Source organism: Hemiscyllium ocellatum, chromosome 9 (assembly GCF_020745735.1).
Source record: "Hemiscyllium ocellatum isolate sHemOce1 chromosome 9, sHemOce1.pat.X.cur, whole genome shotgun sequence".
NCBI classification, from domain to species: Eukaryota; Metazoa; Chordata; class Chondrichthyes; order Orectolobiformes; family Hemiscylliidae; genus Hemiscyllium; species Hemiscyllium ocellatum.
In genome coordinates, this window is record NC_083409.1 from 103876445 (window position 1) to 104015871 (window position 139427).

Here is a 139427-nt window from a genome sequence, read left to right on the forward strand (position 1 = left end):
GAGACTTGAGCCCAGAATCTTGGTACTCATGAAGACAAGCTTATGCCCGAAACGTCGAATCTCCTGCTCCTTGGATGCTGCCTGACGTGCTGCGCTTTTCCAACAACACATTTTCAGCTCTTGGTACTCGTACTTGTTTCTTCAAGGAGAAATTAGGGGCTTTGATATAACGAAAAACTCTTTCCACTCAAGCTGGTAACAACAGCACAGAGACTTAAGGCAATTGACAAAAGAACCAGAGGGGAAATGAGGGGTCTTTTATTTTGAAGAAACATGGCAAGTTGTTGTGATCTGGGAAGCATTGCTCAGAACCAGACTCAATCACAATGTTCAGAGGGGACTTAGATATTAGTGAAAGAATATTCTCCACAACTACCTGGGGAAGGAGCAGCGCTCCAAAAGCCAGTGCTTCCAAATAAAACTGTTGAACTATAACCTGGTGTTGTGTGATTTTTCACTTTGGACTTAGATAAATATAAAGTGAAAATATACAGGGCTATGGGGAAAGTAGGGACTGACTGAACAATGTTTTCAAAGCACTAGTATTTACACACAGGACTGAATGGCCTCCTTCTGTCTGCATGACACTACTATTCCAAAAAAAGTACTGTTAATTTGACTTAAACAAATTTACAGAGCCAAGAAAACCATATAATGTCTTACCATGTCAAAAAATATTAATTACTTTCAAAGTGCAGCAACTACTGTTATGCACGTAAATGCAACAGACCAATGGGTGCAAAAGTCACAGGAACAGAAAGATAGATATATAAATGGTCTCCTCCCTCTACATTATCCCAGTCCCAAGCCTCCAACTCAGCCCCGCCTTCCAGACCAGTCCATCACTGCCCCCTCTGACCTATCACCTTCTCCCTCACCTTCATCCAACTATCGCTTTCCCAGCTACCTCCCCCCCAATCCCCTCCACCCTCTCCCAGTTATCTCTCAGCCCCAACCCACAAGCCTCATTCCTGATCAAGGGCCTATGCCTGAAACGTCGGTATTCCCGCTCCTCGGATGCTGCCTGACCTGCTGTGCTTTTCCAGCACCACACTCTCGACATATAAATGGTCTGTCAAAGTTATTGTTCAAGGGATAAATAGCGACCAGAATACTCAAAAGAACAGCCCTTCTGGTCAGAATAGTGCCAGGGAATCTGTACCTTGTGTCTGAGAGGGCAGACGGGGCCTCAACGTGCAGTCTCTTCTGAAAGACAGCTGCCCTGGCAATGTTGCACTCCCTCAGAATCCATGCTTTGGTGGCTCGGAGCAAAGGGAGCACAAGAAACACTGCTGCTGGTGACGTGATTGTGTCGGCACAAGTAAAGTCTAATTCACCTTCCAAAGCAACATCAAAAAAGTCACAAAGACTCCTTTCAGCAGTCGTTTGATTCTTTATCGTGCTTTTTTTTTTCAAAACCTAATGCCAGAGGTAGAAACAGTTGAATTAAACTTCACAGGTAACACTGCCACACCATTTATCAGGCATTACAGAGTTTAGTTTATTATCATAACCAATTATGGATGGTAGTTACTTGGAAATCTCTTCCACAAATGGCAATAGACGCAGGATACATTGTTGATTTTACATTTGATATAGATAATTTATTTTAAGCAAAGGATATGGACCAACAACAGAAAAATGCAGCTAGACCACAGATCAGCCATGACGTCACTGAATGGAGGAAGGATCTCGAGGGGCTGAATGGCCTACTCCTGTTTCTATGTAACCAAAGCATTTATTTTCTGGCTACCGTCATGGTGTAGTCTCCATGCAATGCCCTATTTCGCATCAATGTTGGGAGGTCATGGTGCAAATGGAGCATGAATCCATTGTCACGGTGTGATTTATTGCAAATGGAGCAGGACTCTCTCTGTTTTCGGGAGAGTCAGGTTTTCCTCTGCACCACCTTACTGTCAGGGGTGCTTACACAACAACCCATTTACACATATCGCACACTGAAACTACCCCTTCGCCCGTTAGGCTACCCTCAAACCACATCCCAAAATAGAAATTAAAATACCCCGCGAAATTCAAGTAAGAATAATTTACAGCACAGTGCATCAAACCAACAGTATTTGATCTTTTTTTGAAGGGAAGGGTTGGAGCCAAGGAAACCAGCCCCTCTCATTGCCAGCTCTGTACGGTCTCTCAGAATACGTGCTTGAGGTGCTTCAGTCCGTAGCTTTTGAAGAAGACGAGCAGGATCAGTGTCCAGAGGCCCAGGATAAAGCCGTCTGGCGGATGCCAGTCTGTTTGCTTTGGTTTCTGTAAAACAATTCAACAGAATTCAACCAGCCAGGCCTATTTAAAAAAAAACACGTGTGCGAAGTATTTGGAGCTTTTCTGTATGGACTTTTAACACCAGGTTTTTTTTCTAAAAGGGGAAACTGACAGGAGGGAGACAGGAAACGCTGGGTTATTTGCTCTAAGTTTGGTTCAGGTTAGAAGTGGGAGGTGGGTTAGCTCAGTTAGTTTGCAATACGGAGCAATGCTAACAGTGTGGGTAGAATTCCTGCACCAGCTGAGATTACCATGATGGGCTCTCCTTTCTCAATCTCTCCCCTCGCCTGAGGCATGTTGACCCTCAAGATTAAACCATCACCAGTCATTTCTCTCTCATAAAACTACGGCCCTGTGCCCCTCTGGGAATATGGTGAATTTACCAAACATTTATAGACGACAAGGGTTAGAGACAGAGATGGTAAGCTTGACTGAAATCCTACCTGGGCAGATGGTGACGTTTAAATTCAAAAAAATGTGGAGTGATGGCCTGGCTCACTAATGGCTTTCAGGGAAGGAAAGTAAGCAAACCCATAGCAGTGTGGTTAACTCTTAACTGCCTTGAGGGCAATTAGAGATGGACAATAAATACAGACCTGGCCAATGATGGCCCATCCCACGCATGAATTTTTTAAAAATAAATCAGAGAATCCAAATTTATAAACGAATCATGGTTCTTGCGTTGGACTGTTGGAGAGAACTAGCCACCATTGCCAGACTTGAACAGAAATAAAACTAAAGTTTAGAGAGACAATGGTTTGAATGGACAGCGTAAATTCTGTCACATACACCAAAGGCTGGAATGCAGCAGCAGTATACAGGCAGCCGTGAGTTTAAAGTGTGGTGGAGGAGATGGAGTAGGTGCCATCAATAAAGTAATCCCTTGATCCAGGAGAGGAAAGCACTAGCATCTCTGTTGCTCAGTTGCCACCTCCTTCAGACCCCCATTGTTTTCCTCTTGTGCAGCATCAATTTTAATCACACTTCCATTCCAGTTTAGAGTTGAACAGTGTGGTGCTGGAAAAGCACCGCCGGTCAGGCAGCATCCGAGAAGCAGGAGAGTCGACGTTTCGAGTATAAGCTCTTCATCAGGAATGACGATTCATCTTACCATCATGCCTGATGAAGAAGCTATACTCGAAACGTCGACTCTCCTGCTCCTCGGATGCTGCCTGACTGGCTGTGCTTTTCCAGCAGCACAACTTTCCACTCTGATTTCCAGCACCTGCAGTGCTTACTTTCTCCTAGTTATATAACCTTTCTGTGAAGCCTCTTCCAAGGAGGCCTACCTTGAAGACTTTATCCTCCTCCCTCTACAAGGATCGCAGTGAGCCTCTCTCTCTCTCTCACTGCACTCCCCCAGGTTGTCTCCTCTGACCTCATTCTTGATGAAGAGCTTATGCTCGAGACATCGATTCTCCTGCTCCTCAGATGCTGCTTTTCCAGCACCACACTTTTCAACTCTGATCTCCAGCCCTCACTTGCTGCCATTCCAGTTTAAGCCCTATTATTTAAAATACCTCCTCTGAGCCCCTCTATTTTAACTCAGCTCCTTCTTTGGTTAAGCCTACAGCCACCTGCTCTGTTATCTAAAGTGTTCAGTTATAAAGCAAAAGCACTCTGAAGGCTTCAGCAAATTAAATGCAGTATTTAAATACATGTTGTTGTTGTCATGCCTCTGTTGAAGGTTGTGGGTATAACTCTCCAGTCTTATTGGCACTGAACCCAATTACTGCATTTGCATGCAAGACAGGCTCTTGTCTTTAAAGAGTTAAAACATTAAATTTTTTTAAAAAAGCAGAGTTCAGGCAGTAAAAATAAAGATGAGATGAAATTGTTTTATGCATGCAGTGTTGTGTTAGTTCAGCCACTGGATCCTGCAAATCCGTGTTTGCCATTTAATCAGATAGCATCGAACTCGTCAGAGTTCAATCTCAGCCAGTCTGTAGCCAGTTACAACACGCAATTTGACCACATTCGAAGTGAGATTGCTCTTTAAAATACCCTATGTGCTCGATGAGGTGCGCAGATTTTTTTTTTGCCAAATGCATTTTAAATCCTGTTGTGGGATTAAATTGAACTTCAGCTCCAATTATGCGGCAGCAGCCACCTGCTTTCATTGCAACACTTCACACTCGAAATACTTTGGAAAATGGTGCATATACATGGAGGGAAAGAGAGAAATTGGAAGTCACAGCCTATTAACATTCTGTTGGGATAGCCGGTCTCAAACAGTAATCTATATTATGTGGCTGCTGCATTTAAAATCTTCCAATTAACATGCAAGTCCATTGTAGAGGTTGCTTTGCACTTTTCATCATCCACTTTGTCCCATCAATCATTCTATTTATTAGCATCAGATATGTGCTCCTCTATAAGTGGCACATGACCTCACTGACAAATTGCCTCTGCCCTTGGCCATTTTGCTGTTAAGCATCTTCACACAGTGCGGCCTAAACAATCTAATCGATGACCTTTTATCCATCCCAGTCTTTTAGCCGCTCGCCTGGAAGAATTCAAATATTTTTGTTTCGATTCAGCGGGCGCACATTAATGAGTTTGGTCACTTCAGGCGTCAGGGCTGAGGTGGTGTTGATTCTTGATTAAAAACAGAGGAACTTGGGTGTAATCAACACTTGCTCAGGCTGCAGGCTGTCCCAGCCAAGTGAACAATAGCATCTGACAGACACTACCTCAAATGGTGTAGCACTCCCTCAGAACTGCATTGAAATATCCACCCAGGTTTTTCTTTGCTCAAGGTTCTGGACAGGGACATAAACACCCAACTTCGGACTCAGAGAGCTAACCGTTGAGCCCCGGCTGATAGAATTGGGCAACTGGAGTCAAAGGGCTGCAGAACAAGTAAGGGTTTGCTCATCTGCAATGAGAGGCTTTGGGGAGACTGCAATCCTGGATACTGGCACCAGAATTCTGGATGGACTTAAGTTTACAAAAGATAGTGGATGAGAGGAGCACGAGAGTCAATGTTTTGAGCATTTTCTGATGAAGAGCTTATGCTCGAAACATTGACTCTCCTGCTCCTTAGATGCTTTCCAGCGCCAGACATTTTCACTCTGGGCTTGTCTCAACAAGCTGAGTTTGGAAATTGTTCTTCAGAGACCTTTAATGGTGTACACCATATCTAAAAACCATGGAAACTAAGTATGCAAATTGATAATACCACACAAGAGAGCATTTATGGACAACCAAGGGGGTAGCAGATTTAAAACAGAGATGAGCAGGAATTACCAATCTCAAACGGTCGGGAATCTGTGGAATTGAATGTGCTGGATGCCAGGATATTAAGTGAATTTAAGGAGGAGATAGACAGTTCAATGAGTAACATACTGAAGTTTTGTGGACAGTCGACAGGAAAGTGGAGTCGAGGCAGAGATGTGATCAGCCATGATCGTACTGAATGGCAGAGCAGGCTTGAAGGGCTAAATGGACTCCTCCTTTGCCTTGTTCCTATGATGTGACAGGGGTGTGCATGAGGCCTGAGCGTCGCATGTGCAGTGAGGTGGGTGAAGGGGGAAGGACAAAGCACCTCCAAAACCAACAGCTATTACTTCCAAGGAACTGGAAAACTGCATCCTTGAGGAGCTGGAAAAGGATTTGTTTTTGTTGTTTTATTTCCCACGAGGCAGAGAGGAGATCCAGACGTTCAAGCCACTCAACCGAGGAGAGGACTGCTGGTCCAGGGGGTGGGAAATTGGAGGGTGATAAATGCAGAATGTAATTATCGAGGTGTGGATAGCTGGTAATGACAAGGAGCAGAAATGAAAACCTTGGGAGGCTGTTGAGTTAACACAGAGAGTCAGAAAATGAAAAATCACCCACCCCACACAGACTATCAACTGAGATACAACTAAACAGCAACTCGCATAATTTCAGGTTGAGAGATGGGACTGTGTCTGATTGTGAATGACATCAGAACCAGACATACATGGACACCTCACCAACTCAGAATGTATCTGTTTCACTAACCACTGTCCATCTTTACCAACAAGACCTAAGCCTAATTAAGCGTCAGCCGTGACTCAAAGGGTGTCACTCTTGTCTCTGAGTCACAAGGCTGTTGGTTCAAGTTCCTCTTTAGACACAAACCCCGACTCTGGCAGTGTCAACAGGAAGGAGTGCTGCACTGGCAGAGGTGCCGTGTTCCTAATGAGCCATTAAATTGAAGCCCTCCCTGCCCTCAAAGCTGAAAAGATGGAAGAAATGCAGGGAGACAGCAATAACCTTCCCCCACCTTGACAACGATTTCTCAATAACTCTGTAATACTAATTACTACTTCATTGTCCCAGTCTCACAAAAGAGGCTGGATAAATGTAAGTTCTTTCTTTCGGATTACAATCTTTGTCGAGAATCTTTGGCCAGAAGCCACAATCCTATTCTGAAATCTACCTAATCCTGCTTAGAGGGCTGAGCTTTAATCACCTTTGGGAGAATATCACCAATGACTATTCTCTCAAACTGTGTGGGCTGTCAATTTCTCCCAGCATGTCCCACACACTGCACAGGCAGGAACAGTAAAGTGTCTGATTTGTTTGCTCAGCAGGTTTTCATTCTTATCACTTCCAAGGAATAAATCAAAAATGGCTCAGGGACAGCAGGAAGCCAGCCCAGCTTTCCAATCAATTGTCTTCATCAGATATATCCAGGAATTAACACGATACCAAAGTGGCTATTATACAAAGTCTCAATCATCGGGGTATGTTTGCTTTTCAATAACTTACAGAACAAAGGCCAGTTAGTTCCTCGCTGAATGAGACAAAGAGCTGAGAACCGCTTCAAAGGACAGAGCCGGGACAGCCGTATTGCTGCGGGTCTGGAGCTACATCTAGGTCAGACTGGATATGGACGTCCAATTTCCTTCTCTAAAGGACATTACTGGGCTAATGAATTTTTACAATAATTGACTTGGTTGCCATTAGGGCTAGCTTCAGATTCCAGATTCTTTATTTTTAATGAACTCAAATTCTACCATCTGCCATGGCAGGATTTGAACCCACGTCCACAGAGGCAGCACGGTGGCTCAGTGGTTAGCACTGCTGCCTCACAGCACCAGGGTCCCAGATACAATTCCAGCCTCAGGTGACTGACTGTGCGGAGTTTGCACATTCTCCCCGTGTCTGCGTGGGTTTCCTCCGGGTGCTCCGGTTTCCTCCCACAGTCCAAAGATGTGCAGGTCAGGTGAATTGGCCATGCTAAATTGTCCGTGGTGTTAAGTGCATTAGTCAGAGAGAAGTAGGTCTGGGTGGCCTACTCTTCGGAGGGTCAGTGCAGACTTGTTGGAGCGAATGGCCTGTTTCCAAACTGTAGGAAATCTAATCTAATCAAACATTAGATCATAAGACATAGGAGGCAAGGCCATTCGGCCCATCAGGTCCATTTGGCCATTTAATCATGGCTGATGGGTGTTTCAACTCCACTTACCCGCACTCGCCCCGTATCCCTTAATCCCTGGCGAGATCAAGAATTTATCAATCTCTGCCTTGAAGACACCCAATGTCTCGGCCTCCACTGTGCTCCGTGGCAATGAATTCCACGGGCCCACCACTCTCAGACTGAAGAAATGCCTCCTCATTTCCATTCTAAATTGACCCCTTCTAATTTTAAGGCTACGCCCATGGGTCCTAGTCTCCCCACCTAACAGAAACAACTTCCCAGCGTCCACCCTTTCATTTAGATCTCCCCTCAACCTTCCAGCATGAGGTTCTGGAGTAGTAGCCCAGTGACATTATCAGTACAGCACAACCCGCTGCTTTTTTCATTCACTGGTTGGGCCAGCATTAATTACCCCTCAAAGTGGTGGTGAGCTGCCTCTTGAACCACTGCTGTACACGCTGTAGGTTGAAACACAATGCCATTAGGGAGGATTTTGACCCAGCGGCACTGAAGGAACAGTGATATGTTTCCAAGTCAGGATGGTGGGGAACTTGAAGGTGGTGGTGTTCCCATGTATCTTCTGCCCTTGTCCTACTAAATAGAAGTAATTGTGGGTTTGGAAGGTGACTTTATGAGGATCTTTGGTGAATTTATGTAGTGCAACTTTGTAGGTGGTACACACTGTTGCTACCGAGCATCGGTGGTGGAGGGAGTGGATGCTTGTGAATGCGGTGCCAATCAAGAGAGCTGCTCTGTCCTGGATCGTGTCAAGCTTCTTGAGTGTTGTTGGGGTTGCACTCATCCAGGCATCACACTCCAGACTTGTACCTTGTGAATGATGGATAGGCTTTGGGGGTCAGGGAGGAAGCTACTTGCTATGGGACTCCTGGCTTCTGACCTGCTTTTGTATCTGCTGTGTTTATGTGGTGCATCCAGTTAAGTTTCTTGTCACTGGTAACCCCCAGGCTGTTGATAGTGGGACGTTCAGTGCTGGTAACACCATTGATTGCCATCGGGTGGCGGTTAAGATTTTTTTAAAAATGGAAATGGTCATTGCTATACCTTAACATAGTCTCCGAACTCCTTCACTTTGGAAGTGTCCAGCATTAGGTCAGTGCTGTGGAAAAATCTGTTGCGTGGATATGATACAATGAAATAATTGCTGCTCTTGGGCTCCATTTTCTCTCTAATTACATGTTCTCTCATTTAACCTAGCTTTGGATTGTCGTTGCTGCCCAACAATAATGGCTTGTTCATCCTCTTTCTTATGGCAGAGTGATATTCTCAAGATAACTGACGTGATATTAAAATCGCAATTCGTCTTCAGGCTCCACACTCCTAGATTCCTTCCATTTGGAACCAGCTAATCCTTTTCTGCACACCCGCACCATTCCTTCATTCACAGGATTTCAGGACTGGGGAACAAGAGGACATTCAGCCCCTTCTGGCCTGCTACACCATTGTATTGATCACAGTGGATTCATTTACCTCCCTCTGTTCTAAAGCCTTGACAGCCTAATCTCACCAAACACTAGGCCCTGAAAGTTTCTGCGGGCTCAGTCTTTGGGACCAGAAGGGTGCAGATTTCCACACATGGCAAGAAAACGACCTTCCTTAAATTTAAGATCGTGCCTCCTCGTTCAGGATTTCCCTGTTAGGATTCCCATTATCTGCCTGAGGAATAGCTCACTAAGACCTTTCAGGGCTATAGTCTTTAGCGTGTCCACACTGAGCAAGCCAACATTGCTGTGGGTTTGAAGGCTCTTCTGAAATGGCCAGCGAGACACCATTGTTCATAAGGCAGCCCAACGTCACCTGCTAAAAGGCAATTCGGAATCTGGAATAAATGATAGCTGGACCAGTGACACTCTCAAAACCTGATTAAATAGAACAAAAAAAGTGGCAATCAAATCCTATCATCATCATAAACTTTACCTCAATGAGATCAACCCTCTCAACTTAAAGGAACACAAATCAATTTGCTGTATCACCTCATAATTTAACCCTTTAGACCCTCAATAACTTTGCTGCATCTGTACTGTACCACTTTAATAGCCAGTACATTCTTGCTGAGGTTTGCTATTCAGAACTGATGGTAATACTCCAGGTGGAGTTTGATATAAACCACTGCCTCCTCACATTTGTTTTCTATATCTCTTGAGATAAAAGCCAACATTCCATTTGCCTGCATGGTTACATTCTGCATTTTTGTACGAGTTTCTCTGATTTATAGAAACGGAAATCTAAATCCCTTTGTTCATCCACAGCTCCTAGTCTCTAACCATGAAGACAATATTCCAGTCTGTCTTCATTCGACTGAAACTGGATGACTTCACATTGTCCACTGGCAACTTCCTGCTCATGCCAACACAACTTTCTGTGATCTGCAAATACATTATTTTACATCCAAAGTCATGAACAAACAAGGTGAAAAGTTGTTACTCTGGTCAGATGTCACATGGATCCAAACCAGATAGTGAAACATGAAACTATACACAGGTTCTTTTCCTGATTGGATTATTCACAGAATACAGTATTACACCTCTCTGCCTCCAACCAGCCAATGGTCAACTGCCCAAACTGTTTCTCCTTACAGGTGCTTTTAATTAATCTGTTCATGGATTTTGTGAGACACCTCTGAAGCAGGTGGGACTCAAACCCAGGCCTCCTGGCTCAGAGGTACGAACACTACCATGGCACCACAAGCACCTACTGTCTCTCCATATCTTTTATGCAAATTAAGAAATTAAGGAGTGGCAGTCCCTTGAACAGGAAGCACTCCTGTATGCTGTTTCTTTTTAAACTGATGAGCTACAAATGACCTAAGAGACAGGGATTCAAGTCCCACCTGTCCCAGAGGTTTGTAATGATATTTTTTTAGATTACTTACAGTGTGGAAACAGGCCCTTCGGCCCAACAAGTCCACACCGACCCGCCGAAGCGCAATCCACCCATACATTTGCCCCTTACCTAACACTATGGGCAATTTAGCATGGCCAATACACCTGACCCGCACATCTTTGGACTGTGGGAGGAAACCGGAGCACCCGGAGGAAACCCACGCAGACACGGGGAGAACGTGCAAACTCCACACAGTCAGTCGCCTGAGTCGGGAATTGAACCCAGGTCCCTGGCGCTGTGAGGCAGCAGTGCTAACCACTGTGCCACCGTGCCGCCCAGAAAAGGGCGGTTTTTGAAAAGGTTGATTAGAAAATAGTTTTTGAACAGCTCCTTGGAGCTCTGAATCAATAAATAAAAGCTTACAAGGAAATTTAATCACAGAGTCGTAGAGTCATACACCACAGAAACAGACCCTTCGATCTAACCAGTCCATGCTGAACATATTCCCAAACTAAACTAGACCCACCTGCCTGCTCCTGGCCCATATCCCTCCTGACCCTTTCCTATCCATGTACTTATCCAAATGTCTTTTAAACATTGTTAATTGTACCCACATCTACCATTTCCTCAGGAAGTTCATCCCACATGGGAACCACCCTGTGTAAAATAAATTGTTCCCTCATGCCTTTTCTAAATCTTTCTTACCTTAAAAATGTGCCCTCTAGTCTTGAAATTCCTCATCATAGGGAAAAGTCAAGTGCTATTAACTCTATCTGTACACCTCATTATTTTATAAACTTCAATAAGCCAGCCTCTCAACTCCTACACTCCAGTGAAAAAGGTCGCAGCCTATCCAGCCGTTCTTTCTAAGTCAAACCTTGTGTAGCTGGCAACCTCCTCTGAGCCCTCTCTTGCTTAATAATATCCTTCCTATAACTGGGCAACCAGAATTGGAGTAAAAAGTGAGGTCTGCAGATGCTGGAGATCACAGCTGAAAATGTGTTGCTGGTTAAAGCGCAGCAGGTCAGGCAGCATCCAAGGAACAGGAAATTCGACATTTCGGGCCAGAGCCCTTCATCAGGAATGAGGAGAGTGTGCCAGGCAGGCTAAGATAAAAGGTAGGGAGGAGGGACTTGGGGGAGGGGCGATGGAGATGTGATAGGTGGAAGGAGGTCAAGGTGAGGGTGATAGGCTGGAGTGGGGGCGGAGAGGTCAGGAAGAAGATTGCAGGTTAGGAGGGCGGTGCTGAGTTGAGGGAACCGACTGAGACAAGGTGGGGGGAGGGGAAAACATAATATTGCAGAAGAGGCCTCACTAATGTCCTGTACAATCTCAACATGACTTTCCAACTCTTATATTAAGTAACGCTCCCAGGATCGGTACACTCAAACCCCTGTGGTTCCCACCAGCCAATGAAGCCCTAAAGCACACTGCTGGGCCCTGCACATACCTTCTCCAGAGATTCCTGGTCATGGACTGAACCAGGGGTGAGGGGCAGGCAGCTGGGTCAGAAGACTGCCTCAGCTGCACTCCCCTTTTCATACTCTTTCAAGAAAAAAAAAGACATCAAAACAAAATGCACTGTCGACAACTCCAGAAAGGTGAACCATAGCAAAAAATCAAATTGTAAAAGGAAAATTAGCACATTTAACTGAAATGATGGCCTTGCATTTCTCAGGGGATGGAACGAGAGAGGATGATGCATTCTAATCTCTGGCCAATGGGCACAAACACAAGTCCAAAATACAAAACCCAGAGATTTCATTACCTACCATGCTCGGGACCCAGATACTTCTAGCTGATCTCACAAGCCTCATACACAATCAGACGGTGAGTGAACTCCCATTTTCGTGGTACAACCTGATTCCCTCAGAAAAGCCCTGATAATTATCTCTCTCTCACACACAAAAGTTAGTGCTATTTTATTGTGGGAGGCAAACAAAAACTGTCCACATTCTGGGTGTCAAAGTAAGACAGCGGTTTCCATGTGGACATGGATCCAGCAGGGAAAGGGGTATTTACTGCTGGTGATAGCATTTGTCAATCACAGGATTTCTCTCCAACTAAATATTGTGAAGACGAAAGCCATTGTCCATGACTCATTATAAATGCTATTCCCTTGCCATTGACTCCAGGTCACTCCTGAGGCTGACAGAGATCATTAACAACACTGAGGTCGTAATGGACCCAAATCTGAGGTTCCAACGCCTTAGCCATCCCATCTCCAAGACCATTTATGTCCACCTCGTGACATCTCGGCCCTTTACTCAGCTCATCATCGACTAAAGTATTTATGGCTTTGCCAGCCCAGGATTGGACTCCTGTGCACTGCCCTCCTGACCAGCATCCCAACCATCACTCCATTTTAATCCTGAGATCACTGCCTTTACTCTCAATCCCTCATGCATCACTTCTTGCTTGCTGACCCACATGTGCACTTTGCCTGACAACACAAAGCATTTTAACATTCCCATCCTTGTTTTCATGTTCCCCCATGGGCCTCACCCCTCCCTAACTCTGCAGTCTCTTGTAGTCCCAGAGCTTCAGAGGTATCTGAGCCGCTCCCATTCTGGCCCTTTGCATGGCTCCAATTCCCACCAATATACAGCTGTGCCTTCAGCTACCTTGGCTCTGAAATTCTAACGAACCGTTATCTGTACCATATACAGTCACAGAGTCATAGAGATGTACAGCACGGAAACAGACCTTTCGTTCCAACCCGTCCATGCCGACCAGATATCCCAACCCGATCTCCTCCCACCTGCCAGCACTTGGCCCATATCCCTCCAAACCCTTCCTATTCATATACCCATCCAGATGCCTTTTAAATGGATGGCACGGTGGCACAGTGGTTAGCGCTTCTGCCTCACAGCGCCAGAGACCCGTGTTCAAGTGCCGCCTCAGGTGACTGTCTGTGTGGAGTTTGCACATTCTCCCCGTGTCTGTGTGGGTATCCTCCGGGTGCTCCAGGTTTCCCCCCCACAGTCCAAAAATATGCAAGTTAGGTGAATTGGCCATGGTAAATTGCCCGTAGTGTTAGGTGAAAGGGGAAATGTAGGGGAAAGGTGTGTTGCTCTTTGGAGGGTCGGTGTGCACTTGGGCCGAAAGGCCTGTTTCCACACTGTAAGTAATCTAATCTAATCTAAAAGAAAAATGTACCAGCCTCCACCAGTTCCTCTGGCAGTTCATTCCATACATGTACCATCCTCTGTGTGAAAAAGTTGTCCATTAGGTCTCTTTTATATCTGTTCCCTCTCACCTGAAACCTATGATAGTATGCTTTTTCCCCATTTTACTGCATTGACTAGTTGCAAACATACTTCGATGGCTGAACAGCTCTTTTTGATATGCTGAGGCTGCGACAGGCACTATGCAAATACAAGTCCTTCTGTTAATAGAGATTTCGACAGTACGAGACCGTCAAGAATGAAAAGAATAGGATTAGAGCAGACAGCTGGGTGAGAGATTTCTCACCAAACCTCAGCTTCAAACTTAATATGTTCTGCCTTTTCTCTGCTTTCATTTTTTTCTACAATAAGAATAGAATTCAAAAGCAGAGAGATTGTGTTAGACCACACAGAGCGGCGTGAGAGTGCTGCGCACAGTTGTGGTCTTCACATTACAAAATGTATGTTAAAAACCACGTGGAAAGCACAAAGAGGACTTAAAGAATGATAGCAGAGCCAACAGGGTACACCTATCTTTTTTGACCAGAAAAGGGAAGACTGACCCAATAAATTTCTAAGTTCATGCTCGCTGGTGACAGCACAATATTCGGCACTATTTACAATTCCTCAGATTCTCAATCAGGCCGTGTCTATATCCAGCAAGTCCTGAACAACCTTTGCAATTCAGCTGACAGATGGCAATTAACAGTCATGCCACTTAAAATCCAGACAATGGTCATCTCCACCAAGAAAGAATCTAACCAACATCCCTTCACGATTAATTGGATTATCATTACTGAATAACCCATTATCAATATTCTGATTCAGAAACTGAACTGCAACAGTTTCTAAATACAGGGGTGACAAGACCATTTCAGAAGCTAGTAATTCTGCAATAAGTAATTTATCTCGACTCTCCAAACCTGTCCATCACCTTTAGGGTACAGGTCAGGAGTGTACTAGTATGCACTCAGGTACAAATCAGAAAGACACTGTAACACCATCTTCAAGGGTAATTGGGGACAGACAATAACAGTTGGTGTTGCCAGCAATGCCTACATCCCATGACAGAATAAAAGAAAAATAATAAAGGGGTTTAATAAGGGGTAGACATCGAGACAATACTTTCACATAATCATGAGGAAACCCAATAAGAAATTCAGAAAAACCCTGTTTTCTACAGAGTAGATCGAACGCAGAAGCTAATACTACAAGGTGCAGTTCAGGCAAATAGCGTAATGTAGCGGGAAATCAAGATATATGCAAGATTCTTCAATATTTCACAGGGTAGATATGGAGAGATTGTTACCCCTTCGAAAAGAGGCCAGGATCAAAAGGTGCAATCTCAGAATAAAGGTTTTAAGACAGAGATGAGGAGGAATTTCTCAGAGGGTGGTGAACCTGTGGCATTCTTCACTGCTATCGAGCCGAGTTGTTAAGTATATTAAAGGCTGAGATAGACATTTTTAATCAGTAGGAGAAAGTGAGGACTGCAGATGCTGGAGATCAGAGCTGAAAAATGTGTTGCTGGAAAAGCGCAGCAGGTCAGGCAGCATCAAAGGAGCAGGAGAATCGACGTTTCAGGTATAAGGAGTCCTGAAGAAGGGCTCATGCCCGAAACGTCGACTCTCCAGCTCCTTGATGCTGCCTGACCTGCTGCGCTTTTCCAGCAACACATTTTTCAGCTTCATTTTTAATTAGTAACAATGGTTATAGGAAAAAGGCAGGAAAGTGGAGTTGAGTATTATCTGATCTGCAATGATCCCATTAAATGATGCAGCAGACTTGATGGGATGAATGGCCTACCTCTGATCCCATGTCTTATGGTCTGTAAATATGAGAAAGAGAAGAATAGGTGATGCCAATGGGGTTAGATGAAATGATGTGGGTAGAGTTTCACAGTGACCATAAACTAGTAGAGTTCAGTTGGGCCGAACAGCCTAAGCTTTCTGCACAGTAATTCTCAGTAGCTGTGCTTTCACAAGCAGCCTCTTTAATGGTACGGAGTGATAAGTTCGCAAGAGAAAACACATGGGATTATCTCCCCTGCATAAATAACATTTGCTGCCAAGCCAATCTTCATAGTCATCACACTGAAGATTGGAAGCAGTCTGGTCTGTCCTCACAGCGGCAGACAGCACTGTCATGAAGCTGTCTTATAGGTCCCAGTGCTACTTTAAATATCCCCTGGCTGCGATGACAGTGAGAGGTGCAGTTAATCATCCCGCCATATTATGCATTCTACTCCCCGACAGAAATCCTCCAACACAAAATTGAGCAGAATCCCTGTTGGCACCAAATGGAGTATCACATCATTCTTTAAACCAAGCAATCTCAACCAAATTGTGTGTCCTACTGTCTCCTAACTAACTGATTATTTTTTTTTAAAAAAGGCACAGTTAGATGCAAATCAGGTTTTTGCATCAGCAGCACATTTCTCTTATTCTCTCTCATCTATACCCTCTTTGCTTTTCAAGATTGCAAGAAAAAACCCCCGAGGCCTTTATCCTGAAGCAGATTAGTGATGAGGACGACTCCTGTAAATCTCAAAGGACAGTAATAGTGGCAAGCTGGGCAATACAGATTGTCATCACTGCTTTATACATACATACAATCACTTCACAATCGCAAAGATGGTGTTTCTGGTACTTTCAGGACTGGGGGATTTTTAAAAATCACAGCTCAGAGGGAATCCAGGTTCAATTCCTTTATGTAAAGGGCTGGGAGGAGGGGGACTTACTAGAGAAAAAGGGGAGTGTGAAAGATCGGGAGAGGAGCAGGAAAAGAAAGGATGAAAACAACCAGATTAGTCTGACGGGTGTGAACAGCCCAAGAGGTTATGGTGTCTTGGTTCCATTGAAACGAGCATTGCTGAGTGCAATACCTAACCCTCTAGCAGAACAATGGGGCTGTCAGTCAACAAATCCAATAGCCCTGCCAGCAACCTTAGCTTTAATGAAGGAGGGTAATTGTAATGTGCGTTTGGCATCATACATTTCCCCACTGCAGTCGGAGTGCTAACATTAGTATCCCCGAGACACCCGATTTACTTTGATTTTTGGATCTTTCCATGTGCAAATTGTTGCTGCCTTTCAACATTATCCCAGAGACTATGTTTCAAAAGTGTTTATTGGCTGCAAAGTGCATTGGGGTGCCCTAAGATCTTGAGAAGCACTATACAAATGCAAAATCTAGCTTTTATTCCGGGATGAAGGGATACGAGGTAGGAACCTGCTTGGCTGATTAGATTTCCATCTCTCTTCGCCTCCAAGAATGCAATCCTAATATTAAAAATGATCAAACCCAAATGAATAAGAATCCAGCTGTGATATCCCTCATTAGTTACTCTTCCACCTCTGCCCTCAGTTTTTCTGACTATTAATCTGGTTATCTGGCTCCGCATCACACAGCACCAGAGAAAAGTGTGGGAGGTTCAGTGTCGAATAAACATTCAGGTGCCCTTGTGAATGCTGCAGATTGGGCGAGTGACCTTGCACAGAGATGAGCAATAACGAGTATGGGAATAAGGGAAAAAGAAAACCTTTTATCATCCATCCTGCCCTTCCTGAGGCAACAATCACCCATCACCATTTCAACAACAAGCCTGCCTGAAAGTTTACAGAACAATGGCAGTGAGCCATCAAATCCCAGCGATTTACACATCTATCTTTTGAAATGTCAAATGGCTTACACTATAGGGGGTCCCAAAACCCTGCCCAGCAACTCCTGTACTCTGCTGGGATTTATGTTATGGACATGCATTTAACTCTGCCTTTGACGGTCAGGTCTACAGACTTATAAATTAGAGAAATGCTATTCTGATACAATTTGTATAATTGCATGTTCCCTATTGTTTCTACTTTAATTCACCATGCTTTTTGTCATCTAAATGCATCTTATTAAAACGGTGATGGAATACAAGATTCCAGAGATTTGCAATAGTCTGTTCAGTTCCCACCAGAGTGACTCAGTAGGTAGCACTTGGTGTTAAAAGGTTCTGGGTTCCAGGGGCTGGGGCAGGGAGCTACAGCAGACCCCAACAGCAGGGGTCCTGATGGGTTGGGGGTTGGGGTTCTGGGCCAGAAACTACACTGTGTTTATTATTTCTGTCCCTGCTCCTACTGTCCTTGCTAGACCAACACTGCAGTGCACCACCGAGGATCTGCTGCCCTATCAGAATGCTGTCTTTTGGAAGAGATAGTAAACGATATTGCTCCATCTTACCATTTAAGTAGGTTTGATTTGATTTATTATTGTTACATGTACCAAGATACAGTGATAAGTATTGTTCTGTGTTAACCCCGCAAATCATACCTTACATAAGTATATCAGGGTTATAGTGTTACAATGATAGAGAAGATGCAGAGAAAGATCAACTTTAATGTATGAGAGGTTCGTTCACAGTCTAATAACAGCACGGAAGAAGCTGTTCTTGAATCTGTTGGTACATGTTTTCAAAGTTTTATATCGTCTACCCTATGGAAGAGAGTATAACTGGGAGTGGGAGAGGCCTTTGATTATGTTGGCTGCTTTCCCAAGGCAGGAGTCAATGGATGGAAGACTGGTTTGCGTGATGAACTGGGCTGCGCTCACAAATCTCTGTAGTTTCTTGTGGTTTTGGGCAGGGCAGTTGCCATACCGAGCTGTGATACATCCAGACAGGATACTCTCTAAGATGCATCTCTAAAAATTGTTAAGGATCAGTGTGGTCACACTGAATTTCCTTAGCCTCCTGAGTAAAGGAGAGGCGTTGGTGTGTTTTCTTGCCTGTAGTGTCGACATAGATGGACCAGGATAGACTGTTGGTGATATTTATTCTAAGGAACTTGAAGCTCTAAGATTCAACAGAATTACTTTTTTAAAAAAGCAGGTGGTGGCGTAGTGATAATGTCATGTACTGAGTAACCTAGAACCCCAAGTTAACATTCTGGGGACGTAGAGTTGAATTCCACCATAGCCAATAATGAAGTTTGAATTACAGAAAAATCTGGCCTGATGGTGTGTCTGGTTGAAATCAACTAGGGAAAAGTAAGGACTGCAGATGCTGGAGATCAGAGTCGAGAGTGCGTTGCTGGAAAAGCACAGCAGGTCAGGCAGCATCCGTGGAGCAGGAGGATCGATGTTTCGGGCTTTTGCCCGAAGCGCGATTGTCCTGCTCCTCGGATGCTTCCTGACCTGCTGTGCTTTTCCAGCACCACTCTGATCTAAACTCTGCTTTCCAGCATCTGCAGTCCTCACTTTTGCAAAGTTTCGGGCTAGAGTCTATCCCCGCCTGGTTCCCAGTGTCCTTTAGGAAAGGAAACTTCAATCTGTACCTGGCTTCAGTACATGTGACTTCAGACCCACAGCAATGCTGTTGACTCTTAACTGCCCTCTGGGCAATTAGGGATGGGCAATAAATGCTGGCCTAGCTAACAGAGCCTACACCCATGAACTTTCTAAAGCACTGCAGTCACCCCCAGAGTGTTACCAACTTGAACTGGACAGATTCCAGGAGGGGATATAACATGATTTCCCATCTCCAACTAGCCCAATCCATTTTATCATATTGGTTACCTGATGTTTAAAAAAAACAGCATTGGCTGGAAATCTGAAACAAAGTCAGGAAATGCTGGAGAAACTCTGTCAGCATCAGTGCAGAGAGAAACTGAGTTAATGTTTCACTGTATGACATTTCTCTCCATAGATTCTACCCAAACTGTGAAGTTTCTTCAGTATTTGGGTTTGGTCCTCTGACATGTGGCATGTAGGCCATCCCAGGTGTGGAAAACAAACAGAGTCCTGGATGCAAGGTTGGAGGGCAATGCAAGGACAACAGACTCAGGAATGACAGGGGGGGGGGGTTGTGCGGAGTGCATCAGAGAGACCTAACTTGCAGGTAACAACTATTAGGTTCAATGTTTCATCCACACCCTTAAGAAAATAGAACATTGCGCCGACCTGTCATATCAATCTGAAGCCCATCTAACCTACACTATTCCATGTACGTCCATATGCTTGTCCAATGATGACTTAAATGCACTTAAAGTTGGTGAATCTACTACCGTTGCAGGCAAAGCATTCCATACCCTTACTACTCTGAGTAAAGAAACTACCTCTGACATCTGTCCTATATCTATCACCCCTCAATTTAAAACTATGCCCCCTCGTGCTCGCTGTCACCATACTTGAAAAAAGGCTCTCCCTGTCCACCCTATCTAACCCTCTGATTATCTTATATGTCTCTAATAAGTCACCTCCCAACCTTCTTCTCTCCAATGAAAACAGCCTCAAGTCCCTCAGCCTTTCCTTGTAAGATCTTTCCTCCATACCAGGCAACATCCTAGTAAACCTCCTCTGAACCCTTTCCAAAGCTTCCACATCCTTCTTATAATGCAGTGACCAGAACTGTACACAATACTCCAAGTGCAGCCACACCAGAGTTTTGTACAGCTGCAGCATAACCTCATGGTTCCGGAACTTGATCCCTCTATTAATAAAAGCTAAAACACTGTATGCCTTCTTAACAACCCTGTCAACCTGGGTGGCAACTTTCAAGGATCTGTTTACTTGGACACCGAAATCTCTCTGCTCATCTATACTACCAAGAATCTTACCATTAGCCTAGTACTTTGCATTCCGGTTACTCCGACCAAAGTGAATCACCTCACACTTGTCCTCATTAAACTCCATTTGCCACCATTCAGCCCAGCTCTGCAGCTTATCTATGTCTCTCTGTAACCTACAGCAGCCTTTGTCACTATCTACAACTCCACCAACCTTAGTGTCGACTGCAAAATTTACTAACCCACCCTTCTACGCCCTAATCCAGGTCGTTTATAAAAATGATGAACAGCAGTGGACCCAACACTTCCCCTTGCGGTACACCACTGGTAAGTGGACTCCAGGTTGAACATTTCCCATCAACCACCACCCTCTGTCTTCTTTCAGCAAGCCAATTACTGATCCAAACTGCTAGATCTCCCACAATCCCATTCCTCCGCATTCTGTACAATAGCCTACTGTGGGGAACCTTATCGAACGCCTTGCTGAAATCCATATACACCACATTAACCGGTTTACTCTCATCTACCTGTTTGGTCACCTTCTCAAAGAACTCAATAAGGTTTGTGAGGCACTACCTACGCTTCACAAAACCGTGCTGACTATCCCCAATCAAGTTATTATTTTCTAGATGATTATAAATCCCATCTCTTATAACCTTTTCCAACACTTTACCAACAACTGAAGTAAGGCTCACTTGTCTATAATTAGCTGGGTTGTCTCTACTCCCCTTCTTGAACAGGGGAACCACATTTGCTATCCTCCATTCTTCTGGCACTATTCCTGTAGACAATGATGATTTAAAGATCAATGCCAAAGGCTCGGCAATCTCCTCCCTGGCTTCCCAGAGGATCCTAGGATAAATCCCATCCGGCCCAGGGGACTTATCTATTTTCACACTCTGTGGGATTTCTAATACTTCTTCCTTGTGAACCTCAATCCCACCTAGTCTAGTAGCCTGTAGCTCAGTATTCTCCTCGACAACATTGTCGTTTTCTAGAGTGAATACTGTCAAAAAATATTCATTTAGTGCTTCCCCTATCTCCTCTGACTCCACACACAACTTCCCACTACTATCCTTGATTGGCCCTAATCTTACTCTCGTAATTCTTTATTCCTTAAATACCTATAGAAAGCTTTAGGGTCTATCCTGATCCTATCCGCCAACAACTTCTCATGTCCCCTCCTGCTCTTCTGAGTTCTCTCTTTAGGTCTTTTCTGGCTACCTTGTAACCCTCAAGTGCCCTAACTGAGCCTTCACATCTCATCCTAACATAAGCCTTCTTCTTCCTCTTGACCAGAGATTCCACTTCCTTCATAAACCACAGCTCCCGCACTCTACAGCTTCCTCCCTGTCTGACAGCTACATACTTAATTAGGACACTCAGGAGCTTTTCCTTGAATAAGCTCCACATTTATAATGTGCCCATCCCCTGCAGTTTCCTTTCCCATCCTATGCTTCCTAAATCTTGCCTAATCGCATCGTAATTGCCTTTCCCCCAATTATAACTCTTGTCCAGTGTCCCTAAAGTAAACATAACAGAATTGTGATTGCTATCACCAAAGTGCTCACCTACTTCCAAGTCTAACACCTGGCTGGGCTCATTACCCAGTACCAAATCTAATGTGGCCTCGCCCCTGGTTGACCTGTCTACATACTGTGTCATGAAGCCTCCTGCACACACTGGACAAAAACTGACCCATCTATAGTACTCATACTATCGTGTTCCCAGTCAATATTTGGAAAGTTGAAGTCCCCCCATGACAACTACCCTGTCTCTCTCACTCCTATCGAGAATCATCTTTGCTATCCTTTCCTCTACATCTCTGGAACTATTCGGAGGCCTATAGAAAACTTCCAACAGGGTGACCTCTCCTTTCCTGTTTCTAATCTCAGCCCATACTACCTCAGTTGACGAGTCCCCAAACATCCTTTCTACAACTATAATACTATCCTTGACCAACAATGCCACACCTCTCCCTCTTTTACCATCTTCTCTGTTCATACTGAAATAAATCCTGGAACCTGCAACAACCATTCCTGTCCCAGCTCTATCCATGTCTCTGAAATGGCCACAACATCGAAGTCCCAGGTACCAACCCATGCTGCATATTCACCCACCTTTTTCCGGATGCTCCTGGTGTTGAAGTAGACACACTTCAAACCAACTTCTTGCTTGCCGGTGCCATCTTGAGTCCCTGAAACTTGATTTCGGACCTCCCTACTCTCAACCGTTTCTATACTCGAACTACAGTTTTGGTTCCCATTCCCCCCCCCCCGCTGGATTAGTTTAAACCCACCCCAATAGCCTTAGCGAATTTCCCCCCCCCCCCCAGGACATTGGTACTCCTCTGGTTCAGATGAAGACCATCTTGTTTGTAGAGGTCCCACCTAGGCCAGAAAGAGCCCCAATTACCTAAGAATCCAAAACCCTCCCTCCTGCACCATCCCTGTAGCCACGTGTTCAACTCCTCTCTCTCCCTATTCCTCGCCTCACTAGCATGTGGCACGGGTAACAAACCAGAGACAACAACTCTGTTCGTCCCAGCTCTAAGCTTCCATCCTCACTCCCTGAATTTCTGCCTTAAATCCCAATCTCTCTTCCTACTTATGTCGTTGGTGCTTATGTGGACCACGACTTGGGGCTGCTCCCCGTCCCCGTTAAAGATCCCAAAAACACGATCAGAGACATCATGAACCCTGACACCTGGGAGGCAACACACCAACCATGAGTCTCTCTTCTCCCCACAGAATCTCCTATCTTAGTACTGCAATATAACAGCATTTTCATATTCCCCTTGCCAGCAAAACAAAAAGGAACTCTCAGATTCTTGTACTGCATTTCAAGACCTCCGAATGCCTCCAAAACTATTTTACAGTCCATTAAGCATTACTGACATGCTGCTGAGAAAGAAGGGACAGGGTCTCGAAACTCTCCACCTCATACTCATCAGAATTTATGTTGCATGAGAAAACAATGCTGATTGGTTCACAAGTTGACTCTGTCAATGCATTCAACACTCTTCTGCAGTGTGGGATAAATTGTTGCTCCCTTCGCGATTCCGTGTTCCCACATCTTTCCTGATGAGTTCGGGGCAAAACACCTTTGACAGCCTGCTTCTGTTTTTTCAACAATTCTCTCAAGTTCTGCACGGCCAAGTGAGCACTTATTATTAAAGTGTGGTCACTGCTGTAATATAGGGATTGTAACAATCAATTTGTGCACATATCCGGATTCCAACACCAGACAGAACTCAATTTTCTTCAAATGATACCATGGGACTTTCTAAATCCACCTCAAGAGACAAATCAGGCCTACAGAGAGTTATAGAATGTTACAGCACAGAAAAAGGTCCTTCAGCCCATCGTGCGTATGCTGGTTAAAAATAAGCACCTGACTATTCTGATCCTATTTCCCAGCACTTTGTCCCAGAGCCGCTTGGCATCGTAAGTGCACATCTAAATACTTCGGAAATGTTATGATGGTTTCTGCCTCAAGCACCTTTACAGGCAGAGAATTCCGGATTCCCACATCCCCTCGAAAACCTCCGACCCCTCCTTACCTTAAACTTTTATGCTCCCTCCACCATAAGGACATGTTCCTTCCTGTCTACACTCCCTCACAATTTCATACACCTCGATCATGTCCCCCTTCAGCATCCGCTCCTCAAAGGAAAGCAGCCACAGTTTATCCAAACTCTCTTCATAACTAAAACTCAGTTCAACGTTTCAGCCAAAATAAACAGCACCTCTGATACTGCAGTATTCCCTTACTTCTGCAATGGACATGACAGTCAAGCTTGTGCACTCCAGACCTTTGCAGCCAGCTTCGAACCCTTAACCTTCTGACTCAGAAGCAAGAGGGGACACTCGCTGAGCCACAGCTGCTTGAACATTTTATAGTGCAGCAAATAGATTTATTTTTGATGTACCGACATAACATAGGAGCCATCTACCGACATGGCAACACTAATTTTCTTTTGACTGCAGCAGCTTCAACCTGTTAAATCAAACCTCACTAACTTGCCGATGATGCAACTACCAAGCATGAAATTGGCCACAACGAGATGAGACTCAAGATGTCTGCCAGCAGGTTTCGTGATCTTTCACTCTATCTGCAAACCATTCAAATTCAATTTTGCGAATGGCAATCCGCCAGGATTGCAAAGTCTCAACAGAAATGTATTTCCGTGTTCGCTGAAGCAGGAATTGTTAGTTCTGGGGAATGGAATGTTTTCCATTTCAGGCACCCATCACTGGTCTTAAACAGTGTCTTCGAGACAGGAACTATGCAGCTGGATGCATAGTGTGGCTCCTTCATTATTCATCTCCAATAATCATCATACTGAATAGCAGAGCAGGTTCGAAGGGCTGAATGGCCACCCTGTTCCTATTTTCCACGTGTCCCAGCGGTTATTTTCTACCCCCATTTCCCACTGCCAGGGTTGTTGATTTATTGCAGGATATGGGGCAGTTTTGTGCTGTACACCCACAGCCACTGAAGAGTGGGTGCACTGTGACTGGCTCTTTTCTCACAGCACCCCGCACTGCAAACGGGATGTTGGGATTCTCATCCATCAGGCGCGGAAAGAAGCAAAGAAGCAGTTGCATTTGTGTAGCATCTTTAGCAACCTCAGGATGTCCCAAGGTACTTCAGAAGTCTGTCTGAGCGTTACTTTGAGGGAAACGTGGACAGTGAGGTCAATACGTAACAAATTCATTTCTGTAACATTAGATATGAGACCAGGACACCAGACGAACATCCCTCCACTTTTCCTCCAGCCATCAGAACTGTGCCATCTTAGATACTGAGCTCAACTGGTTGGGGGGTGGGGGGAGGCCCACTATTTCTGACAAGTGCAGCAAGTAATAAACGCGATTGGTTTTAAACACTCCTCTCTGTACTTTGAGGCTTTTAGTTACAGCTAGCCAGGAGCTCTAAAGATGCAAAGTTAACGCTTTTTGCCCTGCTATCATCAGGAACTGGATGCATGTAAAATAAACTACCAATCAGAATAGTAATTCATCCAGCATGACTTATATCTTGAGCTCTGAAGAAATCTTGTCTCACTCAAAACGTTATCTTTGCTTCTCTCTCCCCAGTTGCTGGAAGACCTACTGAGTTTTTCCAGCTTTCCCCATGATTGTTTTAGTAGACTGTTTGTAAGCTGGGTTTCCTTGCAATCCAGTCCTGATGAGTACCAGGACTAAAGGATTCAACTTGGTGTCTCCTTTTACCTGGTGTTTAAATTCTATACGGTCAAACAATTGTCGGCTCTTAAGTCTCAGAATTCTACTGGCCAAGATAGGAACAGCATGGTGGCTCAGTGGTTAGCACTGCTGCCTCACAGCGCCAGGGACCCGGGTTCAATTCCAGCCTCGGGTGACTGTCTCTGTGGAGAATGCGGAGTGTCTGTGCGGGTTTGCTCTGGCTTCCTCCCACAATCCAGGGATGGTCATGTTAGATGAATCAGCCAGGTCACAGGTGGGTCCCTATCCCTGCTCCCACGCTATAGGGATTCAATGGTATAACAGTCCCTTAGCAGACATGAAACGCCATTCTGTCTAGCCAGGTACCCTCAGAGAGACAGACACACTGCCAATTCCAAACAAATAGCCCATTATAATAAGGGACCCAGCCACAATGACTTATGAAACAGCCCAGCCATTGATCACCTCTCCCTCACCATTCCCAATATCCATACGGTTCATAAGATCTTTCAAATAATAATGAGCATGGATCTAATCAATATTTCTTTCAACTAAAAACAAATATTTACTAGAATTTATTGTTCTGGTCAATAGAGAAATTGAGTGGGAGGAGATATGTCAAGCTGATGCAGCTTGCGTTCCTGAGTAATAGAATCAAAAAACAATTTTAAGATTTCTGTAGAACTTCATCAACCCATTAGCAGCTTTACTCATCAAAGACCAAACCTTCCTAGGAATATCCAGTCCGATGAGATTGATAGGTTTTCATTGACTGAGGGTCACACAGTAAAGACAGGTAAATGGAACTGAGGTACTGAGACCCAGGATCGAACCGAATTGTGCAGGCTTGAGTGATTGAACGCTCTATCCCTGTTCGTACTGATCGACTAGACTAAGCAGATCACAAACAACCAGTGTAAGACCATAAGACACAGGAGCAGTAGTCCATTCAGCCCATTTACTCTTCAATGACATCATGTCTGATCTGATAATCCTCAACTCTTCTTTCCAAAATATCAGACTTCCAAGCAGCTAATGCATGTAATACAGGACAAAGTTCAAACCAAGAACAGACATGACCTTGCTGGTTTATGTCCATCAGAAGCAGGGAAGCTTCAGTCAGGGGCAAGGTAACCTCAACAGCCTTCTCTGGTACAGAATTCCAGAGATTTACCACCCTCTGAGAGAAAGAAATTCCTCCTCCTTCTCTCTGTCCTAAATGAGTGACCCCCTTATTCTGGTCCTAGACCCTCCCATAAGGGGAAACAACCTTTGCACATGTATTCTGTCGAGCTCCGAAGAACCTTGTATATTTCAATAAGGTCTCCAGGGCATAGATTGCTATACACTGAACTTACTGAAGAGGACGCACAGTGCATACCATGTACACAGATAGAATTTAATTAGAACATCAATGAACCTCTCCATCAATGATAATTTGCATTTATATGGCTCCTGCAACAGAATACATTGTCTCAAGGGTGCTCCTCAAAACAGCGGTAAGAAACTGTGCAGAACCACAAATGGGGACAGGTGAACAAAAGTTCAGTCAAAGAGGTGATTCAAAGCAGGGAAGAACACAGGAAGGTATCACTGGGTTGGCCGGTGGATGGAAAAGTGCCAGTATAACTCCATTCCAAAGAAAATTTAGAGATTCTATGCGTTTGGTGTGAGTAAATGGTGGGATACTGAGAATTGAAGAGGAACACAGAGACATTGAGAGTGTGCACCCACACAATTCCAAGGGGACAGGGAGTTCAGAAAATTTATAAGGTACATTCTTTCGTTTGTCACGGTCCAGAATATATGGGATGAGAGCAGCCGGCGTCAAAAAGGTCTAAAAAATTTTGTGATGAGCAATCATGTAAAGATTATAATGCAAAGTGGCAAAGTCACTCCAGTGAGATGAGCTGGAAATTATGGCACATTTTATGTGAAACGCAAATGCTTTGAGGCCACATCAAATGGGTGAAATTATCAGATTTTAACTGGCTAAAAGCATTAGTATTCCCATTGTTTATCTTCTATCACTGTCAAGGCTGTGAACCAATGCACTTGCATAAAATCACCAAGGCACCCTCAGCATTTCAAAATATCAGACTTCCACACAGCTAATGCACGTAATACAGGACAAATTTCACACCAAGAACAGACATGACCTTGCTGGTTTATGTCCATCAGAAGCAGGGAAGCTTCAGTCAGGGGGCAAGGTAGCAACACCCAGGGGCTTAGATTGCCATGTGAAAGATCTCTGTTCATCACCAATGAAAAGAAGGAGATTCACCGGCCATCATTCAAAGCAGATCATGGGTGGGAGCACTCAGAAAGTCATCCCACCTTTGCTCCTTGAGATTTTTTCTCAAATTTGGATTCCAAATGCAACTCCCAAGTTACAATAATAGACTAAGATCGGATTCATCTCAGACTTAAACTGTTTGATGCAATGGAATCGGAAATCAGACAGGTAAAAGCAGCAATTACGTTAGCTGGTGACAGTTTAGCGCTTTGAGTCAGCTACAAGAGGAAGGTAGTGGTGAAGTCATAATGTCACTGGATTAATCATCACCGAATCACAGACTAATGTCCTAATGACATGGGTTTAAATCTCAGTACAACAGATGAATTCAATAGAATCTGCCGTTAAACGTTAACTGATGTCCTTCCCTGATCTAGCCTGACCCTGAGCAATGCAGTTAGCACTGCCCTCAGGAATAGCTGAGCAATGTGTTCAAGCTATTAAGGACAGGAAATGAACACCTAAGAAAAAACTACTGCATAATTCATCTCATTTACCATTGCCATTAGTTTGTTTGCATAAAGGTAGCAGTTGAGTCTTCAACCTACCCACTAGCCAATAGTTCGGATGTTCCCAATTTTAACTGCATATTCCTGATGTGGAATGCCAGCGTTGGACTAGGGTGCACAAAGTTAAAATTACACAACACCAGGTTATAGTCCATTTGGAAGCACTAGCTTTCGGAGTGCTGCTCCTTCATCAGGTGGTTGTGGCTTATTCCTGTTACACTGAGTGTTCATCATAGATTCAGTGGAACTATACTGCAGCCTCAGATGGTGCAGCGTTGGGGACATGAGGGCAGCTACACTCTCCAACAGTGAGTCACCCCTCGGTAATAACTGTAAAGATTGTCAGCCCCATCATTTTCAAAGGACAGTGCATAAGATCCTCTGAAACATGAAGAGGGGTCACAGGGGTTGCCAAAGCAATCCATGGCCTGTTCCAACTTTTAACCACAGGGAGCCTTGAACTTCCAGAAGAACAGCTAGCCCAGTATCAAGCCACTGACCTGACCGCCCAGTGGCACAGATGCCATCTGGTACAGACCCCCGTCCCAACTTGGCCTGACAGAGACCCATCCCTTCTTTGCCTGGTAGACACTCCCATTCTGGCCTGTTCCCAACCCCAGCCCAAGATTCTGCCTCTGAAGGTGCAGTAAGATCGGGAGGGAGGGGGGAGGCAGTGAAGGAAGGAGCAGTCCTGCCTTCTGATGTTTGCTGACCTTCCAATCACTGCTCTGTGCTCAGCTCCCATTCTCAGCTCACTGACGGTTAACGTCCTTTCTAAAATAAACACCGACCAAGTCACTGAGAGTGAGAAAGATTGTTGGCAAAACTTGTGGCTTGTCAACTTCAGTCATATCGGAAATTCCTTTCAAGAGGCTTCCCCAATATCAGAAGAAGCAATTCATCCTTGACCTTCTTTCTGAAACCAGCCCCTGGTGATTGGAAAAAAAGATGCCAATTGTGGACTTCCAGAAATCCACCACTTGGTGGAAAATTCTTATCCATAGATCTAAGGCTAGAACTTTATGAAAACACTAGCTCGGACACAGCTAGAGTACTGTATACATTTCAGATTCTTCCCACTGTATTATAGAAAGAATATGAACAAGAGGCGGTACAGAGGAGATTTGCGAGGATGTTACGAATGTACATACCAACAGGGATAGACCAAACAGGCCCTCAAGCCTGCTCTATTCAATAATGGCTGATCTGTCTGTAACCACAACTCCACATTCCTACCTACTCCTGATAACCTTTAACCCCTTTGCTTAACAGAAGTCTACCCTGGCTCTGCTTTCACCATCTTTTCAAGAAGAGAGTTCACAACCCTCAGGAAACATGTTGCCTCATCCCATGTTTTAAAAACAACCCCTGATTTTTAAACAGTTCTAGATTCGTATACACTGTCAGGAATGGAGAATTTTAGCTACAAGAAAAGAATACCTAGGCTGGAATTGATTTCTTTACAACAGAGGTAGACTGATGGGAAATTTATAGAGTTGTGAACAGTCCCATGGCGTGGATAGGGAGAACCTATTTCCCTTAGCAGAGAGATTATTAATCAGGGAGAACAGATATAAAATAATTGGCAGAAGGATTAAAGGATGGTGCATCTGGAACTCATTACTGAAAGATGATAGAAATGCACATTTTCATCACACTCAAGTAACACTTGGATATAGACTTGATCTGTAGCAACTGATAGGGTTACATGTAAGTTTAGGCTAGATAACTCGATCAGCTATCACTGACATGATGAGCTGAATGATATTCTCCCCCATCAAAAAAATATGTTTCTGGTTTTAAAGAGTGATTTTAAGGAGGAGGGAAACATCACAAACATTCACTACCTCCATGCCTGACGCTCAGTAGCAGCAGTGTGTACCATCTATAAGATGTACTGCAGAACGTCATCAAGGCTCCTTAAACAGCACCTTCAAAACCCATGACCACTTCCATCTACAAGGGCACCAGATACACGGGAACACTACCCCCTGCAAGTTCCCCTCCAAGCCACTCCCCATCCTGACTTGGAAATATATCACTGTTACTCAAAGTCCTAAACTGCTCTCCGAAAGGCATTGTGGGGCTATCTACACAAAATGGACTGCGGTTCAGGAAGACAGCACATCACCATCTTCTCCCAGGCCACCCACATTGGCAATATGGTCAAGAAAGTACAGCAATGCCTCTATTTCCACAGGAGGCTAAGGAAAGTTGGCAGGTCCATGAAGACTCTTAACAATTCTTATCAATGCACCACAGAAAGCATTCTACCTGGGATACATCACTGCTTGATACAGCAACTGCTCTGCTCAGGACCATAAGAAACTACAGAGAGTTGTGAACACAGCCCAGTCATTTACACAAGCCAACCTTCCATCCATTGATTCCATTTATACTTGTTACCGCAGAAAAGCAGCCAAAATCAAAGACCCCTCCCAACCCGGTTATAATCTCTTCCAATCTCTTCTGTCAGAACAAATTCAGAACAAATTCAAGAATAACCTCTTCTTTACTGTTGTTACACCTCTGAATGGACATCCAGGACTGCTCTTTGTGCACCTTTTCTAGAGTCACAGAGACGTACAGCGCGGAAACAGACCCTTCGGTCCAACTGATCCATGCTGATTTGATATCCCAACTCAATCTAGTCTCATCTACCAGCACCTGACCCATATCCCTCCAAGCCCTTCCTATTTATATACCCATCCAAATGCCTTTTAAATGTTCCAATTGTACCAGCCTCCACCACTTCCTCTGGCAGCTCATTGCATACACACACCACCCTCTGTGTGAAAACATTGTCCCTTAGGTCTCTTTTATATCTTTCCCCTCTCACCCTAAACCTATGCCCTCTAGTTCTGGATGCCCCCACTGTCTATTTATCCAATCCATGCCCCTCATGATTGTGTAAACCTCTATATGGTCATGGAGGGAGGTGGCTACTCCTTTGGTTTGGAGGAAGTGGGAGGATTGGAAAGAGAAGTTGTTCAGAGTGAGGACCAGCTCAGTCAGTCAAAGGAGGGTGTCAATGGAACGGTACTGGTCGGTTCGGCGGGAAAGGAGGGTGTGTGGAACAGTCCATCTTCCGCAGCTATACTGGCACCACCCCCCACCTTTTCCTCCGCTACATCAATGACTGTATCGGCGCTACCTCGTGCTCCCACAAGGAGGTTGAACAGTTCATCCACTTTACTAACACTTTCCACCCCGACCTCAAATTTACCTGGACCGTCTCAGACTCCTCCCTTCCCCTTCCTAGACCTCTCCATTTCTATCTCGGGCGACTGCCTCAACAAGAACACTTACTATAAACCGACCGACTCCCATAGCTACCTAGACTACACCTCCTCCCACCCTGCCCCTATAAAAACGCCATCCCATATTCCCAATTCCTTCGCCTCCGCCGCATCTGCTCCCAGGAGGACCAATTCCAATACCGAACAACTCAGATGGCCTCTTTCTTCAAAGACTGCAATTTCCCCTCAGACGCGGTTGACAATGCTCTCCACCGCATCTCCTCCACTTCCCGCTCCTCCGCCCTTGAACCCCGCCCCTCCAATCGCCACCGAGATAGAACCCCACTGGTCCTCACCCACCACCACACCAACCTCCAGATACATCGTATCATCCATCATCATTTCCGCCACCTCCAAACAGACCCCACCACCAAGGATATATTTCCCTCCCCTCCCCCATCAGCATTCCGGAAAGACCATTCCCTCCGTGACTCCCTCGTCAGGTCCGCACCCCTCACCAACCCAACCTCCACTCCCAGCACCTTTCCCTGCAACCGCAAGAAATGCAAAACTTGCGCCCACATCTCCCCCCTTACTTCCCTCCAAGGCCCCAAGGGATCTTTCCATATCCGCCACAAATTCACCTGCACCTCCACACACATCATTTACAGCATCCGCTGCACCCGATGTGGCCTCCTCTACATTGGGGAGGCAGGCCGCCTACTTGCAGAATGCTTCAGAGAACACCTCTGGGACACCCGCACCAACCAACCCAACCGCCCGTGGCTGAACACTTTAACTCCCCTTCCCACTCCGCCAAGGACATGCAGGTCCTTGGCCTCCTCCCTCGCCAGACCATAACAACACGACGCCTGGAGGAAGAGTGCCTCATCTTCCGCCCAGGAACCCTCCAACCACAAGGGATGAATGCAGATTTCTCCAACTTTCTCATTTTCCTTCCCACCACCTTATCTCAGTCCCAACCCTCAGACTCAGCACTGCTTTCTTGACCTGCAATCTTCTTCCAGACCGCTCCGCCCCCCCCCCCCTCTCTGGCCTATCACCCTCACCTTAACCTCCTTCCACCTATCGCATTCCCAATGCCCCTCCCCCAGGTCCCTTCTCCCTACTTTTTATCTTAGCCTGCTTGGCACACCATCCTCATTCCTGAAGAAGGGCTATGCCCGAAACGTTGATTCTCCTGCTCCTTGGATGCTGCCTGACCTGCTGAGCTTTTCCAGCAACACATTTTTCAGCTCTATATGGTCACCCCTCAGCCTCTGACGTTCCAGGGAAAATTACCCTAGCCAATTCAACCTCTCCCTATAGCTCAAATCCTCCAACTCTGGCACCTTTTATATCTTTCCTGTACCCTTTCTAGTTTCACAACATCTTTCCAATAGGGAGGAGACCAGAATTGCACGCAATATTCCAACAGTGGCCTCACCAATGTCCTGTTCAGCCGCAACATGACCTCCTAACTCCTATAGTCAATGCTCTGACCGACAAAGGAAAGCATATCAAACGCCTTCTTCACTATCCTATCTACCTGCACCTCCACTTTCAAGGAGCTATGAACCTGCACTCCAAGGTCTCTTTGTTCAGCAACACTCCCTAGGACCTTACCATTAAGTGTATAAGTCCTGCTAAGATTTGCTTTCCCAAAATGCAGCACCTCACATTTATCTAAATTAAACTCCATCTGCCACTTCTCAGCCTATTGGCCCATCTGATCAAGATCCTGGTGTAATCTGAGGTAACCTTCTTCACTGTCCACTACACCTCCAATTTTGGTGTCATCTGCAAACTTACTAACTATACCTCTTATGCTCACATCCAAATCATTTATATAAATGATGAAAAGTAGTGGACCCAGCACCAATCCTTGTGGCACTCCACTGGTCACAGGCCTCCAGTCTGAAAAACAACCCTCAACCACCACCCTCTGTCTTCTACCTGTGAGCCAGTTCTGTATCCAAATGATGAGTTCTCCCTGTGTTCCATGAGATCTAACCGTGCTCATGAGTCTCCCATGGGGAACCTTGTCGAACGCCTTACTGAAGTCCATATGGATCTTCCACTCTGCCCTCATCAATCCTCTTTGTTACTTCTTCAAAAAACTCAATCAAGTTTGTGAGACATGATTTCCTACGCATAAAGCCATGTTGACTATCCCTAATCAGCCCTTGCCTTTCCAAATACATGTAAATCTTGCCCCCCAGGATTCCCTCCAACAACTTGCGCACCGACATCAGGCTCACTGGTCTATAGTTGCCTGGCTTGTGCTCTCCAAATTTTTTAAACACTGGCACCACATTAGCCAACCTCCAGTCTTCCGGCACCTCACTTGTGACTATCGATGATACAAATATCTCAGGAAGTGGCCCAGCAATCACTTCCCTAGCTTTCCACAGAGTTCAAGGTTACACCTGATCAGGTCCTGCGATTTATCCACCTTTATGCATTTCAAGACATCCAGCACTTCCTCCTCTGTAATATGGACATTTTAGAAGATGTCACCATCTATTTCTCTACATTCCATATTTTCCATGTCCTCTTCCACGTAAACACTGATGCAAAATACTCGTTTAGTATCTGCCCCATCTCCCTGCGGCTCCACACAAAGGCCACCTTGCTGATCTTTGAGGGTCTCTATTCTCTCCCTAGTTACCCTTTTGTCCTTAATGTATTTCTGCAGCTGTAATACAGTATTTCTCACTCTGTTCGATTACCTTAATGCACTTTGTATGTAATGGTCTGTGTATACTGCACGCAAACAAAACTTTTCACTCTACTTGGGTACATGTGACAATAATAAATCAAATCAAATCAATTCAGACCAAATCTAATGGGCAACTAAATGCTGGCTGTGTCCCTGAGGTCCACAACGCATGAATAAGTAGAAAAATAGATGGATAGAAGTAAAATACAGTGGACCCTGGAAATCAAATTTAAACAGAAAGTGCCAGAGAAACTCAGCAAGTCTGGCATTATCTGTAGAGAGAGAAGCAGAGTTAATGTTTTGATATGATTCTTTCAGAAAACAACTTGGGGCGAATGTAAGACTAAAAATGGAAGAATGCAGTGATCAGAGGGCTATAGCGCTGGAGGACGTTGCAGAATATAGAGAGGGCAGAGGCCTTGGAGAGATAGGAACAGAAGGAGGAGAATTTTAAATTGGTTGCATCAGTAGACCAGGAACAGAATGCAGGTCATCCCTGCTTAGTTCTTCCCCCTTTGATCAACCAGTGCAGTCAAACTAATTACATACACTAAATGCTCGAGTCAAGACATGTCAAGATCAAATCCGTCCCAGAGTGTAACTTATTTTAAATGCAATCTGACCACAACTGTAAATATTAATTAACATACTTCTCTCAGCCCACCGAGCTTGAGCTTTATGTTTCTGAATTAATCAGTGGTCCAACTTCTACAATACAAAGCATCATCATTTCGTTTCACAGCTCCTTTAGTCTCCTCGCCTCTTCAAAATGCTTTATGCCAAACAGTGGGAGGACAATCCTCTCCTGTGGCTTGTTAGTTCAAGCACAATATATATCTGACTAGAGATATATCTCAACTGAATTATACATGCACTCTATATTAAAAGATCCCAAGGCACTATTTCAGAAAAAGTGTGAGTTCTGCGCAAATCCTGGCCATCATTTATTACTCAGCCAACATTACCAGAAAAAGATTATGAGGTGATTTATCGCAATGGTGCTTGTAGGACCTTGCTATGTACAAACTGGCCACTGTTTCTGCCGGTATAATGAGTTCACAAAGTAATTCAATCACTGTGAACCACTGGAGGCACCTTGACTGCTCGAGAAGGGTTATCTGTGTGGATTCTGGCAGGTGAACTACTCAAATCATTAGGTGTCGCAACATTGAAATCACAATTTTATTAAGTAAACAATTTACTGAACATGAATCCACGGGAACCAGTTCTAACAACAAAACCGTAAGAGTGGGATATCGGCATCGCTGGCTGGGCCAGCATTTATTGCTTGTCCCTAGTTGCCCTTGAGAAGACGATGAGCTGCCTTCTTGAACCGCTGCAATTCAGGTGCTGTAGGTTGACCCACAATGCCATTAGGAAGAGAATTCCAGGATTCTGAGTCAGCAATACTGAAGGAACACCGATATATTTCCCAGTCAGGACAGTGGGTGACTTGGTGAGGAACTTGCAGGTGGTGGCATTCCCATGTATCTGCAGCTCTTGTCTTTCTAGATGGAAGTGGTGACACATTCGGAAGATGCCGCCTCAGGATTCTTTAGTGAATTCCTGCAGTGGCATCTTGTAGATAGTACACACTGCCACTACTGAGCATCAGCAGTGGAGTGACTGATTGCTTGCGCATGTAATGCCAATCAAGCAGACTGCTTTACCCTAGATAGTGTCAAGCTTCTTGAGTGTTTTTGGAGCTGCATTCATCCAGGTAAGTGAGTATTCCAGCACACTTCTGACGTGTGCTTTGTAGATTTTGGACATGCCTTGGGGATTCAAGTGGGGAGCTCGTTGCTGCTAGATCACTAGGCCCTGACCTGCTGTTGCAGCCACTATATTTATATGGTGAGTCCACTTGAGTTTCTGGTCAATGGTATCTCTGGATGTTGATAGCAGGAGATTCAATGATGGTAGCACCAATGAATGACAAGGGGCGATAGATAGATTCTCTCTGATTGGAGATGGTCACTCAGTTACAGGACAATATAAACGCAAGATTATTGTTGCTTTCTGGGTAAATGTATAATTTTTTTGTGCATTTAAGAGCTGTATAGAAAAAAATAATTAACCAATTTTTAAATACAGATTTTCATGGAGCTCCCAGCAGACAAAAGCTGCCAGCACAACAAATAATAAATGCTATAGAGGAGGAAAACTGAGAACGTTATTCAAATTAATCCAAGGAAACATAACTAAATAGGACAGTGTTAGTTATCAAGACAGATTTATTTTACTCAAACAGTGGGAAACATTTGGAACAGTTTACCAGAGGTGAGTAATTGAGGCGAAATAATTAGAGATATTCAAGACAGCTGGATGCTGAGAGTTAGCAACGTAATACCAGGTTGTGTAAACCTCCTATAGCATCAACCAGCTGCAACTGAGTCACAGTCCTTTGTGCTAGAATTCCCCAAGGTTTAGCTATAACAGTACAAGGCGTCAGTCCACAGCTGGGAGTGTGAACAGTTTTGGGCCCCTTATCTAGAGGGAAGATATACTGACATCGGAGGCTGGCCTGAGAAGGTTCATTATGCTGAAAGTTGATACGGACTTATGAGGAGGTCTGATACAGTGCAGAAGAGGTCCTTTAGACCATTAGATCTGTACTGCCAAAATAGATTACTACCCACGCTAGTCCCACTTTCACATGCTAGGCCCACAGCCTCGCATGTTAGTGTTCCTACAAGTTTTCTTTAAAGGTTGTGAGGTTTCCCACCCTCCCAGATCTCTAGCACACTCTGGGTGAATACACTCTTCCTCAAGTCCCCTCTGAACCTCCTGCCTTTCACTTTAAAATTATTACCCCCATATTGAGTAGCTTGGGACTGAACTCATTGGAATAAAGAAGAATGAGAGATGCCACATTGAAACAAATACGATTCTTAAAGGATTGGACAGGGTGGATGCGGACCAGAGGACGTCATTTCAGAATAAAGAGTCAGCCACTTATGACAAAGATGAGGAGGAATTTCTTCTCTCAGTGTTGTAAATCTGTGGAAATCTTTACCACAGAGGGCTGTTGAAGTGAGTCATTAAGTATAGTCAAGGCTGAGACAGACAGATTTTAATCAGTGACCACTTGTTATAGGGAAAAGGGATCAAAGTGCAGCCAGCGGTTATTAGATGAGCCATGATCATTGTCACTGATTGGTGAAGCAGATTCGGCAGATGGGCTGAATGGCCTAATTCTGCTCCTGTCTTTTGGTCTTATGCACCGAAATGGGTGTCACACAAGGAGCTAGGATTCACTGCTCTTTCTCTCCACCCTTACCCCATTCCTCCAACCCCAAAAACCCAACCAGCACTGAGGAACTGCCAGTTGAGGGAGATGACGACAAATGTGGGATGCAATGATTCAACATTTTCCAAGAGAAAATTTTGACACTCAGGGCATGTCAAGTTCATGATTTGTTAATCAAGCTAGTCCAGAAGAAAGGAGACATAAATGCCACACTTTTCATGGAATCCCTAAAATGTGGAAACAAGCTATTTGACCCAACAAGTTCACACCGACACCTCCAAAGATTAACGCACCCAGACACAGTCCCCTACATTTCCCCCTGACTAATGCACTTAACCTACATATCCCTGAACACTACAGGCAATTTAGCATGGCCAATTTACCTAACCTGCACATCTTTGGCTTGTGGGGAGAACCCAGAACATCCAGAGGAAACCCAGGCAGACATGGGGAGAACATGCAAACTCCACACAGACAGTCACCAGAGGCTGGAATCGAACCCGGGTCCCTGGTGCTGTGAGGCAGCAGTGGGAACCATAGGAGCAGAAGCACCTTGGTATCCATAAATATAAATTCTTGAAAGTGGAAGGACAGGTTGATGAGGTAAAGTTGCTAAATATACAAGTTGCTTGGTTTATAAATAGAGACACAGAAAAGAATTGTAAAGAGACCATAGTAGTACTTAAAAGTTACTCGCAACATCTCACCTAGAATATCTTGAGTTCCTTACAATCGTAAAATCAGTAAGCAAATCAAAGATGACAACGGTAAATAAAAACCAAAAGAACTGCAGATGCTGCAAATCGGAAACAACAACATAAGTTGCTGGAAAAGCTCAGCAGATCTGGCACCATCGGTGAAGAGAAATCAAAGTTAACGCTGCGGGTCTAGTGACCCTTTCTCAGAACTGCTGAGCTTTTACCAGCAATTTCTGAGGAAGGGTCACGGCCCTGGAATGTTAACTTTGATTTGTCTGCACAGATGCTGCCAGACCTGCTGAGCTTTTTCAGCAACTTCTGTTATGGTGATGAGGGTAAAGACAGCAAAGTGAAGTTCAGCTTTATCAGATTAGCCACTGAGTGGCAGAGCAGATTTGATGGGCCAAATGGCCTCCTTCTGCACCTAGGTCTTATGGCATTAATATCATTGACAATTCTGGACACCACATTTCAGGAAAGATAATAACCACCATGTGTACAAGATGAGGTTAAGTTCCAAGAATACAGGTTAAAGAGAAACTGAAAAGAGGTTTTCAATATGATGAGAGATACTGATAAGAGTAAACAAAGGACATTCTTTCTGTTGTCTGGGTCGATAACTAAAAGTTATTGGATTAGAATCATGGGAAAAAGATCACAAGAGGATCTGGAACATTCTTTCAAAAAGGTGGAGCTGATTCCATAAATGACAGGGACTTGAAGATGAGAAACATTCCATGGCAGAGAAAGCAGGAGTGGGCAATAAGCACCAACATTCTTTCTAAGAACTGGCACAATCACAATGGGTCAAATGGCCTCCATCTGTGCTGTGTTGTGTCTCCAAGTTATGATTCTGGAGAGCCGGTATCTTCAATGCTGCTCCTTACAATGGAGGGAAAAAACATCGCAATGCTTCTGTTTCGGACAGGTGGCTCCAGGGTGCATTTCTAACTGAGATGAAACAAAGCCCGAGGTGACTTCATACACAATTGAATACTTATAAGTCTTTTTGCCGTCAGTGATATCTAACTGCACAGGCCTTTATGCATAATAACTTTTAAAACCAGCCCTGAGCTATGCTAATGATAAATGTGAATGTAATTTGCTGCTAAAATCCAAATGCAATATGAAACCAAAGTTGTGATCCTAATCTATCATTAAGAAAAAGAAAAGGTATTATTTCATAGTTGACAATTTAATAGTAATTATCTTTTTTTTCTCTCTTGTTAAGCTACCACTGCCCACGGCAGTGTTAGAAATTGGCAGTTAATTGCAATATAATTAGCTATTTAGACGAAAGCTACATTCTGACATGGTAAACGCCATTCTTTTTAACCTGCTGACAATTCCAACTGAAAGCTGCATACTTTCAAGAAACAAGCGAAGAAGCTGAACTTTGTGACATGTTCCGCAGATACTGCAGTCCCAATTTTGCCTTTAATAGGGATGAAATCCTCATATTCCTCCGGATTGTAGTGAGGGACAAGGCTTTGCATGTATTTGCGGCTAGACTGGACATTGGTTAGGCCTCTTCTGGAAAACTGCTTTCAATTCTGGTCTCCCTGCTTCAGAAAAGATGCTGTGAAATTTGAAAGCGTTCAGAAAATGATTGGCAAGGACGTTGCAGGGTTGTAGGGTATGAGCTATAGTGAGAGGCTCAGTAGTCTGGGGCTATTTTCCCTGCAGCGTCTGAGGGGTGACCTTCTTGAGATTTATAAAATCATGAGGGACATGGTCAGACAAACTCTTTTCCTTGGGGTGGGGGTGTTCACATCTAGAGGACCTAGGTTTAGGGTGGTAGGGGAAAGATTTAAAAGGGATCTAAGGGGCAATGTTTTCATGCAGAGGGTGGTGCATATGTGAAATGAGCTGTCAGAGGAAGTGGTGGAGGCTGGTACAATTACAATATTTAAAAGGCATCTGGATGGGTGTATGAATAGGAAGGGTTTAAAGGGATATGGGCCAATTGCTGGCAAGTGGGACTAGATTAAGATATGTCGGTATGGATGAGTTGCACCAAAGGGTCTGTTTCCGTGCGGTACATCTCTATGATTTAAGCTAACAAATGGATGTGCCTAGTGTGCATTCCTTTCTGATACATCTTTTGAGCATTCTGGATTTCCTTTGCCTGACTATAGCAGACTGTACATTCAGCTGTCTGCAGTGCTAAAGGTTCAGAATTCTCTCCCTATACCTCTAAATCCCTCCTCCTTTAAGTCTTAAAATCTACCTGCACTGAATAAGGGCTTATCGGATTGTAATAACACATTAGCATGGATAGAGGACTGGCTTATAGATAGAAAAATTGGATTAGAAATAAATGGACTATTTTCAAGTTGCCAGGCTCTAACTAGTTAGATGCTGCAAGGATCAGTGCTAGTGCCTCAGCTATTTATAAGATATATCAACAATTTATTAGAAGAGGGGTAATGCAATCAATTTTGTGACAATGCAAAGATTGGTGGGAAAGTAAACCGAGAGGAGGGCACAAAGAGATCACAAAGTGATAGAGGCAGGTTAAGTGAGTGAATAAAAAGGGACAGATGGAGTAAATGTGGGCGTTGGTAAGAACTACAGTCTGTTCTGATATACAGCAACAGTTCCATTTTTATATCATATTACATTATAAGAAAAACGACCGAAGAAGGAACCAGCCCACTCCTTTATTTCCATTAGAGAAGGGAACCACCTACCACCTATCCAGTCGGACTTCATTCCTGTTGCCTGCAATCGGTATTCCAGGCTGTCAAAACTGCCGAACAAATGTATTGGGACCAATGAATGCCTGGTTCACCCACACTGAGAATAATGAACAAATTAAAGCTCCAATTTTGCCCATAAAAGCCAGAGGATCTCTTTCTTGCATTATTTTTGTCCACTTACCTCCTTTATGTCTGAGATGAGGATTCAGGGACTCCAGGTTGGAGGTACAGTTTTATAAATGGGGCATTAAATCATTTTCCACTCTGATTAATCTGAAGAGTGGGGCCAATCTTGATCTCTCAATCAACATCACAAACAACTTTACTTAGTATTGTCTTCCTGCATTTTTAAAAAATGGAATTGTGCGCTGCGCAAATAGACTACAGTACTTTCAGTATCAAGCACACTTTCTTAATCAGTATGTGGATGCACCTACTAGAGAAGGCAGAATACTTGAGTTTGTCCTAGGAAATAAGGCAGAGCAAGTGACTGAGATATTAGTGAGGGAGACCTTTGGGGCAAGTGATCATAATTCTATTAGTTTTAAAATAGTGATGGAAAAGGATAGACCTGATCAAAAAGCTCAACTTCTAAATTGAAATAAGGCCAATTTCGATGGTATTAAGCAGGAACTTTCAGAAGTTGATTGGGAGAGTCTATTCACAGGTAAAGGGACGGCTGGAAAGTGGGAGGCCTTCAAGAATGAGATAACGAGAGCTCAGACACTGTGTGATAGAGCAAGGCTAGTAAGGAACATGGAGGACAAGAGATATTGAGACTCTGCTCAAGAAAAAGGAGGTATAGTCAGCTGGGATCTAGTGAATTCTTAGAAGAGTATAGGACAGTCGTAGTATACTTAAAAGGGAAGTTAGGAGTGCAATAAAGGGACTTGAGATAGCTTTGACAAATAGAGTTAAGGAGAATACAAAGAGATTCTATAAGTACATTAAGGGCAAAAGCATAATTGGAGAGAGAATAGGGCCCTTTAAAAATCAACATGACCATGTTTGTGTGGAACCACAGGAGATGGGTGGGAAACCAAAAGAATATTTTGTGTCAATATTTACTGTGGAGAAGGACATGGAAGCTAGAGAACTTGGGAAAATAAATAGTGATGTCTTGGAAAGGGTCCAAATTACAGAAGAGGAGGTGCTGGAGGTCTTTAAAAAAGCATAAAGGTAGATAAATCTCCGGGACCTGTTCAGGTGTTTCCTAGAACTCTGTGGGAAGCGAGGGAAGAGATTGCTGGGTCCCTTGCTGAGATATTTGTTTCATCAACAGCCAGAAGAATGGAAGTTGGCTAATGTAGTGCCATTATTTGAAATAGTCTGTAAGGAAAAACCAGTGAACTATAAACCGGTGAGCCTGACATCAATGGTGGTGAGTTGTTGGAGGGGATCTGTAGGACAGGATTTACATGCATTTGGAAAGGCAAAGACTGATTAGGGATTGTCAACATGACTTTGTGTGTGTGGGCAATCACATCTCAATAATTTGACTAGGTTTTCTGAAGAGGTGACAGAGATGATTGATGAAACAGAGGTGTTGGCTATGTAGACTTCAACAAAGCATAAAGCAAAGTTCTTGTTCAGTATGGTTAGATTACATGGGACTCGAGGGAGCTAGCCAACTGGATACAAGATTAGCTTGAAGGTAGGAGACGGAGGGTGGTAGTGGAGGGTTGCTTTTCAGACTGGAGGCCTGTGAACAATGGTGTGCCACAAGAAACGGTGCTGGGTCCATTGCTTTTCATCACTTATATATATAATTTGGACATGAATATAGGAGGAATGGTCAGTAAGTTTGCACATGACATCCAAATAGGTGGTGTGGTGGACAGTGCAGATTATATCAGTTTACAATGAGCCCTTGATTAGTTGGGCCGATGGGGCAAGGAGTGGCAGATGGAGTTTAATTTTGATAAATGTGAAGTGCTGCATTTTGGTTAGGCAAACTAGGGCCGGACTTGTACAGTTAATGGTAGGGGAGTGTTGTCAAACAGAGGCAGCTAGGGGTGCAGGTGCATGGTTCCTCGAAAGGGAGTCACAGATTGACAAGATGGTGAAAGTGGTTTTTGGCATGATTACCTTAACTGGTCAATGCATTGAGTATGAGAGTTGGAATGTCATGTTGCGGCTGTACAGGACATTGATTAAGCTTCCTACAATTCTGGTCATCCGTCTATGGGAAGAATGTTGTTAAATTTGAGAAGTTGCAGAAAAGGTTTACAAGGATGTTGCTGGGGTTCGCAGGTTTGAGCTACAGGAGAGGCTGAATAGGCTGTGGCTATTTTCTCTGGAGCTTCAGAGGCTGAGGGGTGACCTTTTCAAAGTTATGAGGGGCAATGATAGTGTGAATTCCTAGAATTGGGGTGACCAAAACTAGAGGTTTAAGGTGAGGGGGGGAAAAATTTAAAAGGGACCTGAGGGGTAACCTTTTCACGCAAAGGGTGGTGCATCTACGGAATGAGCTGCCAGAGAAAGTGATGGAGGCTGGTACAGCATTGAAAAGGCATCTGGGCTAAATTCTGGTAAATGGGATGAGATCAGAATCGGATGTTCGGTTGGCGTGGATGAGTTGGACCAAAGGGTCTGTTTCTATGCTCTATGACTGCATGAAAGAACCTGCATTTCCGTAGCACCTGCAGGACCCCAAAATGCCCCAGAAATCTTCGCAGTTAGTCAGTGAGGTGCCTTTAAAGTGTATTCACCGTTATAATGCAGGAAACACAGTAGCCATGGAAAATGTCACACAGCTCTATCAGTTTCCATTATTGATGAATCCACATTAATGCAATGAACTGAAAGTAAGATTGAAGAAAGCCTTCAGCCCTGAGGTGCCATGGAATGCAATTATATTCAACTGTCAAAACAGTCCCCAAATCTTATTAAATTCATTCACCCCTTCCAATTTATACAGAGAATTCTCTAAAGGCATAATTTCAAACTGTTACCCAAGCATTACTGAAGGAAAGACTGCCTTCTCTTAATATTAAAAATATTTTTAGCAGCAGAAGACTAGAGAGGATTAGCTGAATTAGGAACTTGGGGAGAGTCAAATAACTCTTGGGGGTCACCTGATAGCCTTAAAACATAATCTGGATGATCAAATGCAATCAACTATCAGAGTACCAAAGAATTTATCACGTTTTCCGTGGTTTCCCAAGAACTTGCACCCTTGATGCTCCAAGACCAGTTAACATCGGGTGTGACTCTACAGCAAGGAAGGGAAATGTTCTCTCAGTAACTCCACAAGTCTCAGACAGAATGAAGGCGATTTTCATGAAAACATTTGCCGTGGAATGCAAGCATGCCGGCTGGTTCATCCCTTGACAAGATGGTGCTGGTCACCTTGAACCGCTGCAGTTCCGTGCCCTGTGTACACCTACAGTGCTGTTAGGAAGAGACTTCCAGAACCCAGCAATAGTAAAGGCAGTGATTTGGCTCAGATTCTGAATGGAAAAGTGTGGCGCTTCAAAAGCACAGCCGGTCAGGCAGCATCTGAGAGCAGGACAGCCAATGTTTCGAGCATGGGCTCTTAGGAAGAGGAGCTGATGAAGAGCTTATGCTCGAAACATCGACACTCATGTTCCTCGGATGCTTCCTGATCTGCTGTGCTTTTCTAGCACCACACTTTCCAACTCTGATCTCCAGCATCTGCAGTCCTCACTTCCTCCTATATTCAGCATGGTGCATTGCTTGGACAAGAACTTACAGGCAGCAATCCGATTCATCAAATGCCTTCGGCTTCTGGAGGTGGCACAGGGCAGGGTTTGGAAGGTGCTGGAACGGGAGCCTGATTGATTTGCCACAGTTTATCTTGCAGATGGTACGCTCTGCTTATCCTCCCGTCTTCAGGTTTTTTTATCATTCATTCATGGGACGAGGGCATCGCTGGCTGAGCTAGCATTTATTGCCCATTCCTAATTATCCAGAGAGCAGTTAAGAATCAAGCACACTGTTGTAGGTCAGGAGTCACACACAGGCCAGACCAGGTAAGGATGGCAATTTCCTTCCCTAGAGGAGATTAATGAACCAGATGGGTTTTTCTGAAAATCAACAGTGGAATTGGTCATCATTAGACTCTTGATTCCAGATTTTTTTTTATGAATTCAAATTTCACCAAAAACATTACCTGAGTTTCTGGATGAACAGTCCAGTGATAACACCACTCAGCCACAGGAACTATGGGAAACTTGCAAGTGGTGGCAATCCCATTTATTAACTCCCCTCATCCTTCTAAGTAGGAGAGGTCACAGGTTCGGAAGGTACTGTCAGACAAATTGTGCTGAGTTTCTGCAGTGCATCCTTCACAAACTACACATTGATGCTGCCATGCATCAGTAGGTGAATGTTGAAGCTACTAATAGTTAATAATGGATAATTCTTACTTTGGTAATACGTGGAGACTACAACATAATGGTGATGATTAATTTGATGATCTCATTGTTATCCCAAATCTTTTCTCTCCTCGCAGGATTTTTCATCCAGTAAAAAGCAAGCAGAATCAAAAGCAGAAATTGCTGGAAAAAGTTGACAGGTCTAGCAGCGTTTGCGAACAGAAAGCAGAATTAATGCAAAGCTTAATAACTTGTTTAGAACATAGAACAATACAGCACAGAACAGGCCCTTCGGCCCTCAATGTTGCACCGACCTGTGAACTATTATAAGCCCATCCCCCTACACTATCCCATCATCACCTGTGTGCTTATCCAAGGATTGTTTAAATCTCCCTAATGTGGCTGAGTTAACTACATTGGCAGGTGGGGCATTCCATGCCCTTACCACTCTCTGAGTAAAGAACCTGCCTCTGACATCTGTCTTAAATCTATCACCCTTTAATTTGTAGTTATGCCCCCTCGTACACGCTGACGTCATCATCCTGTTTGGTAAACAACTTCCAGTCAAACCCACTTTGACCAGCTCATACATCAGAAGTCCCAGCGAGGTGCAGCATCGCTGGCTGCTTTTTAAGATTCCAGAAGCAAGGTTGTATCTTTGACCCTTGGGTTGCCCTGACACTGTTTAATGCCACCTCCAATTCCTTGTGTGACACTGCAGCAGCACAGTGAGAACGCTATTCCGCGCGGCTGTGCAATTCATTACCATCTTCATTCTTGCCTTTGAAAACATATTGACAACTCGCCGGGTCTACTGTTCATTTCATTTACCAGATGATCCAGCTGTGAACAGTGAATTTTAAGCAAGTGGCATCTTAGAGCGGGTTGGGTCATTGGAATCTCCGAGAACCTCTGGGAGTTTCTGTCACACAAGATGTCTCAGATTTTCAATCTTCCATTGGCTCGGCACATAAATTATTTTCCTGGAGGTGAAATTGCCAGTCAAAGACCTGGAGAAGGCTAGAGTCAACAGCTTCAAGCCAAAGCAAAAGATTAAACACATATTTTGCATCAAACTATACCAATTTTGTGGGCATAAAAACCTATATCTGTCCTTGACATCACTGTCTTGAAAGAAAGACAGCATCTTGTCACATCTCACAGAAATAGCCCACGGCAACTTCAACGACAATGAACTGCTGTAAAGAACAATGAATGCTTTTATCTGATCAAGTCCCTCCGTTCTCCACAAAAAAAATGCAACTTTTTCCTAACCACAATCTGCAACACTCAGTAGGTGGAGTATTCAGCACAGAAACAGACCCTTCGGTCCAACTCCTCCATGCCGACCACATTTCCCAAACTATACTGGTCCCACTTGCCTGCATTTAGCCCATTTCCCTGTAAATCTTGCCTATTCATGTACCTATCCAAATGTTGTTCCTGTACCTGCACCCACCACTTCCTCTGACAGTTCATTCCACATATGAACTACCCTCTGTGTGAAAAAGTTGCCCCTGAGGTCCCTTTTAAATCGTTCTCCCCTCACCTTAAAAATATGCCTTCTAGTTTTGAACTCACCTACCCTGCGATAAAAAAGACCTTTGCTATTCACTTTCTACAGGCCTCACGTGATTCCATAAGCCTCGACAAAGCCATCTCTTCACCTCCTACACTCCAGTGCAAAAAGTCCCAGCCTATCCAGCCTCTCCTTATATCTCAAACCATACAGTCCCAGCAGCATCCTGGTGAAACCTCTCTGCACCCTCTCCAATTTGATCTTGGGCCTGACTTTCCAGGGTCCCCTAACTAGCATAAGCAATGTTGGCCTTACTGGTAACTGTTTCTTTAAAAGACCATTCTGAATGATCTGCATCTCGTCCATTTCTGTTTGGTAATTTAACAGACAAGAGTACACTGTGGGTCAGGGCAGCCCCGGGTCGAAGCTGCAACCTTGCTGCTGAAGCAGCCAGCAGACGCTGCACCTGGATGGGGTTTCTGATGTGCCACAGGGTTAAAAGGCCTCAGCAGGAGGTACTCAATTAATTTGACTGGAAGCTTCTTACAAAACAGATCTTTGAGCCTTGGGTCAGTCGCATGCTTGCAATTAATATTATCCCTAGACAATGCCCCACTACTTCACAATCTGAAGGAGCATTTAAAGTTGACTGCTTTTTCTTTGACCAGACAAATGTTTTATGTATTAGTGGTGAGTCTGACGCCAACGTATGTTGCAACAGTACTTAATAGCGACTATGCTGATGCTACAAGTGGAAAACGCTGCTCAGAAGAAAATGCCCACAAACCAATGGCTGGGTGAACAAACACAGCATCTGGATCGCTGGAGAGAAGGAGGTCCTCGGGAGTGTTGCTGAACAAAGAGACCTTGGAATGCAAGCTCAGAGCTCCTTGAACGTGGAGTCGCAGGTAGATAGGATAGTGAAGGCGGCATTTGGGATGCTTTCCTTTCTTGGTCAGAGTATTGAGTACAGGAATTGGGAGGTCATGTTGCGATTGTATGGGACATTGGTTAGGCCGCTGTTGGAATAATGTGTGCAATTCTGTGCTCCTTCCTATCAGAAAGATGTTGTGAAACCTGAAAGGGTTCAGAAAAGATTTACAAGGATGTTGCCAGGGTTGGAGGATTTGAGCTACAGGGAGAGGTTGAACAGGCTGGGGCTGTTTTCCCTGGAGCGTCAGAAGCTGTGGGGTGACCTTATTGAAGTTTATAAAATCATGAGGGGCATGGATAGGGTAAATAGGTAAAGCCTTTTCCCTGGGGTGAGGGAGTCCAGAACTAGAGGGCATAGGTTTAGGGTGAGAGGGAAAAGATCTAAAAGAGGCCTAAGGGACAATATTTTCACCGAAGGTGGTACGTGTATTGAATGAGCTGCCAGAGGAAGTGGTGGAGGCTAGTACAATTGCAACATTTAAAAGGCATCTGGATGTGTATATGAATAGGAAGGGTTTGGAGGGATATGGGCCAAATGCTGACAAATGGGACTAGACTAGGTTGGGATATCTGGTTGGCATGGACGAATTGGACCAAGACCCACTCCCTGAGACCTGAGCACATCCTCTTAGGTGACCTTCCAGTGTCGCCCTGAGTGAGCCAACATACACAAGATGTTCAAGGTAGATGGATACTTTCCAATGGCTCTTGTAGGAAGGAGAATCAGGGGGTTATTGGGGCGACACGGTGCTCAGTGGTTAGCACTGCTGCCTCACAGCACCAGGGACCCAGGTTCAATTCCAGCCATGAGCAACTGACTGTGTGGAGTTTGCACATTCTCCCCATGCCTGCCGGTTTCCTCCGAGTGCTGCGGTTTCCTCCCACAGTTCAAAGATGTGCAGGTCAGGTGGATTGGCTACGCTAAATTGCCCCCAGTGTTAGGTGCATTAAGCAGAGGGAAATGGGTCTATGTGGGTTATTCTTCAGAGGGTCGGTGTAGAGTTGTTGGGCCGAAGGGCCTGTTCCCACACTGTAGGGATTCTGATCATCAGTGCCCTGGTCCAATCAGTTGGGAAACAAAGCAGAGGTGCTGGAAGAGGCCAGTGTACTCACGTACATCAACAACTGTAGGCAGATCAAAAGGAAATGAGATGGGATAACTCATCAGTCACACACCAAGTCTTCAATGACATTGATTAAGGCTCTGCTTCACTGCTGCGGCCGAAATCAGATTGGACAAACTCCAAACACAATTACAGGAAAGATAGATACGGATTTGGTAGGTTACAGCACATTTCACAACTGTCCAGAAGAAAGGGAGGTTGGAGATGGGGAAGTGGGGTTTGATTTTTCAAGTCCTCTCAGACTGATGGCAAAGACACATTTTTTCAGATCCATCTCCACATCCATTGCGCAAAAAGAAAAGAAAATCACACATAGATGTGGTATTTTGAGCCCATCATCACAAATGTCCTGGACAAGTATGTGCTGAAATAGAATCCACTCAAGGAATAGACGAGCCCTGGAGTTAAATCAATTGCTACAACATTCAAACAGTGAAGGCTGAATCGTACCTGATGAATTATCTGTGCCACAGCAAGTTGATCCACATATTTCAGCACTGGAGCTGTCTGGCTTTCTGTTACATCGCTGAAAATAAACACAGGAATGTTACAAACCATTTGTTAGCAAGCTGCTGCAGCAATCAAAGCCCAAAGTTTTAAAATGTGAACAATTCTAAATCAAGTAACAAGTTTGAACAGTCTCAAGTTAGTCCCCTCAGGCGACTGTCTGTGTGGAGTTTGCACATTCACCCTGTGTCTGCGTGGGTTTGCTCTGGGTGCTCCGGTTTCCTCCCAAAGACATGCAGCTGAGCTGGGTTGGCCATGCTACATTGCCCACAGTGTCCATGAATGTGCAGGCTAGTTGGATTAGCCATGAGAAATGCAGAGTAGGGAGGTGGATCTGGGTGGAACGCTCTGGAGGGTCAGTGTGCATTCGATAGGCTGAATGGCATGCTTCCATACTGTAGGGATTCTACGATTCGATGAATTTGTCCCCAAGAGTCAGAGAAACACGATGAGGGAGTGTGATGTGAAGGGAACTATGGAGAAGGAGAGGCCCAACGTTATGTGTTGGTAGCTGGAAGAGAATTCGTGTGGCTCACAAGGAAATGGTAAAAGGAAATTAAACGTCAAAGTTTGGGAGAAGATTTGTAGCTCGGGTGCTCGTTGTTGTGGTTCTGTTCGCCAAGCTGGGAGTTTGTGTTGCAAACGTTTCGTCCCCTTTCTAGGTGACATCCTCAGTGCTTGGATGAGGATCCCTTGGATGAGGATCCCCAAGCACTGACGATGTCACCTAGAAAGGGGACAAAACGTTTGCAACGCAAACTCCCAGCTCGGCGAACAGAACCACAACAAGGAAATTAAACATATTTCCCTTTGTGGCTCCCTCTCAGAGAGGGTTGCTCAGGTAAGTTGAGCCAAGTGCATGTTAAGGGATCTGAACAACAGATTGTGGATTGCCAGTTCTTGCTGAGTACGTGCTTTGGAGGAAGGGATGTCTGCAGGAAGGATCTTTGTGATATCCCACCCAACAAATGTGGAATACCACCCCACCAAGATGAATCTCATTGAGCAACACGAAGGTGCCTTAGTAAAGCCAACGTTAAGAACACCGTTCAGTCTTTGGAGTCAATGAGATAACAGTTTGTCTGATTGCAACCTTAACTTTACATTCTTGTCTGGAACCATCACACTTCCGTCTGCTCTGCCCCAGCAGGGATTCAATGACCCAGTCTCCAATGCAGAAGAGTCCAAACACAAACCATCGTCAGAAGAGAAACTCTTGCTTAAATAGGAGACTGCATAATTCTGAAACTGTGCCCAAGAGTGGGAACATTCTCTCAGTACTTACCCTGTCAAATCCCCCCAGAAACACAGTGGTATCAACAAGATCCCCTCTCGTTCCTCCAAAATCCAATGCGCATGGCGGCACAATGGCTGGCACTGCTGCCTCACAGTGCCAGGGACCGGGGTTTGATTCCCGCCTCGGGTAACTGTCTGTGTGGAGTTTGCACATTCTCCCCGTGTCTGCTTGAGTTTCCTCCCACAATCCAAAGATGCACAGGTTAGGTGAATTGGCCATGCTAAATTGCCCATAGTGTTAGGTGCATTAGTCAGGGGTAAATAGAAGGTAGGGGAATGGATCTGGGTGGGTTACTCTTCAGAGGGTCAGTGTGTACTTGTTGGGCCAAATGGCCTGTTTCCATACTGTAGGGAATCTAATCTAATCAAATGCAGGTTTAAATTTCTCAATTTTGTCTTACAAGATTATCCCTTCATTTCAGGAATCACAGCATCCCTGCAGTCTGGAAGCAGACCATTTGGCCCATCGACTTCCCTTCCATGAAGCTTCCCACATAAACCTATCCCCTCTACACCATCCCTGTAACCCTGCATTTCCAGTGACCAATCCAGCAAGCCTGCACATCTTAGCAGGACTTATACACTTAATGGTAAGGTTCTGGGGAATATTACTGAACAAAGAGACCTTGGAGTGCAGGTTCATAGCTCCTTGAAAGTGTAGTCACAGGTAGATAGGGTAGTGAAGGTGACATTTGGTATGCTTTCCTTTATTGGTCACAGTACTGAGTACAGGAGTTGGGAGTTCATGCTGCGGCTGTACAGGACATTGTTAGGCCACTGTTGAAATTTTGCGTGCAAATCTGGTCTCCTTCCTTTGTGAAACTTGAAAGGGTTCAGAAAAGATTTACAAGAATGCTGCCAGTTTTGTAGCATTTGAGCTGTAGGGAGAGGTTGAATAGGCTGGGGCTGTTTTCCCTGGAGCATCGGAGGTTGAGGGGTGGCCTTATAGAGGTTTATAAAAATCATGAGGGGTATGGATAGGGTAAATAGACAAAGTCTTTTCCCTGGGGTGGAGGAGTCCAGAACTAGAGGACATAGGTTTAGGGTGAGGGGGGAAGGATATAAAAGAGACCTAAGGGGCAAGTTTTCACACAGAGGGTGGTATGTGTATGGAATGAGCTGCCAGAGGAAGTGGTGGAGACTAGTACAACTGCAACATTTAAAAGGCATTTGGATTGGTATATAAATGGGAAGGGTTTGGAGGGATATGGGCCAGGTGCTGGCAGATGGAACTAAATTGGGTTGGGATAGCTGATCTGCATGGACGAGTTGGACCGAAGGGTCTGTTTCTGTGCTGTACATCTCTAGGACTCTATGACTATATCCCTGACGACTACGGGCACTGTTTAGCAGGGTCAATCCACCTAATCTGCACATCTTTAGAGTGTGGGAGGAAACCCACACAGAGGCAATAACCATTTGCAAACACCACTCAGACAGTGTCCCGAGGCTGGGATCTAACCCTATTACTGAGAGGCAGCAATGCTAATCACTAAGCTACCATGCCTCCCAAAAAGTGAACCCCAGCCAAGGAAACCTCGGATCCATTTCTAATGCAAGTATAACCCTCCTGAAGCAACATGTTTTTAAAGATGGACACAACATAGGAAATAACAATAAAATTAGAAGTCAAGGTACAAATGTATGGGTTGTGCCTGCTGGCAGATGGTACTAAATTGGGTTGGGATATCTGGTCGGCATGGACAGGTTGGACCGAAGGGTCTGCTTCCATGCTGTACATGTCTATGGGCGGCATGGTGGCACAGTGGTTAGCACTGCTGCCTCACAGCGCCAGAGACCCGGGTTCAATTCCCAACTCAGGCGACTGACTGTGTGGAGTTTGCACGTTCTCCCCGTGTCTGCCTGGGTTTCCTCCGGGTGCTCCGGTTTCCTCCCACAGTCCAAAGATGAGCGGGTCAGGTGAATTGGCCACGCTAAATTGCCCGTAGTGTTAGGTAAGGGGTAAATGTAGGGGTATGGGTGGGTTGCGCTTCGGCGGGTTGGTGTGGACTTGTTGGGCCGAAGGGCCTGTTTCCACACTATAAGTAATCTTATCTAATCTCTATGACTCTATGGGATATATAATTACATTTTTGACTCATGCAAAAACCTGTATGGCATTCTCTTAAAGTTAAGACAAATAAGGTGGTAGGAAAGTAACTCTGACAATCCACTCCAAGTGCCATTACACTAATATTTTCTGACTATTTAGTTTCTGGCCATCAGCTTAACCTAGAGTGACAGAGAGGGAGGAGAGCTGTGCAACAGCTGCCCAACCAACACTGATAGTTAAAAATGAGCTCTCTATAACAGCCACTGACACAAACCACATCCAGCTCCTCAATGCATGCATAAACCCAGGACTCAGAGAATCAATTCCCTTCAGGTGTCTGACACTGCTGTGGTGCTGCTATCACCTGTTAAAGATGAGAAAGCAGTTTATTCCGAGTGCATGTTCCTGAATTCCTATCGTTTCATTCCACCTTTGAATTTACTTCTTTTTTTAGAAAACAAATACATGGCTGGTAGCAAATCTCTGAAGATAATTAAATCACCCTCTTGTTGCACGCAGCATTCAACCTGTTTCCTGGAGCTTCATAAACCTTCAAGTGAGTCCACGTTATTTGAGATCCTTCCTAATGGAAAGCTTTTTGTTTTAAAGTGGAACTCATTATCTTTCCCCACAAGCTCAGACATTATTTCGTGACTAATGGTGCATTCTATATTAAAATTTCTCACTTCGCGCACACACACACACACACACACACACACACACACACACACACACACCACTTCTTTTTCACCGGTGTGTTTATGGCTCCATTCCATTTTTAAAAGTTTATTTATTCATGACATCAGGGTGTGGCTGGCCAGGCCAGCATTTCTTACCCATCAGGCAGTTAAGAGTCAATCACATTACTGTAGTCTGCAGCCCCATGTAGACCAGATCAGGTAAAGATGTAACAATGGTCATTCGCTCTCAATTCCAGATTTTCCAAACCCAGGTCCCCAAAACATTCGCTGACTTTCTGGATTAACAGTTAATACCACTAGGCCATTGCCTCCCTGCGATTTGGGCTCCCTATTATGAGGCACATGAGCCGTAGCCTTTTAAAAAAAGTTACGCTGGAAGATAGAATGCCATAACCTTCTGTCCCAAGTTCAGGTTTCGATGTGGGAGCTGGTTTCTGGCATTGGCGGATTTTCCCCTTGCTATACAGACCCAGAGCATGAACACCACTGGAACTCCCCGTGAGCACCTCTCAGGTGCTCTCTCAACACTCAAACGCCCACACCATCATTTGGGTCCAAGGTGGGGTTAACTCTTCAGCCCTGTGCAATTCAACTTGCATTTATTTAGCACCTTCAGCGTCCTGAAGCACAGCACAGGAGTGTGATAAGACAACATTTAGACACTGAATAAAAGTTCTGAAGCAGGACCATTGCTTTCTCTCCAGCAATGATGCCAGACCTGCTGAGTTCTCCCAGCAATATGGGATTTTGTATAACATTCAGAAACGGAGCCATTCTGGGGGATAATAGGCATAGGATCAAAACTGAAATAGATAGGATTTAAGGAGTATCTTTAAGGGAAAGAGAAAGAAGATGAACTGAAGATGAGAAATCTAGAGCTTAGGGCCTAGTCATCTGAGGCACAGCTACTACCAAAAAGAGGTGAAAAACGTCGTAGCTGACGACAGATAATGGCTAGGCACTGTGACCATTTAAGGATCTGCATAAAAAAAATGAGAATTTTCAGTCTGAATTTACAACTGGTGAACAAAGAAGTGCCTACAGACTGCAGCTCATTATCGATTCCTAGCTCATACAGAACCAAACCGATAGTCCTTCAAAACCCATCCATCCTCTCATAAGATTTTCTGAACAGTTCCCAGTGGCTGTTGTGAAGCTGGCTTACTAATGTATTTGTTTTTGTTCTAAGCTGCCAATAAATGCTAAGAGAGAATAACAAATAACCTTAGGACCAATTGGAAGGCACGAATCTAATCAGGCGTGGTCATAAATTAGGACAGCAAATGCTCAAAACTAGTAGCACAGTCGTGATTAATGGATTCAGGTGCAGAGTTAACAAATCAGGAGCAACCAGTGGCTAAATCGCCAAAGGCAACCAAGGATCTGCAATGGCTCACAGAAATCACATTGATTTTATAGAGGTCTCAGGTTAAAGGATGAGGAGCATCAGTGAACCACACAATTTACTTGTTGCTTCACAACCGGACAACAAAATCGGTAATTTGAGAGCTTCTGTGCCCCACACTGGTATGGCTTTCCTGAGCAAGTAATTGAACTAGACCTCCACACAACTCTTCAGTTGACCCAGCAACTCAAAACACAGATTACAATCACAAGCCAAATAGTTTCTGCAGAAACTGTTCATAAATAAGACTCTCGCCTTCGAGTCAGAAGATTGTGGGCTCAAGTCTCACATCAGTGACTCAAACACAGAACGTACCTGGATATTATTTTGCAGTGCTGAGGGAGTGCTGCATTGTCGGAGGTGCTGTCTTTCAGATGACATATCAAAGTCAGCCGGCACTACACCATTCCACCTCATTCTTTCAGACAAACAATGGCTCTCAGTGATGTAGTACTGTATATATTAAATTGGAATGAAGGTAAGTTCTCCCTTAGCCAATATTTATCCCTCAACCAAGACCGAAAAACAGATGATCAGATAGTGTAAAAGTGTAGGACCTCACAGTGTATGAATTAGTTGTATTTCCTAACTGAAAGTATTGTACAGCGTAAACACAGATCTCTTCTTCAAGCTGGGGAATTTGGAACAAGAAGGAAGAGTCCCGGGGAAAGATGATAATCATTTGGGACTGAGTCTTCAGAAGTCTCCACCCAAGAGCATTGTGGACGTGCTGACATTCAATGTATTCAAGGCCGAGGCACAGATTTTTGATCTCACCAAGATTTAAGGGATGTGGCAAGCTGATGGATTGGTGAAGTTAAAGCAGAGGAACAGCCACAATTGTATACAATAGCAGAACAGCACTGACGGGCCACGCAGTTTATTCCTCCTCCTTACCTTCCTATAACAAAAGAATTGTATTTCAAAAGTACTTCAGTGCCTCCAAAGGCAGACTGAGGTGGAGAAAGACATTTTAGAAATGAAAGCCTTTCTTTCTTTCCCCACAAATACTCTGCTCTTACTGCCAATATCCACCTGTGCTGCCAAGAACAATCCATTACTTAACTTCTTCGTTGCGATTGCTTATTGCCTCTTCCACATTGGAACTGTGGAAGGGGGTCCCCACTGTGGGGGAGAGCCTGTGTCAGAAAGTAGTTGGCAGAAAATGGCTGCAGCTCATTAGGACCCTACAAGGTATCAACATTAATGAAGTTCGAAACGCAAACAGAAATCAAAGTCCTCTCGGAAGACAGATGAACCAGAGCAGATGTAACTACTAATCTTCATATAAGCCCTACATTATAGTAATTAGAATTAAATGAAGAGCATCTGGCATGTCATTTACAACACCATTTTGCTTTTGAAATGTGTCTACATTTCCAGGCATGGACAGAATATCAATCATACTCCATTATTTATGAGATATTAATGCATCTTTCTTCTTCCTCTTTCGAAGATGCCAACTCTTATGAATCCAGATTCACCTGCACACCCTCATTTTTGCACCAGCCTTTAGGCACGAACCAAAACAAAATACACGAGAGAGTAATTCAACCACAGAGGCCATCGCAAACTGAACAAACACAATCACATCTCGTTGTTAAAGTTATTCTCCTGAGGGATGTTGGCATCACCAGCAAGGCCAGTATTTGCTGCCCATCCCTAACTGAGTCTCTCAATCCACCATTTCAGTTAAGAGTCAATCACATTGCTCCGGGTCTGAAGTCAAACTTTCACCAAATCAGGTAAGGTTCCAGATCTCCTCCCCTGAAGAACACTGGGGAACCAGATGGACATTTGCAACAATGATAATTTCCATGGCAGAGGGGCTCAGTGGTTGGCACTGCTGTTTTACAGCGCCAGGGACCCTGGTTCAATTCCAGCCTCGGGTGACTGTCCTGTGTGGAGTTTGCATGTTCTCCCTTTGTCTGCGTGGGTTTCCTCGAGGTGCTCTGGTTTCCACCCACAATCCAAGAAAGTGCAGGTTAGGTGAACTGACCATGCTAAATTGCCCATATTGTTCAGGGATGTGTAGGCTAGGTGTATTAGTTAGAGGTAATAGGTATAGGGGAATGGGTCTGGAAGGGTCGCTCTTCGGAGGATCGGTGTGGACTTGTTGGGCCAAATGGCCTTTTTCCACACTGTAGTGATTCTAATTCTAATCAGACTGTAGTGGTGGGATTTGAACCAGTATTCCCAGGGATTGAATCCAAGCCTCTAGATTACCAGCGGTACCACTTTACCACTGTCTCACTAAGCATGCAACAAAGTTCCCTAAGAGAGGGAGTGGTAAGATTCCGGACTTGAATATCAACTGGAGAATGTTTCCTTCATTAGCCCAGCGGTGGTGGTTCAAAAAATCATGTAAACAGCTAACTCAGGCGGAAATCAGATTTTGTTTTAATTCATTCATGGGATGAGAGCCAGCATTTATTACCCATCCCTAATTGTCAAGGGGACAGTTACATGTCAACCACATTGCTATGGGTCGGCAGTCACATGGACAGACCAGGTAAGAACAGCAGATTTCTTCCCACAAATTTAGTGAACAAGATGTTTTGTCATGACAATCGCATGGTCACCATTAAACTAGAATTCAATTCCAGGTTTTTAAGTAATTCAAATTTCATGATTTGCCCTGGTGGTATTCGAACAAATGGCCCCAGAACATGAACCTGGGGGTCTGGATTACTAGTGCAGTGGCATTACCACTACTCTGCCATCTCCTGCTACAAAGACGAGAACACAAACCCAATCAGCTCATCTACTCATTGCCTGAATCAACTCAGCCCTTAAACAGGCCTCTGATGTTTAGTACGACATTACGAAGAAATAAAGTAATAACATATATTACTGAATGATCAATAAATCCTCATTAACCCTCGTGGGTCAAGGACATCAAGGGCCGTTTCTCAAGGGGTGAGGTGAGTAGGATCATATATTAGGTTGTAATGAGAGACAAAGGCAGAACCTTTCATTAGATGTCAGAGAGGCTTTTGGCTGGCAGTGTTAGAGGTAAAAGTCAGCAGTCTTAGTAACAGAGAGGATCATCTCTCACTAAAACCATGACTGCTAAATCCAAATTAACATTCCCATGACCATTCGCGCAGTCTGGTGACCTTCTAGTTTCTGTAGCTCAGCTCCGCACTGTCTTCACACAGACAGCACCAGTTCACTGAATACCAATAGCGTTTCAGTGCATTGCCCTGGAGGCTTCAGTAAAGCATTGCTGGCAGCATTAGCTCAGGTGGTATTACTCTCCCTTTTCCATTACAAGGCTGTGCGTACATAGAGTCAGGGGCTTGAGCACAGAACGTGGGTGACATTTCAGTGTGGTTCTAAGATAATGGTGCACTGTCTAAACTGACATATTTCAAATATTTTGAAGGAGGCCAAAGGATGTTTTGATCAATAATCCCTTTTTAAAGAAAAGCATCAGAGTGCAGATTTTGGGAACTGGCTGCATGTGAGTTGGCTGCTATCCAATAATGGTGACTCCATTGGTTGAAAAGCAGTTTTTTTTTGAGGTACCCTTAGGTCATGAAAAGCACTTGCTTTACTTCTCTGCACGACTTGCCGAGTTAAACAATTCTTCTGCTTCTTCTTAGGCAGTTCCACAGGATGGACGGGGACATTCTGGTGTCGAGGTAACTAAACAGTCTAACGCTGGACCCACACACATTGTCAGAGGTGGGGCATAAAGTCACACAGCATGGAAACAGACCGTTCAGTCCAACTTGGTCACTCAGGTGGCTGTTCGGATCAGCAGCCAGCTGGGAGAGATGCTCTGTTCCATGTGCTGTTTTCATTCAACATCCATCTGGATATACGCACAATGGCTGACCCTGTGGTGACATGTTTCCTTTCCAGGTTTTGTGTGTGTGTGTGTGTGTGTGTGTGTGTCAGGGGTGGAGTGGTGCATTTCTTTCAGGGAGGCGCCAAGACCATATCTGAAGTGATTCCTTCTCCCTCCCGGTAAGCCCTTCCCATAAGGAGGCTTGCCAGGAGATACAGAGCTCATCTTGTGTCAGACAATGTGGACAGCATGGCCTGGTCATCACAGCTAACTGACTGTACCCAGTGCCTCAATACTGGAGATGCTCAGTCTGAGGTTGATACTGGAGCGGCTATTCTGTCAGCGGATGTACAGGATTTTGTAAAACCACTACTGTAGACATTCCTTCAGCTCGACAATTGCCCTGCAGGATATGCCTCAACAGTGACCTCAACAGGAATAGAGATTCACAACTCAATCTCAGGTTATGTCTCCAGCAGATTACAGCCACAAAACGAGTCTTGGGTGACCCACTACCATTCATGTTATTAAAATCGATAAGATAATTTTCTCAAACACTGGGTAAAGCAAGATAAATCTGCTTGAATTCTTCATTCACAACGCGATCAAGGAAAATGTCATCAGCATGTCCATGAAGGATACAAAAGAAAGTAATGATTTTGATAAACAGGCCACCATCAGACCTAATAAATCATCTCCTCTATGGGTGAGAGACTTGCAGACCTGACTCATAAAATGGCCCGTTTCCTGGGAAACCACTGCTTCTATTATGCATTATAAACAGCAATGTAATCTCAATGCCAGCTCATTTTAAGCAAAAGTATTTTTCCTTAAAAATATAAATCATTTTGAGTCATCCAGAAGCAAACGCTACATATGATTATGCAAAGATTATGAACTTGTTCGATAGGGTAAACAGAGAGATGCTATCTCCATTTGTGATTGAGACCACAACTAGGGACCGTAAATATGCAACAGAGACTGATAAACCTAGCCAAGGGATTCAGGAGAAACTCCTTAGCCAGAGCGTGGTTAGAATGTGCAACTTGTGGCCACATGAAGTGGTTCAGATGGTTAGCTGGATAGTAAATGCACTGAAGCAGTGCAGAAATAAGTTTTTCCACAGGTCTATTCTAGTTTTTATAGTCCGTGTGAGCTCATTGCCCCCTACATCAATTTATGGGCGGCACGGTGGCACAGTGGTTAGCACTGCTGCCTCACAGCACCTGAGAACCCGGGTTCAATTCCCAACTCAGGCGACTGACTGTGTGGAGTTTACACGTTCTCCCCGTGTCTGCCTGGGTTTCCTCCGGGTGCTCCGGTTTCCTCCCACAGTCCAAAGATGTGCGGGTCAGGTGAATTGGCCATGCTAAATTGCCCGTAGTGTTAGGTAAGGGGTAAATGTAGGGGTATGGGTGGGTTGCGCTTCGGCGGGTCGGTGTGGACTTGTTGGGCCGAAGGGCCTGTTTCTACACTGTAAGTAATCTAATCTAATCTAATCCCAACAACACAGCCTTCTACATTCTGCTCTTGTTGATGTAATTTTCTCTACATTGTCCCCCACCCCGTCAGACTACATCACTTAAAACTGTTGTCAGGCCACCTTTCCAAAATGGAAAAGACCACCTCCCCTCACCAATAAGACTGTTTCAGCCTTTTCTGATAGGTCTACCTTTTCTGCTCCAACATTGCAATCGGAAGTCTTACTTTGCACCTTGCTACAGTCTCCAGACTCTTTGTAAAATATGAAGTGTGCCCTGCACTTCCTTAAAGCAGTGGAGGTGCCCATGTTGGACTAGAGTGAACAAAGTCTGAAGTCACACGACACCAGGTTATAGTCCAACAGCTTTATATGAAATCACAAGCTTTTGGTGCAGTGCCCCTTCATCCAAACAAAGGAGCAGTGCTCTGAAAGCTTGTGATTTCAAATAAACCTTTTTGACTATAACCTGGTGTTGTGTGACTTCAGATTAAGTGTGGTCAAACCAACATTTACAAGTTTAATGTAACTTTTCTGCTTTTCAGGCTGTCTCTATTGAAATGAATCCTCGGGCATGGGCTGGCTTTATTGTGGCTTTGATAATCTGAGCTGCAACTTTTAATGATTAGTAAATTGAAACCCTTCGAGTAAAAAATGAGGTCTGCAGATGCTGGAGATCACAGCTGCAAATGTGTTGCTGGTCAAAGCACAACAGGCCAGGCAGCATCTCAGGAATAGAGAATTCGACGTTTCGAGCATAAGCCCTTCATCAGGAATAAGAGAGAGAGCCAAGCAGGCTCAGATAAAAGGTAGGGAGGAGGGACTAGGGGGAGGGGCGATGGAGGTGGGATAGGTGGAAGGAGGTCAAGGTGAGGGTGATAGGCCGGAGTGGGGTGGGGGCGGAGAGGTCAGGAAGAGGATTGCAGGTTAGGAGGGCGGTGCTGAGTTGAGGGAACCGACTGAGACAAGGTAGGGGGAGGGGAAATGAGGAAACTGGAGAAATCTGAATTCATACCTTGTGGTTGGAGGGTTCCCAGGCGGAAGATGAGGTGCTCCTCCTCCAGCCGTCGTGTTGTTGTGTTCTGCCGGTGGAGGAGTCCAAGGACCTGCATGTCCTCGGTGGAGTGGGAGGGAGAGTTAAAGTGTTGAGCCACGGGGTGATTGGGTTGGTTGGTCCGGGCGGCCCGGAGGTGTTCTCTGAAGCGTTCCGCAAGTAAGCGGCCTGTCTCACCAATATAGAGGAGGCCACATCGGGTGCAGCGGATGCAATAGATGATGTGTGTGGAGGTACAGGTGAACAAATTGAAACCCTTACCCACTTAAACTCTCATCATCCAAGGAACAGCTCGTCAGCTTATTTCTACGACTAAACTCCAGCACCTCATGCCTACCTTTGGCAAAATCATTGCTATCCGGTACTGCAGCAACCAGAATTCCCTAGTAACTGGAACACAGCCTACTGGATCTTGTCTGTTTGTCAATAAGGCAGCACTTGCAAAGTGAAGCGTGCATGAGTAATGCAAAATCTATCAGGACTTCGGTGAGGAATGCTGTTATTTAACGTGATAACAAAACTGAAATGATAATTAACTGGTTGAATGCAGTGACCTCAGGCTCCAGTCAAGGGCTCGCTGAGCACCAGCTGTTCCAACATAACCCAACTCCCAAAGGCACCAGCTCACCCCGAGAACTGAGAACCAGTGAAAAGAGGCTGTTCTGACTGTAACAAGGTTGCCAGGCATCAACGATTGAATTAGCCCTGAAATTATGGACCTCTTAGGATCACAGGAACATGGCAACATTTAGTTTATAAAAATGGAAAATGTAGAGAAACGGAAGCAGCAACAGATTTTTGAAACATTCCTGAATATTCTGGGGAGGTTGGGATTATTGTTCATTGAAATGGGACAGAAGGGGGTTAACATGACCATTCGGCTTTCGCCTCCATCCATTAAAGGAAGTATTTGATCTTCTTCGGACATCTCCTTTAACTATTTTTGGTTAACCAGCACATCGATTCCCAGCGCCTGCGGAAATTTTCTGCACATTGAAAATTGTTTGCCACTTACACAGGGAGTGAATGGAAGCATACAGCTTTAAGCTACAAACGGCCGCAGGTCCTGCCGTGTCTATGGCGATGAAGATTGGAGCTATGAGCAACAATCTTTGATCAGTAAAAAGATTGAGAAGAGGAATTGGGTAAGGCATGGTCTCGTAACCTCAGTTTTAATAACCAAGGCACAGAGTACAAAAGGAAGGAAGCTAAACCTTTAGGAAGCACTAGAACTGCATCAGTGTGCATACTTCATAAGAATGTCAAGGATGTACAAACAATGGCAAGAAAAATACACTGGGGATGAGGGACTCTTCTTCTGGAGAGAGATGGGAGAAGCAGATAAGGTGAAGAGGAGATTTAACAGAGATGTTAAAAATTATGAAAGGCTTTCATGAAGTAAATAAACTTCCCGCTGGCAGAAGAATCGGCAAACTCCAAAAAATCAGATTTAAGATCCTTGGCGAAGGAAGCAACATAGAAGGAGTAGGCCACTCAGCCCCTCAAGCCTGCTCCACCATTCTTCAAGGAGAAATGTTTTGCTGCATCAAGTTCCAATGACCTGCAACAATCTGCCTGAAAAGCTATTGAAGCAGATGCAATACCAACTTTAAAAAGGAAACTGCACAATAACTTAAAAAGGCAAAATTCATAGAATAATGGGAAAAGGGAGGAATTGAGTCAAGGAGGCTGTGGTTTAGTGGTAAACCACTGGCTTATTAATCCAGAGACTAAGGTAATGCTCTGGGGACCCAGGTATGAATCCTGCCATGACAGATCGGGGAAGTTTGAGTTACGTTTACAAAGACCATTGGTGACAATGGTGACCATTGTCCATTGTTGGAAAAACCCATCTTTAGGGAAACAATTGCAGTCATCACCAGGTCTAGATTACATGCGAGTCCAGACCCACAGTAACATGGCTGACTCTGAAATGCTCTCCAGGAAGGGCAATAAATGCTGGCCTAGAGAATCATATCCTCAACCCAAGAATGAATAAATACAAATCAAATAGTCTTTTCACAGAAAAGACACAGGCATGATGGGCCAAATGGCCTCATATACTGTTCGATAATATGATTCTCAGAAGGTGCGGTTAGTAGGACAGCTTTCTTTCAGGGAAAAGGCTTTTCTCCTCACAAATGTAAAGCGCAGAGAACCTGCTGGGAATCATCCAAAACAGAAAATCAGTCTTCAAGTTGAAGTTCTAGTCTGCACTAAGTTACCCAAACAGAGGCATTCAGCTACACGCTGTGATAGTCACCATCTGTGCCCCTTGGTCACAGGCAGTGGAAACGTCATGCAAGTTTCTTGGTGCTGAATCACTATCACTCAACACCCAGAACTTTAGCTCATACCAGAAGAATGGCCATTCCAGCAAAAGTAACACTTGGGTGGCCAACAAAATCTCCTATACTTCCTGCTGTCTTGGGAAACAAACAACAAAATCAAAGGCCCCTCCCACCCCGGTTATACTCTCTTCCACCCTTTCCGTCAGGCAGAAGACACAAAAGTTTGTATTCCTGTACGAATAGATTCAATAACAGCTTCTTCCCCGCTGTTATTAGACTTCTGAACGGACCTCTCAAATTTAAATTTAATGCTGATCTTGCTGTTTATGCATCTTCTCTGCAGCCGTACTGTTCACTCCGTTCTCTTACCCGAATGCACTCTGCATGGTGCACACAAAACAAAACTTGTCACTGTACCTAAGACAATAATAAATCAAATCAAATCAACAGATTGCAGTAGGAGATGGGAGTCAATCTTACTACAAAAAAAAAACAAGTTTATTACAGAGGAGTAGATGATGATGTAAGTTTTACATTACATCTCTTCCCAAGCAGCCTCTGGAGTATGCTGAAATTAAAACGAACACGGGGGAAATCCTCTGAAGGATCACTGACTAGAAAGATGAACTTGGCTTCTCTCTCCACAGATGCTTCCTGACCTGCTCAGCATTTTCTTCTTATTTATTCAGAGAATTAGGGCATTGCTGGCTAGACCAGCATTTATTGCCCCACTGTAACTGCCCAGAGGGCCACATCGCTGGGGGTCTGCAGTCACATGTAGGCAGCAGTGTCTTAGTTTGGGATTACGAGATGTACAGCGTGGGAACAAACACTTCGGTCCAACTCGTCCATGCCAAACAGATATCCCAACTCAAATTTATCCCATTTGCCAGCACCTGGCCCATATCCCTCTAACCCTTCCTATTCATATACCCATCCAGATGCCTTTTAAATGTTGCAATTGTACCAGCTTCCACCACTTCCTCTGGCAGCTCATTCCATACACGCACCACCCCCTGCATGAAAAGGTTGTCCCTTAGCTCCCTTTTTAATCTTTCCCCTCTCACTCTAAACCTATGCCCTCTAGTTATGGACTTCTCCAACCTAGGGAAAATAATTTGACAGTTTATTCAACCACGCCCCTCATGATTGTGTAAACCTTTGGAAGGTCACCCCTCACAGCCTCCAACGCTCTGGGAAAACAGCCCCAGCCTATTCAGCCTCTCCCTATAGCTCAAATCCTCCAATCCTGGCAACATCCTTGTAAATTTTTTCTGAACCCTTTCAACTTCACAACATCCTTCCGACGGGAATCAGCACCTTTCATTTATCTAAATTAAACTCCATCTGCCACTGCTCAGCCTATTAGCCCATCTGATCAAGATCACATTGCACTCTGAGGTAACTTTCTTTGCTGTCCACTACTCCTCCAATTTTGGGTGTCACCTAGACACTTACTAACTATACCTCCTATGGTCACATCCACGTCATTTATACAAATGATGAAAAGCAGTGGTCCCAGCACTGATCCTTGTGGCACACCACTGGTCACTGGCCTCCAGTCTGAAAAACAACCCTCCACCACAACCCCTATCTTTGAGCTAGTCGGTGAAGATGGCAGTTTCCTGAAGGACATTTGTGAACCAGATGTGTATTTTGTTTTCAGACAACCTACAATGGTAGGTTACAATAAGTAAGCTCTTAATTCCAAGATTTTCTTTTTAAGTTGAAAGTCAAATTCTACTATTTGCCATAGCGGGATTTGAAGCTGAATCTCCAGAACAATACTTGGGGTTTCAGCTGAACAGTCCAGTGATAATACCACAAGGCCAATGCCTCCCTAAATACAACTTTTGCTTTTATTTTAGATTTCCAGTATTTTGCTTTTGAGGTAAGGCAATGTCCTCTAAAACCATGAGGTAATGTTGTACAGTCACAGAGTTATACAGCACAGAAACAGACCATTTGGTCCAACCAATCCATGGCGAATGTAATCCCAAACTTAACTAGCCCCACCTACCTGGCCCATAGCCCCCCAAACCTTTCCTATTCATGTACTTACCTAAACATTTTTTAAACATTGTACTTGTACCCACGTCCACCATTTCCTCTAAGTTCATTTCACACACTGTGTAAACAAGAAGTCCCATGTCTTTTCAAAATCTCCTCTCACCTTTAAAATATGCCCCCAAGTCTTGAAGTCCCCCACCCTAGGGAAAAGACACCTGCCATTCACCTTATCTAAACCCCTCATGATTTTATAAATCTCTGTAAGGTCACCCCTCAACCTTCTACGATCCAGTGAAAAAGATCCCAGCCTATCCAGCCTCTCCTTATAACTCAAACCCTCCAGTCCTGGCAACATCCTGGTAAGTCTGTTCTGAAACATCTACAGCTCAATAATATCTTTCAATGAGCACGGCGAGCAGAACTGTTCTGCGGTCAGGGCTTTGAATCCCACCATGATAGATGGGGAAATCTGTACGGAATAATCTTCTGGAATTACATAAATCTTAAATGAAGCAATGTGCTCCAGCAACCTCTCTTCCCACCTAAATGGTTCTGCTTTCTAATCCTTATGCAACTCCATGTTAACAGCAAGTGTGGTCTTTACCTCGATAGCTACTTGTGGTAATGTATCATCGGATCAAGTGGCTATAGTCCAGCCCTCAGACCAGTTTGAAAGAAAAACTCACCCCTTCTCTCCTTCACCACCTCACAACTACCCACTTAACCCCTTTGATGTTTGCCACCCCAAAGGCAATGGTTATTCTCAGTTATCAATGTGAATAGACTGACAGGACAGGAGGCAACATGCTGTGCAGGAAAAAAATGGAGTTTGTTTTTAATATGCATGAACATTTTAATTTTAATCTACACAGTTACACAACAGGAAATGGAACTAGAGACATGTCTTAGAGGAATGAAAAATGAATTTAATATCAGATATTAGGTAAAACCTTTTGACTTGAAAGGATGAGTAAACACTCAGAAAAATCCAGGCAGGCTGGTGCAGAGAGAAATACTGGGGTCAGCCAAAGTACAAGTGGATGCTGTCATGATGCATCCTGGCTTCTGTGTCCTTCTGCAATCTTACAGCACTCCAGGATCTCTGCTGTCTTCCAATAACTGTTCTCCCTATCCCTCTCCAATACCCGTCCCTTGTCCCTCTCCAATACTCATCCCCTTGTCCCTCTCCAATACCCATGCCCTGTCACTCTCCAATACCTGTCCCCTGTCCCTCTCCAATACCCACCCCCCTGTCCCTCTCCAATACCCATCACCCCGTCCCTCTCCAAAGGCCATGCCTTGTCCCTCTCCAATACCCATCCCTTGTCCCTCTCCAATACCCATTTCCCTGTCCCTCTCCAATACCCATCCCCCCGTCCCTCTCCAATACCCATCCCCTGTCCCTCTCCAGTTTCTGCCAGTCCACACTGGCAGCCATGTCTAAAGTTGCCTAGCCACTAAATCCTGGACATTCCTCCTTAAAGCTTACTGAACTGCATTAAACTTTATTTTTAACTTATTCACCGGATGTGGGAGTTGTTGACTAGGCCAGCATTTTTATTGCCCACAGAGCAGTTAGGAGTCAACCACACTGCTGTGGGCATTGGGGTTCGACCACACTGCTGTGGGCATTGGGGTTCGACCACACTGTTGTGGGCATTGGGGTTCGGTTAGCTCCGTTCAGTTATCTGGCTGATCTGACATGCAGATTAATACTAACAGTATGGGTTCATTTCCTACATTGGCTGAGGTTACCATGAATGACTCGCTTTCCCAACCTCTCCACTCAGCCACGTTGTGGTGACCCTCAGGTTAAATTAGCACCAGTCATTCTCTCTCTCTACTGAGAGATCATATCCCAACAACTCATGTTGGATTCAATGGGCAAAATGACTTTCTCCCGTGCCATAATAACTTCATAACTCTTTGACACTGTATCAAGTTCCATATGTTTTGCTATTTTAAAGGCTTTATGCAAATATATGTTATTGTTAATCTGAGGCAGATGACCTACAGTGAGCCAAATGGCTTCCGCGTGTCATTGTCTTGCAATCCGGTGATGTAATGGGTCCTGCTCCAATGGCTTACAGAGTGAGGAATCACTACACAAAAAAAAATCCGAAAATCTCTCTCAGTGCCTGATAAAAAAGGGAGCTGAGGCCACCTATTGGAGAACAGCTGCGTCTCAGTTTTCTACTGTTGCCTCTTGTGGGCATCAAATAGTTTGTGTAACATTAAAATCACATCACAAACTTCGAAGTAGAAAACATCTTGCATCATCGCTAGAATTCCGAAATTAAAGCAGCATTACCATTTCCTGTTGTCTGTGACAATGAGCTGATATGATAAGTACAGAAGTGCTTTCATACCATAACAAAAGGTGGTCATTCCACCCACTATGACTTGCGCTGGCTCTTTCAAATACCAATCCAACTGGTTGTATTCACCCCCTCACTGTCGTTTGAATCCACGTCCAATTACCTTTCAAAAGTTAGTACTGAATCTGCTTCCTGCCCCCTTTTCAGTCAGCACATTCCAGGATATAACAAGCTGAACAATGAACCACTGCCTCCCCCTCCGAGAATACAATCCCTACAGTACAAAAAGGGCAATTTGGCCCAGCGATTCTGGAGAGCATCCTACCCAAACACAGTTCCCCCAAACAATCCCAGAATCTCTCATGGCCAGTCCACCTAACCTGCGCATCTTTGTGAGTGTGGGAGGAAACCAAAGCACACGGAGGAAACCCACAGAGACCCACAGGGAGAATGTGCAAACTCCACATAGACACAAACTCCATGAAACTGGAATCAAAACCAGGACCCTGGCGCTGCAAGGCGGCAGTGCTAACCATTTAGCTGTCCTCTCCAGCTCATTTACCAACACTGAATTTACTGATCACTGCCAATCAGTGTCTTTCAGTTACTGTATCAGTGAAAAATGTTTCTACGATTTCAGCTATCAAAACCTTAATTGTTATGAATACCTTGACTAAATCTTCAGTTTAACAGATTAAAAGAAAATCACAAATTTAAATTTCACCAAACTACATTTAGAATTAGAATGAGATTTATTGTCACATGTACTCAAGTACAGGAGTACAGTGAAAACGTTTACAATATCGCCTCTCACTGCGCCATCTCAAGTATAAATCTTAGATACAAAGTAGAGAAATAAAGAAAAGAAAGTTACATTACCTTACAGGGATACATAGTACAAGTTAGAAAATAGTAAATGAAGTTAAAAGAATAAACATTACAGTCAGCTAAACAGATTATAGATACAGATCAATTTAGCATCTTTGATTGTTTGAGAAATTAAACTGGGTTAACTTTTTGGAGAATTGAAGTAACTCTTTGCATCAGCAAGCAGTAGACCAGTTTCTGAGAATAGCTCTGTTCAGCTCAATAACAGGAGGATATGGATGCTTTGGAGATGGTACAAAAAAGGTTTACCAGAATATTGCCTGGTGTGGGGGATTTTAGCTGTGAAGAAACGTTGGATAGACTGAGGCTGTTTTCACTGAAATGGAGGAGGTTGAGGGGTGACCTGATAGAAGTTTATAAGATTGTGAATGGCACGGATAGTTTGGAAAGTCTGAAGATTTTTCCTCGGGTGAAGGGGTCAGTTGCTCGGGGACACAGGTTGGGGGAGGAAGAGTTAAAAAGAGATGTGTGAGGCAAATTTTCCACACAAAGGGTGGTGAGTGCCAGAGGTGGTGGTGGAAACAGACACAGTAGCAGCATTCAAGAGGCACCTGGATGAATCCATGAACTTGAAAGGAATAGAGGGATACGGATTCTGTAAGTGAAGGCAACTTTAGTGTGAAAGGGCAAAATATGTTGGTGCAGGCTTGGAGGGCTGAAGGGCCAGTTCCGGTGCTGTTTTGTTCTTTATTTTTTAATTGGCAAGCTTATGAAACAGGACAGAATTAACAGAAAGACTCACATTAATATCACAATTGTCATAAATTCACAATGTACCAAAGCACGTTTGAATATTGCTGTAATGTAAGAAACACTGTATCCATATTGCACACAGCAAGATTCCACAACCCACGTTGGTTTAATCAGCTTCAGTGATGATGACTGAGTGGTCAGTGTAGTAAGGGTGACATGGGAGGAAACCGGAGCACCCGGAGGAAACCCACGCAGACCCATGGAGAGAATGTGCAAACTCCACACAATCATCCAGGGTGGGAATTGAACCTGGGTCCCTGGCACTGTGAGACAGCAGTGCTAACCACTGAGCCACCATGCCGCCCTGGGGGCGTGAGTAAAGAAAACCTAAAAGTAGGACCTGATTGGTGCAACTAAACCTGATTTAAACGCAAGGCATTTGGAAAGTTAGGTTCATAAAGTTGGGTTTGTTTGCGGAAAAGTTGTGTCTGTTAAGTGCTGCAATGCATAATCCAAACAGCACGCAATGGAAGTGCCAGAAAAAGGTGAACCACAAAATGTCAGCCATCTTTGAGGCAGTCCACAATGGAGTGGAAATGAAAACAGAAATTGTCTGAAAAAGCTCAGCGGGTGTGGCAGCATCTGTGGAGAGAAATCAAAGTCAATATTTCGGGCCAAGTGACTCTGCCTCAGTATCGGTGAAGTGGCTTTTGAGGGAGTTTCAAAATCAGATCGTCAAAACTAAACCATCGGAATCCCTGATATGATTTGCTGACCCACACTGTGTGGAATGTGTGCTGGGGAAATGCTGAGAATATTTTCCGTACTGTCTAATAACTTAATAAAGTTGACATGGCCCTACGAGACCATAGGGCTGCTCTCTCATTAGAGAGAGACGACTAGTGGTGAGTTTAACCTGAGAACCTGAGGGTGAGAAAGAGTCCTTAATGGTCACCTCAGTCAGTGTGGGAACTGAACCCACACTACTGGTGTTACTCAATATTGCAAGCCAGCTATCCAACTAAATGACGCCCAAATGATATGTTCTATAGAGTATCCAACCATAGTTTGTCTGTAACTCATCTGGCCTCATATTAAGTTGGGGATGTTAAAAGAAAACTCATAGGGAAAATGCAGATGCTGGAAAGTCAGAATTGAAAAGTGTGGTGCTGGAAAAGCACAGCATTTGAGGAGCAGGAGAGTTGACATTTCGGGCACAAGCCCTTCATTAGGAAGGGAACTCATGACTACCTTTGTAAAATCTAAACATTTTTCATCAATAAATTTGCTTGTTTTTATAATTAAGTTTTTATTTTTAATAACTTTGAGTGTTTTTTTGGCCAAAAGAAATGGCCAACTTCACTGTATTCAATTTGATACAATTCAGATACATTGAGCCAATTATAACTGGCCATATCATCAACCTGTTCAAACTAAAGAGTTGTTTTGACTAATAGAAGAGTGGGGCTGAAAAGGAATCAGTGCACCTCTCCAACCTCGATGGAAGAGTCACTTGGCCCGAAATATTGACTTTGATTTCTCTCCACAGATACACCCGCTGAGCTTTTTCAGACAATTTCTGTTTTCGTTTCCACTCCATTGTGGACTGCCTCAAAGATGGCTCACATTTTGTGGTTCACCTTTTTCTGGCACTTCCATTGCGTGCTGTTTGGATTATTCCTATTCACAGAGGAAGGCATGTAGAATTTACTGAACCTTGCTTTAGACAGAATTCATGCTTTGTACAAATGAAGCCAGCTGAAAATGAATAAACATATTCGAGATTGATAGTTTTATGCCAGAGTAGCAAGACAGAAAGGACAGGGAAGTACCATTACGAGAATTACTGGACAATGGGTCAATAGCAATATGATTGCAGCAATATGCAACATCTCCTTCCAAAATCAACAACACCATTCTTGCGAGATTTTAAATCTGAGTGAGATTAATGAGCTTGAGAAACAAATATTAATTATAGAATTAAAAGTTCAATGTAAACTGGTAAGATTTACAGCTGATGTTAACATAGTCAATTTGCTGGAAGCAGCCCAAGAATAGAGAGTGCATTGGACAATATATATGTAACTGGGCAGGAAAAATAGCACAGGAACTATAGTTCACAGGGACAAGTGCGCTCGTAAATACTGCTAAAACTGCAAAGGACGAAGTTGTGAGAGACCCTGGGGTCCTAGAAGAATCGATGTCAAACATGGAACAACAAGGTAAAGTGAATGTTGAACACTTCAAAAACAACAGTGGCAGAAATATTCTCACCTGGAATGCTAACAAATTGAAATTTGTGCTTTAATATTTACAATAAGAACACACTAGAGGGAGTCATAACTTAGTTCTACATACTAATAAAGAAAACCTTTATGTTACATTTGGCTGCATCTGAAAATCTACCACTAAACGCCAACAAATAAATTATATAAACGCTTTCTCTATTCAAATAAAATTGCCTTTGCACTCTGTCAGCTATCAGAGACACTGCTAAACCAGACACTGCCAACTGTACCAGAGTATTCAGGGACACAAGAAAGTCCGTTCATCTACACAGGGGATAAATAGCAGAATTGATCGCGAACATCCTACAAAACAGAAACCAGGGTGTAGGGGTCAAACTTAATTACTCAAAGTGACAGGAGGAATGCTGTTTCACAGAAATCCATGCTGGGACCCTGTCACTCAGTATAAAACATTTAGACATGAAAATGTCAAGACTTCAGATTAATATTGTACAGAAATCTATCAAAAAATCCTTCCTTATTAATTCTATTCCTCAGTGACCCCAGGCTTGCTTTGCATCGTTCATGCCTTGGTTCACCGGTATTATTGCCTTAACATGTTTGAGATATCTAGCTATGTTCAGATACTATCTCCTGTTCTGCCAAGAAATAAAGTGAGCTGAGTCTGTAACAGCATTGGGCATACAAGTTTACATTTGTGCATTTTACAATTCACAAATTATCAAGGTGTCACTTAAGTTAAAAACGTTTTTTAGGCATTTTCCCAGACCATTGAGCAAAGTGCTGAGCCATCATTTGACCAATATCTGTTCCACTGTCCGAGTAAAGTTATTCTATTACAGAACGGTCAACTAATGTTCATTGCACACGTCTTTCAGGATACTTTCCTGGCAATTGATCAAGTCAGAAATAGTACAGTTTGTTCCAGATGTTTTTGTCACAAGTTAGAAATTCCAAATCAGAAGCTAGGAATCCTGCAGAAAGAAACTCATCTCTTGATTCCCCAAAGCCTGTCCACCATCTACAAGGCACAAGTCTGGAGTATGATGGAATACTCCCCACTTGCCCGGATGGGTGCAGCTCCAACAAGAAGCTAGACACCAACCAGGACTAAGCAGCCCACTTGATTGGCACCATATCCACAAGCACCCACTTCCTCCAACGCCAATGCTCAGCAGTTGCCATCTACAAGATACACTGCAGAAATTCACCAAAATTTCTTAGACAACACCATCAAAACCCATGATCACTTACATCCGGGAGGAGAAGTCAAAAAGTGCTGCACTGGAGAAGCACAGCAGGTGAGACAGCATCTGCAGAGCAGGAGAATCGATGTTTCAGGCATAAACCCTTCATCAGGAATGGGGTTTGGGGGGGGCTGAGAGATAAATTGGGGGAATGTAGGGTTGGGGGGGGGAAGGTAGTTGGAAAAATGATCGCCCACACTTGACCTGTCCCACCTGTTCATCTTCCTTCCCATCTATCCACTCCACCCTCCGTTCCGACCTAACAGCCCCTTCCTGCATCTACCTATCGCCTTCCCAGCTACCTTCCCTCCAGCCCCATCCCCCCCATCAATCTCTCAGCCCCCTTCCCCCACAAATCCACACACACCCCCCACAGTCCTGATGAAAGGTTAACGCCCACACTCCTGCTCCTCGGATGCTGCCTTACCTGCTGTGCTTTTCCAGCGCCACACTCTCGACGCTGACTCGCCAGCATCTGCAGTCCTCACTTCCTTCTAGGAGGAGACAGGCAATGCTGATAGATTGGAACACCATCACCTGCCAGTTCCATTCCAACCCGATCACCATCCAGACTTGGAAATATATCGTTGTTCCTTCAGTGTCACTGGCTCAAAATCCTGGAATTGCCTCCCCAAAGGCACATGGGTGTACCATGCCAAACGCACTGCAGCGGTTCAAGATGGTAGCTCACCTCCAATCTCTCAGGGGCAACTAGGCAATAAACGTCAGCCTAGTCAGCGATGCCCACGACCCATGAATGAATTTTAAAAAGTCTTCATCGAACTGCACTACAGCACGGTAGCCTATCCTTAACCCTTTGCAAGTCACGATGCTGTGGTTTTACAGGGGAAAAAAACTTATGGCATATTTTCTAAGAACAATTCAGCTAATCTGCCAGGGCCCATGCTACTACCTGATGCTTATAGACACATACACATGGGGGTAGCTAATCCATATGCTTACCTCTGCTCGGTTTCAGTGTCATTCTGGGTCAGTCGGATGATATCACTTGTTATTTCCACCTTGCGCACACTGCCAAAGAAGTCTGTAATGAGAACGCTTCTGGGGTCCCTCTGAAACAGGACACTCCTGTGCCCTGGAGTAGAAACACACAGGCTTGGGGGGCAAACTTTGAACTGCAAGACAAAAGAAAGCAGAAAGCAAAGTGATCACCACAAAGGTGTTACAACAGTGGGCGGCACGGTTGCACAGTGGTTAGCACTGCTGCCTCACAGCGCCTGAGACCCGGGTTCAATTCCTGACTCAGGCGACTGACTGTGTGGAGTTTGCACGTTCTCCCTGTGTCTGCGTGGGTTTCCTCCGGGTGCTCCGGTTTCCTCCCACAGTCCAAAGATGTGCGGGTCAGGTGAATTGGCCATGCTAAATTTCCCGTAGTGTTAGGTAAGGGGTAAATGTGGGGGTATGGGTCGGTTGCGCTTCGGCGGGTCGGTGTGGACTTGTTGGGCCGAAGGGCCTGTTTCCACACTGTAAGTAATCTAATCTAACATGAACAAGTCTGTATTAAGCTTACAAGCACAAAGGACACAGGGCTCAGAATCAGTCCGGCAATTTCCTGAATCTGTATAATGGGCTACAGTACGGGCACAGTACTAAAAGGCTGGGCCACTTCAGTTTCTAGTCAATGGCAACTCCCATGATGCTAATAGCTGGGGATTCAGTGATAAAAATGCTGTTGAGTTGCAAGCTGAGATGTTTAGATTCTCTTGTTGGACATGGTCATTGCCTGCATTTGTATAACACCACTGTTACTTGCCATTTATCAGCCCACATAATGCTGTGCAGGTCTTGCTACAGTTGGACACAGTTTCAGCATCTGTGGAATTGAAAGAGGCATTGAACACAGTTCCCCTGAAATGCCACCATCTGACTCTTGTCTATACAATCCCGATTTTTGTGGCCTGGGGTGCTGCAATGCTTCATTATCTGAGGAGTTTTGAACATTACAATCATTAACGTATGTCACCATGTCTGACCTTACAATGAATATAGGAACAGGTCCTTCAGCCCAAAATGTCTATCAACCACAATGTCATTCTAAACTTATCCAAACTGCCTGTATATGGTCCGTTTCCTTCTATATCCTGCCTGTCTAAATGCCTCAAACATTGCTGTTGTGTCTGCTTCTAACACCTCTCCCTATAAACACATTCCAGGCACCTACTATCTTCTGTGTGAAATACTTGCCTTGCACATCTCCTTTAAATTATCCCCTCTCACCTTAAACCTAGTATTTGACATTTGTAAAGATTTATACAGCTGCAATATGAGTTGCCAACTTTTATATTCAATGCTCCAAACAACAAATTCGAGTATGTGGTACTGGAAAAGTACAGCAGGCCAGGCAGCATCTGAGAAGCAAGAGAATCGCCATTTCGGGCATAAGCCCGGCTAATGCCCAAATCGTCAGTTCTCCTGCTCCTCGGATGCTACTTGGCCTGTGCTTTTCCAGCACCACACTCTCGACTCTGATCTCCAGCATCTGCAGTCCTCGTTTTCCTCCCCAACCAACAAAGGCCAGCACGCTGCACACCTTCTTTATCGATGTATCCATAATCACTTTCAGAATCTATGGACTCGGTATGTCAATGCTCCTAAGGGTCCTGCCACTGACTATATGCTTTCCTCTTGCATTTGAGCCCACACTTGATCAGATTAAAAGCTCATCTGCCATTTCTCCACCCAACTTTCCAACTAATCTTTATCCTGCTGGATCCTTTGACAACCTTCATCATCCACAACTCTACCAATTTTCATCTTGTCCATTAATCAGACCATCTACATTTTCATCCACATCATTCATATATATTACAAACAGCAGAGGTCCGAGCACCTGTGGAACACCATTAGTAAGAGATGTCCAGTCATAAAACCGCCCCTCCACAACTACCCTCCTATCTTCTATGACCAAACCTTGAATGACCAAGCCAACTTTGTACCTAATTTAGCAACTCACCATGAATGCCAAATGACTTAATTTTCTGGACCAGCCTACCATGAGGGACCTTGTCAAATGCTTCAGTAAAGTCCAGGTGGACAACGTGCACTGCCCTAACCTCATCATTGATCTTCATCACTTTCTCAAAAGACTAAATCAAATCTGAGGGACAAGACCTCCCCTTCACAAAGGCATGCTGACTATCCCTAGTTAGCTAGGAGAAAGTGAGGACTGCAGATGCTGGAGACCAGAGTTGAAAGTGTGGTGCTGGAAAAGCACAGCAGGCCTGGCAGCATCTGAGGAGCAGGAGAATCAACGTTTCGGGTATAAGCCCTTCTTCATGTACTCACCCCACACTCCAGATTCCTCGACCGTTCCTGAACCTTCTCGCGACCTCCGGAACCGCTCGGGCGCCAGTGCCCACGCGGCCACTGCAGCCACCACCGCTGCAGAGAGTGGTGACGTCACTTCCGCCCCCACCGCCTCACAGACAACCACCACCGACCAATAAGCCTCCCGATCGCCACCCAGACAATCGCCAGGAAGACCATCGCCGGTGAAGAAGGGCTTATGCCCGAAACATCGATTCTCCTGCTCCTCGGATGCTGCCAGGCCTGCTGCACTTTTCCAGCACCACACGTTTCAACTCTATCCTTAATTAGCTCATCGTTTTCCAAATGGAGGGGTAATCATTGATGAAGTGGCTGAAGATGGTTAGGTCTTGGACAGTATGACAATGAACTCCAGTCTTGGGGCGGGCGAGGGAGTATTAGTCTCTTCTAACCTCAGCCATCTTCCCTTGAGCTAATGGCGCCAACTAATGGGGATATCTCCCCATCAAACAACCTCCCCCACCACCATTCTCAATGACCAGTTTTGCTCAGTTACTGCTGCCTTCATATCAAGGACAGTCACACGACTGTAATGAGATCAGAAGCCAAATCGCCCGAGCAAACCCAAACTCAGAACCTACTTTGTATTTCTTTGATGAGTTTGAACACTGCAGTTCTCTTCACCACGTTACCAGAAGGGCGTGGCTGCACTGGAGACGGTGCAGAGGAGATTCACTAGGATGTTGCCTGGGATGGAAAGACTCTGTTATTTCTTTGAGATGGTGATCAAATAGGAGGATGAGGGTAAAGCATTTGATGCGGTGTATATGGGTTTCAGTAAGGCGTTTGATAAGGTTCCCCATGGTAGGCTATTGCACAAAATATGGAGGCACAGGATTGAAGGTGGTTCAGCAGTTTGGATCAGAAATTGGCCAGCCGAAAGAAGACAGAGGGTGGTGGTTGATAGGAAATGTTCATCATGGAGTTCAGTTACTAGTGGGGTACTGCAAGATCTATTCTGGGTCCACTGTCATTTGCCATTTATACAAATGACCTGGATAAGGGCATAGAAGGATGGGTTAGTAAATTTGCGGATGACAATAAGGTCGATAGAGTTGTGGATCGTGACAAAGTATGTTGTAGGTTACAGAGGGACAAAGATAAGCTGCAGAGCTGGGCTGAAAGGTGGCAAATGGAGTTTAATGCAGAAGAGTGAGAGGTGATTCACTTTGGAAGAAGCAACAGGAATGCAGAGTACTGAGCTAATGGTAAGATTCTTGGTAGTGTCCAGGTGTTCAGGTACATAGATCCTTGAAAGTTGCCACCTAGCTTGATAGGATTGTTAAAAAGGCACAGGGTGTGTTCGCTTTTATTGGTAGAGGGATTGAGTTTCAGAACCATGAGATCATGCTGCAGCTGTAGAAAACTCTGGTGCAGCCACATTTGGAGTATTGTGTACAGTTCTGGTCACCGCATTATAGGAAGGATGTGGAAACTTCGGAAAGGGTTCAGAGGAGGTTTACTAGGATGTTGCCTGGTATGGAGGGAAGGTCTTACAAGAAAGGCTGAGGGACTTGAGACTGTTTTCGTTAGAGAGAAGAAGGTTGAGAGGCGACTTAATTGAGACATATAAGATAATCAGAGGGTTAGATAGGGTGGACAGTGAGAGCTGTTTTTCCTTGGATGGCGATGGCTAACACAAGGGGACATAGCTTTAAATTGAGGAGTGATAGATATAGGACAGAGGTCAGAGGTAGTTTCTTTAGTCAGAGTAGTAGGGCCATGGAACGCACTGCCTGCAGCAGTAGTAGACTTGCCAACTTTAAAGGCTTTTAAATGGTCATTGTACAGAGATATAGATGAGAATGGAATACTGTAGATTAGATGGGCTTCAGATTTGTTGCACAGGTCGGTACAAGGGCCAAAGGGCCTGTACTGCGATATAATGTTCTATGTTGTATTAGGACAGACTGGGTTTGTTTTCCTTGGAGCGGAAGAGGCTGTGGGGAGATCTGAATGTGTTGTACAAAATTATGACAGACATAGACAGGGCAGACCACAAAAATTGTTTCCCCATGGCAGACATGTTTAAGAGCAGAAGGGACAAATTTAAGGCAAGGAGTGAGTGGTTTATAGGGGATCCGAGGAAAAACGTTTGACCCAGAGGGTGACAGAAAGATGGAAGGTGCTGCCTGAGCGGGTGGAGGAGTCCGGGACTCTCGCAACATTTAAGAAGCAATTGGACGAGCACCTAAAATACCAGGGCATAGTAGCCAAGTGCAAGTTTGTTGTTTGTTAGTTGGCACAGGTGGGCCGAAGAGCCTGTTTGTGTGCTGTATGACTCTATGGCTTCAATTAAATAACTCCTCAATCCCTCAGCCTAAAGGGATGCAAGCAAAGTTGAATAAAACTGTCTCTAAGGCCTGCTAGAATACTGGCAAATTTGTACTGTGTCCATTTCTAACACCAATATTTTTTCCCCAAAATGCAATACCAAAAACAGAACCCAGCAGTCCAGATGAGATCTGGCTAAGGCTCTAACTGAACCATTAATTCTGTACTTTTGAATCCCTGATTCCTCAAATTAAAACAAATGCAATTCACAATTAGATCACATTATTACTAATCAACACCAGAACTTTAAAACCAATGTAGAACTAATAGAAATGGGAACAAAAAGAAAAGCAGAAATTGTTGGAAAATCTGTGGAGAGAAGTCAAAGTTTCAGAAGAAGGGTCTCTGGACCAGAAATGTTAACTCTGCTTTCTCTCCACAGATGCTGCCAGACCTGTAGAGCTTTTTCTGTTTTTGTTTCTGATTTTCAGCATCTGCAGTTCTTGTTTTTTCTGTTTAATGTAAATGGGAACAGGTTTAAAATGATTTGCAAAAGACGAAAATGTGATTTGTTCATACAGCACATGGTTCCAGACTGTAAAATATGGTAGGTGCAGATTCAATTGACATATTCAAGCGGGTAATGGACAATGATCTGAACAGAAACAATGTGCAAGAGCACCAGGAAAAAGACATGAGATTGATGCTAAGTCACGATGCTCATTTGGAGAACAGATGCGGACATGATGGGCTGAATGGCCTTTACTGTACCTTAATGATTTTGTGACTGTGAAATCAGTATAAGCAATTACGCTAATAGAAAACACATTCTGTTTCATGGAATAAGGTTACTGTTGGCCAAGCCAGCATTTGTTACTTTATTCCTCACAGCCTTTGTCGCAAAGTGACCTGCTGTCCCATGTCAGGAGGCAGATTAGGGTCAACCACATTGCTGTGGGTCTGGAGTCACATGTAGGCCAGACCAGTTAAGGATGGCCAATTTCCTTCCTTAGAGGACACCGGTGAACCAGTTGGTTTTTTTAATGATTATCAACAATAGGTTCTTGGGCACAATTACTAAGCTTAGAATTAGATTCCATGCATTTTTAAATTGAATTAAAATTAAACCAGCTGCTGTGCTAGGTTCTGAACTTGTGTCCCAGAGCATTAATTAGCCTGGATCTCATGATTACTAGGCCAGTAGTCACTATGTTAGTCTCTCCTAGAAGCAGCTATATTCCTTCCTTAAACCACTCCTTAAAACGTTAAATGATGAAATCTGAAGTCTTCACTTACACATATTTAAGAACATTTAATTGCAGAAGCTATTATAAATACATCTAATGTTGCAATGGATATTTTCAAAGGTACAAGAATTACAGTGCCGGTCTCAGCAATGGGGTAGAGTAATTATTCAAAAGAGCTACAAAATTATGTGCGACTGCACCTGAAATTTACCGTGTGAATTTTACACCTTTCAGAATTGGCATCAATTCAGGAAATATGGCCAAGTAGCACTTTCACATGGGGTAGAACTGTGCTGATGAGCAGTGATGGATTCAGCTAGGGTGTCTGCTAAATCAGCACAAAAGACTGAAGAAATGTGAACACAGCGTAAAAGTTACCCTAGTTAGTTAAGCCCAAGCCTTGGTCTCCACAAACACTGCTCTTTGTTAATGAAGTTGCTTTGCGTCAATATCCACATTAACGTAGTAAGCACAAAACAGGTAGATTCTACAGGTAGCTGTTTCCTCCAAATCAGAAAATATCGGTTGAAATCCCACCTTGGGACCACAGTGTAGAACCCGGGCTCATACTTGGAACATTGCACTTTCAGAGACCTTGCTTTGTGGAAAAGTTAAAGGAAGACACAGTCTGGCTCTTCCAATGGCTCATGAAAGAAGCCAGCATACTATCTAAGGAGCAGAAAGTTCAAACGCCTATGCTAACATTCTCTCATGAAGCAATATCACAAAGAATAGATTATTCAGCAGGTAATCTTCACATAGATACCCAAATTTCCTGTATAAATTACTGAAAGTCAAAGTATTTGATATAAATTCTTTTTGAAGCATTTTGACAGTAAATGTAGGATAAATGTCAGGGTCTTCTGTTTAAATATTGCACTTGCATAACTTTTAAGAATCCAGTTCATTGCATTTATCTAATTTGCTGATCAATAAAGCATCCAAGTCCTATCATTCTTCTAAAGCGAAGCTACTGCTTTCATCTCTGATTCAATAAAATGTCAAAACCAAGTCTGTTCTTAAAAAGATCCATTTCACAGAAACACTGCAATTCAAAAGGATGATTCAAAACATTTCGCCAAATGCTTACACAATCCTTTTCATCTAAACTAAAGGGTAAATATCAAGACTTGAGAAAAACATTGAAGTAACCCCACAGAGGCTCGTATCCCAAGTCTCCCTTTATGTCCACGTGCACTGTACCCAGCTAGCTCAGAGCGGCTCCTATGATGAACAGAACCCCAACACGCCTGTCTATCTCTGTCAGCCGAGGTTTCCTTATTGGACCAGATTAACAGCCCCAATCATGGAACTCGTATTCTATGACATCCCCCTGGCTAATCTTGTCCCAATCACTCCAAATGTGTTGGTGCATGTCAAAGTCATATCCCTGCCGTAACTACAGTGTGCACATTCCTAAGACATGCATCAAAGAGTTTTCAAACACACCTTCCAAAGTCATAATCTTTACCTCCCAGAAAGTGGAGGGTCTATAGGAGCACCACTACCTACACAATTCCCTCCAAGTCCCACACCATCCTGACTTGGAAATACCAGATATACATTTATACAGATACAGTAATGTTTCTGAGGGATCAGCACATACGCTCAATCTGGGTCCCATAAAAGACCATCACAGTAACAGTAAACAAACCAGTAACACTACAGCTGCCACATTGGAGCTGAGGGATCTCACATTACAGACATCATCAATATGGTGGGATCTCCCAGTCTGAAGTCACACTCTCCGTTTGCCTCCATCCATGCAGCCTCTCACATGAACATGGACAGTAATGCCTTGCTGAAATTTCTCTGTGGGGAGAGTTGACATCTGAGCATCTCCATCTGCCTTAAGTTTGTTTGTTGCCCATCCCGCATAATGGAACCATATCCTTGCATGACCAGCTGTCTTTACAAGGACAGTTCTTGGTAACAGTCTCGTTTGTTAGAACACTGAAATTCAATTGGTGTTTCTGTTAGGTTTCAGTGCAGGAGAAAGTGAGGACTGCAGATACTGGAGATCAGAGTCAAGAGTGTGTTGCTGAGAAAGCACAGCAGGTCAGGCAGCATCCGAGGAGCAGGAGAATTGACATTTTGGGCATAAGCTTTTAATCAGGACGGCTTATGCCCAAAACATCAATTCTCTGGCTCCTCAGATGCTGCATGACCTGCTGTGCTTTCCCAGCAACACCCTCTCGACTCTGATCTCCAGTGCAGACTAACTAATACATATTCATCTTACCACACAATGACAAAACATTAGAATTTGATGACTATACCTTCAGGTTCAGGAGGCAAGTGCTGTGTGAAATAACGTTTTACCCTATTTTTACCCTGTGTGAGATAACTCCAGAGAGGCCAGTATCCCTTCACCAAATCATCCTTTATTTACACATAGAGAGTCACGGAGAGGATGGTGCATGTGTGGAATGGGCTGCCAGAGGAAGTAGTGGAGGCTGGTACAAGTGCTACATTTAAAAGGCATCTGGATGGGTATATGAACAGGAAGGGTTGGGAGGGATATGGGCCAGGTGCTAGAAGGTGGGACTAGATTGGGTTCAGATATCTGGTCGGCACAGACGTGTTGGACCGAAGGGTCTGTTTCTGTGCTGTACATCTCTATGACTCTATGATTATGACACCCATTCAGCTCCCTCAGAGCCAGCTCTCAGAGTGAACAGGATGTCTGACACACCTGCTTGTATCTGTCAGTCAGGGCTCCCTGAGTGGACCAGATTAGCAGCCCCAATCAGGGAACTCATGTTCCACAATGCCCTCTTGGTTGACCTTGTTAAAATCATTACACTGTGAAATGTTGATTTCTGATGGAGTCCTAAAGTCCCTTTCATGAATGCACGCACATTCGATTTCTTTTGTGTAAAGTCTTCCCTTTCCTAAGAGAGTTATGTCAGCTGCCTCTGTGGCTAATAGCAGGACCATTTAGCCAATGCTCATTAGCTCGCACTGCCACTCATTCTCCAATTTAAACTGAGCTGGATATTGATTACTCTTCTTCAAAGCCATAATGATAGAGCATGAGCAACACATTAATCTTGCTGACTGGCTGACAGGAGGAAAATCTAAAAGGTGAGATTGGGGGGGGGGTAGAAAGTTTAAAGGACATGTGTAAGGCAAGTTTTTTTTTACACAAAAGATGGTAACGTGGTGCCGGGGAAAGTAGTAGAAGCAAATACAATAGCAACATTTATGAGGTGGTTAGACAGCTACACGAGTAGGCAGGGGAGAGAGAATTCCTGATGAAGGGCTTATGCTCGAAATGTCAACTCTCCTGCTCCTCAGACACTGGTGTACTTTTCCAGCGCCACACTCTTGATCTAATCTCCAGCATCTGCAGTCCTCACTTTCACCGGGATAGAGAGGGGTATCGACCATGTGCAGGCAGATGGGATTAGTTTAGAACAGCATCATGGTCGGAACTGACATGGTGGGCTGAAGGGCCTGTTCCTGTGCTCTACTGTTCTATGGTCTACACATGGCTTTTATTAAACTATAGAAAGCAGTTGGTAATGAATGATTGATCGCTGGTTGATCAATCATTGGAAAACTAGGGTCAACTTTCAAGATTAACTTTATACGAATATTTACCATAAACGTCTGTTCTTGCAGCTTACTCAAATTCCCTTTCTAATAACACTACAGCCGACCATATACACTGTGCACAACCTTCTCACAAGTTAATAACGATCTAACCTGTACACGGCAAGGCTCAATGAACAGGAAAACAAATGAGCATTTAATCCCCTTTTGCTGGCATTGTTCAAGGGAAGAACAACCAAGACAGCCAACAGCAGACATAAATGAATGAGATGTTTAAAACGATTAGAGAATGTGATAGGAATAATAGATAGAAACCTTGCCCTCTGATGGGGGAATCCAGAAAAAATTAAGTGTAAACTGAAAATTAGAGCTATGCTGTTCAGGGCTGATGTCAAGCAGCACTTATTTCTTTTCTTTAATGACACCATTCGGTCCATCTATTACCTAGTGCCAGTTTTCTACCTTGTCCCCATATTCCCTTCACATTATTGCTATTCAATAAAGCCAGCCAATGCCCTCTTAAATGACACTGCTTCCACTTCACTCTGAACGGTCATTGGACCCAAAACTTTAGCTCTGCTTTATCTCTACAGATGCTGCCAGTCGTGCTGAGTGTTCCTGTTCCGTTTTTCCAGCTTCCTGAAGGATGTTTTATTGACTCGTGCAATGTCAGAGTCACTGGGTTGGACAGTATTCATTGCCCATCTCTAACTGCTGAGGAGAGGGATGGTGGTGAACAAAGTACTGTAGTTGTTGTGGTGTGTGGACACCCACAGTGCTGGTCAGGAGGGAGTTTCAGGATGTTGTGTGACAGTGGCAACAGTGTAAGAATGGTGATATAGTTCTCAGTCAGGATGGTAATGGCTTAGGGGAAAACTTGGTAATAGTAGGGATCAGTTGACCTTGTCCTTGTAGCTGTGGGTTTGGAAGGTGCTGTTGAAGAAGCCTTGGTGAATGACCGCATTGCAGAAGCCTTGGTGAATGACAGCGCACACTAATGCCACCATGAGTCATAGAAATTGCTGAGGAATTAATGAATAACATATAGAAATCGCTTTGGTTCCATTGATTTACAGTATCAGGGTTTGTCATGAAATCTTGAACTAACAGAAATCCTTTGGTATAGCTACACTTTCTCCTGGTAACTGGAGGCTTCACAATGAGCTTCATTCTGCTTTCATTTCTCGGCCCCCAGTTCTGATTTGGGTGAGTGCTTCCTTCGCCAAATCAATCTCTCTGGGGCTAGGAGTAGACTCAGAGTCAGTGAATAGTTTTATCTTCCCACTCAAATAAGTGAGCTCGATATTTCACCTGGCTTTCTCGGAATCAGAAATACAATAAAGTGCCAAGATTAAAACACAGCGCTCATGTGCAAAACAAGTCACATCTGCACAGCACTCCTCATGTGAAGCGTATTTCTCAGCTCACTACACAATTCTTCAGGAGGCTGACTGTGTTTAAATTCTTTCAGCCATAGATTTTTATCTGTTCTTGCGAGTTTTTACAATGCAAAATATTCCTTCACAATAAAAAAAACACAATTTCAAAGATAGGCACCACATTCTAAATGACTTCTTGAGCTTCCAGCAGAGAGGATAACTTTTTTCCCTCTGGATCTGCAACTAGTATTGTAAAACAACCCGACCTTTTACTGATGGCGAGCTCCATATGAGTGACACTCAGAATGTCTGCAGGATATGTTCCTGCATGAACACGCAGCTACTTCCAGGAAAACTGCTCCATTCTAGGTTCACAAAATGTTATGTTGGTTTATAATGTTTCATCTGTCAGCTGGGGCTCAGCAGGTAACGCTTGTGCCTCAGAATTTAAAGGTTGTGGAATCAAATCCCACTCTCGCAACTTAAGTGTATAATGCTGGCTGTCTCTTCATGGGAGCATACATATTATTTGAGAGCCTCGAGGGGAAGGCCAGAGGCCTGGTGCAGACTGAAGGATGGGTGCTGGCATGGACTGTGTTTTGAACTGTTCATTTTTATTTTCTAACTCATTCCTATGATTTGTAATGCTGGACTTTTAACTTGTTTATTTTCCCAATTTTTCTTCCTGAGAACATCTACTGAAGAATCAATACCTGAGTACACTGTACCTAAGACGGTGCCATAAGTGGCGACTTGTAAACTTTTCACTGTATTCATTTGCGTACGTGACAATAAAGCTAATTCAATTCAATATTAGGAACAGGGGTAGGTCATTTGAGGCCTCCAAGCCTAATATGCCATTGACTGTAAAAAGGCCATGGTTGGTCAGATTGTGACATCAACTCCACTTTTTTTTAGATTAGATTACCTACAGTGTAGAAACAGGCCCTTCGGCCCAACAAGTCCACACCGACCCGCCGAAGCGCAACCCACCCAGACCCATTCCCCTACATTTACCCCTTCACCTAACACTACGGGCAATTTAGCATGGCCAAATCACCTAACCTGCACATTTTTGGATTGTGGGAGGAAACCGGAGCACCTGGAGGAAACCCAAGCAGACACGGGGAGAATGTGCAAACTCCACGCAGAGTCGCCTGAGATAGGAATTGAACCCGAGTCTCTGGCGCTGAGAGGCAGCAGTGCTAACCATTGTGCCACCGTGCTGCCCACTTCTTGCCTATTCTCCCAATGCCCTTTAATTCCATTACTTGTCATATTACAGCAGAGCTGAGGGAGCAGAGAAATGTTGTTAAACCAAGACCTCATTGGCCTACTTAGTCAGTTATTAAAGATCTCATGGCTTTATTCTAAGGCAGTTGTCCCCAGTGTCATGGCCAAATACTTATCCCTCTATAAACAAGGTTAAAACAACAAGTTATGAGAACTTTGCTCCATTACAACTTCAGAGACCTTGCTCTTTGCAAACTGGCTGCATGTTTATCAAGAAAGCTTCACAAAAACTTATCCACTAGCCTTGCACCACTTTGGGGCATCCCAAGGTCACAAAAGGCACACATTCTCTCATTTGATTTCCTAACGCTATTTCCACACAATGCAGACAACAAAAACAAATGCATTTTCCATCCTACATTTACTGGGTTATGAACGCCCCATACAAAATTGTTGCAGTTCGACGGAAAATGAGAATAAGTAAAAACAGAAAGGACTGGAGAAACTGCAGCAGGTTTGACACCATTTCTGGAGACAGAAACAGAGTTATCACTGCTGCAGATATGAAGGGAGTCTCAACATGATGGTTATTGCACCCTTGCCTGGAGAAGTTATGATGGCTATTGGTACTCTCACCTGGAGAAGCCATGTTGGCTATTGGTACTCTCACCTGGAGAAGCCATGATGGCTATTGGTACTCTCACCTGGAGAAGCCATGTTGGCTATTGGTACTCTCACCTGGAGAAGCCATGATGGCTATTGGTACTCTCACCTAGAGAAGCCATGATGGCTATTGGTACTCTCACCTAGATAAGCCATGTTAGCTATTGGTACTCTCACCTGGAGAAGCCATGATGGCTATTGGTACTCTCACCTGGAGAAGCCATGATGGCTATTGGCACACTCACCTGGAGAAGCCATGGTACTCTCACCTGGAGAAGCCATGTTGGCTATTGGCACCCTCACCTGGAGAAGCCATGTTGGCTATTGGCACCCTCACCTGGAGAAGCCATGGTACTCTCATCAGGAGAAGCCATGATGGCTATTGGTACTCTCACCTGGAGAAGCCATGTTGGCTATTGGCACCCTCACCTGGAGAAGCCATGTTGGCTACTGGCACCCTCACCTGGAGAAGCCATGATGATTATTGGCAACCTCATCTGGAGAAACCATGAGACAGCTGATGCAAAAATGGGATTGAGAAAATATCACACACTTGTTGCAGGGTTTATTTTAGAACTCGGGGCCAAGCAGCCTCAGAGGAGCAGAGTAAAGCGATCTTTAATTTGCATCTTACTGCATCATGGTTGCATCTGACCTGGAGTATTCAGTGCCAAAACCAGGCATCCAAAATGGAAAGAGTGAAAGTCCCCAGCAGGAACATCTCTCACCTTCAGTACAAGATGATTAAAATCCAGCACTGGGTCTGCAGCCTTATTAACACAAGGACTGATGCCAACTAATTAAACCAAAGTTCAGCTATTGACTTTAATCCAAAGTCAATGTTGTCACTTCATCAAATTTTTACGCCGCCTTTTATTTGTGAACACTGATGGAAAATTTTATAGACACAAACTTTGCCAGTAAAATTCCACTGAAAGTTATTCATCACTCAGGCTTCATATTTATTCGCTTTCAAAAACCTGTTTTATTATATGGACTAACCGAATTTCACAAGGATGAACTGGTTAAGATGGAGAAATTACTTTTAAAAAATGAGCATTTTTATGACTTTACCCATGATTCATATCAAATTGGTAATCCAAAAATCAGTATGGGATCAGCAGAAATTTCATTTGATCGAATATCTGAAAGATCAAAGTTATGGATATTTGGTTCTTAACCACTGACTCTACTCATATCTAAGATTATAAAGAGATCTTGATCACTTGGGTCAATGGACTGAGGTGAGACAGATGGAGTTTAATTTGGATAAATGTGAGGCATTGCATTTGGTAAAACAAACAAGGGCCGGACTTATACAATTAAAAGTAGGGCCCTGAATAGTGTTGTAAAACAGAGAGACCTAAAGGTTCAGATGCATAATTCTTTGAAAATTACATCACAGGTAGACAGGATGGTTAAAAAGGGATTTAGCAGCACACTTGCATTCATTGCTCAGACCTCTGAGTCAAGGAGTTGAGGCAATATGTTGAGGTTGTACAGGAAACTGGTGAAGTTTCTTCCGAGGTACTGTGTGCTGTTCTGGTTGCTATTATTAAACTGCTATAGGAAAGCTATTATTAAACTGAAAAGACTTATCAGGTTGCTGCCAGGAATAGAGGGTGAGTTGTAAGGAGAGGCTGGATAGGCTGGGACATTTTTCACTGGAGCGTAGGAGGCTGAGGGGTGACCTTATAGAGGTTTATAAAATCATCAGGGGCACAGATAAGGTGATAGCACCTTTTCCCTAAGGTGGGCAACTTCAAAACCAGGGGACATATTTTTTATGGTGACAGGAGAAAGATTTAAAAAGGACATGAGGGACAATAGAGAGTGGTTAGTATAGTGGAATAAACTCCCAGAGAAAGTGGTGGGTATAGGTACAATCACAACAATTAAACGTCATTGGATAAGTACATGAATAAGAAAGGTTTGGAGGGATATGAGCCAAACGCAGGCAAGTGGGATTAGTTTAGTTTGGGTTCATGGTCAGCATGGACTGGTTGGACCGAAGGGTCTGATTCCGTGTTGTATAACTCTACCTCCTTGGTAAGAAGTTAAAAATCACACAACACCAGGTTATAGTCGAACAGGTTTAATTGGAAACACAGTAGCTTTCGGAGCGACGCTCCTTCATCAGGATGACGCTCCTGATGAAGGAGCGATGCTCCAAAAGCTAGTGTGCTTCCAATTAAACCTGTTGGACTATAACCTGGTGTTGTGTGATTTTTACTTTGTACACCCCAGTCCAACACCGGCATCTCCAAATCATGACTCCTTGATAAGGGAGTAAGCCAGTCTATTCACAATCCTGGTAACAACTTTGACCCAAAGACAAGATTTCAATCTCATTTCTGTCCTCTAAGACACTCATTTCCACCTTAGTGACATAGTTTGATTTCTCCCCTGACTCAGCGTATCTACTGCTGGAACTGCTCATTCATGTCTTTGTTACCTCAAGACTCAACAGGTCCAATGCAATGGCACATTCTACCCTCGGTTAAGGGATGAAATTGACAACATCCAAAGATCTGCTGCCTGTGTCTTAATTCGCACAAAGTCCTGTTTCCCATTCACTGCTGTGTTCACTGAGCTATACTGACTCTCACTCAAACAACATCTTGATTTTAAAATTCTCATCCTTGCTTTCAAATGCCTTAGTGGTCTGGCTCCTCCCCATCTCTGCAAACCCCTACATGCTGACCTGTCTGCATGCCTCTACTTCCAGCTTCTTCGATTTTGTTGTGGATTAATTTGGCTCCACACTCTGAAATACATTCCGCACACTTTCCACTTTTCCTCCTCCGTGACACCTATTAAACCCCATCATTTTAATTATGGCTTTTGTCACATGACCTAATGTGGCCATATTTTGTAATCACACTTCACTGCTTAATGCCCTGTAGTGCTTTGGAGCATTTCATCACATTACTGGTGTAGTAGAAACACAGCTTCTTATGATGACTGCTCATCTCACTGAATGGCAGAATGAATCAAAATGGTACAGTCCTATTACTCTTTATGTGTTGCAAAAAGAGTCTAGTTTGAGCTAACATGTAGTGAGTGTCATAGGCTTGCAGTGCTCTCCATCAAAGGAGGTTTCCTAACCTTACACTGTGCTCTGTGGTAGATATCTTCCAATCAGTCTTTTCAGAGACATTACTACTTACCTCTGGAGCAGGTGGGACTTGAACCCGTTGTAGACTAACTGATCAAGATCAGTTGCAAAGAGTGACCACAGCTTCACTATTGTTGCATCAGGATTTTTAATGGTGAATTGTCTTGATCTTCCGATGGTGGCACAGGATCAGACAGAGGTGCTGGGTCTTTCCCCATCCATAATCCCTTTGAATGTATATTCCGGTTCTCAACACCTCAACCTTTACCTCATTCAGAACTGAGTGAGTTATCAACTAAACCACGTTAGAGGAACAACAACTGGAGAGGTACTATAAAGTGACCAGGAGTCTGTCACAGCTTTGGCTATGCACTAAAGAACAGTGCTGACAAGGTCACAAGAAACAGGAACAGAACAGATCATTTAGTCTCTTATCAATCATCATTAAAATTAATTATGGCATAATGCAATCCTATGGCATTACTTGGAAGAGTTCTCCTTGTAGTCCTGAAACTCCTACCATATAAGCAAATAATCCAGTTATTTATAAGGTTAATTATAATGAGGTTAGCACTGCTGCCTCACAGTGTCAGGGACCCGGGTTCAATTCCAGCCTCGGGCGACTGTGTGGAATTTGCACATTCTTCCCGTGTCTGTGGGGCAGTTTCCTCCTACAGTCCAAAGATGTGCAAGTTCGGTGGATTGGCTATTCTAAATTGCTCAGTGTCCAGGGATGTGCAGGCCAGTTGGGTTAGCCATGGATAAATGGGAGGTGGGTCTTTGGAGGGTTGACGTAGACATGATGGGTCAAACGGCCTGCTTCCACATTTAGAGATTCTATGATTTTGCTACTACTCGTAGATTATTGCTATGCTTACTCGGACTGGCACGTTTCCTCCACTGCAGGATCACATTTCAAAAGTAGTTCATTGGTTGTGAAATGCATTGGGATTTCATCTCCAAAAGGCAGTGACGATAGATAACATTCTTCCCATCAGATGGCCGGTCAGCAATCTCTCCTGCTCTCACCACCTGCCACTGGTGCTCATGGGAAGGATTTACAGGCTGACAGTCAGGCTGTTTGACTGTGTCATCAATTCACCTTCCTGAGCCATCAGGCCTAGGGTTTGGGCCAGAGCCTGAAGAAGCTTTTGAGCAGAGGCAGGGGTTACTGCACACTGCGGTCCTCAGCAGAACTGACGGCCAACCCTACCCTTACTGCCCTTCTGAGATGCAACTCAGGGGAGCACGGTGGCTCACTGGTTATCACTGCTGCCTCACAGTGTCAGGAACCCAGTTTCGATTCCCGCCTCAGGCGACTGACTGTATGGAGTTTGCACATTCTCCCCGTGTCTGTGTGGGTTTCCTCCAGGTGCTCCGGTTTCCTCCCAAAGTCCAAAGATGTGCAGGTTAGACGAATTGGCCATGCTAAATTGCCCGTAGTGTTTGGGGATGTGTAGGTTAGGTGCATTAGTCAGGGGTAAATATAGGATAATAGGGTAGGGGAATGGGTCTGGGTGGGTTACTCTTTGGAGGGTCGGTGTGGATTTGTCAAGCCAAAGGGCCTGTATCCAGACTGTAGGGATTCTGTGGCCATAACTAACAGCACTAACTTGGAGGTAGCCACGGATCTTTGGGTTCTTCAGTCTGACTCTGGATCAGAGGGTGGAATCCTCAATATTCTGTGACAGTTCATGATTCCATCCTCACTCCAGCAGTGGAGTCAGCAATCGGAAAATCCAATTCCTAGCTTTCCTGTCTAACCCTTAACACAACTGAGCCTGAGGATATGGTTATAGAAAGGTTTGTGCTAATATAGGAAAGCCCATTCCATTTTACTGCCAATGGAGTACTTTCAAAATGTTATCATTTTTGCAATGGAGGAAACAAGACAGTTAGATCACAATAGCAGCAAGATGAACGATCAGATTACTTGCTAATGTCATGGAATCAGAGATCATATAGCACAGATGACTGGAGGAAAGCAAATGTGGTTCCCCTGTTCAAGAAGGGGAGTAGAGACAATCCTGGTAATTATAGACCAGTGAGCTTACTTCAGTTATTGGTAAAGTAGTGGAAAAGGTTATAAGAGACAGGATTTATAATCATCTAGAAAAGAATAATTTGATTAGGGATAGTCGGCATGTTTTTGTGAAGGGTAGATTGTGCCTCACAAACCTTATTGAGTTCTTTGAGAAGGTGACCAAACAGGTAGATGAGAGTAAACCGGTTGGTGTGGTGTATATGGATTTCAGCAAGGTATTCGCTAAGGTTCCCCACAGTAGGCTATTGTACAAAATGCGGAGGAATGGGATTGTGGGAGATGTAGCAGTTTGGATCAGTAATTGGCTAGCTGAAAGAAGACAGAGGGTGGTGGTTGATGGGAAATGTTCATCCAGTTACCAGTGGTGTACCGCAAGGGTCAGTGTTGGGTCCACTGCTGTTCGTCATTTTTATAAACGACCTGGATGAGGGCGTAGAAGGGTGGGTTAGTAAATTCACAGACGACACTAAGGTTGGTGGAGTTGTGGATAATGATGAAGGATGTTGTAGGTTACAGAGAGACATAGATAAGCTGCAGAGCTGGGCTGAGACGTGGCAAATGGAGTTTAATGCGGAAAAGTGTGAGGTGATTCACTTTGGTCGGAGTAACCGGAATGCAAAGTACTGGGCTAATGATAAGATTCTTGGTAGTGTAGATGAGCAGAGAGATCTCGGTGTCCAGGTACACAGATCCTTGAAAGTTGCCACCCAGGTTGAATGGGTCATTAAGAAGGTTTACAGTTTTTTTAGCTTTTATTAATAGAGGGATCGAGTTCTGGAACCATGAGATTATGCTACAGCTGTACAAAACTCTGATGTTGCCGCACTTGGAGTATTGTGTACACTTCTGGTCACCACATTACAAGGAGGATGTGGAAGCTTTGGAAAGGGTGCAGAGGAGGTTTACTAGGATGCTGCCTGGTATGGAGGGGAGGTCTTACGAGGCAAGGCTGAGGGACTTGAGGCTGTATTCGTTGGAGAGAAGAAGGTTGAGAGGTGACTTAATAGAGACATATAAGATAATCAGAGGGCTATACAGGGTGGACAGGGAGAGCCTTTTTCCAAGTATGGTGACGGTGAGCACGAGGGGGCATAGCTTTAAATTGAGGGGTGATAGATATAGGACAGATGTCAGAGGTAGTTTCTTTCCTCAGAGAGTAGTAAGGGTATGGAGTGCTTTGCCTGCAACGGTAGTAGATTCGCCGACTTTAAGTACATTTAAGTCGTCATTGGACATGCATATGGATATTCATGGAATAATGTAGGTAAGATGGGCTTCAGATTGGTATGACAGGTCGGCGCAACATTGAGGGCCAAAAGGGCCTGTACTGCGCTGTAATGTTCTATGTTCTATAGATACAGACCCTTCGGTCCAACACAAAACAGAAATTGCTGGAAAAGCTCAGCAGGTCTGGCAGTATCTGTGGAGAGAAATCAGAGTTAATGTTTCAGGTCCGGTGACACTTCCTCAGAACCCTTCAGTCCAACTCATCCGTGTCGACCAAATTTCCCAAACTAACCTAACCCCAGGACACAAGGAGAACTCCTCCATTTTATTCCAAATAATGCCCTGGGATTTCACAGGTCCATCCAAGAGGTCAAGTAGGTCCTTAACTTGACATCTCAACCCAAAGATGGGGCCTCCAGCCCCCTCAGCACTGTATCCAAGTGTCGGCTGGATTACAGAGACAAGCTTATGCAGCGGACTTTGGTCCCTGCAACATTCTGACTCAGAGACAACAGTGCAACTGACTCAGCCACAGCTAACTCCTTCATAGGAATAATCCATGAGAATACCCCTGCATCAAGGCTACTCACCAGGTCGTTCATGTTATTCTGACTCGCTGGGTGAATATCTTCTAAAAACTCCAGGAGATAATAAGTGTATCTGTCCATCAGGTGGACCCCAATAGCGAGATCTGGCTGATGCTAACACAAAGGTGATAAAGTATTAATAGATCATTGAGAAAACTGAGATTTGTATCAAGATGAAAGCCCTGTGACATACCTAGAAGTCAAACTTCACCAAAGAAAAATTCGTCTCACCTCAGGCTACAGCCCTCATGAACTAACCAGTCTCTGCTAACTATAATATCTTCCTTTAACAAACAGAGTGATGCTGAAGAATCTCAAAAGGTGTGGCGGCATTCATGGAGAGAGAGAAACTAAGTTAACATTTCACATTCAGTACAACTCTCTTTCAGAACTCAAGAAAGTGGTTCATATTGGATTCAAAACACTCTCTTCACAGATGCTATCAGTCCTGCTGAGATTCTCTGTTTCAGACTTCCGACATCCGCGGTATTTTGGTTTATTCAAACGTTTTCCTTTAATTAGCCAACATTTATTACCCATCCCCAACTTCCCCGGAGAAACTGTATTCCTGAACCACTGTAGTCCTTGCCCTGAGACACCCTCAATGCTGTTTGGAAGGAAGAGAATTCCAGGATTTTGACCTAGCAACAGCAGAGGAACTGCAATAAAGTTCCAAGCCAGGACAGGGTGAGGGGCTTAGAGGAGATCTTGTTAAGCTGTAAAGGCCTTAGAAAGAGTAATGGATGTGGGCACAGTTATAACACTTAAAAGTACATGAATAGGAAAGATTTGGAAGGATATAGCCAGGAGCAAGCAGGTGGGACTAGCTTAGTTTGGGATTATGTTTGGCGTGGACTGGTTGGAACAAAGGGTCTGTATCCAGCTGTATGACTGTATGACTTTATGACAAAGGGCTTCAGGTTATGAGGGGAGGTCTGAATAGATAAGGCTGCTCTGCTTGGAACAGAGAAGGATAAAAAGCGATTGAACAGATGCTGCTGAGTTGAGAGGTTTTGAGAGAGCAAATCCTGGAAGAGATTCTGTTCCGCTGAGTGGGTGAACAACCAGAATGCAGAGATTTATAATCACTGATGAGAAATCTAGAGGGAAGATAAAGAGAAATGTTTTCACTCAGGGTTACTTGAGGCATTGCAAGCTGATTCTATTAATAGGAGTTGGACAGGCAGTTGACGATGACAAATTCACAAAGTTATGGACAAAATGAGGAGGCGTGGGATGAAGCAGGACCGCTCTTTCGAGAGCCACCGCAAAAGTAAGGGGCTGAACAGCCTCTTTTCCTGTGCTGTCAGATTCTACGATGTCAGGAAGCAGGAGTCTCTACCTGATCTCTGGTCAGGTCCACATTTTCTCAACGGCCCTGTTTCTACACAGTTGATCATTAAGCATATACTGAACAGAGCTGGAAACTTACTGAGAGCGAGTCTTCCCCAATCTGACTGCTGGCCAGAGCCAGAATGTTTGGAGAGTAAAATTTCTCATACATGGAGGCCCCCTGGCAAGTGTCGATGATGAAAAGCAATTCATGGTACCTGGAGAAAGCAAACACTCATCAGTTTCCTTTCATTCGGAGCATCAAACAGGTCCCCGCAGTCTCCCCTTCCTCAGAGACCATCAAAGCAGGAAAGCAAATTGCCAGCAGTGATGAAAGAAGCTGCATTTATATAGTCAAAACCTCAAGACATCCAAAGAGCTTAACACCAGAGGTATTCTGGTAGAGAAATCGTTGGAAATATGATGACCAAACTGTCACACAGTAAGCTCCCACAAACAGCTGCACTGCCATAAAATATTTCACACCAACTTTAGGGAGCATCAATTTAACATTTTGTTCAAAAGACGGTGCCTTTGACATGGTAACATTCCCTCAGTTTGAGTTTAAAACTGGACGTTTCATTGATGTTAGGAGACATGAAAATAATGTACCAAAGTAAAAATTGCCCGGAGGGCTACCAGAATGGGATGCTAACCTCAGACAGAGATCAAACCATCAGTTACTCAGCAGCCTCAGGAATGCTGGTTATTCTGCCTTGTCCATTCCCTGCTTCCTAGTCAGCTGGTGCCTCCACCTCTCCCACTCCTTCACGCACATTACACAAAGAGCACAGGCGTCGCGGTGGCACAGTGGTTAGCACTGCTGCCTCACTGCCAGGGACCTGGGTTCGATTCCAGCCTCAGGCAACTGTCAGTGTGGAGTTTGCACATTCTCCCTGTGTCTGCATGGGTTTCCTCCGGGTGCTCCAGTGTCCTCCCACAGTCCAAAGATGTGCAGTTCAGATGAATAGGCCATGCTAAATTGCCCATTGTGTTAGATGCGTTAGTCAGAGGGAAATGGGTCTGGGTGGGTTACTCTTCGGAGGGTCGGTGTGGACTTGTTGGGCCAAAGGGCCTGTTTCCACACTGTGGGAAATCTAATCTTAAACCTTGGGTTCACAGTAATCTCCGTCGCCACGCTCCTGCTTATACACCAGGACGTTCAGCCACTTACATTTCAGGTGCTTAGGGAGGCAATAGCCTAATGGTGTTATCGCTGGACTGTTAACCTGTGAATCCTGTCATGACAGATGGTGGAATGTGAATTCAATAAAAATCTGGAATTCAGAGTCTATTGTCAATTGTCAGGAAAGCCCCAGCTCGTTATTAATGACCAGACCTGAAAATGTCATCCTGACCTGGTCTGGTCTATATGTGACTCCAGACCCACAGCAACATGTTGCTGTGGGTCTGGAGTCACATGTAGACCAGACTCTCATCTGCCCTCTGGGCAATTAGGGATGGGCAATAAATGCTGCCTGGCCAGCAGCGCCCACACCCTGTGAATTAAGTTCTCTTAACAATTAACTCTTAAAAATGAGTGCAGTAATCTGGCTGACTGAGGGGGCATCATTCATCTCCTGCTGTGATGCTCCTTCTGCTCAGAGAACCTCAGGTTGGCGGGACATTCGGGAACTTCGATGCTAGCTCCTTAGTTTGAGTCCCAAGGGCAGAGATTCAAATCACACTCCAGAGGCCTGAGCAGAAAAGTCCAGGCTGGCAGCCCACTGCAATACTGAGGGAGGGTTGCCCTGCTTGTGGCTGCAACCACATCAAAACCAGGCCCCCACCTGCTCTTCTCAGATGGAACATACAATCCCTTGATAAACTACACTGAAATAGATATCGGGTCACTGTCAAACTTCAATCTGTGGGAAATTGCTGTGACTGTTTTCCTATGTTACAAATGGCTATTTTGCAAAAGTAACATGATTTGGGAAGTTCGGAGGTCACGAAAGGCACTACATAAATGCAGGCTTTAATTTCATGCTGCATTGAAGTGTCAGTCTGCATTAGGTGCTCAGATTTCTGCATAAGATGAACACGCAAATTTCTGACTCAGTGGTAACAATGCCATTATAGAGCCAAGCTGATCTCCTGTACACACAGTCAGGCTGAATTCAGCCAGAGTAATTTCAGTTTTCTTTGACCATAAGACCATAAGACATAGAAGTGGAAGTAAGGCCATTCGGCCCATCGAGTCCACTCCGCCATTCAATCATGGCTGAATGGCATTTCAACTCCACTTACCCACATTCACCCCGTAGCCCTTAATTCCTCAAGACATTAAGAATCTATAATCTCTGCCTTGAAGACATTTAGCGTCCCGGCCTCCACTGCACTCTGCGGCAATGAATTCCACAGGCCCACCACTCTCTGGCTGAAGAAATGTCTCCACATTTCTGTTCTGAATTGACCCCCTCTAATTCTAAGGCTGTGTCCACGGGTCCTAGTATCCTCCATAACGGAAACAATTTCCTAGCGTCCACCCTTTCCAAGCCATGTATTACCTTGTAGGTTTCTATTAAGTCTCCCCTTAATCTTCTAAACTCCAATGAATACAATCCCAGGATCCTCAGCCGTTCTTTGTATGTTAGACCAACCATTCCAGGGATCATCCGTGTGAATCTCCGCTGGACACGTTCCAGTGCCAGTATGTCCTTCCTGAGGTGTGGGGACCAAAACTGGACACAGTACTCCAAATGGGGCCTAACCAGAGCTTTATATAGTCTCAGTAGCACAACGGTGCTTTTATATTCCAACCCTCTTGAGATAAGTGACAACATTGCATTCGCTTTCTTAATCACAGATTCAACCTACATCCTCGACTAGCACTCCTAGATCCCTTTGCACTTTGGCTTTACAAATTTTCTCACCATTTAGAAAGTAGTCTATGCTTTTATTCTTTTTGCCAAAGTGCAAGACCTCGCATTTGCTCACATTGAATTCCATCAGCCATTTCCTGGACCACTCTCCCAAACTCTAGATCCTTCTGCAGCATCCCCACTTCCTCAGTACTACCTGCCTGTCCACTTAACTTCGTATCATCGGCAAACTTCGCTAGAATGCCCCCATCCCTTCATCCAGATCATTAATATATAATGCGAACAGCTGTGGCCCCAACACTGAACCCTGCGGGACACCGCTTGTCACCGGCTGCCATTTCATAAAGAACCTTTTATCCCAACTTTCTGCCTTCTGTCAGACAGCCAATCCTCAATCCATTCCAGTAGCTCACCTCGAACACCATGGGCCCTCACCTTGCTCAGCAGCCTCCCGTGTGGCACCTTATCAAAGGCCTTTTGGAAGTCTAGATAGACCACATCCACTGGGTTTGCCTGGTCTAACCTACTTGTCACCTCTTCAAAGAATTCCAACAGGTTTGTCAGGCATGACCTCCCCTTACTAAATCCATGGTGTCTGAACTACAAGTATTTTCTAAGAAGCTAATGCCCCAGATCAGACACTCGCAGCAGAAAGTCACATTCGCAGGTTGTAGAGGTTGAGAAATCACAGCCTGAAGCCCACCTTTGTCCTTAACCTAAATGGATGGGAAGCAGACACTTGAAGCTCCCAAAGCATTTGCCCCCATCAGGAACTAGCTCTGTATCTAAGTGCCACTGTCAATTTTCATCGGTTTTTACTTTAAAGTTCAAAATTCCAATTCATTAATTGATCACAGATTGGAGGGAAACAAAAAATCATGCAGCAAGTTATTTTATTTAGTGGAGAAATTTCACAATTTTAAAATGGTCAGTCACCACCATGGTTTCATTCTGCGCACAGCTAATCAGAGCAGAAGAAACAAGGACAGGAACATAAATCTGGGTTTAATTGAACATTTTTAATCATCCATTTCATCTCCAACATCTGGCCCAGAAGTTGTGGATTTGAGCGTAAATTCCAAGCTGACACTTTGTACAGCAATTAGAGATACCAGATAGAATGTTAAAATAACGTTCAGGTTTTCCTGCACAAGTTTTGGCTCCTTTTGATTGTGAAATTAAGAAAAGTTAAAAATTTGGTCTTTTGTTAAGACTTAGCAATCAGTACCACCATACTAGATTAGATTACTTACATTAGATTACTTTAGATTAGATTACTTACAGTGTGGAAACAGGCCCTTCAGCCCAACAAGTCCACACCGGCCCGCCGAAGCGCAACCCACCCATACCCCTACATTTACCCCTTACCTAACACTACGGGCAATTTAGCATGGCCAATTCACCTGGCCTCTATTACAGTCATACAAAAATGTAGATATTTAACTTAGTAATAAAATAACAATATTCAGGGTTAGTGGTGCTAGAAGAGCACAGCAGTTCAGGCAGCATCCAAGGAGCAGCGAACTGTGCTGAACAATTATTATTCTTCACAAATTTGCTAACATTCAAACAAGGTGATCTCATTTGAAAGAAACAAGATTCTTAAGGGGCTTGGCAGGGTAAATTCTGGGAGGATGTTTCCCTCATGGGAGAGTCTAGGACCAGAGGGAACAGTCTTAGAGTAAAGGGGCCAGTTTAAGACTGAAATGAGGAGGAATTTCTTCTTTCAGACAGTTGAGTGTCTTTGGAACTCCTTGCCACAGAGAGAGCTGTGGGGGCAGAGTTCCTGTGTATTTTTAAGGCTAAGTCAGAAGTCACAACACCAGGTTATAGTCCAACAGTTGTATTTGAAATCACAAGGTTTCAGAGCGCTGCCCCAAGGTAACCTGATGAAGGAGTAGTGCTCCGAAAGCCTGTGATTTCAAATAAACCTGTTGGACTATAACCTGGTGTCACGTGACTTCTGACCTTGTCTACCCCAGTCCAACACCAGCACTCCCATCATGCTTAAGGTTGAGATAGACAGACTCTTGATTAGTTGAAGAATCAACAGTCACAGGGAAAAGGCAGGAAAGCGAATATGATGAATGATTGAACTGAATAGCGGAGCAGGCTCAAGGAGCCAAATGGCCTACTCTTGCTCCTATTCCTTGGGGATGAAACAATGTTCTTTTTAAACCGTAGGTTCTAATTGCTTTTTGCCAGAAGAGTGCACAGTATGCTGAAGATCTCACAGCAGACAGCAGCAGCTACATGAACAGATGTGAGAGACAATTAATAGCTTTCTGCTAAATCAACTGATGAAGGCACAGAATAATGGGCTATGTGCCTGCACTCGCTCCAGGAGCTCTACCTGCAAGCACCATTGCCTCTAGAACTGTCCGATTGTGAATCATTCCAGCCTGAAACAGTGAACTAAGACAGCAGTGTGCTCAATCCTTTACCTTCGCTTTTGCCACATCTGCTCGAAGGCATCACCGAGTTCAATATTTGTAATTTCCTCAGAATCCTGGAATTTCAGGAAACCATTGCCTCCGTGTCCTTTAATTTAATGAAAAAAAATCATAGGCAAACAAATGATATGATGCACCTGCAGACAGGCCCCTTGCGTTTAAGTCAGAAAACTGTGAGAACAAATCTAACGTTAGGAAACTCAAATTGCAGCACCCATCACAGTGTGTCCAGTTGAGACATTACACTACAATTGGTCAACTTGTTCATGTTTATTCTGATTATAAGATGATGGTGGCATAGTGGCAATGTCACTGGATTGATAATCCAGATGTTAACACCCCAAAGACACGAGGGGAGGCAATGGCCAAGTGACACTGTCGCTGGTCTGTTAATCCTGAGACTCAGAAAATGCTTTTGGGAACGTGGGTTCAAATCCTGCTAAGGCACATAGAGTCATAGAAATGTACAGCACAGAAACAGACCCTTCAGTCCAACCTGTCCATGCCGACCAGATATCCCAACCCAATCTAGTCCCACCTGCCAGCACCCGGCCCATATCCCTCCAAACCCTTCCTTTTAATATACCCATCCATATGCCTTTTAAATGTTGTAACTGTACCAGCCTCCACCACATCCTCTGGCAGATCATTCTACACTCGGTGGATGATATTCAGTAAAAAAAAAATCTGGCATTAAGTCTGATGACGATTAACAAACCATTGCCGATTATCAGAAAAACCCATCTGGTTCACTAATGTCCTTTCAGGAAGGAAACTGTCATCATTAACTAGTATGGCCTACATGTGAGTCCAGACCCACAACAATGTTGTAACTAGTCTTGAAAGGTTAGCCAGGAAAGACCTAAAGAGAGAGCTAAGAACAGCCAGCATGGGACGTGAGAAGTCATTGGTTAATAGGATCAAGGAAACCCCGAAGGCATTCTAAAGGTTTATCAGGAAGAAAAGAACGACTAGACTAAGATTAGGGCCAATGAAGGATAGTACTGGGAAGCTGCGCATGGGTCTGAGGAGACAGGGGAAGCACTAAATTAATATTTTTTGTCAGTATTCACAATAGACAAAGATAATGTGGTCAGAGAGAATACGGAGATACAGGCTACGAGACTAGATGGAATTGAAGTTCACAAGGAGCAGGTGCCAGCAATTCTAGAAAGTGTAAAAATAGGTTAGTCCCCTGGGCCAGACGGGATTTATCCTAGGATTCTCTTGAAAGCAGGGAGGAGATTGCAGAGCCTTTGGCTTTGATCTTAATGATGTCATTATCTACAGGAACAGTGCCAGAAGACTGAAGGATAGCAAATGTTGTTCCCTTGTTCAAGAAGAGGAGTAGAGCTAACGCTGGTAATTATAGACCTGTGAGCCTTACTTTGGTTGTGGGTAAAGTGTTAGAAAGAGTTATAACAGATAGGATTTGTAACCATTTAGAGAGGAATAAGTTGATTTGGGATAGTCAACATGGTTTTGTGAAGGGTAGGTCATGCCTCACAAACTTTATTGAGCTCTTTGAGATGGTGACAAAACAGATGGATGAGGGTAAAGCAGTTGATATGCTGTACATAGATTTCAATAACGCATTTGATAAGGTTCCCCATGGTAGGCTATTGCACAAAATACAGAGGCATGGGATTGAGGGTGATTTAGTGGTTTAGATCAGAAATTGGCTAGCTGAAAGAAGACAGACAGCGGTGGTTGATAGAAAATATTCATCCTGGAGTTCAGTTAGTAGTGGTGTACCGCAAGGATCCATTTTAGGTCCACTCTTGTTCATCATTTTTATAAATGACCTGGATGAGGGCATAGAAGGATGGGTTAGAAAATTTGTGGATGATACTAAGGTCGGGAGAGCTGTGGATAGTGACGAAGAATTTTGTAGGTTACGGAGAGACATAAATAAGTTGCAGAGCTGGGCTGAGAGGTGGCAAATGGAGTTTAATGCGGACAGATGTGAGGTGGTTCACTTTGGAAGGAGTAACAGGAACGCAGAGTACTGAGCTAATGGTAAGACTCTTGGTAGTGTAGATGAGCAGAGAAATCTCAGTGCCTCACAGATCCTTGAAAGTTGTCTTGGTTGATAAAGTTGTTAAGAAGGCATACAGTGTGTTAGCTTTTATTGGTAGAGGGATTGAGTTTTGGAACCGTGAGGTCATGCTGCAGCTGTACAAAACTCTGGTGCTGCCGCACTAGGGAGTATTGGGTACAGTTCTGGGCACTGCATTATAGGTAGGATGTGGAAGCTTTGGAAAGGGTGCAGAGGAGATTTATCAGGATATTACCTGGCATGGAAGGAAGATCTTACGAGGAAAGGCTGAGGGACTTGAGACTGTTTTCGTTAGAGAGGGGAAAGTTGAGAGGTGACTTAATTGAGACAAATAAGATAATCAGAGGGTTAGAGACAATGGACAGTGAGAGCCTTTTTTCCTCAGATGGCGATAGCTAGCATAAGGGGACACAGCTTTGAATTGAGGAGTGACAGATATAGGATAAATATCAGAGGTAGTTTCTATACTCAGAATAGTAGGGGTGGGGAAGACACTGCCTGCAAAAGTAGTAAACTCACCAACTTTAAGGGCATTTAAATGGTCATTGGATAGGTATATGGACAAGAATGGAATAGTACAGGTCAGATGGGCTTCAGATTGGTTTCACAGGTCGGTGCAACATCGAGGGCTGAAGGGCCAGTACTGTGCTGTTTCTGTGTTGTAATGTTTACCTGATGAAGGAGCAGCACTCCAAAAACCTGTGATTTCAAATAAACCTGTTGGACTATAACCTGGTGTTGTGTGACTTCTGACAGTTAAGGGATGGGCAATAAATACGGGCCTAGCCAGTGAAAACCTCATCCCATGAATGAATTACAAAACAAAAGGCTCAGGTCTTACCATGGCAGCTGGTGAAACTTTGATTCAATTCATAAGTCAGGAATTTAAAGCTAGTCTCAACGATGGTCACCGTCATAATCGCAAACCGTCATAAAAAACTCACCTGCTTCACTGCTATCCTTGAGGAAAGGAAATCTACCCAATCCCAACCCAGTCTGGCTGACATGTGACTTCAGACACACAGCAATGCGGTTGACAGTCCTCTGAAACAACCTGGTACTCACACTGGGGACCGGCAACAAATACTGCCAGTGTTCCCATCCCATGAAAGAATTTTGTTTTTTTAAAACGATGACATTGAAAATTTAATGGGAAGGCATTCCCAAGAATAAACAAACACAGAGATTGCTGTGAGCAGCCCAGCAGGTCTGGCAGGATCTCTGCAGAAAAAAAACAGAGTTAACATTTTGAGTCCTGGGACCCGTCTTCAGAACTCTGAACAGCACCTGCAACATTAACTCTGCTTTCTCTCTACGAATGCTGTTAGACCTGCTGGGTGGCCCATAGCAATCTTGATTTTTGTTTGTTTCAGATCTCCTGCATCCACAATTCTTGGTTTGATTTTAGGTATTTATGGGAAGTGGCCACAGCTGACAAGACCAGCATGTTCTCCATCCATCAAGGGGAGTTAAAAATCAACCAACTTGCTATGGGCTTGGGGTCACATTTAGGTCAAACCAGGGAGACACAAAGTCATAGAGATGTACAGGATGGAAACAGCCCTTCAAGTCTAACTCATCAATGCTGATCAAACATCCTAACCGAATCTAGTCCCACTTACCAGCACTTGGCCCATATTCCTTCAAACCCTTCCTGCTATATACCTGCCCAGATGCCTTTTAAATGTTGTAATTGCATCAGTGTCCACAACTTCCTCTGGCAGCTCATTCCACATAGGCACCATTCTCTGCGTGAAAAAGTTGCCCCTCTGGTTCCTTTTATGTCTTTCCCCTCTCACCCTGAACCTATGCCCACTAATTCAGGACTCTGCCCCCATCCCAGGGAAAAGACTTTGTCAACTTATCCTATCCGTGCCCCTCATGATTTTATAAACCACTATAAGGTCACCCCTCAGCCTCCAACGCTCCGGGGAAAACAGCCCCAGTCTATTCAGCCTCTCCCTACAGCTCAAACCCTGACAACATGACAGATTTCCATTTTTGAAGGATGTTAGCTAACCAGATGGATTTTTATGATAATTTCTTGCTTACATGACCAGCTCTAAATTTTAGGTTTTTTAAATTAAAAACTAATTTAAACTCCACCAGCTGCAAGGGTGGGATTTGAACCCATGCCCTCAGAACATTAGTCTGGGCCTCTGCATTACTGGTCCAGCCTCGTTACCATTATGGCACCATCTTCACAGTGGTGTTAGCATTCAGAAAGATGACCATGTTTGCTCATTACATGCATCATCTAAGATCTGGCAACAATTATCTTTTATTTCATATTTTCATCAGTTCATAGTAAAACAATTCCTCCAGGATTCTTAACAAATCTGCAATCTGAAGTGTTTAACTATCAATCACAGCCCGACGAGACTGCATTAAGTGGGCCAGCGTGTTATCATACAGCCATACCATGAAAGACATCAAAACAGAAGATGAATTTCTGTAGCGCCTTTCAAAATACCACGGAGCCCTGAGGTTTTACAGCCAATGGAGCACTTTTTGGGTGTAGTCACTGTTGGTAATAAAGGAAACTCAACAGTTAATGTACACATAGCAAGCACACACGAATAACAATCAGATAATGACTGGATATTCTGTTTTAGGCTTTAGGGACAAATCTTGGCCAAGAAACAGAGCAGAACCTCCACTCCAAGCAGCACCTTGGGATCTTTAGCTTCAAAGTAAGAGAGGGTTTAATATCTTATCCAAAAGGCAGGGTCTTTGACAGTGCGACACTCCCTCACTACTGCAATGAAGTCAGCCTTGAATTTGTATTTAAAAGCCACCGGAGGTAGGCAACTGAAGCCCTCACTTTCTCCATCTTAAATGGAAGCTCCAAAATGTTTGTAACAGTCAGAGTGCAGACACTGTGGGCGGCACGGTGGCACAGTGGTTAGCACTGCTGCCTCACAGCGCCAGAGACCCGGGTTCAATTCCCGCCTCAGGTGACACATGTTCTCCCCGTGTCTGCGTGGGTTTCCTCCAGGTGCTCTGGTTTCCTCCCACAGTCCAAAGATGTGCGGGTCAGGTGAATTGGCCATGGTAAATTGCCCGTAGTGTTAGGTGAAGGGGTAAGCATAGGGGTGTGGGTGGGTTGCGCTTCGGCGGGTCGGTGTGGACTTGTTGGGCCGAAGGGCCTGTTTCCACACTAAGTAATCTAATCTAATCTATATGCATTCTTACACTGTGGACTATCTTGGTGTCCTCCACACTTAGCACCTATCTCTTCGCGTGGTGGAAGGTGAATCTTTAAAGAGACTATGCAATACCATACCCCTGTGCAATGACAGAAAATTCCTCGATTACAAATAACCAAGAATGACCCAAAACGGTGACATGCTCAGTAGTTAGCGCTGCTGCCTCACAGCTCCAGGGACCCAAGTTCAATTATGCACATTCTCCCAGTATCTGCGTGGGTTTCCTCTGGGTGCTCCGGTTTCCTCCCACAGTCACAAAGATATACAGTTTAAGTGGATTGGCCATGGGAAATGCAGAATTACAGGGACCAGATATCGACCGAGTCTCGGGGGCTGCTCTTCAGAAGGTTGGTGTGGGCTGAATGGCTTGCTTCCATGCTGGAGGGATTCTGATTCTAAAACTGGTAAGTTATAGAAGGTATCAAGGATCCGAGCAAAATGGATGTCGATGGGTCTCAAGGGGAAAACTCTCCAATGGTTGGAGTCATGCTGAGCAGAAAGGAAGCTGGTCGTGGTTATTGGAAGTCAGGCTTTTCAGCCCCAGGACATCTCTGCAAGAGTTCCTCAGTATAATGGCTAGGCCACCCATTTTCAGCTATTTCATCAATGGGCTTCCCTGTCTCATAAGGTCATGGGTGGAGTGTTTGCTCACGATGACACAATATTCAGTACCCTTTGCAACTCCTCAGCTACTGAAGCAGTCAATGTCACAATGCAGCAAGTCCTGGACAATACTGAGCTGATCAGTGGCACATAGCATTCACATTCACACAATGTCAAGCAATGACCATCTCCAACAAGAGGCAATCTAACTATCGCTCTTGATATTTGATGGCATTAGCATCACTGAATCACCCACAACCGACATCCTAGTCAAGTACTCACTCCCTCCATCACCAACACTCACTGACAGTGGCACGTACCATCTACAAAATGCACTGCAGGAACTCACCAAGGCTTCTTCCAAACCCACGACCACTGCTCTCTAGAAGGACAGACAGCAGATACTTGGGAACACCACCAGCTGCAGGTTACCCTCCAGGCCACTCATCATCCGGATTTGGAAAAATACCACTATTACTTCAGCGTCACTGGATCAAAGTCCTGGAACTCAATCTCCAAAAGCACCTATTCCACATGGGCCACAGCGGCTCAAGAAAGCAGCTCACGCCTTCTCAAGAACCAATAGGGATGGGCGCCATTGATGCTCACATTCCTTGAACGAATAAAAAGCTGAGCATAACTATGGCTTGTTAGTACAGACAGGGGAAAAGCACTGAAGGCACTGTGGACTGAACGAATCACTTCGGGACAGTGTCGGCTTCAGTTGGTCACATCCTCACCTGCGTTAAAATGCTGCAATATCAAGTCCCATGCCAGGATTTGAATGCAAAACTCGAAGTCAGCAACTCTGTTGCAGAACTACGAAGTGGTCTGTTATCAGAGCTGCTGGCTTTACGTGAAGATGGCTCTTTAAGGTAGCTGTAAAAAAATCCCATAGCATGGTTTGAAAACAAGAGATAGGTCATTCCTAGGATCCTGCCAAAACGATTTTTCCTAAATATGAACCACCGAGTGAGACTGTAAGGCCATTATCAGATTGCTGAATGTGGTAGCTTCCTAAGTGCAAATTGGCAACATGTTTCCTACACAATGATCCCACTTCAAAAGTACTTCAGCAGTTGGAAAGTGGTTTGGGAATTCTGCAGATGTTGAACACTGCTTCATGAACTCTGCTTTCTTTCTTGCTGGTCCAATGTTTAGAAAGCCCTCCACCCACCCCCTCTCAACCTTCATTCCTACCCGTCATGTAGATGAGAACGTTACTCCTGTCATCTGAAAGCAGGCGCTTGGATCGGGGAGTGCTGGGAGGGAGCCGGCCTGTCAGCACCCGTAAGAAGTTTTCAACGGTGACCTGAAAAGAAAGCAGAAATAACTGAAACCCAGTTCTCCCCAGAGTCCTGGCCCATATCCCTCCTTCAAACCAACATAGGGTGGCACAATTGCTCAGTGGTTAGCACTGCTGCCTCACGGTGCCCGGGACCCAAATTCAATTCCACTTTTGGGTGACTATGCAAACTCCACACAGACATTATACCTGTGTTTGTATGGGTTTCCTCCAGGTGGTCAAGTTTCCTCCCACAGTCCAAAGATGTGCAAGTAAGGTGAATTGGTCATGCTAAATTGTCCATGGCATTCATGGATGTGCACATTAGGCAGATTGACCATGCTAAATTGTCCATGGTGCTCATGGATGTGCATGTTAGGTGAATTGGTCATGCTAAATTGCCCATGATTGTGCATGTTTAGGGTGGTTTACAGGGATAGGATAGGTACTGGGTCTGGGTGGTATGCCATTCATAGAGTAGGTGTATATTCGATGGACCGAATGGCCTGTTTCCACACTGTAGGAATTCTATGATATCAGCAGTAAAGTAGACCATGATTTGTCACATTCACAATTTTAGAGACCAGAGTGCTGCTGTGATGCGGGTTATTTACAAAAGATGTTCATCTGGCGATCAGCCCTGAGCAGAGGAAGCCTAAATGAAAGGAATGGAGTGAATTCCCCAAATGCATTTTATACAGAGGCCCAAACAGGTGTTCAGATTCCAACCCAACTCCCAAAAGACAGTATCCATCCCACCAAGTTCCATAAATGAAATAGTTGCTCAATAAAGATCAAAAAAGTGTGGAAATTTTCACTCCAGCAAAGAGCTCCCTGACCTCGTAGCCGCGGTAGTCAACTTCAACATTGTCCCCATAGACATTCAGCTCCATGTTCTTGTGACTGAAGATTGTGGCAGGCTTGGGGTTTCGTGGGTTACACGCCATGTCATCAGCAAGCATCAGCACAATGTGACTGGGAGATTGAGAAAAAATAGTTACCGTCAGTTCCTGAGATCAATTTACAGCAATTTGGACTCATTTACAATCACCATATACAACAGGAACATCTGAGAGATAGATTTTTCTGTCACTGAAGAATTGTCTGCCACAGAAAATGGTTGAGGTGAAAAACAATGTTTTCAAGGGGGAGTTAGACAAAGTTCTCAGGGCTGAAGGGATCAAAGGATGACGGAAGTTGAGAAGAATCAAGGGGATCTCAAAAACCTATAAAATTCTAACAGGAATAAACAGGAAAATGCTCCCGAAGAATGTTCCTGATGACCAGCACGTCCAAAGCCAGGGGGGATCACCGGGTTAGATTAGATTACTTTAGATTAGATTACTTACAGTGTGGAAACAGGCCCTTCGGCCCAACAAGTCCACACCGACCCGCAACCCACCCATACCCCTACATTTACCCCTTACCTAACACTACAGGCAATTTAGCATGGCCAATTCACCTGACCCGCACATCTTTGGACTGTGGGAGGAAACCGGAGCACCCGGAGGAAACCCACGCAGACACAGGGAGAACGTGCAAACTCCACACAGTCAGTCGCCTGAGTCGGGAATTGAACCCAGATGCTAACCACTGTGCCACCGTGCCGCCCTTAGATGTTCATGAGTAGCACTGAGATGAGGAGAAATTTCTTCACCCAGAGAATGGTGGGCCTTTGGAATTCTCTGCAACAGAAAGACGAGGCCAAAACTTTAAATGTTTTCAAGAAGGATTTAGGTATAGCTCTCCGAGCTAAAGGAATCAAAGGGTGTGAGGAGAAAGCAGGGACATGGGCACTGAGTTAGACGATCAGCCACGAATGGTGGGGCAGGCTCGAAGGGCTGAATAAGCTACTCCTGCTCCTGTTTACTATGTTTCTGGCATTGAGTGAACATGCAGGAACATTATTAAGACGAGAATTGAAGGGTATGCCATCATTTTCTATCAAGGCACGCACATGAAGCAATGGTCATTTTGAGAGAGACTGTAGCCCCCACATGAACCAAATCCTTCAGGGAAGAGATGGAGAGGAACTCAAAAGGGAGAAGACAGGATTAAAACTGACTTGGTTAAAAAAAACATTGAAAGACGTTAGATTTATTTCATGCCTTAATGCATCTCACAAGAGATCAATGAATGAATGAATTAGTTTTACCGCCACGTGGACTGAAATGAGTAGTGAAAATTATACTGTCGCCGCATTATAGCGCCATCTTAGGTACGAAGATCAACTTCTTAGGAAATAAAAAATATTGGAAAAGTAAAGAAATACTGGAGTACAAGTAATGCACCTACAAGGATTCCAGTTCACACGAGCTCATTATTGCAGCACATGTTCAGACACCCAGTCCTTTGTGACTTGAGCTCAAAGTTTAGGTTAGTACATTAGTACTGCATCTCTCAGAGAACATGTTAAACCGAATCCATCTATCCCAGAAAACATTTAGAAGGGATGATGCCAGGGTTAGAGGGTGTGAGCTATAGGAAGATGCTGAATAGGCTGGCGTCATTTTCCCTGGAGCATCAGAGGCTGAGGGGTGACCTTATAGACATTTATAATATTATGGATAGGGAGAACACCCAAGGTCTTTTCCCCAGGGTAGGGGAATCCAGAACTACAGGATATGGATTTAAAGTGAGAGGGGAAAGGCATAAAAGGTACCTAAGGGGCAATGTTTTCACAGAGAGGGTGGGACAGGCATGGACTGAGCTGCCAGAGGAAATGGAGGAGGCTGGTACTATTACATTTAAAGAGCATCTGGGTGGGTACACGAATAGGAAGGGTTTAGAGGGATTTGGGCCAAATGCTGACAAAAAAAGACGACATTAATTAAGGATATCTGGTAAACATGGACGAGTTGGACCAAAGGATCTTTTTCCGTATTGTACAGCTCTATGACTCTTTTACACAGACGTTAAAAATCCCATGGTACAGTTTCAGAGAGGTCTTCTCCTTAGTTCCCTGCTTATTATACATCCCTCAACCAAAATGACAGAAACAGATTATCTGCTTGTAGATCTCAGTGCTGGTTTTCTGAGCTTGCTATGTGAAAACCAGGAGCCTTGCTTCATATATTATTGCAGTGGACAGGCTTCAAACCTACTTCATTGATGAGTTTTGAGGAGATTTGTAGCTAAGGTTGAGGTTCTGGATGTAAGTTAGCTCGCTGAGCTGGAAGGTTCGTGTTCAGACGTTTCATCACCATACTAGGCCGCATCATCAGTGAGCCTCCAGATGAAGCACTGGTGACATGGCCCGCTTTCTATTTAGTGTTTAGGTTTCCTTGGGTCGATGATGTCATTTCCTCTGGTGACATTATTTCCTGTTCTTTTTCTCAGGGGATGGTAAATGGGATCCAAGTCAATGTGTTTGTTGATAGAGTTCCACTTGGAATGTCATGCTTCTCGGAATTCTCGTGTGTCTCTCTGTTTGACCTGTCCTACAATTTATGTGTTGGCCGAGTCCAAGTGGTGTCCTTCCTCATCTGTATGAAAGGAAACTAGTGAGAGAGGGTCATGTCTTTTTGTGGCTAGTTGATGTTCATGTTTCCTGGTGGCTAATTTTCTGCCTGTTTGTCCAATGTAGTGCTGTTACAGTCCTTGCAAGGTATTTTGTAGATGACATTAGTTTTGCTTGTTGTCTGTATAGGGTCCTTCAAGGTCATTAGCTGCTGTTTTAGTGTGTTGGTGGGTTTACGGGCTACCATGATGCCAAGAGGTCTAGACTATTCAGACTCTTGGCATCATGGTAGCCCACAAACAGCAAACCTACATCCAGAACCTCAACCTGAGCTACAAATCTTCTCCAAACTCGGTGAAGCTCTGTAGAAGATGTGATAAAGAGAGAAACTAGACAGAGCTGTAAATATACTGTGCTACCCACTATTACTGTTTATCGTGTTTTCTGTAAATTGTTTCTGTTTACTAATCAGACTTGCTTGGATTCAGAGGAAAGAATGAATTTGCACTAATATAGTGCCTTTAGGCACATCTGGATGTCCCAAAATGGCATTGCAATCAATGAAGTAGCGGATGTAGGTTTGCTTGCTGAGCTGGAAAGTTCATTTTCAGACGTTTCGTCACCATACTGGGTAACATCATCAGTGAGCCTCCGGATGAAGCACTGGTGGCATGGCCCGCTTTCTATTTGTGTTTAGGTTTCCTTGGGTTGGTGTTGCCATTTCCTGTGGTGGCATCATTTTCTGTGGTGATGTCATTTCCTATTCTTTCTCTCAGGGGGTGATAATGGAATCCAAGTCAATGTGATGGTTGAGAGAGTTCTGGTTGGAATGCCAACTTTCTAGGAATTCTCATGTGTGTCTCTGTTTGGCTTGTCCTCGGATGGATATGTTGTCCCAGTCTAAGTGGTGTCCATCCTCATATGTATGAAAAGATACTAGTGAGAGACGGTCAAGTCTTTTTGTGGCTAGTTGATGTTCATGTATCCTGGTGGCTAGTTTTCTGCCTGTTTGTCCAATGTAGTGTGTTTATAGTTCTTGCAAGGTATTTTGTAGATGACATTAGTTTTGCTTGTTGTCATTTTGAATGCTGGTGATGTCATTTCCTGTTCTGTTTCTCACAGAGAAATAATGGGAAATAACATCACCAACCCAAGGAAACCTAAACACATCAATAGAAAACAGGCCATAATACCATTGTTTCACCAGAGGCTCACTGATGATGTTATCTAGTGTGGTGACAAAATGTCTGAAAACGAACCTTCCAGCTCAGCGAGCAAACCTACATCCAGGCTTCACTAAGGCAAGCAGCGCATGAAATTCCTTACCTGTCTGGGATTCCCAGTCTCTTGACACTCCTATAAATTGACAATGTATTGGCAACATGGCGATAGTTGAACCAGAATCGGGATGTGCACACCTGAGGTGCAGAAAGAAAACAGAACAATTAACAGCACAACACAGATACCCAGCCAGATCTGGCAAGGGGCAAAATCGGATTGCAGCAAATTCCTCTCAGAGTCAAATTACCACCAAGAGATTTACACCATGGGATGCTGCAAACAACAGCTGGATAAAGCATCCTAGTCAGGTTATTGTCCAGAGTTCTAACATTTTTTTAATCAATACCTCTCCCCGCATCAGAAGCTGGCTCTGAGCCAGTGTATAGGCAGCTTTACACCTCAGGTTGCTAGATAACACCTGAACTGCAAACACTTAACACAGCAATATAAAGGGAGCTTTATACCACCTCAGACTATCCCCCCACCAGAATGGATAGGACTGGAAAGAGACATTTCCTTTTCATCAAACCATTATGGTTGAATAGACAGGAGGTCAGATAACCCTCCAATCTCCAGTATTAGCATCTCTTCTCATTCAACAACCTGCATTCATATAACACCTTGACCACAATAAAATGCTGTTAAGCTTTACAAAGAGGTAGCAAACAACATTTGACATCAAGACACGCATAAGACAGATATTGCTCCATTCACAGGATGCGAATATCAATGAGAAGGCCAGGGAATATTCCCAATCCCTGACAGTGCTTGAGGATGCAGTGGTGAGCTGCCTTTGTGAAGGGCTGCAGCCCATGTGCTGAGTACACAGAGGGAGTCCCAGGCTTTTCACCTTGTGGTAGGTACAGAACGGTGACAGAGGTCATTCTGCTGTAACACGTGTTCCGTCAGCACGATTTGGCTGTAACGCAATTGACAAATTGTGGACATTGTTTGGATAACATTACCTTTCCGAACGGGCATAGTGACTTTCTATTAGTGATCTTCAACAGCCCGATTTTCTATAGAGGTTTCCCAAAGCACAATTTTCTTTAGCGTGGTGTTGAAGAGGAAGGCAACTGTTGCATGAGAGCACAACAGCCTGCACAGTTATAAGGGTTGAGAGTGTGGCGCTAGAAAAGCACAGCAGGTCAGGCAACATCCGAGGAGCAGGAGAATCGACGTTTCGGGCATAAGCCCTTCATCAGGAAGGAGGCTTGTAGGTTGAGGCTGAGAGATAAATGGGAGGGAGGTGGGGTTGGCGGGAAGTAGCTGGGAAAGTGATAGGTGGGTAAAGGTGAAGGAGAAGGTGATAGGTCAGAGGGGACAGTGATGGATGGGTCCCAGAAGGCAGTGCCGAGTTGGAGGCTTGGGACTGGGATAATGCGGGGGGAGAGGAAATGAGGAAGCTGTTGAAATCCACATTTATCCCGTGTCGTTGCAGGGTCCCAAAGTGGACTATGAGGCATTCCTCCTCCAGGTGTCAGGTGGCAATGGTTTGGCAGTGGACGAGGCCCAGAACTGCATATCTTTGACGTAATGGGAGGGGAAGCTGATGTGTTCGGCCACAGGGCAGTGGGGTCGGTGGGTGCAGGTGTCCCAGAGATGTTCTCTGAAATGATCCACAAGAAGGCGTCCTGTCTCCCCGATGTAGAGGAGACCACACTGGGTGTAATGGATGCAAACGATGAATTGCTAGAGGTGAGGTGCCGGAAGACTGGAGGTTGGTTAACATGGTGCCACTGTTTAAGAAGGGTGGTCAGGACAAGCCAGGGAACTATAGACCAGTGAGCCTGTCCTCGTTGGTGGGCAAGTTGTTGGAGGGAATCCTGAGGGACAGGATGTACATGTATTTGGAAAGGCAAGGACTGATTAGGGATAGTCAACATGGCTTTGTGCATGGGAAATCATGTCTCACAAACTTGATTGAGTTTTTTGAGGAAGTAACAAAGAGGATTGATGAGGGCAGAGCGGTAGATGTGATCTATATGGACTTCAGTAAGGCATTCAACAAGTTCCTTGTGGGAGACTGATTAGCAAGGTTAGAGCTCACAGAATATAGGGAGAACTAGCCATTTGGATACAGAATTGGCTCAAAGGTAGAAGACAGAGGGTGGTGGTGGAGGGTTGTTTTTCAGACTGGAGGCCTGTGACACAGTGGAGTGCCACAAGGATCGGTGCTGGGTCCTCTACTTTTTGTCATTTACATAAATGATTTGGATGCGGGCATAAGAGGAGCAGTTAGTAAGTTTGCAGATGACACCAAAATTGGAGGTGTAGTGGACAGCGAAGAGGGTTACCTCAGATTACAACAGGATCTTGACCAGATGGGCCAATGGGCTGAGAAGTGGCAGATGGAGTTTATTTCAGATAAATGTGAGGTGCTGCATTTTAGGAAAGCTAATCTTAGCAGGACTTATATACGTAGTGGTAAGGTCCAAGGGAGTGTTGCTAAACAAAGAAACTTTGGAGTGCAGGTTCATAGCTCCTTGAAAATGGAGTCGCAGGTAGATAGTATAATGAAGGTGGTGTATGGTATGCTTTCTTTCATTGGTCAGAGTATTGAGCACAGGAGTTGGGAGGTCATGTTGCGGCTGTACAGGTCATTGGTTAGGCCACTGTTGGAATATTGCGTGCAATTCTGGTCTCCTTCCTATCAAAAAGATGTTGTAAAACTTCAAAGGGTTCAGAAAAGATTTACAAAGATGTTGCCAGTGTTGGAGGATTTGAGTTATAGAGAGGGGCCGAACAGGTTGGGGCTGTTTTCCCTGGAGCGTCAGAGGTTAAGGGATGACCTCATAGAGGTTTATAAAATTATGAGGGGCATGGATAGGGTAAATAGACAAAGTCTTTTCCCTGGGGTGGGGGAGTCCAGAACTAGAGGACATAGGTTTAGGGTGAGAGGGGAAAGATATAAAAGAGACCTCAGGGGCAACTTTTTCACACACAGGGTAGTACGTGTATGGAATGAGCTGCTAGAGGATGTGGAGGCTGGTACAATTGCAACATTTAAGAGGCATTTGGATGAGTATATGAATAGGAAGGGTTTGGAGGGATATGGGCCGGGTGCTGGCAGGTGGGATTGGGTTGGACCAAAGGGTCTGTTTCCATGCTGTATATCTCTATGATTCTATGAGGTACAGGTAAATTTCTGCAGATGTGGAAGGATCCTTTGGGGCCTTGGATGGAGCGGAGGGGAATGGTTGGAAGTTGCCACTCAGGTGGATAGAGCTTGTAAGAAGGCCTATGGCGCAGGTTTTGCACTTCCTGTAGTGTCAGGGAAAGATGCCAGGAGTGGGGTGCTGGCTGGTGGGGGGTGTGGACCTGATGAGGGAGTCGCGGAGGGAATGGTCTTTTCAGAACGCTGATAGGGGTGGGGATGGAAATATATCCCTGGTGGTGGGGTCCATTTGGAGCTAGCAGAAGTGGCGGAGGTTGTTGGATGGAAGGTGACGACCAGGGCGTTCTGTCTTTGTTGCGTTAGGAGGGATGGGGTTCAAGCACAGTGGTGCTAAAGTGGAGGAGATACGCTGGAGGGCATCGTCAACCACATGGGAAGGGAAGTTGCAATCATGGAAGGAGGGAGTCATCTGTGACTTTAAGGTGAAATTGGTCATCCTGGAAACAAATGCAGCAGAGGCAGAGGAATTGGGAATGTGGGTTTCAACAGCTTCCTCATTTCTCCCTCCCCACATTATCCCAGATCCAAGCCTCCAACTCAGCACCACCCTCCGGACCCTCCATCATTGCCCCCTCTGACCTACCACCTGCTCCCTCACCTTCATCTACTTATCACTTTCCCAGCTACCTACCCCCACAAACCCACTCCCCTCCCATTTATCTCTCAGCCCCAACCCACAAGCCTCATTCCTAATGAAGGAATTATGCTCGAATTGTCGATTCTCCTGCTCCTCGGATGCTGCCTGACCTGCTGTGCTTTTCCAGCACCACACTCTCGACTCTGATCTCCAGCATCTGTAGTCCTCACTTTCTCCCTGTATCATTATAAGTCAAGATGGTGTAGGGCTTGGAGAGACATTTGCAGGTTGCAGTGTTTGGCAGGAGCACGAAACTGGAGATTGTAAAAGGCCAGAATTGGAAGAGTACAGAGTTATTAAGGAGCTGCAAGGTTGCAGGATGTTGCAGACATGAACAGGAGGCAACTTCAATCACGCACTTTGAGAAATTTGGAATCAAACTCAAGGCTGTCAAGCTACTAGGACAGGCACTATCGACACTGCTGAGAATTTTCCAATAGCTTATCAAAGCTCACCAGCACAGCCCAATTGTTCGTGTGACCGCTTCTCAAGAACTGCTTTACTCGAGTCTGTATGATCAAAAGAAAAGTTATTCAGAATTCAATTCCAAACTGAATTATCTTTGTAATTGTTTCTCATAATCAAATATGCATCTTTAAACAACATCATTTAAAACCTCAGAACTTATTTTCATTTAGGTTTTGGAGGAGCCTGAAGTGTACAGTTCAGTGATTCCCCAGAAAGTGAAGAACAGGCTGCACTGAGAAGGTTTCAGTATTTTGTCTCAGATGTTTAGCTTCGTGAGCAAGACTTTACTGGAAGCATCAGCAGACTATTCAACAGTAGAGGGATTGTCGGAGTGAAGAGATAGTGACAGACACTGTTACTGCATCTCCTGTACACTGGGCACAGGCAGACAGAGACACATATACGCACACAAGCAGACAGAGAGGTTAGTACACACACAGGTACAAAGAAACAGACAGGGTGCCTGCGTACACACATAGAGACAGTAAAATACATAGTGACATTCTGGTGATATCACTGGACTCGCAAACGATAGTCCCAGGTTAATGCTTTGGGGGCATGAGTTCAGATCCCATAATGACAGCCAGTGAAATTTAAACTCAATTAATTAAACAAAAAAATTGGGAGAATAAAGCAGAGTCCAATGACATTGACTATAAGAGAATCAATTTCTGCATAAACTGACTTGATTCACAGATGGGCAGAGAGAGTGCAACACAGACAGACAGGCACACTGACAATTCCAGGCAGTCTCTTCTCCTTGGTTAGCAATCAGGAGATTTCCTTATGGATTTCGCTTTCTAATTTGAGGGAGTCAGTGAGATGACACTTCTCTCGCTGTCGGACTCAGCTAATCACAACCTACACCAGTCACTCCTTCACGAAGCCTCCTTGACTTTTTAAATTTGACATTCCCTTCTGTGTTGAGTGGCCTATCATTAATGCCAATGAGTAGGCCAGGGCACTTACAGACACTTCAGGGTTATCGGAATCGTACCATCTGGTGATGTCGGACTGAAGTAACTCAGGAGGGATTCCAAACCAGCAGCTTTGTTTCCTTCAACACTTGATTGAAATGAACTGAAGACTCAGCTTCCAAACTAACAGGATGCAGCCACTTACACTTCAGGTCATGATGAACCTTTAGCAATGCCAGACCCTTTGGTCAGGAAGCTTACAGTGCTGAAAGGCTAGGCTGCAGTAAGAGAAGGGAGTGATTAAAAGCACTTCTTTAGGGTGGATGTGGCTGGGACTTGAACTTGATAAAGGTATTACATTCAGCAACAAACACAGGACTCAGTTTGCCTTGGTAATTTAAATTGAGTTCATGCTTTAAAATATAAATTTTCATTTGTGAAATGGTCTACAAATAAAAAGGAAGAAAGGCTTGAATTTGTATAGCCAGACACTTCAAACTACATCCTAATGAATGAAGTGGACTCCCTCAGTATTACACTGGAATGGTTGTAATGCTAAATGATTAAATGGGAATATCTCTCTGGACATTAATGTAATATTAATGGGTTAAACTGCACTGACTGAACATTCTGGAAGTGGGTAGGGACAACATTCATGAAGGAATGCAAATGACCCCCCCCCCCCGCTCCAATTAGACAGTCGTTTGCTACCACTCTCCCTATTATTATCAAATTAAACTATCATTTCATCTCTTCCATTCGGAAATGCTTTCTAGCCATCCCCTGAAGCTAGATGTGTCACACCAACATTGTCTTGGGGAATCACTGAGTCAGGAAACGGTCTGCATTATGATTCCCCAGGATTAGGGCATTCGCATTTGAATTATCACCAAGGATGACCTCATCCGACCATTGTACCTGGGCTAACATGGGACTGTGATGGAGTGGGGATGGGGGGGGGTGGTTGTCTTGTATGGCAAGTGACTGTGGGGGAGCAGCCAAAGTATCTGTGAGCATGACCAACCGACCTGTATAAATGGGATGTGTTTTCTTTGTTCGGAGCCACTTTTGACTCAACCTTGCATGCCTGCGAGGAAGGTCAAAGGGGGTCACCTAGCTTTTACAAGCTTTCATAGGCTTTAACTGTTCGCACAAGTTGGTGTGTGCATCACATGTGTGAAACCTCGGGAAAAGAACCTAGCATGGTCAGCTTCAAGTATCTGGAGTAGGACATGGAGTTAAATGTTCGAGTCAGAGACTGAAACACTGAGGTTACACCAACAGCATCAACAGGGTCCATCTGGGTACCACAGATATTCCTTAGGACTGTCAGAATAAATAATGTGAAATAACTGTCAGTTACAACTCTGCTGACAAATTTGGATGCCATCTGTCTGCTCCCCTTTCGTTCCCCTACCCCATTTTCATTCTACCCCACGTGCCTATAAGAAAAAGGAGGAAATCCTTGCATTTATATAGCATCTTTCAGACAGTCAAAGCACTTCACAGTTCATGAAGACTGAGTATAGTCACTGTTCTGCATCAAATTGATTGAGAAACAACTTTGAAAACAAATTAGAGCCACTGCAACTCAACATAATAAGCCTCATAATTTTCCTTGAAATGAGATTCTGAATTTAATTTGAGGACGACGTTCATATCCCAGTTGATCCACAACCTCATTAGGATGGTGCCAATTAGATTAACCGCAGCCAGCTGGGCTCTCTGGAGTAGTTACTCCAGACTGTTTAATCCTTCTGTCCTTTATAACGCATCACCAGAACCACAATCTTTCAAAAGTAAACTATTTATAAACTTTCAGTGTTTTGGGAGGACCCTACGTTATCTAATTATTCCAGAACACGGGTTGTAGCTAGGATGGAACAGTGTGAACTTCACGTATGTGCTGTCACGTTCACACATTTTGTGTTTTCCTCCAGCATTAGGTCAGCAATTTATGTCAGGAACTCAAAGCTTGTATCTGTTTTTAATAGAATTATCTGGTTTCCAGTACAATTATGCTGAGTGGCTGACTGGTTAGCACAGCAGCATCAAAGCACCAGAGACCCAGGTTTGATTCCAGCCTCGGGTGACTGTCTACATGGAGTTTGCACATTCACCCCATGTCTGTGTAGGTTTCCTCCCACAGTCCAAAGATGTGCAGGTTAGGTGGATCGGCGATGCTAAATTGCCCATTGCAGCCAAAGATGTGGGTTGGACATGGGAAATGCAGGGATAGGATGGGGGGGCTGGTCTTTGAAGGGTCAACGCAGACTCAATGGGCTGAATGGCCTCTTTCCACTCTGTGGGGATTCTATGATTTTCAAAAGGTATTCAATATTTATGCTTCCCTCATTCAGTTCCACTTGGTTGAACAATTGGCAAATTCCAGAACAGTCTATTGAGAATTTTGTTTTTCTCTCTGCTCCTCAATATATGGAGTGATGGGTGCAGGACTTCCATCCTTTTCTACTTTGGCCAACATAGTGTCCGTAGCAACATTACTAGGACAGGTACAGCAGGTACCTTGTATTTGACACAATGAAACATAGCAGAGTGGTTCACTTACACGTTATAAAACCTGATTACACATCCAGCCTGTAAAGATATGAGGGTGGATGAGCTCGACTTTCAGCAGTCTCTTTTAGGAGAAAGACAAGTTTAGGAACATAATTCCAGAGCCTGAGATCTAGGAAGTTGAACGCATGACTGCCAAGGATGATGAAGGCCAGAGTTAGAGACGTGCAGATATTTTGGATGGTGGTTGGGTCGAGATGGGATGGGGAGCAAAATAACTTGAAAACCAGGAGGAGAAATGATCATTTAAAATGAGAATAGTGTTACGATTGCAAACAGACTGGTTCTGCTAAAGTGGTTACAAGGGAGAGAAGCAAAGTCGCTGACTACAGAGCAGTGTTTATGGCACTGAAAGAAGATAATGGCTACCACCTTCCCGAAATATAAGTGGAGGATATTTCTACACATCCAGCATTAGATCTCAAACAGACAAGAGGGTTTGAGATAGGTGGCAATGAGGTAGAGCTAGATGCATCATTGTCCATTTGGATGTTGACAGCTGTTTGGAAGTTGTAACTGAGAGGCAGCAAGTAAATTGGAATTCAGATAGAACCAGCAGATCCTTGGGGATATAAAAGGTAATGGTGAGGGTGCAGGAAGAGAAGCAAATGCGAGTAGTTCTGTTGCTCCAATTGGATACAAATGGAGCTGGAATAGGACCCTGGACAGTAAAAATCCCTCCAACAACAACATAAAACAGATTATCAAATTGCTATTGAATTGTTAACCAATTAAAAGGTAACAGTGACACGGTTTTATCAGACCATTGGACTGCTCTCTCTCTCTCTAAACAACTGGTAGTGGTTTAACCTGAGAGTCATCATGACTCACATGAGGAGAGAGAACGAAAGTAAAGTTCTTCCCTCAGTCAGTGTGAGAATTTGAACCCACACTGTTGGCATCACAAATCAACTGTCCAGCCAACTGAGCTAACCAAATTATGTGCAATTCTGGTCTCCTTTCGATCAGAAGGATGTTGTGAAACTTGTAAGAGTTCAGAAAAGATTTATAAGGATGTTGCTAGGGTTAGAGGATTTGAGCTAGAGGGAGAGGCTGAACAGGCTGGGGCTGTTTTCGTTGCAGCATCAGAGGCTGAGGGATGACCGTATAGAGATTTACAAAATCATGAGGGGCATGGATAGGATAAATAGACAAGGTCTTTTCCCTGGGGTGGGGGGAGTCCAGAACTAGAGGGCATAGGTTTAGGGTGAGAGGGGAAAGATCTAAAAGAGACCTAAGGGGCAACTTTTTCACGCAGAGGGTGGTACATGAATGGAATGAGCTGCCAGAGGATGTGGTGGAGGCTGGTACAATTGCAACATTTAAGAGGCATTTGGATGGGTATATGAATAGGAAGGGTTTGGAGGGATATGGGTCGGGTGCTGGCAGGTGGGACTAGATTGGGTTGGGATATCTGGACAGGTTGGACCGAAGGGTCTGTTTCCATGCTGTACATCTCTATGACTATCACTTCCACAAATGCTGGCTATTCGACTGCAGAGTGCATCGTCACCAACAGGGTCTCGCCCCAATCGGATTTAAAGGAGTCCAGCTTCCTCTCTCCCCCCCCAACCCCAGACCACCACCCCAGACCGTAACCATCTCGGGCAGGTTGGGAGAAGCGGGAGCCCCGGGGATGCACACTCCCCCCGCACAGGGTCAGGGCCAGGGCCCCGGGAGGCGCTTCGACCTCTCACCCGCCCCCGGGGCAGCCTCTCGGCGGGAACCCGTCGCGGCGCCTCCCCCACCTGCACTCCTTCCGCCCCAGGAGCGCCGCGGCTGGCGAGCAGAACCAAAACAATCCCGAGGCTCCACAGAGAGAGCGGCAGCTTCCACCCGGCACTGGGGGCCGCCATCTTTACCGGAAATGGCTCCGGCGCTGTGTGAATGTCCGGGTGCCAACAGCTTCCTCCGGCCAAAGGTTCCGGATTCCTGCCCATTCATTCCACTCTGTAAACAGTAATGCCCCACAGCTATCCTCCTGCATAGTATACAATGCAATAGCAACCATTGAACTTTCTCCTCTGTGATACATGCAGAGGGGCAATGGCCTAGAGGTATTATCACTACACTATTAGGAAGGTAAAAACAATGACTGCAGATGCTGGAGTAAAAAAATGAGGTCTGCAGATGCTGGAGATCACAGCTGCAAATGTGTTGCTGGTCAAAGCACAGCAGGCCAGGCAGCATCTCAGGAATAGAGAATTCGACGTTTCGAGCATAAGCCCTTATTCTGGATTAGTGGTGCTGGAAGAGCACAGCAGTTCAGGCAGCATCCAAAGTGCAGTAAAATCAACGTTTCGGGCAAAAGCCCTTCATCAGGAATAAAGGCAGTGAGCCTGAAACGTGGAGAGATAAGCTAGAGGAGGGTGGGGGTGGGGAGAAAGTAGCATAGAGTACAATGGGTGAGTGGGCGAGGGGATGAAGGTGATAGGTCAGGGAGGAGAGGGTGGAGTGGATAGGTGGAAAAGGAGATAGGCAGATAGGACAAGTCCGGACAAGTCATGGGGACAGTGCTGAGCTGGAAGTTTGAAACTAGGATGAGGTGGGGGAAGGGGAAATGAGGAAACTGTTGAAGTCCACATTGAGGCCCTGGGGTTGAAGTTTTCCGAGGCAGAAGATGAGGCGTTCTTCCTTCAGGCGTCTGGTGGTGAAGGAGCGGCGGTGAAGGAGGCCCAGGACCTCCATGTCCTCGGCAGAGTGGGAGGGGGAGTTGAAATGTTGGGCCACGGGGTGGTGTGGTTGATTGGTGCGGGTGTCTCGGACATGTTCCCTAAAGCGCTCTGCTAGGAGGCGCCCAGTCTCCCCAATGTAGAGGAGACCGCATCGGGAGCAATGGATATAATAAATGATATTGGTGGATGTGCAGGTAAAACTTTGATGGATGTGGAAGGCTCCTTTAGGGCCTTGGATAGAGGTGAGGGAGGAGGTGTGGGCACAGGTTTTACAGTTGCAGTGGCAGGGGAAAGTGCCAGGATGGGAGGGTGGGTTGTAGGGGGGGCGTGGACCTGACCAGGTAGTCACAGAGGGAACGGTCTTGGCAGAAGGCGCAAAGGGGTGGGGAGGGAAATATATCCCTGGTGTTGGGGTCTTTTTGGAGGTGGCAGAAATGTCGGCGGATGATTTGGTTTATGCGAAGGTTGGTAGGGTGGAAGGTGAGCACCAGGGTGTTCTGTCCTTGTTATGATTGGAGGGGTGGGGTCTGAGGGCGGATGTGCGGGATGTGGACAAGATGCGTTGCAGAGCATCTTTAACCACGTGGGAAGGGAAATTGCGGTCTCTAAAGGAGGAGGCCATCTGGTGTGTTCTGTGGTGGAACTGGTCCTCCTGGGAGCAGATATGGTGGAGGCGGAGGATTTGGGAATAAGGGATGGCATTTTTGCAAGAGGCAGGGTGGGAAGAGGTGTAATCCAGGTAGCTGTGGGAGTCGATGGGTTTGTAAAAAATGTCAGTGTCAAGTCGGTCATCATTAATGGAGATGGAGAGGTCCAGGAAGGGGAGGGAGGTGTCAGAGATGGTCCAGGTAAATTTAAGGTCAGGGTGGAATGTGTTGGAGAAGTTGATGAATTGCTCAACCTCCTCGGGTATCTTCACCATGGATATCCAATCCCTCTACACCTCCATCCGCCATGACCAGGGCCTCCAAGCCCTCCATTTTTTCCTCTCCAGTCGTCCCCAACAGTACCCTTCCACCGACACTCTCATTCGTTTGGCCGAACTTGTTCTCACCCTTAACAATTTCTCCTTCGAATCCTCCCACTTCATCCGGACCAAAGGGGTAGCCATGGGCACATGTACGGGCCCCAGCTATGTCTGTCTCTTTGTTGGCTACATAGAACAGTGGATCTTCCGTAATTACACCGGCACCACTCCCCACCTCTTCCTCCGCTACATTGATGACTGCATTGGCGCCACCTTGTGCTCCCGCAGAGCGCTTTAGGGAACATCTCCGGGACACCCGCACCAATCAACCACACCGCCCCGTGGCCCAACATTTCAACTCCCCCTCCCACTCTGCCGAGAACATGGAGGTCCTGGGCCTCCTTCACTGCCGTTCCCTCACCACCAGACCCCTGGAGGAAGAACGCCTCATCCTCCGCCTCAGAACACTTCAACCCCAGGGCATCAATGTGGACTTCAACAGTTTCCTCATTTCCCCTTCCACCACCTCACCCTAGTTCCACCCTTTCAGCTCAGCACTGTCCCCATGACTTGTCCTACCTGCCTATCTCCTTTTCCACCTATCTACTCCACCCTCTCCTCCCTGACCTATAACCTTCATCCCCTCCCCCACTCACCCATTGTACTCTATGCTACTTTCTCCCCACCCCCACCCTCCTCTAGCTTATCTCTCCACTCTTCAGGCTCACTGCCTTTATTCCTGATGAAGGGCTTTTGCTGCACCTTGGATGCTGCCTGAACTGCTGTGCTCTTCCAGCACCACTGATCCAGAATCACTACACTATTAATCTAGAGACCCAGTTAATGTCAGAGAGAATAAAAACCGAAAGAACTGCAGGTGCTGTAAATCAGAAACAAAGACAGAAATTGCTGGAAAATCTCAGCAGGACTGCCAACGTTTGTGGAGAGAAATCAGTGTTAATCCTTCATATTCAGTGACCTGAGGAAGGGTTACAAGATCCGAAACATTAACTCTGATTTCTCTTCACAGATGCTGTCTAACCTGTTGTGCTTTTCCAGCAATTTCTGCCAATGTCCTAGGGACTCAGCCTCAAATCCCATCATGGCCAAAAGGTGTCATTTAATCTAATATCTCATGCCTAATAGCTTATTCTGGGTCTCAACCCTAACTGCTCGACCATCCAGTGTGGAAACAGGCCATTCGGTCCATCAGACTGTCCGAAGAGCATCCTACCCAGAGCCACAGCCCCCTACCCTGCATTTCACATGGCTAATCCAGCTAGACCGCACATCCCTGGATACAATGGACGATTTACAATGGCCAATACACCAAACCTGCACATCTTCGGATTGTGGGAGGAAACCGGAGCAGCAGAGGAAACCTACACAGACACAGGAGAACTGCAAACTCCACACAGACAGTCGCCCAAGAGTGGCATCAGACCTGAGTCCTGGCATTGAGAGACAGCAGTGCTAACCACTGAGCCACCATGCCTTAGATTCAAGACAAAGGTGTGTTGATACCTAGAAGGAGGAGGGCAGCAGATCCACGGGAACATCAGTAGCTACAGGGGTTCCCTACCCACCGTCCTGACTTGGAAATATATCAACATTGCCTCAGTGTCACTGAGTCAACATCCTGAAATTTTTGTAGTTAGGTCATCTGTGTAATGTTAGAAGCACAGCTCCCTATTAGTGCAAAGGAAGCATCAAATAGAGCAAAAAACCGAAAGAACTGCGGATGCTGGAAATCTGAAACAAAAGCAGAGATTGCTGGAGAAACTCAGCAGGTCTGGCAGCACCTTTGAAGAGAAAACGGAGTCAACTTAGGTGCAGTCAGCCTTCTTCAAAATTAACTGGGTAATATGATTTTATTATAAAATTTGTAAACTTGGGTACTGTTCAGCAGGCTGGGGAGTTTCTGTGAGGAAAAATAGAGTTAATGTTATAAGTTGATAACCTGTCATCAGAACCTTAGCTTAGATAATGAGAAATAGGAGCAGGAGTAGGCCATCGTCTCTCAGGTCAGCTACATCATTCAATAAGATCTTGGCTGATCTGATTGTGGCCTCAACTCCATTTTCCTCATTGAACTCCCCAGCCCCATCACTTCCCTTTGTCAATCAGAAATCTATCTAACCCAAGCTTCAACACAGTCAATGACCCACCACAGATCACTGGGGAAGTGTCCCTAACCCTCTGAGAGAAGAAAATCTTCCTCATTTCAACCTTAAAAAAGAGGTCTTGTATTTTTGACTGTTCTAAGCTCACCACAAGGGGAAAGATCCTTCAAGAATCCAAGGTTTGTCAAGGTTGTGATCACAGAATTGTTCCAGAAGCTATTCAGCCCAACACCAATTTTATTACTTAGTGACAATCCCCTGCTTTTCTCCCCAAACACATGCACACTGCTTCTATGCAAATAATGATCCAATTCCTTCTTGAATACCTCACTTGAACCTGCCCCAAACCCACCGACTCCCACAGTTACCTGGATTACACCTCTTCCCACCCTACCTCCTGCAAAAATGCCATCCCGTATTCCCAATTCCTCCACCGTATCTGCTCCCAGGAGGATCAGTTCCACCACTGAACACACCAGGTGGCCTCCTTTCTTCGAGACCGCAATTTTCTGTTCTTGTACATTGCTTCTGCTCTCTATCCAATATATTCACATCTTTCCTATTAAATGGCACCCACAATTGTATACTGAACTCCAGCTGAGGCCTAACAATTGTCTTGTACAAGTTAAACACCACCTCCTTTCTCTTATACTTGTTATCCCTATTAATAAATCTGAGAACACCATATGCGTTATTAATTTCTCTCTCCACCTGTCCTGCCATTTTCAAAGATCAGATATTGTGAGTTGAGAGTTAAATATTAATCCAAGATGCTACACAGTACTCCTTTATTCTCCCCCAAATGCTTATTCTATGAAAGTAATGCTTAACTTTTTTAACTCAGTTTCTTTTACTATTTTGTACCTAAGTTTTTGAACCTCGGTACCTTTGTACCTCGTTTAACTAATTTACAGGAACTCTTTTAGGACATAACCAGCAGAATGAGCAACAGGGTACTGCTAGATAGAGCATAGAAACTGCAGGAACTCTTCAGCAATTCCTTTTCTTTATTTCCCAGATGGTCAACTTGAAGAGATTGTGTGTCAATGGTTGGGGGAGGGAGGAGAGAATGCAGGGAGAAAGGAGACATGTTATCACTGGATTATTAACCCAGAGCCCAGGGGTCGATTCTCCTGCTCCTCGTATGCTGCCTGACTTGCTGTGTCTTTTCCAGCATCACACTTTATGAAATATTAACCCAGAGATTCTGGTAATGTTCCCAGAGACCTTGGGTTCAAACCCTGCCATGGAAGCTGGTGGAATTTGTATTCAGTTGAAGTCTAATGATGACCATGAATCCATTGCCAATTGTCATTTTAAAAAGTCATCAGATTCGCTAATGCTCTTTAGGAAAGGAAACTGCCATCCTTACCTGGCCTGGCATACAAGTGACTCCAGACCCACAGCAATGTGGTTGACTCTTAACTAGGGATGGGCAAGAGATGCAGGCCTAGCCAGTGAGGAGGCTGATCATAGGCCCTAGGTGAATTGTAGGTGGGTGTGTTAAGGGATCATGGATGGTGGGGAGATTGTGCAAATGGGGAGGTTGAAGAGATTGTAGCCCTTGAGGGAGTTTGTCAGTGGAGGGAGGAGAGATTGTGGGCCTGAGGGATAACACAGCATTATGAAGAGATGGTGAATCCAGTGGAGAGGTCTCTAGTACAAATATTGTGAATCAGGGAGATTGTAAGTGGAGAGTTTGAAGATGCAGGAGGCTTGGGAAAAATAGTTGATGCAGGCTAATGGAAGGAAGGCTACTGTTGGGAAATCAGGGGCCAGGAAATGATGGTTGGAGAGATGATGGGGAAAGAAACTGACTCTTCTGCAGCCCTCAAGCAGTGCTGGGTCTGTGCTTATCTCTGTTTACAGCCATTCTTACCTCCCTCCCTTTGCTGCGTTTTCCCAAGTTCATGCAAAGGGGAACCAGGTTAAACCTCATTCAGGTATCCAGGTCAGTGACTCACTGACAGAAGGTAGGCTGGTGACATGTTCATCCCCTCCACAATCTACCAACACCCATCATGATGGGTTTGACTATCACCCACCACTTCCCATGATGTATGTGCCAATGATCCAAGTATTGAGCCATGAGTGCCCAGTGATTAGAGTCATAGATATGTACAGCATGGAAACAGACTCTTCGGTCCAACCTGTCCACACTGACCAGATATCCCAACCCAATCTAGTTCCACCTGCCAGCACCTGGCCCATATCCCTCCAAACCCTTCCTATTCAGATACCCATCCAATTGCCTCTTAAATGTTGTAATTGTACCAGCCTCCACCACTTCCTCTGGTAGCTCATTCTATACAAGTACAATACTCTGTGTGAAAAAGTTGCCCCTTACGTCTCTTTTATATCTTTCCCCTCTCACCCTAAACCTATGCCTTCAGTTAAGGACTCCCTGACCCCAGGGAAAGACTTTGCCTATTTATCCTATCCATGCCATCATTTTGTAAACCTCTATAAGGTCACCCCTCAGCTTCCGACGCTCTAGGGAAAACAGCCCCAGCCTGTTCAGCCTGTCCCTATAGCTCAAATCCTCCAACCCTGGCAACATAATTGTAAATCTTTTCTGAAACCTTTCAAGTTTCACAACATCTTTCCGATAGGAAGGAGACCAGAATTGCACGCAATATTCCAACAGTGGCCAAACCAATGTCCTGTACAGCCGCAACATGACCTCCCAACTCTTGTACTCAATACTCTGACCAATAAAGGAAAGCATACCAAAAGCCTTCTTCACTATCTATCTACCTGTGACTCCACTTTTGAGGACTATGAACCTGCACTCCAAGGTCTCTTTGTTCAGCAGCACTCCCTAGGACCTTACCATTAAGTGTATAAGTCCTGCTAAGATTTACTTTCCCAAAATGCAGCACCTCGCATTTATCTGAATTAAACTTCATCTGCCACTTCTCAGCCCATTGGCCCATCTGGTCAAGATCCTGTTGTAATCTGAGGTAACCCTCTTCACTGTTCACTACACCTCCAATTTTGGTGTCATCTGCAAACTTACTAACTGTACCTCTTATGCTCACATCCAAATCATTTATGTAAATGACAAAAAGTAGAGGGCCCAGCACCGATCCTTGTGGCACTCCACTGGTCACAGGCCTCCGGTCTGAAAAACAACCCTCCACCACCACGCTCTGTCTTCTACCTTTGAGCCAGTTCTGTATCCAAATGGCTAGTTCTCCCTGTATTTCATGAGATCTAACCTTGCTAATCAGTCTCCCATGGGGAACCTTGTCGAAAGACTTACTGAAGTCCATGTAGATCACATCTACTGCTCTGCCCTCATCAATCTTCTTTGTTACTTCCTCAAAAAACTTAATCAAGTTTGTGAGACATGATTTCCCATGCACAAAGCCATGTTGACTATCCAGAATCAGTCCTTGTCTTTCCAAATACATGTACATCCTGTCCCTCAGGATTCCCTCCAACAACTTGCCCACCACCGAGGTCAGGCTCACTGGTCTATAGTTCCCTGGCTTGTCTTTACTGCCCTTCTTAAACAGTGGCATCACATTTGCCAACCTCCAGTCTTCCAGCACCTCACCTGTGACTATCGATAATACAAATATCTCAGCAAGAGGCCCAGCAATCACTTCTCTAGCTTCCCACAGAGTTCTCGGGTACACCTGATCAGGTCCTGAGGATTTATCCACCTTTCACCCATTTCAAGGCTTCCAGCACTTACTCCTCTGTAATGTGGACATTTTGCAAGATGTCACCATCTATTTCCCTACAGTCTATGTCTTCCATATCCTTTTCCATAGTAAATGCTGATGCAAAATATTCAGTTAGTATCTCCTCCATTTTCTGTGGCTCCACACAAAGGCCGCTTTGCTGATCTTTGAGGGGCCCTATTCTCTCCCTCATTACCCTTTTGTCCTTAATATATTTGTAAAAACCCTTTGGATTCTCCTTAATTCTATTTGCCAAAGCTATCACATGTCCCATTTTTGCCCTCCGGATTTCCCTCTTAAGTATACTCCTACTTCCTTTATACTTTTCTAAGGAGTCACTCGATCTATCCTGTCTATACCTGACATATGCTTCCTTCTTTTTCTCAACCAAACCCTCAATTTCTTTAGTCATCCAGCCTTCCCTATACCTACCAACCTTCCCTTTCACCCTGACAGGAATATACTTTCTCTGGATTCTTGTTATCTCATTTCTGAAGGCTTCCCATTTTCTAGCCGTCCCTTTACCTGCGAACATCTGCCTCCAATCAGCTTTAGAAAGTTCTTGCCTAATACCGTCAAAATTGGCCTTTCTCCAATTTAGAACTTCAACTTTTAGATCCGGTCTATCCTTTTCCAAAACTATTTTAAAACAAATAGAATTATGGTCACTGGCCCCAAAGTGCTCCCCCACTGACACCTCAGTCACCTGCCCTGCCTTATTTCCCAAGAGTAGGTCAAGTTTTGCACCTTTTCTAGTAGGTACATCCACATACTGAATCAGAAAATGAGGGAATTGGAAAATTTTTTAGATGGAAATGGTGTGCAAGGATATGGGGAAAAGGCAGGATATTGGCAGTAGATAACAGAACCGTTATAGGCACAATAGCCTGAATGGTCTCCTTCAATGTAGCAACAATGCTGTGGCTCTCTGTGATTTCAGTGTAACTTGGAATTAGTTGCCACACACAATAAATGATATCTTGTTTAATACAAGAACCTTTTCTCAATAGATTAGAATCCCTGAAGTGGAGAAATAGGTCATTCGGCCCTCTCTGTCCTCAACAACGCTCCAAACAGCATCCCACCGACACCCCGTGCCCCCAGTAACCCTGCATTTCCTATGGACAATCCACTAGCCAGCACATTCCTTGACACTATGGGGCAATTCGGCATGGCCAATCCACCTAACCCACACATCACTAGACTGTGGGAGGAAGCGAGGAACCCCCACGCAGACACGGGGAGAATGTGCAAACTCCATACAGTCAGTCGCCTGAGGCTGGGATGGAACCCAGGCCTCTGGTGCTTTGAGGCAGCAGCGCTAACCATTCAGTCACCATGCTACCCTTAAGAGGGAGCTTTCCCTCAACCACAGTAGACCAAGCTGGCTTTGTCATTTCCCACAGTTAGAAAGGATAACAGCAGCAACTCTCATCAAGAGCAGTAGTGCACATGGTGTAGTCAGCTGGCAGGGGGGAAATACAACATGGTGAGCTGCTGCGTGCGTTTGATTTGACTGCCTATACAACACATTGTGAGCAGTAGTGTGAGATCTTCAGTCTCACCCTTAAGTTGCCTCAATATACAGCACCATCATTCTCTACTCACCCAGTCCATACTCCTCATAATCTTAAACATCTCAATCATGAGCCCCTCTCAGCCTTCTCTGCTTTAGAGAAAACAATCCAAACCTACCTAGTCTCTCTTCTCAATTTCTCCATCCCAGACAACATCCTGGTTAGCCCTGCCCTGTACCCCGTCTAGTGCTATCACCGTCACAGAAAAGCTGAAGATTGAAGACCCCTATAGAAGAGACCCTCATGACAATCCTCAAACAAGGAACAAACTCCAGTGAATACAAAAACTATTCCGGACCTGATAAGCGAAATACTGCAACAGGAGAGTTGGCATCTCTCCAGAGATCAAAATCACCCAACACCAAGTCGTAGTCCAACAGGTTTAACTGGAAGCACTACCTTTCGGAGCACCGCTCCTTTATCAGGTGGTTAGCGCTCCGAAAGCTAGTGCTTCCATATAAACCTGTTGGAACATAACCTGATGTTGTGTGATTTTTAACTTTGTCCACCCCAGTCCAACACCGGCATCTCCAAATCATGTCTTCCCAGAGAAGGGGGATCAGTAACTCCAAAGTGGATAGAGACTTCAGTGCAAGTTGGTGGTCTGTAGCAGTAATACCGAGTTGGAGTTCAGCACTGAGTAACTACTGAGATCTCATGGGTAAAGCCTAACATTTCCAAGAGGCCAGGAGAAACTTTAAAGCAGCTCAATAATACAGACAGGAAAAGCGATCAGTTGAAAATTCAGTTTGAGTATTACAGTTCAATGCAGACACCACAAGACATGGCTCGAAAAAATGGCAGAAAAAACCCACTAAAGAAATGTCAATCTGAGATTGCATAGCCAGAGTCAGTGCAAAGGCAGTAATTAATTGGGCAGATTAAAAGTCTAAGTCAACCTGATCTTGCCAGGACAGAACTTGAGAGGGACATTTTATCAGGCAGTGAAAAGGCAGAAACTCCTTTATAAGGGTTGTGATTACAGCAGGAATCATTTATTTAACACACGAGAAGTGGGAATAATTCAGTAAAATAAAAATAGAAGTTGCTGGAAAATCTCAGCGTGTCTTTTTTATTACCTCATATACCGAGATACAATAAACGTATTGTTTTGTGTGCTAACCGGAGAAATCATACCTTACATAAGTCCATTAGAGTGATAAAACAGAATGCAGAATGTAGTGTTCCAGCTACAGAGAAGCTGCAGAGAAAGATCAACTTTCATATATGAGAGGTCCATTCATAAGTCTGACAACAGCAGGGAAGAAGCTGGTCTTGAATCTGTTGGTACATGATTTCAAAGTTATATATCCTCTGCCCAATGGAAGATAGTACAACTGGAGTGGGAGGGGCCTTTGATTATGTTGGCTGCGTTCCCGAGGCAGGAGTCAATGGATGGAAGGCTGGTTTCCGTGGTGGACTGGGCTGCGCTCACATATCTCTGTAACTTCTTGTGGTTTTGGGCAGGGAAATTGCCATACCGAGCTGTGATACAGGTATGCTTTCTAAGGTGCATCTACAAAAATTATTAAAAGTCTTTGGGGACGTGCTGAATTTCCTTAGCCTCCTGAGGAAGGAGAGGCGTTGGTGTGTTTTCTTGCCTGTAGTGTCGACATAGATGGACCAGGACAGATTGTTGATGATATTTACTCCTAGGAACCTGAAGCTCTCAACCACCTCCACCTCAGCACCATCAATACAGACAGGGGCATGTCCTCCACTCTGCTTCCTGAAGTCGATGACCAGCTCCTTTGTTTTGCTGGCATTGAGGGAGAGATTGTTGTTACCCGATGCCACTAAGCTCTCTATTTCCTTCCTGTACTCTATCTCATCATTGTTTGAGGTCTGATCCATGACGGCGGTATCATCAACACATTTGTGAATGGAGTTGCTGATTAAAAATCTGACTATCTGGTAGATGTTTACAAAATTATGAGAGGCATGGATAGAATGGATAGGCAGAGTCTTTTTCTCAGGAGATAAATGTCAATTACTGGGGAACATAGGTTTGAGGTAAAAGGGGATTAGTTTGAAGGAGATGTGAGAGGGTGCTGAATGCTTGGAATGTGCAGCCAGTAGAGATGGTGGAGGCCGATACAATATCAATGTGTAAGAGGCATCTTGGCAGATAGATGAGTAGGCAGGGTGTAGAGGGATAGGAGAGTGCAGAGGCAAAACATTTTTAGATTAGAAAGGCATCATCTTAAAGATACTTCATAGGGTTCATAGGGCCCATATAGCTCCGGCTCGACTGGCAAAATTTAAGGCAGGAGCATCTCCAATGTGTCCTAAATGCAAAATAGAGGTGGGTACTCTTGTACATTGTCTGTGGACTTGTCAGAAAATCCGCAGATACTGGACTAAAGTGGCAAATACCCTGACAGAAATTTTAGGAACGGAAATTAGGGTGGACCCTGTATCTCTCCTTTTGGGCTTTTCGAACCTCTCATCTCTAGATATGCACGGGAAGAGACTATTTTCTATTCTCTCTTTCTGTGCAAGGAAAAATATTTTGGTGAACTGGGTGGCTGAGGGCCCCCCTGGACTTTCAAATTGGCACAGATTAATTATGGAATATATCCCCCTTGACTTCCCCTCAAATATGGTGCACCGAAAGACTGAATTATTTTATAAAATATGGCAGCCCTTTTTGAATTATATAAATGCAGATATTTCGGCTATCCTAACAAGGGCTTTTATTTAGTGAAGATTTCAGACCGGGCTGCTCCGGGGCCCCTTGGGAGAGGAATCCTGCGCGAATACGGGTTTTATTATATTTGATGTTTATACATTCCGAGCATGTAAGAGACTTAGGTATACACTCTGGTTAGTTATAGGTTAGATTAGTAGAAAGTTGAGTTTTTTTTCTTTCTTTTTTCGTTTCTTTTTTTTTCTTTTTTTGTTTTCTTTCTTTTTTCTTTGTTAAATTATGACTATTGTATATATGATTTAATTGTACATCAATGTTTGTATTTGAGAGTTTTGTTTATTTTTGTAAATTTGCAAAAATGTTAAATTTCAATAAAAATATCTACAAAAAAAAAAGAAAGGCATCATCTGTTAGCACAGCCTTTGTGAGCTGAAGGACCTGTGCCTGTGCCAACTTATCTGTTGCAAGGCCACATTTTGTTAATGCCAGATTCAAACCTCAATGAGAAAGGTGGATACTTGTCATTAGAAAGATCCCAGAGGTCCCATCAAATGCTTCCCAGTGCCCACATTTCCCCCTACCCCCAACTCTCTTTGACGAGTTTCCAGGCACGAGGCACTGCTATATTGACCCTGGCTCTGGTCAAAGTGGCTGGGCTGTGAGTGTCTGACCCAATGAAGTTTTCCAAATCCTGCTCCTTGGTCCTAACTCCTAAACCTCCCTCAGCAGGACTGAGGAAAATCAATCACTGACACAGTCAAAACAAAAATTCACTCAGTGGGAAATTCAGATCCAGGGTCATTCACCGGAGTGTAATCAGACAGCTATTGAAATCAAGCCCCACAGGTTGTGCTGACAGCTGGGTCAAGGTGTTCATAACATCTCAAAGAGCAGCGTGGGGTGGCATGGTGACTCAGTGGTTAGCACTGCTGCCTCACAGCACCAGGGACCTGGGTTTGATCCTAACCTCAGGTGACTGTCTGTGTGGAGTTTGCACATTCTTCCCATGCTTGTGTGGGTTTCCTCCGGGTTCTCTGGTTTCCTCCCACAATCCAAAGATGTGCGGGTTAGGAGGATCGGCCATGCCAAATTCTCCATAGAGTTCAAGGAGGTGTAGGCTAGGTGAATTGGTCAGGGGTACATGTCGAATAATAGGGTACGGGAGTGAGTCTGGCTTGTTTACTCTTCGGAGGATCAGAGTGGACTTGTTGGTCCGAAGGGCCTGTTTCTACACTGTAGGGATTCTAAGAAGATAAAGAGATGAAGATATATATGAGGGGAATTGGAATGCACTGACTCAGAGTGTGGTGGAAGCAGGTGCAATGGAATGCAAGTCTGAAAGGGAGTCAGACTCTGATCCAAAAAGGAAGAATGTGCGAGGTTACAGGGAGAACAGCACTCAGCAAATCGTTCATTTGAAGAATGCGGGCAGACATGATGGGAGGAACAGCCACTTTCTGCACTGAAAATATTCCATGAATTCAAAAGGGGGTTGAATAATTAGGGAGACGGTATTAAAGCTAAGTGAATCTAGTCAGAGAAATACAATGAAAAGCTGATGAATACAAATTTATGTTTTCCATGCTGATTGAAATTTCTTTCTCTTCTGCAAAACTCCGAAACTGCTCCAGCAATTACAGTGTCAAAGAAACAGCTTTGAAATCTTCTAATAACACTTGAGCCGACAGTTCCACCACCCACCAATAACTCCTCTCATGTATTCTGCAGCCAAGCTGACGCACATACAATGTGCCCATGAAAGAAAGATTTGCATTTATGTGTCAGCATTCATGATGAAAGGGTTTTACCAACTACTAAGCACTTGAGAAATGCAGTCAGAGCTAAATGTCTGCCTAAGTTCTACAGATAAGCATGTGATAACGAGCAGATCACTTGTTTGTTGTGAGATAAATATTGGCCAGTGTTCTTTTTGAAAAGAGTGCTATTGGAATCTTTCCCTCTCACCCTCAACAGAGCAGGTGGGATGACTGAGACACCCAAAAAGAGGCACCTTCTACAGTGCAGCACTCCCTCAGAAGTTAAGTGCTAGCCTAGAATATTTCCTTAAGTTCCTGCAGTGGATTTCAAACCCAGACCTTCTGACTCAGAGGTGAGAGTGCCACCACCGAGCCATCGCTGACATTAACCAAGTGAACTTACCACTGAAAACAACATAGTGTGGTTACCGAGCATGACCTCAACTAAGTGTTTGCAGACTGGCACATTGCAAGGGTCAGGAATGTGGTGCTGGAAAAGCACAGCAGGTCAAGCAACAACCAAGGAGCAGGAGAATCGACATTTCGGGCATAAGCCCTTCATCAGATTCCTGATTCTCCTGCTCCTTGGATGCTGCCTGACCTGCTGAGCTTTTCCAGCACCATACTCTTGACTCTGATCTACAGCATCTGCAATCCTCACCTTCTCCTGGCACATTGCCAGGTCCAAGACTACATGCTGAGGGACGCACTAAAGCCTGGGGCAGCTAGCACCATCTCATGTCTTTTTATCAAAGCACAACAAGGTTCAGTTATCAGACCGTCTTGTTGCCTCTAAATGAACATAAATAGTTTCTTGCAGAAGTGGGAAATGCCTTTGTGTTTGCAACTGTAGAGAAACTCTGACAAATATCAACATTCCAAACAAAACCGGAAGTTGCTGGAAAAGCTCAGGAGGTCTGGCAGCATCTGTGGAGAAAAAGCAGAGTGAATGTTATGGGTCCAGTGACCCTTCTTCAGAGGGGGAGGTGGTGGTCTAGTGGCATTATGACTTGACTATTGCTCCAGAAAGATGGTGCTGGAAAAGCACAGCAGGTCAGTCGGCTTCCGACTCCCCCTCCCACTCTGCCGAGGACATGCAGGTCCTGGGCCTCCTTCACCGCCGCTCCCTCACCACCAGACGCCTGAAGGAAGAATGCCTCATCTTCCGCCTCAGAACACTTCAACACCAGTTTCCTCATTTCTCCTTCCCCCACCTCACCCCAGCTCCAACCTTCCAGCTCAGCACTGTCCCCATGACTTGTCCTACCTGCCTATCTTCCTTTCCAGCTATCCACTTCACCCTCCTCTATGACCTATCACCTACATCCCCACCCCCGTTCACCCATTGTACTCTTTGCTCCCTTTCCCCACACTCCTCTATGTCCTATCACATTCATCCCCACCCCCATTCACCTATTGTACTCTATTCTACTTTTTCCCCACCCCCACCCCCCTCTCATTTATCTCTCCACTCTGCAGGCACTCTGCCTTTATTCCTGATGAAGGGCTTTTGCCCGAAACGTCGATTTTCCTGCTCCTTGGATGCTGCCTGACCTGCTGTGCTTTTCCAGCACCACTCTAATCTAGACTCTGGTTTCCAGCATCTGCAGGCCTTGTTTTAACCTTACTGCTCCAGAAACCCCAGTGACATTCAGGGGACCTGCCACAGTGGATTTTGAATTCAATATAAATCTGGATTTAGAAGCCTAATTATGACCATGAAATGATTGTTGGTTAAAGATTACAGGGAGAATCAATTGTTCATTTGAAGAGTGTTCACTGGTGTCCTTTAGGGACATAAACTGCCTCCCTTATCTCTTTTGCCTAACAAGTGACTCCAGACCCACAGCAATGGGACTTCTGAGGAAGGATCACCGGATGTCAACCCTGATTTCTCTTCACAGATGCTGCCAGACCTGCTGAGCTTTTCCAGCAATTTCTGTTTTTTGTTCCCACAACAATGTGAATGACTCCAAACTGCTGTCTGGGGGAGGCAGATAAATGCTGGCCTGAACAGTGATACCGACTTACCATGAATGAATATATTTAAAAAAGGATTCCTTTGTTCAAAATTCCAATGTTTTGTTTTCTATATTCTTTTCAGCAAAGACTGGACAGAGCTAAGAATTCATAGAATTACTGCAGTGTGGAAACAGGCCCTTCGGCCCAACAAGTCCACACTAACCCTCGGAAGAGTAACCCACCCAAACCCATTCCCCGAACCTATTACTTTACATTTACCCCTGACTAGTGCACCTAACCTACACATCCTGAACACTATGGGCAATTTAGCATGGCCAATTCATCTAACCTGCGCACCTTTGGATTATGAGAGGAAACCGGAGCACCTGGAGGCAGACACCGGGAGAATGTGCAAACACCACACAGACAGATGCCTAAGGCTGGAATCGAACCCGGGTCCCTGGTGCTGAACACTGAGCCACCGGGCCACCCTCAGAGCCTTTGTAAGTACTTATAGATATTTTTTATGAATAAAATATATTTTGGAAATAAAAATACTTGAACTGAAAGCAGAAAAGTGGGACAAATATTCAGCAGTTATGGCAGCATCTGTGGAGAGAGAGATGGCAGCAGCTATGTCGCAGGACAATAGCCTTTCACCAGAACTGAGAAGAAATTTGAGAAATAATAGTCATGGGCGATTTAAACTTCCCAAATATTGATTGGAAGCTCTTTAGATCAAGTAGATTGGACGGGGCTGTATTTGTGCAGTATGTCCAGGAAGCTTTTCTAACTCAGTATGCAAATTGTCCAACCAGAGGGGAGGCCATATTGGATTTGGTACTCGGTAACGAACCGGAACAAGTGATGGGCTTGTTAGTGGGTGAGCATTTTGGTGATGGTGACCACAATTCTGTGACTTTCACCTTGGTTATGGAGAGAGATAGGTGCGTGCAACAGGGCAGGTTTTACAATTGGGGGAAGGGTAAATACGATGCTGCAAGACAGGATCTGAAGAGCATAAGTTGGGAGCATAGGCTGTCAGGGAAGGGTGTCAGTGAAATGTGGAACTTTTTCAAGGAACAGATACGACGTGTCCTTGATATGTATGTACCTGTCAGGCAGGAAAGAAATGGTCATGTGAGGGAACCTTGGTTGACGTGGGAGGTTGAATGCTGAAAATGTGTTGCTGGAAAAGCGCAGCAGGTCAAGCAGCATCCAAAGAGCAGGAGAATTGGCGTTTCGGGCATGAGCACTTCTTCAGGAATCCTGCTCTTTGGATGCTGCCTGACTGGCTGCGCTTTTCCAGCAACACATTTTCAGCTCTGATCTCCAGCATCTGCAGTCCCCACTTTCCCCTCGAGGGAGGTTGAATGTCTAGTAAAGAGGAAGAAGGAGGCTTACATAAGGTTGAGGAAACAGGGTTCAGACAGAGCAGTGGAGGGATGCAGGATAGCCAGGAGGGAGCTGAAGAAAGGGATTAGGAGAGCTAAGAGAGGGCATGAAAAATCCTTGGCGGATAGGATCAAGGATAACCCCAAAGCCTTTCATGCATATGTGAGAAACATGAGAATGATGAGAACGAGGGTAGGTCCGATCAAGGACAGTAGTGGGAAATTGTGTATTGAGTCGGAATAGATAGGAGAGGTCTTGAACGAGTACTTTTCTTTAGTATGTACAAATGAGAGGGACCGTATTGTTGAAGAGGAGAGTATGAAATGGACTGGTAAGCTAGAGGAGATACTTGTTAGGAAGGAAGATGTGTTGGGCATTTTAAAAACTTGAGGATAAACAAGTCTCCCAGGCCTAACGGGATATATCCTAGGATTATGTGGGAAGCAAGAGGGGAAATTGCAGTACCGTTGGCAATGATCTTTTCGTCTTCACTGTCAACGGGGGGTGGTACCAGGGGACTGGAAAGTGGCGAATGTTGTGCCCCTGTTCAAACAAGGGAATAGGGATAACCCCAGGAATTACAGGCCAGTTAGTCTTACTTCGGTGGTAGGCAAAGTAATGGAAAGGGTACTGAGGGATAGGATTTATGAGTGTCTGGAAAGACACTGCTTGATTAGAGACCGCCAGCATGGATTTGTGAGGGGTAGGTCTTGCCTTACAAGTCTTATTGAATTCTTTGAGGAGGTGACCAAGCATGTGGATGAGGGTAGAGCAGTGGATGTAGAGTACATGGATTTTAGTAAGGCATTTGATAAGGTTCCCCATGGTAGGCTTATGTGGAAAGTCAAGAGGCATGGGATAGTAGGAAACTTGGCCAGTTGGATAGAGAACTGGCTAACCGGTCGAAGT

At 44.6% G+C, this 139427-nt stretch overlaps 1 protein-coding gene across 1 annotated transcript; it reads right to left on the reverse strand.

Moving 5' to 3' along the window:
* Positions 1-1476: 1476 nt before the first annotated feature.
* Positions 1477-121586, reverse strand: pigk (phosphatidylinositol glycan anchor biosynthesis, class K). The gene is made up of 11 exons (XM_060829988.1): positions 121469-121586; positions 116214-116267; positions 111989-112080; positions 108042-108177; positions 107118-107229; positions 100038-100134; positions 94869-94986; positions 93440-93550; positions 73722-73894; positions 49221-49296; positions 1477-2268 (listed from the first exon to the last, which is right to left on the reverse strand). Exons 1-11 carry the CDS (start codon positions 121574-121576, stop codon positions 2152-2154), a joined length of 1194 nt encoding a protein of 397 aa, XP_060685971.1. The 5' UTR covers positions 121577-121586; the 3' UTR covers positions 1477-2151.
* Between the last annotated feature and the right edge of the window lie 17841 nt (positions 121587-139427).

Coding starts and splice junctions, on each gene's coding strand:
- pigk (XM_060829988.1), bottom strand. CDS start 121,576: ATGGCGGCCCCCAGTGCCGGGTGGAAGCTGCCGCTCTCTCTGTGGAGC. Junction 112,081..116,213: donor CGAACAATTGGGCTGTGCTG/GTGAGCTTTGAT, acceptor TCTGCACCTCAG/GTGTGCACATCCCGATTCTG. Junction 94,987..100,037: donor CAGATGTGGCAAAAGCGAAG/GTAAAGGATTGA, acceptor TGCTTTCTCCAG/GTACCATGAATTGCTTTTCA.